General features: G+C 40.0%; 2 protein-coding genes and 1 long non-coding RNA gene across 8 annotated transcripts; 1 reads left to right on the forward strand and 2 right to left on the reverse strand.

Moving 5' to 3' along the window:
• Nucleotides 1–19,010: 19,010 nt before the first annotated feature.
• On the reverse strand, nucleotides 19,011–24,074 carry LOC142871479 (uncharacterized). Its single transcript, XR_012919734.1, has 2 exons — nucleotides 23,893–24,074; nucleotides 19,011–19,509 (listed from the first exon to the last, which is right to left on the reverse strand). It is a non-coding gene; the product is annotated as an uncharacterized LOC142871479 (long non-coding RNA).
• Nucleotides 24,075–24,159: 85 nt separating this feature from the next.
• Nucleotides 24,160–88,734, forward strand: SCAF4 (SR-related CTD associated factor 4). Of its 6 annotated transcripts, none has more exons than XM_012780918.2 (20): nucleotides 24,160–24,608; nucleotides 51,059–51,142; nucleotides 52,154–52,198; nucleotides 54,480–54,641; nucleotides 55,922–56,057; nucleotides 56,391–56,530; nucleotides 57,120–57,296; nucleotides 62,635–62,813; nucleotides 63,161–63,269; nucleotides 64,649–64,816; nucleotides 65,321–65,406; nucleotides 65,983–66,173; nucleotides 67,483–67,583; nucleotides 67,957–68,070; nucleotides 68,953–69,109; nucleotides 70,527–70,684; nucleotides 72,981–73,146; nucleotides 73,235–73,321; nucleotides 73,478–73,669; nucleotides 87,427–88,734. In XM_012780918.2, the coding sequence occupies exons 1-20, from the start codon at nucleotides 24,579–24,581 to the stop codon at nucleotides 88,371–88,373; spliced, it is 3,429 nt and encodes a 1,142-aa protein (XP_012636372.1). In that variant the 5' UTR covers nucleotides 24,160–24,578; the 3' UTR covers nucleotides 88,374–88,734. The 6 variants fall into 6 exon arrangements, with proteins under 6 accessions (XP_012636372.1, XP_012636376.1, XP_075856614.1 ...); XM_012780922.2 differs by having other exon boundaries at nucleotides 73,544–73,669; XM_076000499.1 differs by having other exon boundaries at nucleotides 24,162–24,608; nucleotides 73,235–73,309; nucleotides 73,502–73,669.
• Nucleotides 88,735–91,114: 2,380 nt separating this feature from the next.
• On the reverse strand, nucleotides 91,115–98,995 carry SOD1 (superoxide dismutase 1). Its single transcript, XM_012780923.3, has 5 exons — nucleotides 98,806–98,995; nucleotides 95,245–95,338; nucleotides 93,449–93,518; nucleotides 92,437–92,554; nucleotides 91,115–91,319 (listed from the first exon to the last, which is right to left on the reverse strand). The coding sequence occupies exons 1-5, from the start codon at nucleotides 98,875–98,877 to the stop codon at nucleotides 91,212–91,214; spliced, it is 462 nt and encodes a 153-aa protein (XP_012636377.1). The 5' UTR covers nucleotides 98,878–98,995; the 3' UTR covers nucleotides 91,115–91,211.
• Nucleotides 98,996–144,179: the final 45,184 nt, after the last annotated feature.

Below are 144,179 nucleotides of genomic sequence, written 5' to 3' on the forward strand. Positions count from 1 at the left end.
CTCCTGCCTCAGCCTCCCAGATAGCTGGGGCTACTGGCTCACACCACGATGCCCGGCTAATTATTATATTTTTAGTAGAGACGGGATCTCACTCTTGCTTAGGCTGGTCTCAAACTCCTCAAGCGATCCTCCTGCCTCAGCCTCCTGGTGTGCTAGGATTACAGGCGTGAGCCACAGCGCCCAGCCAACCGACCATATGTTCTCTGCTGTAACTACACAACTCTGCTATCCTAGCTTATGAGAATATGTAAATGATGGGGGTGGCTGTGGTCCAATAAAACTTTATTTATAAAAGTATGCAGTGGGCTGGATTTGGACATAGTTTGCCAACCCCTGACCTAAAACCCTGTTTGAAAAGTACAAGTAACACACTCTAACATACAACATTCTTTCATGCATATTAGGCAAAGACAAAGGAGATCAACATGACACAAGTATTTGAAGAGAAATACTTGAAAGTGAAAATTAAGCATGGTGATGGTGATAGTAGCAGGGAAAGAGTGCCAGGTTCTAGTCCAAATACTTCATAAATATTATCTCATTTAATCCCTAAAACAACCCTATGCTATTATTATTCCCATTTTACAGGTAAGGAAACTAAGGCATGAAGAGGTTAAGTACCTTGTCCAGGCTCACAAAGCTGTTAGTCAGGGGAAGACAAAATGTCAAATTAGACTCTCATAGAAATATCACACTTCAGGAGGCCAAGGCAGGAGGATTACTTTAAGCTAGGAGTTCAAGACCAGGCTGGGCAAGAGAGTGAGGTGCCATCTCTACAAAAAAACTTTAAAAAATTAGCCAGGTGTGGTGGCACACACCTATAGTCCTAGTTACTCAGGAGGCTGAGGCAGGAGGATTGCTTGAGTCTAGGATCGAGGCTATGCTGCAGTAAGCTATGATGATACCACTGTACTGCAGCCTGGGTGACACAGCAAGACTCTGTCTCAGATAGAAAAGAGAAGAGAAGAGAAGAGAGGAGAGGGGAGGGGAGGGGAGGGGAGGGGAGGGGAGGGGAGGGGAGGGGAGGGGAGGGGAGGAAGGAAGGAAGGAAGGAAGGAAGGAAGGAAGGAAGGAAGGAAGAAAGAAAGGAAAGGAAAGGAAAGGAAAGGAAAGGAAAGGAAAGGAAAGGAAAGGAAAGGAAAGGAAAGGAAAGGAAGGAAGGAAGGAAGGAAGGAAGGAAGGAAGGAAGAAAGAAAGAAAGAAAGAAAGAAAGAAAGAAAGAAAGAAAGAAAGAAAGAAAGAAAGAAAGATAGATAGATAGATTATTATCAGGAGACAGGATTAACATTCTCCTTATATCACTAACTAGCCATACAAAGTGGTACACAAAGTTGTGATCACAACACTGCCCTCCCTCCCAACTGCAGAGTTGCTGCATATCTCAGATGTGATTCTGCATTTGAAAGTGCTTTGTTACTGCTGTTCATGCTCATAAAAATGTCAGTTATCATCAATACTCATTTATATATCAAATATACATAGAACACTAATTATGATTCCTGGGACATAAAGGTACAGACCAATTGATTTGTTATTCTTTTAAATATGAAAATTAGCAAGCAAAATAGTGAACAAAGGATGTACACTAGAACTAAAATTCACTAATGATCAGTGTGACCATCTCATCCCTCCACAATTTAGACAAATAAAAAGACCTTCCACTTCACTGCCCTAAGCTTTATAATGATATTTTACATATAGAATTTTTTTTTTTTTTTTTTGAGACAGAGTCTCACTCTGTTGCCCAGGCTAGAGTGCCATGGCGTCAGCCTAGCTCACAGCAACCTCAAACTCCTAGGCTCAAGCGATCCTCCTGCCTCAGCCTCAGCTGGCTACCAGCATGTGCCACCATGCCGGCTAATTTTTTCTATATATTCTTAGTTGGCCAATTAATTTGTTTCTATTTTTACTAGAGACGGGGTCTCACTCTTGCTCAGGCTGGTTTTGAACTCCTGACCTTGAGCGATCCGCCCGCCTCAGCCTCTCAAGAGTGCTAGGATTACAGGCGTGAGCCACCTCCGCCAGCCTACATATAGAATTAATGTAGATACTAACAAAAATTTTTTTACAGACTAGAAGCCTAAGTTAAGAAAAGCAAATTCACCTGTCTACAGTCATATTACAAACCAGTTCCCCTAACTCTTTACAATGTCTCATAACAATGAAGCAACCTAATGAGAGAAGAAGGGTGGAAAGAGTCATAAATAGGTTTATCATTTTATTTGTATAAGTATTTCCTAAATACTTAGTAGTACTCCATTTATTTATACTACATGGAATGAATGGTCAGTATACTTGAAATTTTGGGTAGGTAAAGCTAATCTCAGCCGGGCGCGGTGGCTCACGCCTGTAATCCTAGCACTTTGGGAGGCCGAGGCGGGCCGATTGCTCGAGGTCAGGAGTTCGAAACCAGCCTGAGCAAGAGTGAGACCTCGTCTGTCTCTACTATAAATAGAAAGAAATTAATTGGCCAACTAATATATATATATAAAAAAAATTAGCTGGGCATGGTAGCGCATGCCTGTAGTCCCAGCTACTCGGGAGGCTGAGGAAGGAGGATTGCTTGAGCCCAGGAGTTTGAGGTTGCTGTGAGCTAGGCTGATGCCACAGCACTCACTCTAGCCTGGGCAACAAAGCAAGACTCTGTCTCAAAAAAAAAAAAAAAAAAGAGCTAATCTCATTCTAAAAACCATACATTTTAATCATTCTTTTGTTCAATCAATATTTACATCCTTTCGTACCAGTATTTACATTTGTTATATACCATCTTAATCCAGATTCAAGTCACTCCCATCTCTCAGGACAGTAGTGATTATTATAAATGATACCAGTTCTGGAAGATGCTATTAGAAGCTATAAACACAGAAGATTCTATATTGAATCACTTACGATACTTTCAATCATAAATACCAGAAAGCCCAATTCAAATTGGCTTAATCAATAAAGAAATGTAAGCCGGGCGTGGTGGCTCACACTCACGCCTGTAATCCTAGCACTCTGGGAGGCTGAGGCGGGCGGATTGCTCGAGGTCAGGAGTTCGAAACCAGCCTGAGCAAGAGCGAGACCCCGTCTCTACTATAAATAGAAAGAAATTAATTGGCCAACTAATATATATATAAAAAATTAGCCGGGCATGGTGGCGCAAGCCTGTAGTCACAGCTACTCGGGAGGCTGAGACAGAAGGATCGCTTGAGCCCAGGAGTTTGAGGTTGCTGTGAGCTAAGCTGACGCCACGGCACTCACTCTAGCCTGGGCAACAAGCGCGACTCTGTCTCAAAAAAAAAAAAAAAAAAAAAGAAATGTAGCCGGGCGGGCGCGGTGGCTCACGCCTGTAATCCTAGCACTCTGGGAGGCCGAGGTGGGCGGATTGCTCAAGGTCAGGAGTTCGAAACCAGCCTGAGCAAGAGCGAGACCCCATCTCTACTATAAATAGAAAGAAATTAATTGGCCAACTAATATATATATATACAAAAAAGAAAAAAATTAGCCGGGCATGGTGGCACATGCCTGTAGTCCCAGCTACTTGGGAGGCTGAGGCAGCAGGATTGCTTGAGCCCAGGAGATTGAGGTTGCTGTGAGCTAGGCTGACGCCATGGCACTCACTCTAGCCAGGGCAACAAAGCGAGACTCTGTCTCCAAAAAAAAAAAAAAAAGAAAGAAAGAAATGTATAGGCTCTCATAACTGAAAGTCCAGAAGTAAAGCAGGCTTCAGGGTAGGTTTAAACCAGCAGATCCAGCTCAGTTTCTCTAGGATTCTCTTGGCTCTGTCTACCGTCCTGTGACAGCTTCAGCCTCATGCTGACATCAAGGTGGTTGCAAGTATCACATTCAGAAGACACTATTGTCTTTCTCTAGCTCTCTGGAACATGAGAAACTTTCCCCCACAATCCTCCAAAACATATCTTGCACCTCATTAGACCAAAGTATATCAGATGTGTATTGGAAACCAACCCCTGAGGTCAAGGCAATGCCATGTGCATAACTAGCTTTGGTCTGATTTTCTAAACAAATCACTAGCAAAGGGGATTGCATCATTAAATTTGGCTTGAATAAAGCATGGGCTACCTTTGAGCTGGGATTAGTCTAAACCTTACAGTTATCAAACAACGGAAGAAGGTGAAATGGATCAGGAAAAAGCATTTGTCTTTGTGTTCAGCTGAGCCACCTTTGAACCTCCTTCCTACATTTGGAATAAAAATCTGGACTTCTTATTTTCCCCAGATTATAAATCCTGGTGAAAGGCAGACTCTGTTTCCCATGATTGAAACTGAAAATGCCAGATTCACCACTCCTTGGGGTTTCTGCAGCTCTAGTGTGGGTAAGTGACCAACACTTAGCTAACTAGAACACTACCGTCCTCAAAACACCCTCAGGTAGTGAGTGAATCAGGAGCAAGTGACCCAAGGAAGTAGGGCCAGAACAGGATCAGAATGGTCTGCCTGGCAGGGGTCTTTCATCTAGGCTAATTGGCCAGAGACCTTCTAGGACCAAAGCATTAAGGAGCCCACTCAGGCCTGAAAAACAGAGGCATGGACTGAGCCACTGGGATAGAGATTCTCCATTTCAAGACCTGAATTAATTCACAGACTCAGAGTCTCTTGTAAAAAGAGAAGCCAGATGTCCTTGAAGCACGCTATAATAAGACCACAAATATATATTGTACATCCTCTTCCTGGTCTTCCCCCAAAATCACAACCACCATTAATCAAGGTAAATGTGTATTAGAGAAAAGGAAATACCTAGATCTTTGAAGGATTATTGAAAACTGGGCTCATTACTAATGCTAATTACTGTGGACCCAGAATACCACTGTTGTCTACCAGTCAAGAGAAACGATTTATGGTGAATAAGGTAATACATTGAGTTTTCACTTAAGTTTGTCACTAGGCTCCCAAAGAGTCCCCAAATCTGTGTTTATTTCCCCAGCTCATAATGGTATAAGTGGACAGATAAACGTGACAAAGAGCAAATCCCCCTACTGGCTCTGCACTCCATGGAGAGGGATGGCCAAGTGTAAACTCGAGGAGTTCTTCATATACAAAGTGGTGCATCACAAGTGACACCACAGTCCTAAGAGAATTTCAGAGATTAAGAGACCTGAAAGATCCAGAGGTGATTGTTAACACCTCCCCATTGAACTCTCTAGTTTGGATAGGAAAGAAAATCAGATGGGTCTTGGGGAGTGACAGTGTATTATCATAAACATTGTTAGTTACATCTGCTGTTCCAGGTGGCTTCCCTGGACACAAGCAAATATACAGAGACCTTGGCACTTGATCTGCATGTATGCATTTGCCAAAAGTTTGTTTTCTCTATTCCAACACCCAAAAAACATCAGAAGCAGGTTGTTCATTCATTCGTTTGTTTTACCTGGCAAGGACAACAGTACATCTTTCCCTAATCTCAGTACTCTGTCACCTTTGGTGACACAGAACCTTTGATGCTGTGCTGCAGTTGGTCTGCAGGAGCCTTGATCATCTTACAGGACATCAAGCCGATGGAATCCAGGGGCCTGACGTAGCAGACACCCAGGAAGCCTGACTAAGGCAATTCACACCAAAGGGTGGAAGATAGATCTCACAAAGCTACAGCAGATTTGGGGCAGAGGATTTGGGCTAGAGATCGGGGAAAGTGTTTAATGATCTGGTGTACACAGGCTCTCTCTCCGAAATGAAGAGCAAGTTGCTGTACCGTGCATGCCCTACCACGAGGAAACAGGTGCAGTGTTTGTGGGCATGTACAGGATGTTAGACCTGTATAGTACATTTGGGTGTGCCAGCTGACTCAATAGATGACTCAATTGACTCTTGGTTTTGACTATGAGAAAGTCCAGAGCTGGTCCAGGCTGCAGTGCAAGCAACTCTGCCACTTAGTGCTTGTGATCCAACCGATCCAATGGGGTTGGCCAACTGGGATATGACAAGGAGTCCGTGGCAGGCCCTGATGGGAGAACTAAAGTACACAACCTAGGGTTCTAAGGGACGATCAAGACCTCTCAACAAATATTAATAACAAACCTTTACAGAACCAGCTCTTAGGTTGCTATGCTTCAAGCCATCATGACATAGTGATTGAGAACTCGGGCTGGTGCTAGGCTACCTGGGTTGGAATCTCATCTCTACCACTTAATAGCTTGGAGGCTTTGGACCATATCCTATTTTTCTTTTTCCTCAGTTCCCCTTCTGAGAAGCTAGCTTCATTGTAGAGGTTTGTTGGGAGGTTTAATGTGCTAACGCATGAAAAGTCCTTGGTATGGTGTTTGGCACATGCAAGTGCTTAATACTTAATACATGCTGAATACCTCTTATCTGAAATGCTTGGGACCAGAAATGTTTCAGAGTTTGGATTTTTTTTTTTTTTGCATTTTGGAATATTTGCACATACATAATGAGATATGCAGGGAATGGGACCCAAATCTAGATTTTAAAAATTCATTTATGTTTCATATACACCTTATATAATAGCCTGAAGGTAATTTTATATGATATTTTAAACAACTTTGTGCATGAAATAAAGTTTTGACTGTGTTTTGATGGATACCCACCACATGAGGGCAGATGTGGAATTTTCCACTTGTGGGTGTCATGTCGGTGCTCAAAAAGCTTTGGATTTTGGAGTATTTTGGATTTCAGTTTTTTGGGGTAGGGATGCTCAACCTGTATTAGTTATTAGATGCAGTGTGTTAAACAAGCATGAATCATGCCACAAGTAAAATCTTAGTTCTGTGTGTTTCACCGCCTCTCCTCCCACCCCTCTTCAGGGGAGATAGTCTTCTTGTGAGCCTGGTTGAAACTCTAGCAGGTCCCAAACCTCTTCTACTCAGTCCTAGGGATAGATTAGTCATATTAAGTCACCAGCCATTTCCATTTAGTAGCATATTGGAATGCTGAATTTGACACTTGACAGTGTTATATCTTCCCCCTTCCCCAGCTTTCTGGCTGGGAGCCTGCAGTGGGAAAGAGTGCTGTGGGCCCCTGGCCCTCCTCTCTCCCTGCTCACGTTTCCCCTAACTTGCCAGTTGTTGGTACAGTCCCACCAGGTGAAGCGGGAGCAGGGATTGGAGAGAGGTAAGGGTCTAGCCCAGCTCTAACTTGACTGGTGGCTTCATGCTGAGCTCAGGACTGGCACATGTTTGAGGTGGCTGGCTCTCATGCATGCTTTGTTGAGCTTTTCAGAGGTTCTTTTCTGCATCCTTTTCTCCCCCATTTCTTTTGACTACAAAGGATGCACCTATTCTGGGTGGTCTCTTGTGAGTTCTTCTTCAATCCCTGGGCATGCAGTGGTCCACTTCAGCCTATCTGCACTATCTGCAGGTGGCCTACTCAATAAGATCCCAAATGAGCCACATCCCTGTCCTCTCTCTTCCACTCAATCTTGAGTGGTCCTTGGGAAACACTCAGCATCACTTCTCTACTTACCTTGGTTCCCAGTGTCACAGCGCTGGTTCTGCCACCAAAGCAGGTAATCACCCTTCTCTTATCCTCTGGATTTCCTAGGGAGGAGTCGGACCCCACCCAGGGCTTCCTTAGCCATCCTAGATACCGTTTAGGTACCAGGACTCCATGTTTCCCACCTACCAGGGACACATTTCAAAACTCTCCCAGTGACCACCGTAGTCTTCCTCATGAGGCATGTGGTTAGAATAGAAGTCAGCAAACTTTTTCTGAAAAGAGCCAGGTAGTAAATACTTTAGGCTTTGAGGGCTCTAGGTCTCTGTCACAACTACTCAACTCTGCCACTGTAGCTTGAAAGCAGCCAGAGACAATCTGTAAATGAATTAGCATGGTGGTGTCATGTAAAACATTATTATATAAAGTAAAACATTATTTATGAAATAGGCTCTGTTGGCTTATAGGCCAAAAGCTTGCCGGCCTCTTACTTTACTGCCCAAATAGTAGAAGGCTGGAAGCCCCAACAGGCAACTGCTTTCTCCAAACCTCCCTCCCTGGGGATCTCCTTACACCAAGTCTTCTCTGTCCTTTGATCGCTTTTATCATCTCAACATGAACAAGGGTGGGAAAGAGTTGTGAAACACTTTCTCAAACATTTCCCCTGAAAATCAGGATACGTGGCTGGGCATGGCAACTCACACCAAGAATCTCAACACTTTGGGAGGCTGGGGGGGAGGATCACTTGAGGCCAGGAGTTCGAGACCAGCCTGGGCAACATGGCAACACCCTATCTCTACAAAAATTTAAAAATCAGACAGCATGATGGCGCACACCTGTAGTCCCAGCTGCTTGGGAGGCTGAGGTGGGAGCTCACTTGAGCCCAGGAGTTTGAGGCTTCAGGGAGCTATGAAGATGCCACGGCACTCTGGCCAGGGCAACAGAGCAAGACCCTGTCTGAAAAGGAAAAGAAGAAAATCTCGATACATAGATTTGCCTCATAATCACTTCTGTAGCTGATGACAACTTGGCACCACAACTGAAAACCAAGCAGGAAGAGTTTTAAATGTGCTGAGCTCAAGGAGGCACACGGAGTCCAGATGGGGCACACAGCCAAGAGCCAAAAGCTATGCCTTGAAAATCACCAGGAAGAACTGGGCATTGGCCCTTTCTCAAAAAGGCGTAGACATTGCCCTCCATTCTATCACACACTGTCTTGCTTTCTTAAGCAGAGAATGTGGCATACACTCCCAAGTCCCTTGCTCACTGGGCTCTGACATGTATAGCAGCCTTGTTGTGACTTGCTGTAAAACTGATATCACCGGAAGTTATGGAGGTGCCTGGAATTCGTTTTCCTTAAACAGAATGGCCTGGCAGCTTTGCCGTTGTGTGTTTTTGCATCTGCTTGCTTCAGATTTCTGTCTTCTCCTCTGCCACCAATCTGTCAGGCGTCACCTCATCCCTGTCGGTCTGCCCATCTTTGGCAGCCTCCTTCACTATATTTCTGCTTTTCATGTGCTTGGATTTACAAAAACAAAAAATCAAAAACCAAACACTCAAGGTGTTTGAAGTGCCAGAGAAGTACACTAGGAGTAAGTGCTGAGTGGCCGTTAGCCCAGTGGGTAGCATGCATGATCTTAATTCATAGACAGCCAGACATCTATTTTGGCTGCTTAAATATTTATTCATTCGCTCATCATTCACTATTTATTTTTTTGCTTGAATTCAGGAGCTCAGCCATGGTGCTGATACATTGCCAAAATGTGACCTTTATTTTGGATGGGGTTGGGATCCCTTTTTCGATCTTCTAATTTATTTAGAATTCATGTAAATACAGAATTTTACATAAATACTTAAATGTGAATTTCATATTTTTAGGTCACTTCTTCCTTCCAGTTGTGCTTGCCCCCTGTCCTGCTTTCACCCAGTTAGTGTCCCTTCCCCAGTGTGATGCAGCGTGTGCTAATGACTTCCTGCATGCTTACACACACACCCACACTGCGCTCACAGATTGTCCTTGTCTGGTGGCTGTTAGTCCTTATTCTCACTTACTAGCCATTCCTCAGCTCCCTCCCTTCCCCTTCTTTCTGGCTAATAGAATTTATTTGCTCAGATCGTAGGCAAAGATCCCTCGGTCTAAAGGAAAGTCATCCATATCCTAGCCCTAGTACATGAATCCTGATTGGTATTTATTCAATCCCTTTCTTCTTTTCATTGGTTTAGGAATGAACATGTGGCTCAGTTCTGGTCAATAAGAGGTAAGGAGACCAGTGTGGAGAAGTTTCTGGAATAGCTTCCTTTCTTGACATAAGGAACAGACCCAGCAGGTGCCACCCTATCTCCTAATTCATGCTTTGAAACAGAAGCAATGCCTGGAACTATAGCAACCATCTCGTAACCATGAAGTGACATAGAAATCAAAAAGCCAACATGCTAAGAAAAGTCAAGCAGAGAGAAAGAGCCTTAGTCCTTGGCTGCACCATTAGAACCAATGCTGGAAACCACTTACTCTCGACTTTTCATATAATGAGAAAAAATATTCCCCTTTTTAAGCCACTATCAGTCAGGTTTTGTTTACTTGCAACTGTGGACACTCCTATTTGATACAGAATTTGATGTTTTGACGTGGGTTGCTATAAGGAACAGACCCTAAAATATGAATTGGCTGAGTAGAAGAGGCAGGACAGAAGGCAGTGAGAATAAAACAGTCCAGGTCAGTAATTTGGTAATGACAAAATATTTAGCCAAAATGTGGCCTGCTCTACATGCTGTGCTCTTGGGAGAAATGGTATGAAATTTCAGAATGTTGATGTTTTGATTAATTGTTATGGCCCTCAGCAAAGTCCAAAACAGAGCCATAGCAAAGATTAATGACTTTCCTCCCACACCCATTCAGGCCTTATTCTCTTTAAAAATAGAAGTTTGCTGAGCTTCAGCAAGATACATGGCCACCCAGTTTGAAAATACATTTCCTAGCCTGCCCTGGGATGACCATGTGACTAAGCTCTGACCAATGGGATGTGAGTGAGCATGAAATATGCAACTTCCAGACACATCCTAAAAAGGAAACTGTGTGCCTTCTACTTCCTCTTTCCCCATCCTACTGGCTAGGAAATCACGGCAAGTGGCATAGCCACCCTGGAGTTGAGGACAGCAGAACCATCTCACCAGCCCTCCGGGACTGCTCATTTCTGGAGTGTTAGCTGAAAGAGAAATAAACTTTCTAAAACACTGTATTTGTGTTGGGAGAGAGGGGGTCTCCTTGTTATAGTAGCGTAGCCTATTCCCTAACTTATCAAGAGAGGAGAAATTAACTTAGAGATATCTCGCTTGAGAGTTAAGTGGAGGGGAAAAATCACCTTCACTATATGTGAGAATTTTCCAGCCTAAGTTAACAGGGAGTCCCATAATTTTAAGCCCGGCCAGGTTAATGAAGGCAATCTCCCCGCTAATACTAGGGGAACTCTGCCACCTAGAGACTGGGCACCTAGGCACCAAAGATGAGACTAAGGGTAGCACCTCCCCATGTAAATCTTTTCTATCAAATTGTCTCCTGCACTGGCCACTGGGCTAAGAGAGAGGGGACTGAATAGTGCACAGGGGCCAGCAGCTTGGAGCAAGAATTCTTAAGCTTAAAGCCCATTTCTCTAAAAATCTTTGGATGTGGTTCCTTATACAAGAAATTGTTCAGAAGGAAACAGACTGGAAACATACCATTGTGAGGGAAATATGTTGAAAACACAAAGCCACAAACCTAGTAAGACCAGCCTAGGATTTCTCAGCCTCTAACGCAGTAAGGTGGAGACCCTGGCTTCACATTGGAATCACCTAGGGAGCTTTCAAAAGTACTGCCACCTGGGGCCTTGAGACTCGCCTATAACAGGTCTGAGGTGTGACCTGGTGGCAAGCTTTTTAATTCTTACATACAGTCAAGCTTGAGAACCGCCACCTCAAAGCAGTTGCTAGACCTCAAAATTGCATTCACAGAAAGAAGACTGTAAAATCTGTGTGCTCCAGGGTAAGTGTATCCTCCCTAATGAGTGCGGGCAGGAGAATGGTGCAGGGACAATCTCCCAAGAGCAGAACTAGGGGCTTCCAGATCTACTAAGCATGGAAATAACACCATACCAGGCCAGGGGGTCACCAGCATTCCTGCCCTGCAGGTTTGATGTGCAATGTAGACCAGTGACTATGGGGTTTCCCCCACTCTCCCTTTCCCAAATGGGAGTTTTTAATGCACCTATTGAGTCCCTTTTTCATCATCATATTTGGAAGTTTGGGGGACTTATCTTTTAGCTGTATGTCACACGATCATGAGAAAGCATATGTGAAGTGGATGGAAAAGACACGCACCCAGGGCTTCAAGCTGACATGTCTGGATCAGGGTGTGTCCTCTGCGAGCACAAGAATGGGGAGGTAGCTGGTAGTTGCAGTGAGTTCAACAGAGAGGTCTTTTAAGAAAGAAGTAAGGGCTTTGTATAAAATGGCACGTGATCCAGTAGAGAGAGAAAAATGGATGATACAACAGAGAAAGGAGAGATACTGAGTAGGAAAGAAAGGCTGGGATCTAGTGCACAAGTAGAGGGACAAACCCTTAGAAAGGAGCACAGATAGTGTCACTTACAGTGACAGGACAGAAAGCAGAGTCTGCACATACAGAGGCTGGTGTGTAGGTGGATGTGGTGGTGGGAGTCTAAGGAAGTTCTCTGAGTGCTTCTAATTTCTCAGTGAAATGGAAGCAAATCATTATTTGAAAGTGAGAGTAGAGGAGATGTTGGAAGTATGAGGAGAGAGGAAAAGGTGTAAAATAGTTGTCTGAAAGGAAGAAAGATGGATTGACCAGAGGAAATGTAGTATGACTGCCGGACTTCATGATAGGCCCACTTGAGATTCACTGTCATGAACATTCACTAAGAATCAGGAATCCCGATCAAAATACCAATTGAGTTTGTTCTCCAAAATCAACAAGCTGAAATATATAAGGAAATGCAAAGCAACTAGAATAGCCAAGATAATCTTGAAGAAGAGCGAAGTTGGAGGGCTTACATTTCCTAATTTCAAAACTTCCTATAAAGTCACAGCAATGAAGACAGTGCAGTATTAGTGATAAAGGGAACAGAATAATGAGTTCAGAAAATGCCCACAGGCTGGGCGTGGTGGCTTACACCTCTAATCCTAGCACTCTGGGAGACCAAGGCGGGAGAATCACTTAAGCTCAGGAGTTCAAGACTAGCCTGAGCAAGAGCAAGATCCCATCTCTACTAAAAATAGAAACAAAAAATTAGCAGGCATGTTGGCAAGGCCTGTAATCTCAGCTACTGGGGAAGCTGAGGCAGAAGGATCACTTGAACCCAGGAGCTTGAGGTTGCTGTGAGCTAGGCTGACACCTCGGCACTTACTCTAGCCAGGGTAACAAAATGAGACTCTGTCTCAAAAAAAAAAAAAAGAAAGAAAGAAAGAAAAAAAGAAATATGCCCACACATTTGGCAGCCACTTAATTTTTGATAAAGATGCCAATGCAATTCAATAGGGGTGGGGGGAAAAGAAAGCTTTTCAACAAAGGGGGATAGAACAACTTTCAAAAAATCAACTTTTAATCCTGTCTCACATATATACAAAAATTTACTTGAGATGGACTGTAGGCCTCAATATGAGCACTAAAACTATAAAGCTTCTAGAAGAAATCATAGAGGACATTTTCATGCTCTCAGGACAGGCAAAGAGCAGTTAGAATACAAAAAGGCTCTGACTATAGAAGAAAAAATTAATCAATTTTACTTCATAATAATTAAAAACTTCTGCATCTAGTCGTGAGGTAGTAACAGAGTACAAAATTACCCTTCCACTATGGAAAAAAAAAACCTAAAAAACTGGCAAACGTATAGGAAACAATTTTCAGACACTGGAGAAAATTACTGACAAATATAAGAATGATCCAAGACCTTTCATGAGAAACTATGCAAGTCAGAAAACAACGGAATAACACATTGAAAGGGCCGGGAAGGGGTCAAATCCTGTAAATGTAGAATTCCATACCCACAGAAAATATCTTTTAGAAATAAACAGAAATATAGACTTTTTCAGATAAACCAGAGCAGAGAGGTTTCACTGACAGCGGATACGCGCTAAAAGAAATATTAAAGAAACTTCTCTATAAAGAAAGAAATTGACAACAGATGGAAACTTGGATCTACACAAGGGATGAAGAGTACTGGATATGTTAATCTGTGGGAAAATATAAAAAGCATTTTCTTGTTTTTAAAATGTCTTCAAAAAATGACTAAAGTAAAAATAACACTAATGTATTATAGGCTTATAAAACACTTATGTAGAAGTAAAATACAAGACAGCAATAAGCACAAGGATTGAAGAGGAAATAGAGGCATATTATAAGGGTCACAAATTATATGTGAAATGGCATAAGTGTATTTGAAAGTAGACTGTGATAACTTAAAGATGCATATTGTAAATCTTAGATTGACCTCTAAAAAATATGTTCACACAGTAAGTTAAATAGCATAGATCAAATGAAATACTAAAAAAAACACTCAACTATGCCAAAGCAGCCAAACAAGACAAAAATAGTAAAGAGCAGATGGGACAAATAGAAAACAAACAGTAAAATGGTAGGTTTAAACTCAACCATATCAACAGCTACATTAAATGTGAATGGTCTGAACAATTCAGTTAAAAGTCAGAGTTGTCAAACTGCCTTAAAATGCAAGGCCCAACTATATGCTGCCTACAAAAAATTCAACTTAAATACAAAGACAGAGATAGGTTACAAGTAAAAGGATGGGAAAAAATATGCCATGAAACACTAACCATAAGAAATCCAGAGTGGCTATTATCAGATTAAATACATTTTGGGGTAAGAAATATTATCAGAGATAAAAAGAAAATTTTCCAAATGATAAGGGGGGCTTATTCATCAAGGAGAAACAATAATGTTAAATTTTTAGGTACTTAGTAACAAAGTTTCAAAATACATGAAGCAACAGAATTGAAAGGAGAGATAAATGTGCCATCACAGGAGGAGATACCAAATCTCCTCTCTGAGTAATTGACATAATAAATAGGCAGAGATAGAGAAGACTTAAACAATACCATTAACCAACCTGACTCAAGTGACATTAATAGAGCATTCTACCTAATAATAGCAGAATATACACTATCTTCAAGTGCACATGGAACAATAACCTACATAGAACATGGGCTGAGCCATAAAACAAGTATCAATACATTTTTCTTTATTTTTTTTTGTAGGACTCTCCTTGATAAATAAATTTTTAAGGCTGGGCATGGTGGCTTACGCCTGTAATCCTAGCACTCTGGGAGGCAGAGGCAGGAGGATAGCTTAAGCTCAGGGGTTCAAGACAAGCCTGAGCAAGAGCAAGACCCTGTCTCTACTAAAAATGGAAAAAAGTAGCCAGGCATTGTGGCTTGTGCCTGTTGTCCCAGCTACTCAGGAAGCTGAAGCAGGAGGATCACTTGAACCCAGGAGTTTGAGGTTGCTGTGAGCTAGGGTGACACCAGGCCAACAAAGTGAGACTTCATCTCAAAAAAAAAAAAAAAAAAAAGAAAAAATTTTTTTAAAACACTGAAATCATACAAAGTATGGTATCTGACCATAATAGAATTAAATTATTGGCCGGGCGCGGTGGCTCACACCTGTAATCCTAGTACTCTGGGAGGCCGAGGCAGGAAGATCACTCAAGGTCAGGAGTTCCACCCAGCCTGAGCTAGAGTGAGATCCCGTCTCTACTAAAAATAGAAAGAAGCTAATTGGTCAACTAAAAATACATAAAAAAATTAGCCAGCATGGTGGCGTATGCCTGTAATCCTAGCTACTTGGGAGGCTGAGGCAGCAGGATCGCTTGAGCCCAGGAGTTTGAGGTCACTGTGAGCTAGGCTGATGCCACGGCACTCCAGCCAGGGCAACAGAGTGAGATTCTGTCTCAAAAAAAAAAAAAAAAAAAAAAGAATTAAATTATTAAGATTTGAGAAATACCAAAATATTTGGAAATTAAACAACACACTTCTAAATAATTTATGAGTAAAAGAAGAACTCACGAGGGAATTACAGAATATTTTTAACTAAATGAAAATACAACATATCAAAATTTGAAAGGTAAATTTAAAGTTTTAAATGCTATATCACCAAAAACAGGGTCTCAAATCAATGATCTAAGCTTCCACTTTAAGAAAGCAAAAAAGAGCAAATTAAATACAAAGCAAGCAGAAGAAAGGAAATAAAGAGCGAAAATCAATGAACTAGAAAGATGACAAATAGTAGAGCTAATCGATGAAACCAAAAGCTGTTTCTTGGAAAAAAAGCAACAAAATAGATGAATCTCAAACTAGTCTGAACAAGAAAATAAAAAAAGAAAACCAAAATGACCAATTTCAGAAACGAAAGAGGAAATTTCACTACAAATATTAAAAGAGTAATAAGAGGGCCAAGTTCAGGGGATCACCCTTGTAACCCCAGCACTTTGGGAGGCCAACGTAGGAGGATCGCTTGAGACCAGGAGTTTGAGACCAGCCTGGGCAATAAAGCGAGACTCCATCTATACAAAAAATTTAAACATTTGCCAGGTGTGGTGGTGCTTGCCTGTAGTCCCAGTTACTGGAGAGGCTGAGGCAGGAGGATGGCTTGAGCCCAGGAGTTCCAGGCTGCAGTGAGCTATGATGATGCCACTGTACTCCAGCCTAGGCAACAAAGCGAGACCCTGTCTTTAACAATAACAACAAAAAAGGACAGTAAGAGAATATCATGAAAAGTTTTATGCCAATAAATTGACAACCACTGAATGGGCAAATGTCTGAAAAGATACAAATTATCAAAACGGACTCAAGAAACAGAACACCTGAAGAGCCCTACATCAATTTTAAAACTTAAATTATTAATATAAAGCCTACTCATAAAGGACACTTCAGGCCAAAGTGGCTTCACTCATTAATTCAAATGAATCTTAAGAAAGAAACAGTATCAACTCTTTCAGAAAATAAGGAAGGCAACACTTCTCAAATAATTTTAAGAGGACAAGCTACCCTGACACCAAAACTACTATAAGAAAGGTCAGGAAACTACAGACGCATATCACTTATGAACATAGAGGGAAATGTTCTTGGCAGAATCTATAAAAATTAAATGCCACAATATACATTTTTTAAAAAGTATTAATAATATCCTATGACCAAGTGGAGCTTATTCCAGAAATGCCAGGCTTAATCACTGTGATTCATTACATAAACAGAATAAAATAGAAAAACCATCTCAATGAATATGGCAATCACATCTGACAAAATTCAACACCCAATCATGATTTAAAAGAATAAAGGCCGGGCGCTGTGGCTCACGCCTGTAATCCTAGCTCTTGGGAGGCCGAGGCGGGCGGATTGCTCAAGGTCAGGAGTTCAAAACCAGCCTGAGCAAGAGCGAGACCCCGTCTCTACTATAAATAGAAAGAAATTAATTGGCCAACTGATATATATGTAAAAAATTAGCCGGGCATGGTGGCGCATGCCTGTAGTCCCAGCTACTCGGGAGGCTGAGGCAGAAGGATCACTCAAGCCCAGGAGTTTGAGGTTGCTGTGAGCTAGGCTGACGCCACGGCACTCACTCTAGCCTGGACAACAAAGTGAGACTCTGTCGCAAAAAAAAAAAAATAAAATAAAATAAAATAAATAAAAGAATAAAAATGCTGCCAGGGAATTATTAATAGAAGGGACTTCCTCAACCTGTTATAGAGCATCTATGAACAACCTGCAGCTAACAGCATAGGTAATGGTGAAAGAATGTTTGCCTCTGAGATCAGACACAAAATAAGGATGTCCATTTTCACTACTTTTATTCAACATTGTAATGAATGACAAGAAAAGTAAATAAAAGGTATAGATAGTAGATAGAAAAAATTAAAATTATCTTTAGTCTCAGAAGCCATGATCAGGTATACAGAAAATCTAAAGGAATTTACCAAAAAAAAAAAAAAAAAAAAAAAAAAAAAAGGCTACTAGGACTAATAAATGCAGCATACACAAGATTGCCAAGCACTTGCAGGCCAGGCTCAGGGGCTCACACTTGTAATCCTAGCACTTTGGGAGGCTGAGGCAGGAGGATAGCTTGAATCTAGGAGTTTGAGACCAACCTGGGCAACAGAGCAAGACCCCGTCTCTACAAAAACTAAAATAACTAGCCAGGCAGTGGAGTGTGCATGTAGTCCTAGCTACTCGGGAGGCTGAAGTAGGAGGATCGCTTGAGCCCAAGAGTTCAAAGCTGCAGTGTGCTATGATCATGCTAATGCACACCAGCCTGGGCAACAGAGTGAGACCCTGTCTCAAAAAAAAAAAAATGTATTTCTCTACACTAGAAATAAACAATTAGAAACAAATTTTAATATATCATTTATAATAGCATCCAAAAACATGAACTGAATTACCTGGGGATAACTTTAACCAAATATGTGCAAGACATGTTAAAGTTTCAGTAAACACTGCTAAGAAAAATTAAAGAACACCTAAATAAATAGAAAGATCTAACATGTTCATGGATTGGAAAATTGAATATAGTCAAGGTGTCAATATCCCCCAAATTATCTATAGATTCAATGTTAACCCAATCAAAATCACACCAGTCTTCTTGTTTTTGTTTCTTCATTTTTCCGAAATTGACAAGTTGAGCCTCAAACTTATATAGAAATGCAAAGATTATAGAATAGTGGAAACAATTTTTAAAAGAAGAACCATGTTGGAGACTTACACTAACTTATGTACTTGAATTACTAGATAAATAAGACAGTGTGGTATTTATATGTAAGACAGATATATAGATGAACGGAACAGAGTACAGAGACAGATCCACACATATATGGTCAACAGATTTTCTACAAAGGAGCCAAAGTAATTCAATAGGGAAATTATTGCTTTTTTCCAACAAATAGTGCTGGAACAACTGGATACCCTATTTTTAAAAAAAATGAAGCCTGACATTTACCTTACACCATGTACATAATTCAACTCCACAGAACCAAACATAAATGCTAAACTATAAAGATTCAAAAAGATATAGGAGAACATTTTTATACCCTGAAGATAAGCAAAAATTCTTCAACATAACAGAAAAACACAAGCCATAAAAGGAAAAGAAGTGGTAAATTAAATTCATCAAAATTTAAAACATCTGCTTTTCAAAAGAAAATGAAAAAGCAAGCCACAGACTGGGAAGAAATACGTACAATATACATTTCTGACAAAGGACTTGAATAAAGCACTCATATAATTCAATAAGAAGACAAACTGTCCATTTTTTATAGGGTAAATAACTCAAACACTTTATAAAAGAAAGTATATGCATTGCCAATATACACATGAAAAATGCTCAGGGAAACGTGTTGGACTCTGGAGAGGTAGTTTCGTGAAGAAGGAACCTATCTCTCTTTGCTTACTGTGATATCCTAAACACCTAGCATAGTGCCTTTCCATGTAAATGTAAATACTTATTTTGTGAATGAACGAAAGGGCAAATGTCAGATTGGTGTGGCCCAGTCCTGAAAGGTGACGTTTCAATTTAGATGAGACTTGATTTTAATACTTTCAATTTTGGAAAGTCTTGGATCCCTATTCTTTTTTTTTTTTTTTTTAATTGGATCCCTATTCTTAAATAACATAGGACATGGTCAAGAGAAAACGAAACTCTTTTCCTCTGTTAGTTACTCATATGCTTACTGTTATGATCATAGCTAAGCTTGTCAATCTAGAACACTTTAGGTTTGCTGCACACTTACCTGTATGATTTCTTTTTTAAAAGAAAACTTACTGCTTCTCATTACAAAAGTAACACATAAGTAGTCTAGAAATTCCTAAAAAATAAAGAAGAAAACAAACATTCCCTAAAATCCCATCATCCAACTGCCATTGAGTTCTTCCTTCTTGGAGTTCCTGTTTTCTTCATAGTCTGTTCCACTGTTTTGGCACCAACAGCATAAAGGGCATGAATGCAGAAGTTGGCATGAAAAGGAGTCAGGTGGGTCCCTTGGGGATAGACGGGACATTCATGTGGAATTTTCCAGCAGGCAGCTGGAAGTGCAGTTCTAAACCAGGAGAGAGTTCAGTCAGATCCCTAGGTGGGGAGAGAAAGGAATCACAGAGGTATCAGGGAAGCCTCAGAGATGAGGCCGTTGTCCGAGAAGGAAAGCAAACCAACAAGAAAGAAGTTTCATAGCATAGGCCAGGCGCGGTGGCTCACGCCTGTAATCCTAGCTCTCTGGGAGGCCAAGGTGGGAGAATCGCTCGAGGTCAGGAGTTCGAAACCAGCCTGAGCAAGAGCGAGACCCTGTCTCTACTATAAATAGAAACAAATTAACTGGCCAACTAAAATATATAGAAAAAATTAGCCGGGCATGGTGGCATATTCCCGTAGTCCCAGCTACTCGGGAGGCTGAGGCAGAAGGATCGCTTGAGCCCAGGAGTTGGAGGTTGCTGTGAGCTAGGCTGATGCCACAGCACTCACTCTAGCCTGGGCAACAAAGTGAGACTCTGCCTCAAAAAAAAAAGGAAGTTTCCTAGAATGGAATCTGTTTATATAACCTTGTTCCAGAAAATAAAAAGATTAAAGCATCAGAAAGAACCCATTTTCCCTTGAATTTTTATCTATGTTTTCTTGGGCTCTTCAGGAGCTTAGAATGTGCTTTCACTCCATCTTCTCCACACCTGTGGACTGTAGCCAGCATTCCTTTCAAGAAAATGAGTTGACATGTGAAGGACACAGAATTAACCAGAATATTACTTCCCAAATGTCACTTTTTCCTTCCTCTGAATATTGACGGCATCTATTCTTTTTTTAAATGTGAGTTTGTTTAGAATGGCTTTTCAGGACTACCTTCACACACCCACATTGTGAACAAACGAATTTGCTTAAATCTATGCTCTTGAAAAGAAGGCAAGTTTGCAAGTGGATAAAATGTCTTGCTGATTTTTATCAGTTGTATCTATTTATGATCCTCTGGCTATCTTTTCAATAGGCTCCATTCCTGCTGCTTCAAGTTCTGGTCACAAAGGACAACCCTCGGGAGTTTTTGTCATTTGCCAGAAATTTCCTATTGGAAGATTTGACATGTCTGACTGGAGAGAGATGGAAGTCCAGCAGTGGCTGTGCAAATGGCTCCCAGATGTCCCAGAGCAGACAGAGGAGCTGCTGTCTCTAGAATGGAAAAATGCTAGAAAATGCTGTCAAGGTACCCAAAGTCTAGCTGATAACGCATATTCACCAACAACTTGTTAAAAGACCTCCCGAACACCTCGACATAAAAACTGAACAACCAGGCCGGGCGCGGTGGCTCACGCCTGTAATCCTAGCTCTCTGGGAGGCCGAGGCGGGCGGATTGCTCAAGGTCAGGAGTTCGAAACCAGTCTGAGCAAGAGTGAGACCCCGTCTCTACTATAAATAGAAAGAAACTAATTGGCCAACTGATATATATATATAAAAAAAAAAAAAAAAAATTAGCCGGGCATGGTGGCGCATGCCTGTAATCCCAGCTACTCGGGAGGCTGAGACAGAAGGATCGCTCGAGCCCAGGAGTTTGAGGTTGCTGTGAGCTAGGCTGACGCCATGGCACTCACTCTAGCCTGGGCAACAAAGTGAGACTCTGTCTCAAAAAAAAAAAAAAAAAAAAAACTGAACAACCCTATGCAGAAAAGAACCTCCTAAATCTGTTATCTAACTCAAACAAACGGATCTTAGAAGCCAAATCTTGTTTCTTGTGCATTCACATCTCAATAGGATGCTACACAGAAAATATCCCCTATTGGACTGTCATTCCCTCATTCAACAACCATTACAGAACCCAACAGTACATTGAATCTCAAAGGCAACACATCCAAAGCTGAACTCACCACCCTCCTCTCAAGCCCCTCTTTCCAACCCCAACTCAAGACTTCCAGCCAAATCCATTCCCTGATTCACAAGAGGAAAGATGATTGTTTGCATGAATTGGGGAAGGGGGATCCCATTCGGCTTTGTGGGCCCACTTTTAAGTTCTGCCACTGTTCACAGAAAGAGGTAGAGGCAGGGCAGGGGCATATCACGTCAGAATAACAATGCAGACTTTTTTTTTTATGTTATCAGCAATACAAGGTAAGAAGTACTATAGTGAGCTCATGAAAGCATAGTGAGGGAGATGTGGAGATTGGCTGGGAGGAGAGTGGGGAAGCTTTCAGCTTAGTGCTTGGTACAAAGTACATGCTCAACACATGATTAATGAATGAAAGGAAGTGACCTCTGAACATCAACTACATACTAAATGGGCTCCCCTACACAGAGAAGCAAGGAGGCTTTTTCCTAAGAGCAAAGCCTCAGCCCTTCAATTCCCAGATGTGTTCAAGGAATGACAAAACTTGGGCTGTGCCATGGCAGCAGGCTGGAAACATGGTGAGGAGTCTTGGACAGTATTTGGTAGACCATGGATACCCAGAAATGCCAAAGTGTCTACTAATGACTGAACTTTTTAATGCAATGTCAGTAGTCCTGTGGATGGCAGCTCTTACAGAAGCAAAATGGATTTGGAAAATATAGTGGTAGTTCAGCTGAGAGACAGAAAAGCAGTGAGATGAAGTGACAATGAAATAGATGATGGGTGGACCCAAAACTAAAATGTAGAGTCTATTCTGTTTGTTCCTTCAACAAAAAATTAAAAGCAGCTCTCTGGGCTTTCTGCAGACTGAGCTATCAGACAAAAAAAAAAAAAAGAATAAAAGAAAAAAATTTTGTATTAAAAAATATTTAAAAAAAATAAAAATAAAAAAATAAAAGCACCTCTCTCTCATCTTAAAGAAACAGGCAAACACTCTCCTGTCTTCCTGCGGGCTTTTCCTGGCATCCTCACAAGTTGCCTTCAAACCCAAGGTTCTCTAAAATTTCTCCTGCCTGTCTCCCCCTCTTCGATGCACATCAGTTTAGCTTCTGCCCTCTCCACTTCAGCCACTGGTGCTCAATCCATCAGGCACTTTCCAATTCTTACCCTGCTGGACTTCTACCTTTATTCAACACTGGACAGGGCTGACCACCTCTCCAGAGCTTTCTTCACCTCTTATCCCCAACATACCTGCATCCCCGGTGTCTTCTCCCTGGCTGTGTCAGCTCCTTACACCACCAGCTGTGCACTAATGACTCCCAGATCTCTATCTCCTCTCAGCCATCTCTCCTGACTCCACACGTGTTTACCCAACTGCCTCCTAGACATCCTCGCTTATTTGTCCCAGGGGCAGCTCAAACTCCACAGGCCCCAGACGGAAATCATCCAGCTGTGTGACTTGGGCACATTAGTTAACTCGCTCCCTTAACTATAAAATAAGGGCATTACTAATAGCCAATTCACACAGAAGCCTGTTATGGAGATTAAATAGCACAGAATAACATGTCAGGTAGACTCTGACACATGGCGTGCAATCTCCACGTGTTAACCACTGTTAACTCTCAAACCCACTCCTTCGTCCTCATAAACCCATCACCCGTGCTATTCACCAAGCCAGACCCTTGGCATCCTCCTTGACACCCCTCTCTTTCTCAACCTCAGTCATTCTGTCCCAGCATTTCCACCCCACTTCCCAAACATCGGCCTATGTCTCTCCTCCACTGCCATCACCTTCAGCTTTCATCATCCTCAGGGACTAGAGCCATTCTTTCCATGACCCCATTCTTTCTAGGAGCACATTGCACGACCCCTCACCTTCCTCTTACAATCTTTCAATGACTTCCCACTGCCTTGGGGACAAAATCCAAACTCTTTGAAAGGGAAAAGGCTCTTTAGGACCTAATCTCAGCCTCTCCTTCAGTCTATCTCACTCCTGGCTGGTCCTCCTTCGGGGGGAGGTGATAGCGCAGTAACTCACCAGGCTCAGTAGCCCTCTCCTCCCCCCAACCTTCTCCTCCCTCCAGATGTAGCTTGGGTGCCACTACCTCTGGGAAGCCTCCCTGGACTTCTAGTCCAATGAGTTTCTTTGTTCCCCAGGCCCTCTGCCCTAACATTTAGCATGTTTTGGGAAATATCTGCTTACTTGCCTGTACTCCCCACTAAACCAAGGTGTCTGCAGGCAGAACAATTGTTTTTTATTTCCACGTCCCCAACACCAGGCAGACAGTAGGTACTCAAAGAAAGTACTCAGGACAAAGCGCTCTCGGCAAAAAGGAAAAACTTGGTTTGGGCAATCGAAGAAAAGAGTTTGGCGAATCAACTCCTCCGGCGGCACAAGGCTGCACGTGGCTATCCAGCGCCTGCAAGTCCTTCTCAGTGTTTTAGCTCGCGCAGAACCGACCCGCACAAGTCCAGCAGACGCAGGGCTGCACCGGGAGAGGCTTTTCTCCGCAGAGCGCACGAGAGCCTGCAAACGCACCCCAGAGGGCTGAGTCCTGCGCCCTTTGTTCGAGGCAGCCCAGGAGGGCTCCGTGCCCGCCCGCCCGCCCGCCGCGGTAGGGCCTGCTCGGGCAGAACCGCGCACGGAAACGCACCGGGAGCGCCGCGCTGGGCGGGGGCGCGACTCCGGGCCATCCCGGCGGCCTTGTGCTCCCGCGCTCCGCGACGCTCTTCGCCCGGGCCGGGCTCCGGCCCCGGGACGTCACCCCCGGGCCACTGCCCCAGCCGGCGGGAAAGAGCCCGACGTCCCGTCGTCACGCGCCGGCAGGCGGGCGCGCGGCGCGCGGGGCGGGGCAGGGGCGGGGCCAGCGCGGGCGGGGCGGGAGCCAGGCACAGGAAGCGCCGGGAGGCCCGAGCTGTCCCAGGGTGCCCCGCGCGGCGTGGAGTCGGGCCGCTGCCGCCATCCCGCTGGCGAGAGGGAGAGAGAGGCCCGCCCGCTCGCCGGCCGGGCCAGTGTGGCCCAGTGCGTGAGGGCGCGGGGGCCCGTGTCAGCGAGACGCAGAGCGCAGCCGCCACCACCAAACGGACATGTTGGAGCCCAGCGCCGCCGCCGCCTCTTTCTCCTCACCCTGCGAACGGGACTGAGTAGGGGCCCGCCACCCCTCCGCCTCTGCCGCCCGCCTCGCCGCGTCGGCCGCAGCCTCTTCCCTCCCGGCCTCAGGCTCCGCTGCTCGTCGCCTCCCCCCGCTGCCAGGCCCAGCCGGTTCCCCGGCCCCGCTCCGCCCCGGCGCGAGGTCTATGTGACCGGCGGGCCCGGAGCAGCCACCGCCGCAGCGCGAACATGGACGCCGTCAACGCCTTCAACCAGGAGGTGAGGGGTGCTCGGGGCAGGGGGGTGCCGGGCCTGCTGCGGGAACCGGGGCCCGTTTCTCCCGCCGCCGGGGGTTTGAAGCTTTGGTCGGGGTGGGGACGCTTCCTGCCCCGGTTCCGGGGCTGCGGGGCCTGCGCGGAGCGGCCTGTGGCCCGGGAGAGGTCGCAGCAACCACGGGAACTGACCCCACACCCCTCCCCCACCGCCCACCCCCGGGCGGCGACCTCGGGCTGCCCCCCTCGCCCCCTTGCGGCCTCCCCCAGCCCGCGTTGGCGCCGGTTCCTCTAACTTCGCCCCTTTTCGGGTCCGAGCGCCCTAGCTCTCTGCTCCTCGCCCCGTTATGGGCTCCGCGGTGCTGGGAGCCCGCAAGGGGCTAAGAAAGAAGCGCGGGCGGGCGTGTGGGGTTGGGGGTGGGGGAGCGGGAGCATCTGCCGGCCGTGGGGCTGGCGGAGCGGTGGCTTCTGCTCTCCTGTTGCTCAGGCCGCGGCGCGTCGACGGCTGGACTCTGATCCCGAGTCGGGGAGGAGTTGGAAAAGGTGTTCATCCCCCTCCTCCGGGTTTCACTCACTTGGGAACTGGGGTTATGGCTCCTTATCATTTCGAGTCGTGAACATAACCCTCTTAGCGGCTCTGTGGCTCCAACGTGACACCTAAAAAGTTGAATGGGAGAGAAAAGTATTTGCTCTGCTTTGGTCCGCTAGAAAGCCGCGTTGTCCTCCAGTTCCCTACCTTCACACCCCCTCCCGAGGTAGTAATAATTCTCGACTCTGTCTTACTAGAACATTTACATGTGAAAACCTCCCCAAACCGGGAACAAAGCTACTTGCCGCCTTAAAGCTCTCTACTATTATCTCTGATCATTATTCCAGGTGTTGCTTTTCGAGTATAGAGTACATGCTGTTTGTCAGAATCGATTTGGGAGGAGGGGACTTGACCATTGATGATCTAAAATGCAGTTACGGAATGGGAACTATTAACATGGGTTGGGTTATATTATCTTCCTTTTCCAAGTGCTAGAGATAAACCAACATAGAAAATAATCAGATTTAGTTTGAGAGGTGTTGATTTGGCATTAAAAACTTGCTTCATCTCACAATGAGATTTTGTAGTTTTACTTCTAACAGAATTAGGGTGCAATAACTTTCTTTTCGATTTGTAGTGCCATAATACGGAACTCTTCAGTTACACTGCAGTTGAGACCATTTATTGCCATGTAAATTATCCTAAAAATGATATTTCTTCAACTGATGGGTACATAAAATGTCTTAACTGCAATACTTACAACTGGTATTGGACAGTGTCTTGTAAAAGTTCAGTGGTAATTATTTTCGAAATAACAAAATTATTTTCTAATTTTTGATCAGAGAATTTGTGATGCCTCAAATAATTCATAGTTGGGCGCTGACTTTGTTTTCTGAAGGTAAAATTCGGTAAAATATTGGCTCTATGAGGGTAAAGTTTCTATTCTCCTCTCTCCCCCTCCACCACAGCAGGTGCCTAACAAATACTTGTTGAATAATTTCGAACTTATACAAATGGTACAATTGTTAAAAGATTTCAAATACATTTTTCTTCAAAGACAAAAACTATTGAATGTTTTCAATGAAAGAGAGTTTTAATGTATTCTTAAGATTGGAAATATTTAATTCTGATTTAGACATTATGGAAGTTGACATCAAACACATTATTAAGGAAAATTTTCTATTAATCCTGAAAAGGACCATCTGAAGTTTTTACTTTGAAACTAAAATTAGGAATGATACTGACTTTGAAGAAGGGAAGAGGTTGGTTTGACTTTTTTAAATGTGCAAAATGAGGACTTTCTTATCATTGTTCATTTTCCTCAAATAATTTTCCATTTTTTCAGTTCTAATCTTTATGGACTACAGATTGCATTTATGATATATGTATGTTGCTAATGCCAACTCTTCTGCAAAATTGGAACTTTCTTTTGGGGAAATTAACCTGACTTTAAAATTCATCTTGTGCCTACGTGATTTGTAGTGCTTTAACTATTTCTCCTAGTTCATGAAATGTTATTGATTAGTTCCCCGTAATCTCTATTCTTCCAGAGCTAATCTTCAATTAACAAACTTTTTTTTTTTTTTTTGAGACAGAGTCTCACTCTGTTGCCTGGGCTAGAGTGCTGTCGTGTCAGCCTAGCTCATAGCAACTTCAAACTCCTGGGCTCAAGCAGTTCTTCTGCCTTAGCCTCCCAAGTAGCTGGGACTACAGGCATGCACCATCATGCTCGGCCAATTTTTTACATATATTTTTAGTTGTCCAGCTAATTTCTTTCTATTTTTTTAGGGGAGACAGGGTCTCGTTCTTACTCAGGCTGGTCTCGAACTCCTGACCTTGAGCGATCCACCCACCTCAGCCTCCCAGAGTGCTAGGATTACAGGCGTGAGCCATCACGCCTGGCCGAATTAACAAACTTTTGAGTGCCTTCTGAGCTGCACAGGTGTGTGCTAAGTACTGTAGGACAACCAAAGGTCTCTGTCTAGTCGAATTAATAAAGGACATAAGACTCTCACATAATGGTCTAATAGAGTTGCAGTCCCCAACCCTGGGCTGGTATTGCTCTGGCCTGTTAGGAATAGGGCCACACAGCTGGAGGTGAGTGGCTAGCAAGTGAGTGAGTGAAGCTTCATGTGTATTTACAGTGGCTCACCATCCCTCACATCACTGCATAAACTGATCAGCAGTGACATTAGATTCTCACAGGAGCGTGAACTCTACTGTAAATTGCATTTGTGAGGAATCTAAGTTGCGGGCTCCTCATTAGAATCTAATGCCTGATGATCTGAGGTGGAGCTGAGGCGGTGATACTAGGGCTGGGGAGCGGCTGCAAATAGTTTATCGTTAGCAGAGAGGTTTGACTACACAATAAATATAATATGCTTGAATCATCCTCAAATCATCCCTCCACCCCCAATGAAAAAATTGTCTTCCACAGAATCAGTCCCTGGTGCCAGAAAGGCTGGGACAGCTATATAAAGGATGTAAGCCATAAGACTATCATACATTAAGGTTACCTTAATATGTGTTAGAACAGCTTCCTTTGGGAACCTTATTGTAGTATGGGATGGCCTTGAGGAATCAGGGAAGACTTGGGAAGGGAAGAGGTGTCAGTTTTAGGATTTCAGGTATGGTAAATGGTGATCAGGGACAACAACGCTGAGAAGAAAATAGAACAGTAATTTGATTCCAAAGGCTACTGGAAAGTAGTTTGGGGCATGACAAACTTGGGTCTGATATGTTAGAATTTCATTTTAGGCTGTGGGTAAACATCAAAGGTTTTAAACAGTGGAATAATGTAATCAAAACTGTTTTATTTGTAGTAGTTTATGTTGTAGGAGGCAGAGACTTGGTAGGAAAGGTGAGTAAAACTTGAATTTGGCCAGTCTGTAGTGGGAATGGAGAGGAGGGGAAGGATGTGTGGGCTAAAGGAATTTGTGGACCTTGGCATCTGATAGGTTTATAAGCGCCTTTTGTCCCTACATTCTAAGTGTGGAGAGGGTGGTGATACCATTAATACAAGTCATCAAAAGCCTATTTAGCAGAGAAGAAAATGTGTTTGATTTTTGAACAGGTTGAGCTTGAGTGAAGTGTGGAACAGTCATGTGGAAATTTTTGGCAAGCAGTTGGGCATGTAGAACTCAAACTTGGAAGCAACCAAGAGATAAAGGGAGACATCCAGGAGTCACTTTCAGATGTGCCCTGGAGAAAATTAAAACGGGGGAGGGATCCCCTTTGGCATGTCAGGCACTTTATATAATACACATATCTAATTTAATAGATATGTAGTCCCACAACCCTGCATAGACATTTAATTATAGGTGAGGAAACTGATTTTCTAAGAAATTAATAATTCAGCCAAGGGCACATTACTAACTAGTGGCAAAGCTGTGAATGCAGATATCTGTGAATGCGGATATCTCCAATTTAATTGTTGCCTGACGCTTATATTTTGTATAATACCAAGGGAGTGGTCACAGATTAAAGACTTGGCCACTGAAGGGGGGCTCACGCCTGTAATCCTAGCACTCTGGAAGGCCAAGACCAGGAGGATAGCTTGAAGGTCAGGAGTTTGAAATCAGCCTGATGAGTGAGACCCTATTTCTACTAAAAAAAAATAGAATTAGCTGGGCAACTAAAAACAGGAAAAAAAAATTATAAATTTAAAAAAAACGTGGCCACTGAATTTTTTCTTTTCTTTTCTTTTTTTTTGAGACAGAGTCTCTGTTGCCCTGGCTAGAGTGCTATGGCGTCAGCCTAGCTCACAGCAACCTCAAACCCCTGGGCTCAAGTGATCCTCGTGCCTCAGCCTCCCGAGTGGCTGGGTACAGGCATGTGCCACCATGCCCAGCTAATTTTTTCTATATGTTTAGTTGGCCAATTAATTTGTTTGTATTTTTAGTAGAGACGGGGTCTCCCTCTTGCTCAGGCTGGTTTCGAACTCCTGGCCTTGAGTGATCCACCCGCCTCAGCCTCCCAGAGTGCTAGGATTATAGGTGTGAGCCACAATGCCCCACCGGCCACTGAAATTTTTAAGGGTAATAGGATTTGAAGTTTAGGGTTGAATGGTGATGATGGGATATAAGGAAAATAAGAGGTGGGCAAAGGTCAAGTAGTGGTTAGAAGTTTGGTTTCAAGGGATAAAAAGGAAAAGTTGCTTTAAGGGTGAAGAGCAGTTAACAGTATACCAGGCACTGGTGCCAGGCAATTCCTATATTTATATCGTATATATGAGGTTTTCCACTTAGTGGTATTCAATCCCTGGTCTCTATTATAGGCTTGAGTATTTTTGAGGTAGTGGAGAAAACACATCATAGTTTAAAGCCGAAATAGGGGATGGTTAACTTGGAGCAAAATTGTGGATAAAAGGAAAGGGACAGATCAGAAACACAGGTAAAAGAAGTCTATGTCTGATATAGAAGGAAAGGAGATGAGAAAGGTGAGGTTATTAGAGACGTCCATTTAACCAGAGTATTTGGAGAACTTTTATGGCAAGACACTGGAGTGTTGGGAAAGATACAGAGTGAAAAAGAATCTGATCAATTATGGCCAATACTTACCTATGTTCTACTGTGTTACTTACACACTTCTTAATGTGAAGATTTTGGTGTTTTGTTAAAGTTTGTAGAATGAATAAAGGTTATAGATTGTATTTTATTTTATTTTATTTTATTTTTTTGAGACAGAGTCTGACTCTTGCCCCAGCTAGAGTGCGGTGGTGTCAGCCTAGTTCACAGCAACCTCAAACTCTTGGGCTCAAGCAATCTTTCTGCCTCAGCCTCCTGAGTAGCTGGGATTACAGGCATGTGCCACCATGCCCAACTAATTTTTTCTATTTTTTGGTAGAGACAGGGTCTCGCTCTTGTTCAGGCTGGTCTCCAACTCCTGAGCTCAAACGATCCACCTGCCTCAGCCTCCCAGAGTGCTAGGATTACAAGCGTGAGCCACCGCACCTGGCCAGTATATATTGTATTTTTGGTCACCCATTGATTGTATTTTTAGCCTTTAATCAATCTTCCCTAAATCTAAAAGAATGTATCTTGTTTGCCCCTCCCCTCCTTTTTGTAGCATCTACAGTTTTAAGACATTTATTTTCTCTGCACTATTTTTTTTTTTTTTTTTTTTTTTGAGACAGAGTCTCACTTTGTTGTCCAGGCTAGAGTGAGTGCCGTGGCGTCAGCCTAGCTCACAGCAACCTCAAACTCCTGGGCTCAAGCGATCCTCCTGCCTCAGCCTCCCGAGTAGCTGGGACTACAGGCATGCGCCACCATGCCCGGCTAATTTTTTTTTTATATATATATCAGTTGGCCAATTAATTTCTTTCTATTTATAGTAGAGACGGGGTCTCGCTCTTGCTCAGGCTGTTTTTGAACTCCTGACCTTGAGCAATCCGCCCGCCTCGGCCTCCCAAGAGCTAGGATTACAGGCGTGAGCCACAGCGCCCGGCCTCTCTGCACTATTTTACTTTTTTTTTTTTTTTTTTTGATACAGAGTCTTGCTGTGTTGCCCAGGCTAAAGTGAGTGCCATGGCGTCAGCCTAGCTCACGCAACCTCAAACTCCTGGGCTCAAGCTATCCTTCTGCCTCAGCCTCCCGAGTAGCTGGGACTACAGGCATGCGCCACCATGCCCGGCTGACTTTTTCTATATATATTAGTTGGCAAATTAATTTCTTTCTATTTCTAGTAGAGACAGGGTCTCACTCTTCCTCAGGCTAGTTTTGAACTCCTGACCTTGAGCAGTCTGCCAGCTTCAGCCTCCCAGACTGGTAGGATTACAGGCATGAGCCAGGTGCCCGGCCTGCACTATTTTACTTTAAATGTTAGTTGTTACTATTTTGTTTTATGTTTTTAATTAAAAATAAAATATTATAAAGTCCTCCTTTCCTTTCATTATATTTTAGCCCCCCTTCCCAGCAGAGGCAATCAAATAATGAATTTGGTATTAATCTCTATAGTCTAAAAGCATGATATTCTGCGTATAATATGTATGGGTGGTATGTTATGCATATTCCTTGGTGTGCTCCCTTTTTTTGCTCAAAGATTAATACTATGTAAGATTTAGTTCATTTTTTCTGACAAACTGCAACGAACTTTCTCAAACATGTCTCCTTGTGTACATATGTAAGAGTTTGTCTAGAATAGCTATTCTCGAACTTTTTGGGTTTTGACCTTTTACAATTCTTAAGTGTTAAGTACCACAGAGAGCTTTTGTATCAGTATGCTCTATTGATATTTACTATATTGGAAATTTAAACTAAGAATTGTAAGCATTCAAAACAATAAACTCTTGGCCCGGTGTGGTGGCCCATGCCTATAATCCTAACACTCTGGGAGACTGAGGCAGGAGGATCGGAGTTAAAGACCAGCCTGAGCAAGAGTGAGACCCTGTCTCTACTAAAAATAGAAAAAATTAGCCCCAGCTACTCTGGAGGCTGGGGCAGAAGGATTGCTTAAGCCCAGGAGTTTGAGGTTGCTGTGAGCTAGGCTATGCCACGGCACTCTAGCCCAGGCAGCAGAGCAAAATTCTGTCTCCAAAAAAAACCCACGAACTTCTCATTACATGTTAACATAACATTTTCAATGAAAAGTAGTATTTTCAAAACAAAAATTAGTGGGAAGAGTGGCATCATTTTTGCAAATCTCATTTAAACTTCGGTTTAATAAAACCTGGATCCTCATATCTACTTTTTCATTCAGTCTCTTGCAATAACACACATCAGTTAGACTCTGGAAAACACTGCTGCGTACTTGTGAGAAAATAAATGAAAAGGTGAAAAATGTTTTAGTATTAATGTGAAAACAGTTTTGACCTCACTACCAAAACAGAGACTCAGAGACACCCAGGGGTCCTTGGATTACTTTTTGAGACTGCAGTGCTGAGGGGTTGTACATATATGCTACTTTGCAGTGTAGGAAGAAAATATGAGCACTTTAATATTCATTGATATCTTTAAAATTGGACATAAATTGCGTCTTATTATTTAAGATATGAATTGATGTTTGTACACTTATCCTGTTGGGCTGTCAGTCTTGACCCACCGTCTTATCCTAAAGGAAGAGTTGAGTTCCACATCTCAGTGGGGAGCTTGCTTTTTCCTATTTTCGGTGTAAATTGTTTTGTGTGACTGTTGTGTATTTTGCCTGTTGATTATTAGGCATGATTGTCATCTAGAATTTAGCTCATCTGATAAGGATGTCTGGTTAAATATTTTTTTTAACCTGAAATAGTAAGCTTTAGTTTTTGATTGTTCCTCTCTTCTGTGAGAGGACTAAGAAATAAACAAGTTCTTCTCTGTGTGGAAGAGAGATAGAGGAGGACTAGGTCAGCAATTGAAGGAAAATTGGAGGTTTCCCTTGCTTGCCAAATTTGACCATGTTGTTCTGTTAATCCCAAGAGTTTTCAAGTATTGAAAGTTAGTTATATGTAGTTTTCTTTCTCTGTTCTTTCTTGACTCTCAGAGAATTCTTAATCTCCAGCAACAGCTGAGATGTGCCTTTATAGTGAGCAGAATAAAGCTGGTTCTTCAGAGCTTTCTGTAGCAGCATTTATCACTGATGTTCTTGTTGAAAATATTCTCCTCCCTAGCCTATCATTTTGTCTAGTATATTGTTGCAGAAAAATTACATGTACACAAGGAAATGATTTAGAGAAAAATTAGAATAATGGGAAAGTTGGTTTATAAGTCTTTTGAAACAATTCAGGTTAAAACTGTACCTAATTACAGAAAGTTGACAAAATGGTAGTCCTTTTTGTTTTGTTTTACCACATACAAATCGTCAGTTGTTCTCTGCCATGGAGCACAAGCGAATATAATTTATTTACTTCAGCATTCTAGGTAACTTTTCTATAGATATCTGCACACATCAAAATCTCATTTTAAATATACCTTGATAACATAGTAGAAAAAAAGTGTTACATAAATAATGAGCCTTTAGTATTATTCATAACATTTGTTGAGGCAATATGCCAAATCTTTTTTTTTTTTTTTTTTTTTTTTTTGAGACAGAGTCTCACTTTGTTGCCCAGGCTAGAGTGAGTGCTGTGGTATCAGCCTAGCTCACAGCAACCTCAGACTCCTGGGCTCAAGCAATCCTACTGCCTCAGCCTCCCAAGTAGCTGGGACTACAGGCATGCACCACCATGCCCGGCTAATTTTTTTATATATGTATATTAGTTGGCCAATTAATTTCTTTCTATTTATAGTAGAGACGTGGTCTTGCTCTTGCTCAGGCTGGTTTCAAACTCCTGACCTTGAGCAGTCCACCCGCCTCGGCCTCCCAGAGAGCTAGGATTACAGGCGTGAGCCACCGCGCCCGGCCCCAAATCTTTTTTTTTTAAAGCACACTTCAGAGCAACAGCATACAACTTTAATGATTGGCTAAAATCACTACACTGTTATCAGGTATATAGAATAAGCAGTTTACCTATTAACGGTTCAAATTTTTGCCAGCATTGGCTGATGAATATTATATTTCTGTCAAACCACAGAAAATGTGAAGATGGGTAATAGTTAAATTTGTATTAGGCTCTATCAGGATCCCTTGAGAACTTATACTAGAAGAGACATGGCTAAATTTCTGGTTAATATTAATATTAAGTGTAATTAACAGTATACTGTTGTGATTTTGAGAACTAGAATAGATTTCACAGACAGTATTATAATTTATCATACCCTGATCACCTTCATCCTGTTGAATTATTTGTATGGCCTATTGATCACATTTCAATGCTGTATAGTTAGAGTTTTGTTTTGTTTTGTTTTTTTTTTTTTTTAGACACTTCTTAGAAGTCAATAGTTAGAGTTTTTATTGACACTTTTGAAGACATATGTAAATATATATAATAGAAACCTTGATTACAGTGAAGTGTGCTGTACCAGAGTAGTGGTAAATTCAGCAAGAAAACCAATGTAACCCAGGAGTGGAGTGAAGAATTAGAAATCAGGGTTTTGACAAGGGAGGTGGGGGGGTACAGCAGGGCTCAGTGGATGGCCATCCAGATAACTCTTGTAAGTTATAATTTATGTTTGGATAATTGGTGATTCTTGGTATAAATCCATGTGGGTCGGTAATCCCAGTTGGAAGAGACCATACAACAGTGGCATAGCTAGCATATTTGATATGCAGAGCAGATCTTTTTGTTTTAAAATTCCTTTTCAAACACCCCTTTTCTGTAACAAAATTATTTTCAGGAATAATCATGAAATGAACAAAAATGACCAGAAAAGAAAAACATAAAATCATATCAGACTTTTAAACTACATTAATATTTATTTTGAAAAGATGGAAAAACTTATCTGTATACTGGTTTGTCATAATGAATAAGAATGTTCCAGTTTCCTTTCAGATCTTAAGCAGATTTATCAGTGGCTGTTAAAATTGGTCTTCACGTGTTTGTGTTTGGTAGACACTTATAGCCAGGTTTATTTCTGTCCTCACAATTGAAGAGCACTTTTTATTAATTTTAATTACAAAAAGTTATACATGAAGCAGCATATATACAAATAGGAAGTTTTAAACATAATGTTGTTTGGCAGAGATTTATAAAAAGCCCATTCCGTAATAAATTTTAGAAATCACAATATTCTCCATGTCTTTTTTCAGCGTTTATTATAGTGACTTTCAAATGTCTCCTTCGTCAAAATTTTTTTTTTCACTAAAATGGTTTTTACCCAAAAATTCAATGTAAGTTTCTATTGCGTTAGGTGTAAACACTTTTGAAATGTTCCCTTCCTTACACTTTGTTGCTTAGTAATGGCATCTCCATAATTTTTTAGTATGAGTTTAAAGTTTTGTACCCCACTATACATTTGGTTGGGGTTGTTTCTGGCTATTTGTAAATATTTATACCAGAAAAAGATGTTTTGGAAAGAAAAATTGCACACAGGTATCGTTTTGAATATACTGTTTAAACCCCGGAATATATAGAGAGAGGATTGGAGACAAGCTGAGCCTGAGGAGATCTGAAGCTTTCCTTAATCTCTCCAAGTGAACATGTATATGGAATCTGCATGTGTTGGGAATCGACCATATAGCTGGGACGGTTCCTTACAAACTTAAAATGAATTGCTTATTAAAGGACACATAATAAAAACATGCAGATTTGACATTTGTATATTGCTAAAACTTGGTAGTAACCACAGCAACAGTTTAAAACTTAGAGTCTCGATGAACCAGATATTTTGGGGAAAGAAATATCTTACCCCTGATGTTATTTAGAATTGCCAGTGCTTGATGATCATAAAAGAACAAAATGACTAAAAGCTTTATTATTGTGTCTAGAGTCTTGACAGTTCATCCACTTACTTCCTGCACTTGGGTGGACGGCTCTAGGTATGCTATTGCATATTAAAGAGTAATTGTTGATCAACCCAATAGTCTGTAACTCTCCTTCTGCATTATCCTCAATATGTCTTTATGCACTTTACCGTGAGTATTCCACTTTATTTTGTCCTTTTGATTGTGACTTTGTCAGAGCTAAGTTTTAGTTGAAGTAGAATTACATTATACCCTGCTTAAAGGAAAGCTATAATATAGAAATTTACTGTAATTTTTGAGCCTTTAGGAAACAGATTCAATATTTCTTAAGCTTTGATGGTCATATGTCACCTAGTTGACCTTAATAAAAGATGCTGAATGATAAATCACTTTAGAAAGGACAGCCAAGTTTGGGGTTCATTTGGGAGATATATCCAAATCTTTGTAAAGATGTTTCATTACTGTCTAATGAATGTGTAAGTGCATACTTTATAAAGTTAATACAAACTTTAAAAAGTTAATTTTTAAATAAGAAAATGAAATGTCCAAAACAGACAAATCCATGGAGACAGAAAGTAGATTATTGCTTGGCAGGGAGAGGAAAGGGGAGTGACTGTGCTAATGGGTATGGAATTTCTTTGGGGATATTGAAAATACTCTAATATTAAATAGTGTTGATGGTTGCCCAACTCCAACAGTACTAAAAAACACTGAATTATACATTTTTAAAAAGTGAATTGTATGATGTATGAATTATATCTCAAGGCTGTTGTGAAAAACACAAACTTTAGGTTGTACCATACCATTTTCATTGTTTTCTTACTTGATCTGATTTTCTGTCAGATTGAAAACAATGTCCAGTGGGTACTGCATGGCTTTGTAAATTATTTTGTTGATACTGAATCCTAAATTTGTTCAAAGGATATCTTTAGTTTTGACACACTATTTTAAGTAGTCCAGTGGGGACAGTTCAGAGAAATTACAAGAAAAGAATCTTTTAGGTAACAAGCAGATGCCAGCTAATAGGTTAGGTGTTTTATGTATTTCTTTGCATTCTTTCCACTTTAAAGAAAACTAGAGAGATACTGTGAATAGTCCAAGATCACAGAGTGTAAAGGTGGCAGTTGTGAGATTTGACTCAATCCTTAAGAGCTGGAGTCTTGTCCACAGCCCCACATGCCTGCTCTGAAGTTTTTTGAGCAGCTAATCTTTGTCTACTGGACTGTTCATGGGGAAAGAAGCCTCAATGAACAACTTTTGTACATTTGAAGCATGGTAACAAGTGATATTGTAAAAATAATGTATACTTTTAGAAGGACTTTTCAAAGTTTAAGTCATCTTACCATAATGCAGTAGGTACGATCAACATTTAAAATTTAAGATATGCATTTGTGTTTATTTTTTTCTGATTTATACCCAATTAAAATTTTTAATTAATTTATTAAAGACTTTACAAATGTTAACATTTTTTCTTCCAGTCAAATGATTTTTATATCCTAGAACCAATTATTTCTTCTGTTGAAGTATAGGAGAAAATATTTAATTCACAAAAATGTTTCATAGCCAGCTATGAGGCAACACAAAGTTGACTAGTGAGGCACAGTAAGTGATCTTGAAATCTGGTACCTGTGCTAGTAAAGGAGAGCAGTGGTGTGGATAAAATGTTTGGCATCTCCTAAAATCATCTTTTGGCCTATATTTGAGCAAGTGAAAAGGAAGGAGTTGTAGATTGACTGCAGTTTAGTGAACCAAAATGGATGTAAGGAATGGAAAATGATCTATTGTGTATAAGGTAGAACTAACTGAATGGGTTGGGTTAAAAGCACTAGTGATGGAAGGGCAGCCTTGCTTGTAAAAGTGAAAAGTTTGAGTGAAGGGGTTAGACCCATGGAAATTGTAGGGGAAGTAGTCTAAAATGGACAATAAATTAAGACATATTTCATAGGGTAAGTCATTAGAAAATAACTACTTAGAAATTTTGCCAGCTGCAGATGGTAACAGAATTAGGGTTTGGTGATATAATTAAAGAGTGAGAAATAATACAGATGAAGTTTAAACTACTATTTGCTATATTACTATATTCTGTTATAGTAGAAATGCATGTAGAAATATAGTAAACCTGAAAATGGTTTCATATTTATTATTAAATGTAATTTTTCGTTTGTGTTTATTTTGTAAAACATTTCTTTAAATTATGCAACTTGGAGTCCACAGGTTTGTGGGAACATGTGGTAAAGTAAAGAAATTTAGGCCGGACGTGGTGGCGCGCGCCTGTAGTCCCAGCTACCAGGGAGGCTGAGGCAGGAGGATCGCTTGAGTCCAGGAGTTCTGGGCTGTAGTGCGCTATGCCGATCGGGTGTCCGCACTAAGTTCGGCATCAATATGGTGACCTCCCGGGAGCGGGGGACCACCAGGTTGCCTAAGGAGGGGTGAACCGGCCCAGGTCGGAAACGGAGCAGGTCAAAACTCCCGTGCTGATCAGTAGTGGGATCGCGCCTGTGAATAGCCACTGCACTCCAGCCTGGGCAACATAGCGAGACCCCGTCTCTTAAAAAAAAAAAAAGTAAAAGAAAAAAAAAAGAAATTTAGGAAAAAATTAAGTATGGCTTTTTTTAACCTTTTGAATTTGAGCATATTTTATGCAACTTTGTTCCTTATAAAACTATTTGGTTTGGATTTTTTAGAAATCTGAAGAGTAAATTTATGGAGAAATAGATGGAGCTATTTTGTATTGTTTACATCAAAATAAAGACCTTGCTCAGTAGGAGCAGGGAAGTGGTACAATATCTTTTTCCTCCTGACTCTGTTTTAAAAAGCTTTGTAAATTTGCTTCACTTTAGGAATATGTCATATCAATGCCAGACCTGTCTTGTCTTCATACCTTCCTCTACACAAGTGGAGAAGTGGTTAAACATTTAGGTTTCAAAGAATTTGACTGTGAAAAGTAAATGGATTTTACATGGGAGTAAATTATGTATCAGTATTTAAAGGGATGCTTTCTTAATGCACAGATGTCAACAAAAAATATATTTAAGACAGTGATTTCCCATATCTGGATTTTATGTCTACAAGGGCTTCCATTACTGTAGGGACTTAGAGGGGAAAATTTTTAAATTTCTTTTTAAAAATTAAAACTAGTAATTGTGTTTGTCTCTAGCAAGACTTTAAAAAAAAAATAAAAATAAAACTAGTAATTGTGGAAAGTTTTATTAAAGATTTGCAAGTTATTGATTGAAACATAGTAACTGTTAACTTCAAAGACAGGCTTTACCCCATGAACAAGTTATCTGATGATGATTTATATAACCTATAATAATTCTATATAATTATCAATTATATTTCTAATCAAAAGTTAGAGAGGCCAGGCGCAGTGGCTCATGCCTGTAATCCTAGCACTCTGGGAGGCCGAGGCGGCCGGATTGCTCATGGTCAGGAGTTCGAAACCAGCCTGAGCAAGAGTGAGACCCCGTCTCTACTATAAATAGAAAGAAAATTAATTGGCTAACTAATATATATAGAAAAAAAAATTAGCTGGGCATAGTGGCGCATGCCTGTAGTCCCAGCTACTTGGGAGGCTGAGGCAGCAGGATTGCTTGAACCCAGGAGTTTGAGGTTGCTGTGAGCCAGGCTGACGCCATGGCACTCACTCTAGCCTGGGCAACAAAGTGAGACTCTGTCTCAAAAAAAAAAAAAAAAGTTAGAGAAATATGCATGTTTATAAAGTTCATTTATAAATTTATGAATTTTTTTATTTTAAAATTAATGCAAGTTAGGTAAATTTGAGTTAGAAAATAAAAGAAATAAAATAATGCTATCAAATAACATTTTAGAGTATTTTCTTTCAGTTTTTTTTACCCCTCCACTTGTGTTTGGAAATTTTTATATAGTTAGTCAATCTTTTTAATAACATTCTCTGTTTTCTGAGTGGTTGATTGTGGAAATTTTTGAGAACATCTAATTGCCTTAGACAAATTCCTAGAAGTAGAATTACTGTTTAAAAAGGTATGGACATATTTTAGTTCTTGTTTCATGGTTTTAAATTTCTTTTTGGAATTAAAGCTTACCCATTAGGTCTCACCAGCAGTATACCCTTGTTCCTTTATGCTAAACCATACTCTTGCCAGTTAGATAATTAAAGAATTGTATCTGCTTGTTTTAATTTGTATTTCTTTGACTATTGATTGGTTGATAAGGTTGAACATTTTATTCCTATGTTTATTAATTAGCTGTTGGGATTTCCTTTGTTAATTGTGTTGCTCTCTACATTTTTCAGTTTCATTGTTTCTGTTACTATCTGTACATGCTATTGATTAACTCATGGACCGTATTCTGCTTTTAGGTACAGTGACATAGCAATAGTTGTTTAACATGTGGTTGGCCTTCTTTCCTCCCCTCATTAAATTACATTGCCTGATAGTAAGAAATTATTAACCCAAGTACACCTTTGGTAAATTACATATCATAGGCATAAAATCAAATGCCAGGTAAGAAGGGGTTGTAAACTATCCCTTACCTAATTGTTCTAGCAATGGCGTCTTATGGAGTTGTCTTCAAGCTGTAATTAGATAAAGCATCTTTGCAGAAAAGGTGATTTTCTAATTATCTTTTGTTAAGAAATGTAGTTTGTACTTTCATAAAGTATTTATGTTACTAATAAACATTAAAGTTGTATTGGATTTAACTCTTGGTTTGGTTTAAGCCAATGTGACTGATACATTGAGTCAAATGAACGAAAGAGGTGGAAAGACTGGAATTAAATGCTTTCATATCTGCATCTAACAGGAGGGAAATTTGAGTACCAGCCAGTCACTGTGAGTGTAGATTTCTTTTTGGAAGCATTTCTAATTTTTTTCTTTAAACTCTGTAATTAAATATTAATAACAGGAGCTTAAGGGAAAATTGCTTTGTCATCTTAGAGATCATACTATCAGACAAAGTAATACTGGAAATAATCATTGTAATCTATTGCAAAGTGAATTTAAGGAAAACAAATTTCTAAACGTTTAGGGAAAAAAGGGTAAGTATCTCATTGAGAAAGATTCAGAAAGGAAATACTGGTTGGGTAATTTTAAGGTTAAAAAATTACTTAGATTAGCATGTAGCTTTCTGATTCTTATATTGCCTTGATGGTTTAATTTCAAAAAGTAGGAAAAGGCGTATTTTCGAAATTGTAGACTTGTATCTCTGTCAGTTGTTAGTTTGGTTTAAGTATTTCTAGAAATTTATAGTCTCTAAGAGCCAAAACAGATTCACTAACAATTTATAACAGACCAAACTAAACTTCTTTCTTTTGTAAAGTTGTCTTATATCTAGTGAAGACATATTACATTATGAATAAGTTAGAAAAATATAGGCAAGATAAGAGAATTGTTACAGACAGTAAATATCCAAGGAATATCAGTTATGGTCATCCTACAAGTAGGTCTTGATTTTTAAAAACCTTTGACTTGGGAGGAAGGCAAACAAAGTTTATGAAATTTATAAGCTAATTGGAATAGCTGCTACATCAGTTAGCAGAAAATAATTTCCAGACTACCTAAATAGATTGAAAGGACTGTCAGAAACCAACACAAAGTGAACATAAAGATCTAGGTTTGATAGAGATCCTTGTGAAAACAGTCTGAGGGTTTCAGTTGATTGCAGATTAAGCACAGTTTTGTTTTTGTTTTTAAGTAATAATGCCCCCTTCCCTGAAGATGTCCATAATCTGCTCCTAAAACTTGAGAATATGTTCCTTTACATGGCAGAAGAGACTTTGAGGATATATTAAGGATCTTGAGGTGGGTTGATTATCCTGGGTGGGCCCTGGGTAATCACAAGGATCCTTGTACAGGAGAGGGAAGAGTCAAAGAAGGAAATAAAACAATGGAAGCAGAGGTCAGAAAGGGGAGAAGATGCAATGCTGCTGTCTTTGAAGATGAAAGAAGAGACCATGAGCCAAAGGCACCCTATAGAAGACAGAAAGGGCAAGAAATAGATTCTCCCCTAGAGCATGCAGAAGGAATGCAGCCCTGCTGTACCTTGATTTTAGATTAGTGAGATTCTTACCTCAAAACTATAAGATAATACATTTGTATTGTTTTAAACCACTAACTCTGTGTTAATATCTTACTGCAAAAATAGGAAAGTAATAAAAAAGCCAGTTCACTCTTAGATCTCATCAGTGCAGGACTACCTCTGCACCTTGTCCATTTTGGGTATTATACTTGAAAGGAATCAAACAGGATAGTCAGATCTAGAAACCTTAATTTTTGGCTAATAGTTAAAGAAGATATGAAATAAGGTTTTTGGCTAATAGTTAAAGAAGATATGAAAGAGGGAAACAAACTAGTTAGTTATCTTCAAATATTTTATCATGTGAGGGGGATCACTATTGTTCTGTGTTCCAGGGCCAGAACTGGAACAGGAAAGGTAGCAGAAGGGAGATTTGGGATCAGTACACAAGATACTGCTGTAACCATTGGAACTGATTAGTTGGAGTTAGTAAGCCTTGTGTTGCTAGTTGGAATCTACCAGATATATTGTAAAAAGCAGTTCTGAATTTGGTATGAATGCCAGATTAGGTATGACGATATCATACAGCTTTCTCTAAAAGTCTTTGATACTTCTGTATTTTCACCCATAGAGAATATTTCTCTAATTGCAGCATTTAAATAATGGATGCAATACAAAAAAGACATTGGTAAGCCATAATAAAAAAATTAAACTCAGGTGTGTATGTGTAAAGATTCCCAGGGCATTGTATCACTCTATTTACTCAGTACTTATGTGTTATGTACTGGGCTAAGAGATTTATTATATACATTATCTTACTTAATCCTAACAAATTTATGAGGTGAGATGAGTACTATTAATATTAATCCCCAGTTTTCAGATTTTAAAAATCTTTAATGTTTAGGACGGTTAACTAAACTTATCAAGGTTTATGATGTGAGTAAATAGCAGAGTACCATGTTAACTTTGACAAATCCTCAAACACGATGAATTCTACAGATGTCACAGGCCAAATGCCCTCATACCATAAACTTCTCTTAAAACTCTTCTTTACTGGTATAATGGGTCTGGATGAATGGTTCTTCATAATTTTTAGAGTACTTTTATTTCAGGTTTCTATATGTCATGCAGTGGGATAGAGGTCATGTTTAGACTTTTTCGTAGTTATTCAGCTAGTGAACAAGCAGAGAGGCAAACTAATATCTGCTGCTGGGCAAGTGTCATGCTTTTCCTGTTGTACTTATGCCTTCTAAAGGACTCTTATACCTTTTGGGGGCTACTCCTACTGTTACTCTATGTAAGAGGATTTCATAGTTTTCTTTGGCTGCTTTGACACTTTTTTTTCATTGACAGGTTACATTAATTGCAAATAGGAGTTATGGCAGGGGAAGCATTGCATCTAATGATTGAACGCTTGCCCTCTGCTAGATAATAATAGTAGTCATTTTGTGTACAAAAACTTGTTTAGTTCTTATTGAAACTGAATACCTATCAAGTAGATATCAGTATATCCTTTTTACAAATGAGGACACTATGGCTTAGAGAGGTTAATTTGCCCAGAATCATCTACATGACCAGATCCAGATTCAAAACCAGATCTTTTTGAGTCTCTCTAGGAAACTATAATGTCTGGGTTTTTTCGGTAGTAGATTTTGTTGGAATTATATTAAATTTTATGGTTTTCAGACTTGATATACAAAGCTAGTAGTTTTTTTCTGGAGGTTTGTTGACTGAGATTGGATGTTGGTGAGAAATAACTAAAGCCTGAATTATCTTTGCATCTCTTATCTACTCTGTGTATATTATTAGGTTATTAAGTATGGAATGTTCAATTTCCTAAAGTACTAAGTTTGATAGTTGATATCTCTCATGTTTCATTTTGATTCTTGTTTTTCCCTTTTATTATGAAGTTCTATTCTCATTCTTTCAAGTACATATTTTGGCTTGTAATTATCCTTCAAATTTTTTTAGTGCAATTTTTTGAAACCATGAGTAAATCAGAAATTCGTGTCATTCTTGAATATGAGTTCCATCGTAGAACCAATGCAGCACAGGTAGCTCAAAATATCAACAAAGTGTTTGGGAAGGATGTGGCTAATGAACACACTGTACGTCAATGGTTTGAGAAGTTCCGTTCTGGTGATTTTAGTCTTGTTAATGACCTATGTGGGTGACCTGAGACCAAGGTGGATAATGATGAGCTGAAAGCTGTAGTGGAAGTGAATCTGTCCCAACCTATGCATGAATTAGTAGTAAGGTGTGACATTACTATTCCAGCAATATTGGACCATTTGAAACAAATGGGCAAGGTAAAGCTAGATAAATGGGTACTGCATGAATTAAATGAGCATCAGAAATTGTCTTGAAGTTTGTCTTTCTTTGCTGTCACAACAAAAAGGTGAACCATTTCTACACCATATTGGTGTGTGTGATGAAAAATGGATTCTTTTTGACAATCAGTCACAGGCATTCGGCACAATGGTTGGATAAATATGAAGTGCCAAAACAGTCCAAACTGAATATTCATGAAAAAAAGGCTAATGATGTCTGGTGGATCCAGCACTGGTAGTATCCACTAGTACTTCATAAAACCTGGTCAGTCCATTACAGTGTATGTCTGCTGCAGCCAATTGGATGAAATGGTGAGGATGCTTGTGATTAAACAGCCAAGATTGGTCAATAGAAACAGTCTAATCCTCTTGTAAGACCACATGTTGCAAAAAACGCTGCTCAAACTACAGAAGCTGGAGATGGAAACTGTCATCCACTGTATTCACCAGATCTTGCACCAAGTGACTATCACTTCTTCCAGTCTTTGGACCACTTCTTGCAAGGAAAATACTCAATTCTCAACAAGCTGTAGGAAAACTACCTTTTGCGATTTTATCGCTACTCACTCTTCAGCTTTCTTCACTGCTTCACTTTTCTTCACCGCTTTCTACACTTTTGGTTTGAAATCAGACATTCATATTTAATGACCTAATACTATGTGTATTCTAAACTTGATTGAAAAATATGACATTTTTTTTCTGACATTTTTTTCTTTCCATATGTCCATAAGAAGTTTGTTGATGGTTTGAAGGAATCTATACATTATTGAGAGGTAAACTGGCAGTTTGAGCCTTATTTTCCTCATTTCTAAAAAGACTTTTATTTTTTTGACTACCATCCACACATAAGAATTACATTTTGCACTGAAAGTCATGTGCTTGTGCATATATACCCACACACATAAAACTGAGAAGTTTCATGAAAGAGTACATGCTGTGCACAGTGCTAATTTTATTTTTTATTACCTTTCACTGAAAAAAAGTGTTTTTTATCACCCATTAAGCTTATTTTTAACAATTTATTCATGGATCCCAACCCACAGTTTGAAAAGCACTGCTCTGACTGATCTCCAAGATTCTCCCTTTTTTCAACAAAATTGTGTTAGTGGTAATAATAGTTAACATCTATTTTATATGTACTCTGTGCTAGGTTTTGCACTAAGTGCTTTTATATGTATTGTTTTGTATTTAATTCTTAGATTTCCCTAAATAAGTAGGGACTCTTATTATCCCCATTTTACAGATGATGAAATAAACTCTCATAGCTAGTGAGTAGTAGAGCCAAGATTTTGCTGGCAGTTGATTATTGAGCCTGTGTTCTGACAATTACTCTAACAATTATTATGAAAAATCAGTAACTATAATGAAAATGTTAGATTACCACAAGGTCGTATACTTCTGAGAGATTCCTCAGCCAATTAACTCTTAAATTGTACCTTTACTCTAGACACAGGTAAGGACTCAGTAATAAATCATTTACAGCTAACAAGTTCGTTTTATTTTAAAATGAGAAAAACTATTCATAAAAAACAAAACAAATACAACAATGAAGAGTATAATTTATTTTTAATTAAGGAAAACAAAAGTCAGGAGTTGATATGTTGGGGAAAGTGAGGATAGTAGAGACCAGAAAAAGAAAGGAGTAAGCCAACATTTATTAAGCACTGATTATTTTAGAGTTTAGACACTTCATTTGGTAATCTATTTAATTAACAGGTTTCATAAAGAAGGCATTAGGGTATTTGTTTTAAAGATGGGAGAAATCAGGCCGGGCGTGGTGGCTCACGCCTGTAATCCTAGCACTTTGGGAGGCTGAGGCGGGCGGATTGCTCAAGGTCAGGAGTTCGAAACCAGCCTGAGCGAGACCCCGTCTCTACCAAAAATAGAAATAAATTAATTGACCAACTAAAAATATATATACAAAAAATTAGCCGGGCATGGTGGCGCATGCCTGTAGTCCCAGCTACTTGGGAGGCTGAGGCAGTAGGATCGCTGAGCCCCGGAGATTGAGGTTGCTGTGAGCCAGGCTGACGCCATGGCACTCACTCTAGCCTGGGCAACAAAGTGAGACTCTGTCTCAAAAAAAAAAAAAAAGATGGGAGAAATCAAACTCAAAACTAGGTACTGTAGAAAGTAAAATTACACCGTACAACATGCTGGCTATTGAAAGCTCTCCCTCATGTCCTAAGATAAAATTGAGTTCTAAAAACATGAAAATAGTATATTGGTCTTAAGTCTTGTGAAGTTGAAATTTGATCACTATTCTGATCATCTAAACAATGTGAACAGGTTTTTTCCCCGTAAGTCAGCACATTCAGTATTAAATTGTAGGGCCATTTAAGTATCAAAAAATTGACATTAAGTATTTCAGTAACTTATATTACCTCTAACTTGTTTTACATGGGCATATATCACTTTATACTTCTTTGTCACTTATTTTTTATTTAAAAAAATCTTTGGGTCCAACCCCTTATAACAATTATATGTTATGTTAGTGTATTACCTTCTAGGTTGGGTCTACATTGCATATATTTTTTTTTCACTTAACATAGCTATACCGTCCTTATTGTCATCTTTATTGTCTCTGTACACTGTTCTGTGCTAATGTATTTTAAATAATTTCTTTATTACTAGGTACTTACTGAAAAAAATTGTCAAATTTTGGGAAAGTGTAGATTACAGATTGAATTCTACCACTTAGTTTGCTTTATGACCTTGGGCAGATTCTTGAGCCTCGGGGCCATCATCTATAAAACGGACTTAAAACATCTTCCTTACCATAAAGGCAGTCAGTATTTCCATCCAGACAGGCAGTGTCAGTGTACATGGTTACCAGGAAGCTATATTAATTTATATCACTTTATACAAAGTATATCAGCATAATATCTGGGTATCTATCCAGTGAAGGCATTGATACAGATATCAGGGAAACATTTGATGAATTTGTTCTTTGAAGAAGTTGATAAAACAGTCATTGAGCTTTAAAGGGTAATTTTTTAAAACCTCCAATTGTGAAACTTCTATATTTGCCTGTAGTGTTTTTCTTCATAAATTATATCAAATACAAACTCACAGCTTTGAGATTTTTTTAAAACAGTGGTAAAAGAGATTAAGGCATCTAAAAAGAAACTTAGCCAGACATGGTAACAGGTGCCTGTAGTCCCAGCTATTTGGGAGGCTGAGGTGGGAGGATGGCTTGAGCTCAGGAATTTAACAACAACAAAAAAACTTAAATGTGATGAAAGCCTTATAATGCCAACAGGTAATATATAAGGGTAGTCATCAATAAAGCTTTGAAACATGATCTGGTCTACTGTTTATGTGCCATACACTGACTTGCCACTTACTAAGCTTTCAGATATTTGTTCAATGAATGAAAAATGAGCCAAAAATGCATTTATGCTTCCTCACCTGCCACTTAAATTCCTTAACCAGTTGGAATTTGGAGTCACCTTAAAAAACTGATGTTACTTGCATCCACCTAATTGCCAAACTAAATGAACAAGATTTGGTTTGCATCCAAATTAACCTCTTGCAGCATTTGTGTGAAATGCCTTTAATTTCTGGGATTCTACTTTGTCCTGGGGTTCATTTGTGCAGCTCTTTCCTTTGCTACATTGGAGTTTTTGGTATACTCTAGCTAGGTATATATTCTTAGCTTCCATCTTAACTGCAAGGTCCTCCTGACCTATCCTCATAGATTTGATCTGTAACCTTTCAGTTTCTAGCCTGGACTTCTCTTTTGTATCCAAGGTCCATATTCCTGTCTCTGCCTGGATATTTAGTAGCCATCCCAAATTAAATTCATTATGTTTTATTGTTATCCCTGAATCAATATAATATCCAGACAGGCACAGATGCCTGCCTGGTTTTTTTTTTTTTTCTGTATTCCCCATCATAGTTAATGGTCACTGCACAAATTTAGTCAGTAAGCAGCAATTATGTAAGGGTATGAGAATGCTAGTTGGGAACGCGAGCTTTAGAATCAACAAATTTTAGTTCCGATCCATGTCCTGGGCATCATCTAAAGCAGATGTAAACCCATTTGGAGTATCTCAAAACAGGTATAACAAATCTACCTTAGTTAGCAACTGTCTCTGAGATTATAGCACCTAAAGGTTCTCATGCTGACCTTTTGCCTGAATGATGGTTTTACTGTTATAGGGCACAGTAATAGTCTATACTTTAATTTTTAAAACAAATTCTGATAATTTAAATAATAGACTGTGGAATATTTCCTCAGATGCTATACTAGTCTGTCTTGTGTGCTCATTTGGCTGTTTTTTTTTTTTTTTTTTTTTTTTTTTTTTTGAGACAGAGTCTCACTTGTTGCCCAGGCTAGAGTGAGTGCCATGGCGTCAGCCTAGCTCACAGCAACCTCCAACTCCTGGGCTCAAGCAATCCTCCTGCCTCAGCCTCCCGAGTAGCTGGGACTACAGGCATGAGCCACCATGCCCGGCTAATTTTTTCTATATATATTAGTTGGCCAATTAATTTATTTCTATTTATAGTAGAGACGAGGTCTCGCTCTTGCTCAAGCTGGTTTCGAACTCCTGACCTTGAGCAATCCGCCGGTCTCGGCCTCCCAGAGAGCTAGGATTACAGGCGTGAGCCACCGCGCCCGGCCCCATTTGGCTGTTTTTATAGTTCAGTGAATTGCTCACTGCTGAAATGATAAAAGAAGTGTTATTTGGGGCATTTGATAAATATTAGCTCTAGCTGAGGCTTCATTAAAACATTTACTTCAAGCTTTGTTACTGTTGTTGAGACAGAGTCTCACTCTGTCACCCAGGCTGCAGTGCAGTGTTGCAGTGGTCGCCAACATTTTTGGCACCAGAGACTGGTTTCTTTTTTTTTTTTAATTTGAGACAGAGTCTCACTCTGTAGCCTGGACTAGAGTGCCGTGGTGTCAGCCTAGCTCACAGCAACCTCAAACTCCTTAGCTCAAGCAATCCTCCCACCTTGGCCTCCCAGAGTGCTAGGATTATAGGCATGAGCCACTGCGCCTGGCCCAGAAACTGGTTTCATGGAAGATAATTTTTCCACAGAGGCTGGGGATGGGTAGGAATGAAACCATTTTCATTACATTTATTGTGTACTTTATTATTATTACATTGTAATATGTGCAGAATGAGTGGGAGCCCTGAGCTTGTTTTCCTGCAACTAGACATTCCCATATATAGGTGATCAGTGACTGATCTGACGGGGTGCTCAGGTGGTGAGGCAAGCGATGGCTGTAAGTACAGATGAAGCTTCGCTCCCTCACCTGCTGCTCACCTCCTGCTGTGCAGCCTGGTACTGGTCCACAGCCCAGGGGTTGGGGACTGCAACAGTGAGGCAGTCATAAATGGTAATCACAAATTCCTGGGCTCAAGGGATCTTCCCACTACAGCCTTCCAAAGTGTTGGGATAACAGGTTTGGGCCCACCCAGCTAGAGTATACATTTTATGAAAGTATGTCATATATTTAAGAATCATGCAGCGTTGGTATTTTTTAGAATTGTGTTTAAGTCGAAGTATTTTAAATTGTTTCTTAGTTTCTTATTGGTTTATATTCAGAGATTCCTGTTTTCTGATTGTTTTTCAGTTAGCACTTTTTTCGAGGATTTTTTTTATTATGTTGGTAAGTGAAATAATGAAGAATCAGGACCTTATTTACTTAAAGAATCCCTTTATTAAAAAGAATTTCTTTGTTAATATCTTAGTGTTTTCCCATTTTCCGTATTTTAATATTATTTATGGGAAAATTCTCTGCATTTCTACTTAGAGTGGTCCTTGTGTTGATTACATCTGACGTTCTATGCCTTTTCTAAAATCATTGTTACTGGGGTCTATAGACCTATTGCGTCCATAGTATTGAAAAGCTGTGAAAATTATCTGTTAACATTTAGGATATGCTATCTGGTAGGGCTGTTTACTCTGGGAAAGGGGACTTCTGTTCTTTAGACTAGCCTCTTAGGTAGTGAGTGGTCTAGTAAGGTTCATACATATCCTACAGGTCCGTATTTGAAATACTGACATCAATTGGAAAGAATGCAAATGTGATTCACATGAAATTGATAATACTCAGGAATCCCTGAAACTTAGTTCTAGATACCTTTTTAGAAGTCCCAGGTGAGTGTGTGCCTATGGTTAACCACTTTGGTATGAGCGTTGACTATAGCCGACAGCCACAGATGAACGTGCACAGCTAAACATCGACTTTACCCAACAGCCATGATATGACTTTTCTAATTTTTCATTTATCAAAATAAAATTGTGAACATTTAAAAATAACGTAATAAAAACATACATGTATATATTACCTATTCTGATTTACATTACAAGTAAAGCTGCCTATAAAGTAAAACAAGCTTTCAGTGCTTTAAAGCTTTCCTTATCACAAGAGCAAAACGGATTCGCGATCAATGCACAACACAGACTATAGTGCAGACTGTGAGTGCCAGCTGTGGGCAAGGTTTTGCGACCGGTGATGAGCGCCGTACGGAAGTGATTAAACAAAATAAAAATAAGAACATAAGAAGCTAGATAAAAGCTTCTTAATGTCAGGATTTTATCTTTTAACCCTCTGTAGATTCTCGTTATGTCTTGGTTGGATTTAAACCTTTGGGGGAAGGAGTATAAATATGTGGTTAATTTTATCTTTTAACCCTCTGTGGATTCTCGTTATGTCTTGGTTGGATTTAAACCTTTGGGGGAAGGAGTATAAATATGTGGTTAAGTCTCCCAAGAGCACCTGATTACTGTGGATTAATTGTTGTGAGATTTGTTAAATTTGTTAATAATGGGCTGTTTTTACTTGTGACTAAATAAGATTGTGAATTCCTGTACTAGCATTACAAATTATTGGAAATTTATAATTTTAAGTGTCTTGCCTGATTTTCATACTTGTGTTTCCCCAAATGAATCTTAGAATTATTTGAAGTTCTTCCAAATTTCAGTGAGATTTGAATTGAAATTACATTAAAATATTCATGGAATAGTAGTGTTGCCACATTCAGTTCAGGAACACACGTGAGTTTGTTTCCATTCAAATCATTTTTGAGTTCTTTGGTAAAGTTTTATAATTTTTTTGTTACAGGCTTTAAAGATTTGTTAATGTTTTTGCCTCTAAGTTCATGATTTTTTCTTTGCTATTTTCAATATGATCTTTTCCCATTGTGCTTTCTAAGGGATGATGATGAAGATATATCAGAAAAGTAGCTTTTACTTACTAGTCAGATTGTTAAATTTTTGTTTCCAAAAGTTTGTTCTTTTAGTTAATAGATTGCAGTGATATTTGTAGTACAGGAAAGGTTGACCTCTAGATTTACCTTTTATGGTTTTTTGCTTGTTTTTTTTTTCCAGCTCTTTTCACTTATGGATATGAAACCTCCCATCTCTAGAGCCAAGATGATTCTCATTACTAAAGCTGCTATTAAAGCTATTAAGGTAAGAATAAAATAAATGTATTCAATTTGAAAGATGTTTTTAAAATTTTGAAAATGTTACTGTTAAACATGGGAGAATACATCTTGTGAATTAGTTCAGGCCTGAATCAAAGAGCATTATCTAGTTTTTCCTTAAAGTACCTGATGATACCAAATTTGCATTTTAAAATACTGTTTCAAAGCAGTTTTTTTATTTCATTTAATCTTTGTAATAAACCTGCTGAGTATTTAGCTTCATTTTTATTTAAAAAAAAAAAAGACAAAACTTGAGCTGTGTGAAATTTAATGTCTTACCCAAGATCACACTTTTTTTTTTTTTTTTTTTTTTTTTTTTTTTGAGACAGAGTCTCACTTTGTTGCCCAGGCTAGAGTGAGTGCCATGGCGTCAGCCTAGCTCACAGCAACCTCAAACTCCTGGGCTCGAGCGATCCTTCTGCCTCAGCCTCCCGAGTAGCTGGGACTACAGGCATGCGCCACCATGCCCGGCTAATTTTTTATACATATATATATATCAGTTGGCCAATTAATTTCTTTCTATTTATAGTAGAGACGGGGTCTCGCTCTTGCTCAGGCTGGTTTTGAACTCCTGACCTTGAGCAATCCGCCCGCCTCGGCCTCCCAAGAGCTAGGATTACAGGCGTGAGCCACCGTGCCCGGCCTAAGATCACACTTTAATAAATGGCTCATTTTAGAAACTACATTGGTTAGTTCTGATTCCATTGGTCTTGTCCATCTCATAAAGTTGCCTGATGTCCTGCTTTATGAAGGTTTATTGATTTAAAATCTTAAAGGACCTTCTGTTTTAAAGGATTTTTGTAGTTTCTTGTTTTAATTTGTTCCTTTCTGATTTAAGACATTTTTAGTTAATTATGGATTATTTCTCATAGTTCATTCAGTATTATCTTGATAATTATTTAAATTGTACAGATTTCAAGGTTTTTAAGTATTTTCTAATGATAGGAAATGCAGAAATATGTAAACTGGACAGTAATTTTCTTTTACTTTTTTTCAGCTTTATAAGCATGTAGTTCAAATAGTAGAAAAGTTCATCAAAAAGGTAACTATTGCATTATTATTGCCTTATTTTAGTTATACATATTATAATTTACTTCGTAAATTGTAATTTGGGTGCTTCTAAAGCCACTCTACAAAAAAGTAGTCACTAGAAGTTCTTTTTAATCACTAGAAGTTTAAGAACACATTTATAGCACTACCATGGATTGAGCACCTACTGTGTGCTTAGCATTCAACTCACAACAGGGTTTTTTTTCCTGTTGGATAGGATCCTTCCCTAAACCTGAAGTGCTTGCTCTCTACCCCTTGCCTGGTAACTCTTGAGTATTTTGACTCCTGACCCCAGCTTTTTTTTTTTTTTTTTTTTGAAACAGTCTCTCTCACTTTGTTGCTCAGGGTAGGGTGAGTGCATGTTGGTGGCATCAGCCTAGCTCACAGCAACCTCAGACTCCTGGGCTCAAGCAATCCTACTGCCTCAGCCTCCCAAGTAGCTGGGACTACAGGCATGCTCCACCATGCTTGGCTAATTTTTTCTGTATATATTAGTTGGCCAATTAATTTCTTTCTATTTATAGTAGAGATAGGGTCTCACTCTTGCTCAGGCTGGTTTCGAACTCCTGACCCCTAGCAATCCGCCCGCCTCAGCCTCCCAGAGTGCTAGGATTACAGGCGTGAGCTACCGTGCCCGGCCGAGTATTGAGTATTTCAAATGAAATTACTTCTTAAAGTTTTCCAACTTTTCCCTGCTCTATTAGAATTAAACCTTTTTTCAGTTCTATAGTTGTCTATTGTTTTATGACTGTGACTAGCACGCATCTGTCTTAGCAAAGAACTGAGAACATACTTAGATGTCTTTTAACTCTTGACCTGAAGCTGTGACATGTAGTAAATGTTTATAGAAATGTCTCTGAAACATGGCCTTTGCATACTGACTTAGGGATAAAAGTTAGAGGTCCAGCAGACGAAAGAAATGGTTAGTAAAAGCTTTTCATAGTAGCTAATCAAAGTACAAATAAATAAAGTGGAAAAAATTTAAATAACCTACATGCCACTGCCTCCCAATTACTGCAGTACTTATATTTGGATCCACTTATTTATGTACATAAACATTTACAAAAGGAAAAATGGAGACAATATTGGCTGATAACCTGCTTTTCCCATTGAGTTTATCATAAACACTTGCAAAGTATTCCTTTATATGATTGTTACCATGATGTACTTGGACAATTCTGTATGGTTAGATATTTAGGTATTTCTTATCTTTCACTTTTTATAGACAACGCTGTAGAGGCTAACCAACCTTACAGGGAAAATTAGATGCCATCTTAATTGTTTTCCTTAGTATAAATTCTTAGATGTGGAATTGTTTGATCAGGTCAAATGAGACTTTGCTTTTATTGCTAAATTGTCTTCCATAAAGGGTTGTACTTGTTTCCACTACCAATAGAAATATATGTAGGTTCCTATTTCTCTGCTATTCTTTTAATCTTTGTTGATTAATGATTGGCCAAAAATGACTTCTTATTTTTAATTTATTAATTTAATTTATTTCTTTGGCATTATACCTTAATAAAATTGAAATTGATGTGTTGTTACAATTATTTTTTTATAATTTTTAAAGGTAAAAATTATCTTTTTCAGCAGGATGAATTGGAGTAGACACTACTGTAATAAGTGAATTTATATAGAAGTAGCTTAGGGATTGATAATGTCAATTCTGGGACATTTTATGTGAGGAGGTAGAGGAATTAGAAGAGTAAAATCTTGAGGATCTCACTTATCAGGAGAATGTTCTATATAGACGTGGGAATTTTTTTTTTTTTTTTTTTTTTTTTTTTTTTTGGTGACAGAGTCTCACTCTGTTGCCCTGGCTTAGAGTGGTGTGGCATCAGCCTAGCTCACAGCAACCTCAAACTCCTGGGCTCAAGCAATCGTGCTGCCTCAGCCTCCCAAGTAGCTGGGACTACAGGCATGCGCCACCATGCCTGGCTAATTTTTTCTATATATTTTTAGTTGGCCAGTTTCTTTCTATTTTTAATAGAGACGGGTTCTCACTCTTGCTCAGGCTGGTCTGGAACTCCTGACCTTGAGCAATCCTCCTGCTGGCCTCCCGGAGTGCTAGGATTATAGACATGAGCCACTATGCCCAACCTAGATGTGGAAAATTTGAGGAGTTAACCAATTAGAGAGCTAAAACATTCAAGTAATTTTTAAACAGGCAATCATTGGGTGGATATATAAAGAGTTTTATAAATGTGAGATTAATGGGTGTCAAATTGTGACTTTGCTTTTCTTGTACTGACTATACAACTTTGTCCTTGTAGTGTAAACCAGAATACAAGGTTCCAGGATTATATGTAATTGACTCAATTGTGCGGCAGTCTCGTCATCAGTTTGGAACCGATAAAGATGTGTTTGGGCCAAGATTCTCTAAAAATATAACTGCCACATTCCAGTACTTATATCTTTGTCCATCTGAAGATAAGGTATTAAATAATTTTTAAATTACAACTTGTATTCGTGTTGGTTTTGTTTCTATACTCATTTAAACATATGTTGGATATTTGAAGCCTACTATGTTACTAAATAAGATCTTCATGTAGTGATCTCTGTGAGCTTGAAATACAACCCAGTTTTTTTCTTCAGTGGCCATTTAATATTAATCTATTGTGAAGTCCTTCAGGAATGTTGTACTGTTGAAATATGAAAGGAGCCAAATTTATAGTATCAAAGAATGAAGTGGGTGGTTACCAGGGACTCGGAAGAGGGAAATGGGGAATTGCTAATCAACAGGTATAACATTTCAGTTAAGCAAGATGAGTAAGTTCAAGATGTTCACTGAATAACATCGTACCTGTAGTTAGCAGTTGTCAAACACTTAAAAATCTGTTAAGAGGCTAAGTCTCAGATTAAGTGTTCTTACCATAATAAAATTTTAAAAATACATGAAAGGAGCATTGTCTTGCTTTAAAGAAGATATTATTAGAAAGATGTGCTTGTGTCATTAGTGATGGAGAAATTCTGTAGTAGAGAAAGGCAGTGCTCATCTCAGATTGTTGTTTATTCCAGCTGATTTTACAATATACTTCACAAAGGTAGGAAAACATTACAGATATAGTAACTGAACTATAAACAGGTGGGAGAATTACTGGTAGACGTACTTGGAATAATGAAGAATGGAGACATTTACAATAAATGGCTTATAAACTTGAATATTATAAATTTTGTGTTTACATTCTTGGAAGAGTCTTCCTATGGGGAAAATGTACCAAAAAGCCAAGATGATTCCTTGAGTAGTAAATAAAAGTTGTGTCCGTGAATAACACATCTTCTCTGGTTCTCATTCATATTTACTTGGCACAAAACAACTTACCTCATGATTACAGACCATTTACTTAAATATTTTAGCTGTTATGAGTATCCTGAAGAAATTCTCTTTCACTTCATTTACTTCTCTAAGATAACTGTTTTGTCAGTGATGGAGTTTATTTGTAACTAGAAGTAAAATATAATGAATACATAAAATAATATATTACTTTTTATTCTCTAGGTCTATATTCCATCTCTGTTTCTTACTCTAGATTATACCACTGAAGAAAGGCTAATTAGAGTAGTTTAACCAGGTTGTAATTCTGATGGATTTTATGAAATAGACTTAATATGGAAATGTTAGCCTCTAGGGGGGCATTCTCTCTTTTTGTGAGAGGTATAATGTGTAATTTATGCAAATATTTATTGTATATTTATGTTTTCTCACACATAACAGAGTAAAATAGTTCGTGTGCTGAACCTTTGGCAAAAAAATGGAGTATTCAAAATTGAAATTATTCAACCTCTTTTGGACATGGCAGCAGGAACCAGTAATGCTGCCCCAGTAGCAGAAAATGTTACCAATAATGAAGGTATGGTCAAGTACATCTGTGAGCTAGATAATGGTATAACTTTTTGTACATGAAAGGTTTAGAGTAGTCTGTCTATATTGGTGGAATTTTTCTATAAGGAAACTTGAACTTACATCTGAAAAGGTATGATTTTCTTTCCATAATTCCTATTTCTATTAAAAATATGCTTTTCTGGTACTTGTTATAAGCTCTAATACCTCAGACTATATATTTTACTATATGTTAAACTAGATGGAATTTTATTTTAGCAAAGAAGTTGAATGGAGTAAAAAAGATAAACTTGTAGGTTAATATTTTCTTAGACCTTAATGCCCTTTTCTTTTTATTTTTTAGGTTCACCACCACCTCCAGTAAAAGTCTCTTCTGAACTCCCACAAGCCACTCCAAACTCTGTACCAACTGTACCACAGTTGCCCAGCTCTGATGCTTTTGCAGCTGTAGCTCAACTTTTTCAGTCAACTCAAGGCCAACAGGTAGATTATTTATTCTAAGATTGCAAGGTTAGGTACTGTTGTCAGTTCTTATTTTCCATTTCTAATTAATGAACACATTTAAGGGAGAAAATATGTCTACTTTTCACTGGAAAAATCTTCGTGGGAAAGGTTAGGGATAATAGAGAAAATGTGAAAGTGAAAAACAAGAGAACACCACACTGAGAAATGGCAGTACCTCTTTGAAGAGAACTTCAGAACTGTTAAGTGGCCACTGTTGCTCACAATTCTAGCATTTCTGATTGATCTTAAAATGATTTAGATCAGAGAGAATTTTTCCATTTTTTCTAGAAAACTTACATTTACCTTGTTCACAATTTAGTGTAGTTTCTCTTTTTTGACCATTATTTTATAGCATTTAATTTGTCAGCATACATTTTTAAACTTACGTGACACATATCTCTGATGTATTCATTCATAACAAACTTAACCATTAGTAAAAGGGGAGGGGTTTTTTCCCAGTTTATTGTGCGTATGCTATTTTGAGTCACCTTTAAGATTTTGTTTTAAGTGAATCAACTTTTGATACTATGATTATACTTTGTTGTGTGTCGTCTTCCCATTGTTTAAGCTTCAGCAGATCCTTCAGACTTTTCAGCAACCTCCAAAACCACAGTCTCCCGCCCTTGACAATGCTGTAATGGCTCAGGTTCAGGCTATCACAGCTCAGTTAAAGACAACTCCTACACAACCACCTGAACAAAAAGCTGCTTTCCCCCCACCTGAACAAAAAACTGCATTTGACAAGGTATGCTTCTCTCACATAACCTGCCCCATTGTTCTTATCACTCAACATGGATTGTGGAAGTTATCCCTCCTGTATTTTCTTGTGAGTTACTTTGTGGTTTGAGGTATTTTATGCCCTCAACATCAAAACGTTGATTATTTTTCCTGGTTTTAAATGTAATATATACTCATTGCAAAAATCTTCAGAGAATAAAGTAAAAAGAAAATTCTTCATTTAACCCCATATTGGAGATTACTATGATAATATTTTGCTGTATTATCTTTTCAGAATTAATTTCTTATGGTTATATGCTTTTCTGTAGTTGGTCATAATACATACCTGCTAGTTTTGGTGTTAATACTCTTGTCTCTTATTGTTAAGGTTAGTGGATTTAGATCCATATTTACACTGAATGCATATAATCTGTAGTATTCCATTACATAAACTTGCTACAGTTTAGCCATTCCACTACTGATAGTCATTTAAATTACTTTCAGGTTTTTTTGTGTTAAAAAACCTTAGTTATAATATCTGTAATATGAGGATTTGGGTTGTTTCAGTGTCTCTCAACTCCTCTTTTAGGTCTTTATGGTTCCTTAGGCATGTTTAGGAAGCTGCCACCACAGATATAGGTATGCTGAACATGTATAGCTCAGAACTTCCTGTTCAAATTTAAACACAGACAGCTAGCTCCACTCCTGCCTGTTTTAGAGAAACTTTGTTGCCAATAGTCCAAATTAAAAATCCACGTGGTAAATATTGGTTTTCATTATATCTTGTTTTATTAATGACTACTCATTAAAAGAAGGTTGAGGCCGGGCATGGTGGCTCACGCCTATAATCCTAGCACTCTGGGAGGCTGAGGCGGGAGGATTGCTTGAGCTCAGGAGTTCAAGACCAGCCTGAGCAAGAGAAGACCCCCTCTCTACTATAAATAGAAAAACATTAGCCAAACAACTAAAAATAGGGGGAAAAAATTAGCCGAGCATGGTGGCACATGGCTGTAGTCCCAGCTACTCGGGAGGCTGAGGCAGGAGGATCGCTTGAGTCCAGGAGTTTGAGGCTGCTGTTAGCTAGGCTGACACCACAGCACTCTAGTCCAGGCAACAGAGTGAAACTCTGTCTCCACAAAAAAAAGAAGGTTCACTTATTTCCAGTAAGAATGGCTTTTATCAAAACATCCCCAAAAAATAGATGTTGGTGTGGATGCAGAGAGATAGGAAGACTCCTACACTGCTGGTAGGACTACAAACTAGTTCAACCTCTATGGAAAGCAATATGGAGATACCTTAAAGCGATATAAGTGGATCTACCATTTGATCCAGCAATCCCATTACTGGGCATCTACCCAAAAGAACAAAAGTCACTCTATGAAAAAGACACCTGCACTTGAATGTTTATAGCATAACAACTCATAATTGCAAAGCTGTGGAAACAACCCAGGTGCCCATGAGTGGATTAATAAAACGTGGTATATGTATACCATAGAGTACTATTCAGCTCTAAGAAACAATGGTGATATAGCACATCTTGTATTTTCCTGGATAGAGCTGGAACCCATACTACTAAGTGAAGTATCCCAAGAATGGAAAAACAAGCACCACTTATACTCACCAGCAAACTGGTATTAACTGAGCAGCACCTAAGTGGACACATAGGAACTACATTAATTGGGTATTGGCCAAGGGGGCGGGGGTGGGCATATACATACATAATGAGTGAGATGTGCACCCTCTGGAGGATGGTCACACTTGAAGCTCAGACTTGTGGTGGGAGGGGGGGCAAGGGCATTATTTGAAACCTTAAAATTTGTACCCCCATAATATGCTGAAATAAAAAAGTTGAATGAATTTTTTTGAGTAAAAATAGCAATACATACTTGTAGGAGGAAAAAAAACCAATAATGCAAAACTTATCAAAGGAGAAAGGGAAGCAATCCCACACTTCAGTTTAAACAGATTTGTTTGTATTCTTTCAAACCTATTGCCATGCACATGTGAACATAAATTCTTATATATGTGGTTTTATTTTTTTCTGTGTTGTGATTAGGAAGACTCTCATCAGTATTCATTCTATGTTTTCTTCTAGTAGTTTTATATTTTTGTTTATATTTTTCTCTTTTAATCCCTCTGGAATCTATTTTAGAATATGGTTCAAAATACTTAAATCTTTACATTTTTGAAAATAGGCAGTTCTCCCTCACTGCTTTTTCTTTTCTTTTCTTTTTCTTTTTTTTTTTTGGAGGCAGAGTTTCACTTTGTTGCCCAGGCTAGAGTGAATGCCATGGTATCTGCCTAGCTCACAGCAACCTCAATCTCCTGGTCTCAAGCAATCCTACTGCCTCAGCCTCCCGAGTAGCTGGGACTACAGGCATGTGCCACCATGCCCGGCTAATTTTTTGTATATATATTTTTAGCTGGTCAATTTCTTTCTATTTTTAGTAGAGATGGGGTCTCGCTCAGGCTGGTCTCGAAATCCTGAACTCAAATGACCTGCCCGCCTCGGCCTCCCAGGGTGCTAGGATTACAGGCGTGAGCCACTACTCCCAGCCTCACTGCTTTTTCATACACACATTCCCATATGTTTTCTTATTTTATCTCTCTGGACACTGTTTTGTCCCACTGATATATTTATTTCTGCATCATAACAATTGAAATACTTGTAATATGCATACTATATTTCATTTCCAGGTGTCCTTCCCACACACACACACCCTCCTCCTCCCCACACACACTCATATTCTTTTTCAGATTTTCTGTGACTATTCATGGTGATTTGTATTAGTCTCCAGAGAAACAGAACCAATAATTATATCTATATCTGTATCTAGATAGAAAAAGAGAGAGATTTATCTTAAGAAATTGGCTCACGCAATTGTTGGGACTTGCAAATTTGAAATTGTGGGGCAAGTCAGCAGGCTGGACATTCAGGTAAGAGTTAACATTCTAGGCCTGAGTCTAAATTCCACAGGGCAGCAGACTAAAAACTCAGGCAAGGGTTTCTGTATTGCAGTCATGAGAATTCCTTCAGGAAACCTTAGTTCTTATTCTAAAGGCCTTCAAATTATTGGTTAAGGCCCACTCATTATGGGGGACAATCTTCTTTACTCAGTCTGCTGATTTAAATGTTAATCTCATCTAAAATATGCCTTCATAACAAAATCTAGTGTTTGACCAAACAACTGCTCACTGTATAACCCAGCCAGGTTGACACATAAAATTAACCATCACAACATACTTTTCCAGATGTTAGAATTCCTTTGACTTTTTCTGTAAATTTAGGAAATACTGATAGCTTCTCATGCAGAATTTGCATTTATTAAAATCTCTCTAACTGTTCTTTTTATAGGTCTTATACATTTTTCTTTCATTCTTAGATATTTAATCATTTTAATATTTTATAACATTTGGTTAATGATATTGCTGATTGTCATTTTATCTTATAAATGGTCATGGTTACTGGGCCCAATAGCTTGGACCTGTAATCCCAGCACTTGGGGAAGCTGAGATGAGAGGATTGCTTGAGGCCAGGAGCTCAAAGTTGCAGTGAGCTGCAGTCACGCCACTGCACTCCAGTCTGCACAACAGAGTGAGAACCTATCTCTAAAAAAAAAAATGGCCATGGTATTAAATCCTTAGTTTTCTAGTTGATGCTTTTAAATTTTCTAGGTAGCTACTAAATTTAACCTTTTCTCTTCAACATCTATTCCTGTTTCTTCTTCTTTTGTTATTGTACTGATAGCTAGGACTTCCAGAAAAATATTGAGTAAAAGTCTTGATAGTGGGCATCTTTATCTTGTTGTTAAGTTGAATTGGAATTCTTCTAATGTTAACCTTAAATGAGTTGGCCAATGTTTGTTAGTTATGCCAAGTTTAGAAAAAGGAATTCTATAAAAACATTTAATCACTTGGCCTAGAATGACAAAGAAAAACACAAGTTAGCTCTATCCCAAAACACTCTGAACACTTGGTTTAATCCTATATATTGTGTTGTCCAAGGAGGGGATTTCCCTTCCTGATTTAGAAATCTGTTGTTCAGTAAAGTAGAACCAGAATTTTTAGGTGAAACTATTGTAGAACAACATAAGTTGTAAAATTTGAGGTTGAAATCCACAAGCAGAATGGGCACAGCTTGAAAGAAAAGATTACTTGTTGGAGGCCAGGGACTGAGGGCTTTGTAGTCAAAAAGACCAGTCTTAGCCTGGCATGGTGGCTCACGCCTGTAATCCCAGCACTCTGGGAGGCCAAGGCCGGCAGATCATTTGAGTTCAGGATTTCGAGACCAGCCTGAGCAAGAGCGAGACCCTGTCTCTACTAAAAAAAAATTGAAAGAAATTAACAATTATAATGTATATATAGAAACTGGACAACTAAAAAGTATATATATAAAAAATTAGCCAGGCATGGTGGTGCATGCCTGTAATCCTAGCAACTTAGGAGGCTGAGGCAGAAGGATTGCTTGAGCCCAGGAGTTTGAGGTTGCTGTGAGCTAGGCTGACGACACAGCACTCTACCAGGGCAACAGAGTGAAACTCTTGTCTCAAAAATAAATAAGAGAACAGTCTCTACATCCTGATTCTACCACTTACTAACTGTATAATCTTGATATGTTTCTTACTCACCTGAGCCTTAGTTTGTTTTCTTGTCTGTGAAGAGACTTTATTGCCCGTGCAGAGTTCTTGTGATGATGAAGTCTATAATCTACTGAAACACATTAATAGGTGTCTAATGTGTTTCCTTCCTTTCTGAATACATCTTGTTTTTAAATTACTGTTCTTCTGGACAGGTGATTTCATGAAGAGTCCTGATTTTTTTTTTTTTTTTTTTTAATGAAAGTTTCTGGTAAGCTGCAAAGTTTTATGAAAAAAGCTAGTGAACAGGTGATGAGACTTCTTTGTGCCCCTGTCCTATGCCATTCTGTTTTATTTTTCTTTTTCATATACTCATATTCATGAGCAAATAGTATATGGACATTTTCTGTATGCATTTACAGTGATTGGATAAGACAGTCTTTCTTTTTACATTTTACAGCTGACTGAAATGTATATCCATTTTCTTGTGCATAAAGTTCCCAAAGTGCTTAGTCTAGGTAAATGCTAAAATAATTATGAAATAAACAGAAAATAGAGAAAACGGTCAAAAAGAAAATATTACACTTATAATTTGGGAAGGAAAGCAAAATAAAAAAATGTATCTTTTCCAAAATGGCATTTGTGTAAAAATTGGTTATATCTATGAACCAGGGTCCTCAGGGGCATGTGGGAAAATGAGATCGTACATGACAGTGATGGTGGCAAATACATTTTTGTGCAGTTAATCAGTCTAAATTTTACAATTAAATATTGACGTATTTGTTCCAGAAGCTGCTTGATAGATTTGATTATGATGATGAGCCAGAAGCTGTGGAAGAATCAAAGAAAGAGGATGCTACTGCTGTGACCACGACAGCATCTGCTGCTGCTGTGCCTCCTGTGCCCACCACCACCGTGCCCACTGCTGCTGCCCCCACTGCTGCCTCCCCTCCTCCACAGGCACCATTGTGAGTTTCTTTTTTTTAATTCCTCAGCAGGTAGAGTTGTTGAAGCACAATCTCAGTAGCATTTAGCAATAAAAACAATTTTCAATGGAGTCATTATTTTGTAAAATTTGTGGTATAGTGGGGTTTCTCCTGAATGGGAAGGGGATCCTATCAGATTTAGAATTTTAAAAATGGCTTTTATGTTGAAATAATACTGAATATATAAATTAATAAATGGATAAATATATAATTCAATAAAATATTGATTGCTAATGACTCCTAAATAACATCCTATGTTTCTGTAGTATGAATGTGGCTGAGAATCTTGTACTTTTGAATGGGTAAAAAGATTACTCACCTTTTTTTAGTGGATTTCCTGGAGATGGCATGCAGCAGCCAGCATACGCACAGCATCAGAATATGGATCAGTTTCAGCCTCGAATGATGGGAATACCACAGGATCCAATGCACCATCAGGTACAAGCATTTTTCTTGCAGTTGGATTTTAATAACTCAAGATCTATTAATTACAGCATATGATTTGCACTTCACAAACCATTATTTAGCCATGTGATTGGCTAAGTAGTACTACAGCTTCAGTAAAAGCTGTTGAGCATGTAATTTTTGCATTGCTTTAGTTAAAACAAGGGTGCTTAGCCGGGCATGGTGGCGAATGCCTGTAGTCCCAGCTACTTGGGAGGCTGAGGCAGGAGGATTGCTTGAGCCAGGAGTTTGAGGTTGCTGTGAGCTAGGCTGACACCACGGCACTCATTCTAGCCTGGGCAACAAAGCGAGACTCTGTCTCAAAAAAAAAAAAAAAAAACAAGGGTGCTAAATATCACAATGCTCATATTTTAATAATACGTTGTTTAGTTAAAATGTTTAAAGAGAAATTATGGTTCTATATGAAGAAACTGACCTATTTATTTATACAGCTATTTCCCTTGCAGGGCCCTTTTTTTCTATAAATTGTGTGATTAGATACTTTAAAGGGCTTTCAGTTTTCAACATTCAGGAACATAGTTTGCTTTTGTTTTGTTTTTTATCTATCCTAATTTGTCCTATCAGGAACATAATTTGAAAGGTGCAATAAAAGAAGCATACATGGAACACTGGAGAGTTGCAGAAAGTTAGTAGAGATTTGTTCACTGGATTTGTTCTAGTAAATCCTCTAATTCAGAGTTTCTTAACCCTGACTATGCATCTAAATTATGGAGGCGAGGGGAGGGGCATTATTAAAAATCTAGATCCTGGCCCTCCAATGCTATAGTCATTCTAGTAAATCTGTTTATTTTTAAAATTCTGCAGTGACTGCTTTATGGCCTCAGTTTAGGATTTTGAGAAATCTCTTTTATATTATTTTCTTATCTATATTGTGTTCAATCCATTCTGTGTAGTTGAAATGAAATATGAAAATGATAATGGTGATTTTAATGGCTTATTGATGAATGAAGTTGAAAATTATTTTGTAAGGCTATTTAAAATATGAAGAAAACCTATGAACATATGTTCAAGTGTTTTAACATTTACTGAAAGTTTATTAGAATATTTTGGGACTTTTTCATTGTATCACATTGCTTCTTTATGTGAATAAAGCTATTTTTTTAAATATTTAAAACCAAACCTGTGTGTTCATAATTTTGAAATTAGTTAAGAATTTTTAACCTGTATACTTGATACGTAACAATTCTTTGAATAGAGATTGTACCTATGGAAATTGTTAAATAATGTAGAGTATTGTTGTAGCTTTAACTTGATAAAAGCTTATTGAAGATATTTCTAACTAAAGGTTTTCGAAATTGTTTTTGTTGGCTATTACTTAAAATCTACTCGTACACTTTCTTTAAAAATGGAAGGTTCCACTTCCTCCTAATGGACAGATGCCAGGATTTGGACTTTTTCCTACACCTCCATTTCCTCCCATGGCTCAGCCTGTGATTCCTCCCACTCCACCAGTACAGCAGCCTTTCCAAGCTTCTTTTCAGGCACAAAATGAACCACTCACTCAAAAGCCACATCAACAGGTAAAATTTCATTCTCAGATTATCTTTTTGATTGCCTTGACTTATATACAGATTTCTGCTTATTTGCTTGCTATATTCATTTTTGAATATGAAGAAAGACCTTGGGCACATATTAAACCCTCTCCATGCTTTAAGTTTTTCCTCTAGAAAGTGGACATAATACTATCAGCTTCCATAGGATTCTGTGAGGATAGAGATACAGAGTGTAGAAGGTTTAACCAGTCTGTACTTCACACCTTAGATGATGATTTATTTAAATGGTATATAACCTAGGCCAAATAACTCCCAAAAGTAGAGAAATATTTCTTCTAATCTTGTAAACCATGTAAAAGTTTTTTATGTCAGTGATGGCTAGTCCTTATTAGTAATTCGGTCCCAAGTAACCAAAAGAGAATTGCTGTGGGGCAAGAGATTTTTAATTTAGCATTCCTTAGATTTTGTCCTCTAGCCTTTATTATTTCTGCTTTTCTCATTTTATGATGGCTTTTGTTTTTGGTTTTTAAGGAAATGGAAGTAGAACAACCTTGTATTCAAGAGGTTAAACGGCATATGTCTGATAACAGAAAGTCAAGATCAAGGTCAGCATCCAGGTAATTTATAGAAAATGTTTTTCCAGCCCTTGTGTGTCTTAGGAGACAGAGATTAAAATTAAATTGGATTATATTCAGTGTTAATAAAAATAACAGCATATTTATATTTCCTCTATGTGAGTTACTCTGATACCAGTGTATACAGTATGTGGTACTAGAAGAATTATATCTTGAAAGTTCCTTTACAATTTTATCAGCCCACAGAAGCATAAAGCACTATAATTGGATTACATTTTTGATTGCTGCAGAAAAGAAGGCGTTACTGAAAATGTAGATAAGAATAGTAGCAATGTATCTCAGCCATTAGCTTCTTACAGATACAATTTAGTATAGTGCCAGAGATACTGAAGATGAGAGACTTTTATAAGCTGTGAACCTTATTTATTTCATTAAATGTTTAAATGATGTGTAGGATTTCTAATTTCAGACACATTAAAATCTTTAAAATGAATTTCATGCTATTGCCATTCTTACATAAACATTAAAGCACCTAGTAGTATTTTTTTAAATTAGTATGTGCTTATATTTTCTAGTTTTTTTCTATGTGCTGTTCATTCTCTCTCATGAAAACATTAGGTCACCAAAAAGGAGACGATCTAGATCTGGTTCTAGATCTCGAAGGTCTCGTCATCGCCGTTCTCGATCTCGATCCAGAGATAGACGCCGACATTCTCCCCGATCTCGATCCCAAGAAAGACGGGATCGAGAAAAAGAAAGGGAACGTCGGCAAAAAGGCCTTCCTCAAGTCAAACCAGAAACTGCAAGTGGTAACTAAGCCTTTACATTCAAAATTTCAGCATTGTTTTTTCTTTTTTTTCTTTTTTTTTTTTTTGAGACAGAGTCTCATTCTGTTGCCTGGGCTAGAGTGCCATGGTGTCATTCTAGCTCACAGCAACCTCCAACTCCTGGGCTCAAGCAATCCTCCTGCCTCTGCATCCCGAGTAGCTGGGGCTACAGTCATGCACCACCATGCCTGGCTAATTTTTTCTAGATATTTTTAGTTGGCCAATTAATTTGTTTCTATTTTTAGTAGAGCCGGGGTCTCGCTCTTGCTCAGGCTGGTCTCGAACTCCTGACCTTGAGCAATCCTTCCACTTCAGCCTCCCAGAGAGCTAGGATTACAGGCGTGAGCCACCACGCCTGGCCCAGCATTGTTTTTTCTTATCATGAGTTTAAAATGTCTTATCGCTGTTAGCAAAGCCATAAATGAAATGTTACCTTTGTTGATTTTTATTCTTAATATTCGTTTATCATGTCTTACTTGTTTATGCATTGATTTATACCCTCTTACTTGCTTTTGTACATTAAACCAGCTATAAAGCAGCAGTAAGGAATGAACCAGAATAACAGTGATGAGTGATAGCGTGTACATACTTTTTATACTATAAGTTCATTAACTAGCTCTCCTGACACAATGGAAACAGGTTTTTTCTAAAATAATTACTACACTCTGACTTATATAAAGATTTATAATTTACAGAATATATTACCTTGCATTATCTCCTGAATCTCATTATGCGTCTTTAAAATATGTTTAGTAATGTATGCTAGACATATTTTTATATAAAACAGTAATTAATTCATAGTATAAAATTCCTGACTCTGTAAGGTTTATTGCCTAGGATAGATACAGCATAAAAGAAAAACCATAAACTCTCAAGAGTTGAAAAAGGACAGCCACATATAGTTAACAAAGCACTGAATTGGTTGGTAATCAAGAGACTTGAGCTCAATTCCTGGTTCTGCTGTTCGTAGGCAGGGTGACTCTAGGCAAGTTATTTTTTTCTCTGGCTTCAGTTTTTATAGGTGAAATCTTTAGATCCATCTACAAAAGGGCCATTTGTTTTTTTCACACTACATACCTTTCACTATCCTATAGGTTTTATTTCTAGAAATAATATCGTAATTTTCTAGAGTTTTAAAATGTATATGGGATTTACTGTTTAAACTTATGGTATCATAATATAACTCATACATATTTTGTGTAATGATTTTTTTTAACACAAGGCACTGTGCTGCTCATTATCTAATGTGGCTATTTAATGGCACATTATCTAATGTGGCTATTATTTTAAGTTTGCAGTACTACACTCTGGGTGGGACAGCTGGACAAAAGGACTACTCAGCAGGATGTTGCCAGTCTCTTGGAAGAGTTTGGTCCTATTGAATCAATTAATGTGAGTGTTTATTTAGTTATTTAATGACAGTGGACAGATATGATTAATGTCATTTTATGAAATTAAGAACTTGAGACCTAAGTTACCATTTGCCCAGATTTATAGCTGCGGCTAGAGTTTAGATATTCTGTTCCATGTTAACATTCCCTACATTTAACATTTCTTGGATAACCAAGTCTTTTTATATAATAAAGCTTAGAGGATTCAGCTATCAGTTGAGACCAAATTTGAATTGCAAATTTCCAAGTGAATTTAACCTTTCTAGAGCAGTGGCTAGAGGTAAGGGGTTATTGGGACTGGTTACTTAGTGTTATATCTTGTTGCTCTTCAATTTTGTTATAATCTTTTGTAATATTAAAATGTTTTGGAACAGATGATTCCTCCCAGGGGCTGTGCGTATATCGTTATGGTTCATAGGCAAGATGCTTATCGTGCCCTGCAGAAACTGAGCCGAGGGAACTATAAAGTGAACCAGAAATCCATAAAGGTATAGTTTTATAATTCATTTTTTAAAAATACGTAATTATGTGGCATTACATATTATAAATTATATAATTATAAAAACAGTAATTTAGGGCTTAGAAGTGAGTATACTGGGGCATCCTTTGTTTTTAAGAGGTTATCCCCTTAAAAGAACGATAGCATTTAATTAACATAAAATGTTAAATGCAAGGTGGAATTTTTTCAAATGTAGATGGGTTCGTCAAAGGTAAATTGGTTAAGTTAGTGCTGTCAATATGTCATTTAGTAGTAATATGCTTTGTCTTATTCAAAAAATTTGGACATTCCATGTTTTGTTTTGTTTTTTAATTAGGATTCCTGTAGCTGTATCATGTTTTATTTTTAAATTTTGCTATCTCAGAATTAACTGTGAAAAAATACTCACCAAAGAGAGAGAAAAATATATAGTAGGTACATGAGCATTCTGCCCCTAAGGAGCCAAAGTCAGTGTTGCCTCAGTGTCCTAGCACCCTTTTCTACCCTTGGATTGCACCTCCAAAGGATTTTATCGAATGCTCAGTAATTACAAGGCACTCGTGGACTTTCAAAAGTGATCCCCAGTATACTGGGCTGTTGAGGGAACTTCAGCTTTACACTGATAAACATGGAGTTTTATGCTGACTGGGTTGGGTGGGAGTTGGTAAGGAGCAAATGCCAGTAAAATTTGCATCCTAGGAAAGAGTGGGAATAAATTAATTAGTTCCATAGTGAGAATAAGGCTTTGAATGAGATCCAAGGATAGCTAGTCTAGCTTACTCCTGCTGCCCAAGTGAGAATAAATAGAATTATAGAGGACAGTGAACTCTTAAAACTTAATACCTTCTTCCTTCCTTCCTTTCTTTTTATATTTCCACTAATGGTGAAATAGATTGCCTGGGCCTTAAACAAAGGAATAAAGGCAGATTATAAGCAGTATTGGGATGTAGAGCTTGGTGTTACTTATATTCCATGGGACAAAGTCAAACCTGAAGAACTGGAGAGTTTTTGTGAAGGAGGAATGTTGGACAGTGATACACTTAACCCAGGTAAAGTAGTATTTAATTTCTCTTATGCTTGGTAGTACATATGACAAATCAAATGTCCTGTTTACTCTTTGCATTAGGAAGTGATTTTTGAGGATGTATGTTTGTGACAGGGTCTCTGTCACCCAGGCTGGCGTGATCATAGCTCACTACAGATCCTCCCATCTCTGCTTCCCAAGTAACTGGTACTATAGGCGTGTATCACCACACTCAGCTAATTTTTCTATTTTTGGTAGAGATAGGGTCTTGCTATGTTCCCAGACCACTCTCACACTCATGGTCTTAAGCGATCCTCCTGCCTGGGCCTGCCAAAGTGCTAGGATTACAGATGTGAGCCACCACAACTGGCCTGATTTTTGAGATTTTTAAAGTACCCCCTCTGTGCCAGTCTTTCCATTATAAAGGGAGGATTGAGTAAGGAATGAGATAAATGTGATCTTTGCCCTCAGGTGGTTTATATGTAATGGAAGAGATGCAAACAGGTGAAATAATTACTGATTATAAGGTTCTTAATTACAGAATCAAGTAGATTTTAAGTAGAATTTTTCTTTTTTTAATCTTGATTTTTGTCAAGAGATAAAATCAAATCAAAGTAGAATTTTTCATGGTGAAATTTAACTAATCAAATAGATCTTAGATTGAGCATCTTTGATATTGTGTTTTAATCTAGTGCTTCATTATAATTTCTTTGGAAATTTTTAAGTGTCCAGAAAAGCAGTCTGAAGTAAATATGTTAAGATAAGAAGTTGCAGTTATTTATGGACATAAATATTTTTAAATGCTAGCTTGGCCAGGAAAGATTTATTGAAGAGGTAGAGAATACAAGAGAATCTCTGATGAAGCAGGACCCCAGAGGACAGAGTAGAAAGACGGTTTTCTGTTTTTCACTTGATTAGAAGCTATATGGAAATAGGTGGGAGGTTATCTAAGTTGTTCTTTAATGTTAAGTAAAGTTTGTTCAGGAAATATTGGGTGTTTAATTATTTCCCCCCGCCCCTTTTAAAATACTTTAATTCAAATAGTACATTCTTGTGGTTAAGAACATAGACTGTAGAACCAGATATGTCTGGGTTGAATCCATCCCTGCCACACTCACTAGGGAATATGACCTTGAATAAGTTATGTTTGCTTTCCTTGTTTGTATAATGAAAGTAATAGTATCTACTTATAGATGGTTGAGAAAATTAAATAAGTTAGTATAAATACAGTGCTTAGGACAGTGCCTGGCACATAGTAAGCATTCTTATACGTGTTTTCTCCCATTCGTTAATTAAATAATTACTATTTATAAAATCAGTATGGAAATATCTTTAATAATCAGGCTGCTATTATTTTTATAATCAATATTTTTCATTTCTAGATTTAAGTTACAAACTGAAAGTGGTAAACTCTTACTATTAAAATTCCTTAACTCTTACAGATTGGAAAGGAATTCCCAAGAAGCCTGAAAATGAAGTTGCTCAAAATGGAGGTGCAGAAACCTCACACACAGAACCAGTATCACCCATACCTAAACCTCTACCTGTACCTGTCCCTCCTATTCCTGTTCCTGCACCTATAACAGTACCACCTCCACAGGTGAGAATATTTGGGACATTATTTAAACTTTGAAGTGTCTGGAAGATCCCTTTCTGAATCTTATCGATGTATGCCTAGATTTATAATCCAAAACATGAGTACATAAATGTCCATATTAGTTTTTCATATTTTGGCAGACCTTATTGTTTATAAACTCTTTAACCCATTCTTTTCCTGAATGTTAATCGAAGCAGAATAAATTTATGTTGTCTTACATCTGTCTAGATGATCCAATGTTTTACTTCATAATGTACTAGACTTGAAGTGAGAACCTTGAAGTGAGTTTCATATATTCTGCTTACCCTTTTTTTCTTATTGGATTTTCATTCTTCGGGGACTTTATGTTCTGAAATCACTGAGATACATACCTAAAAAGCAGGTGCTTTGATGGAAAGGGAGTTTCTCTTTTTTTTTTGAGACAGAGTCTTGCTTTGTTTCCCAGGCTAAAGTGAGTGCCGTGGCATCAGCCTAGCTCACAGCAACCTCAATCTCCTGGGCTCAAGCAATCCTACTGCCTCAGCCTCCCGAGTAGCTAGGACTACAGGCATGTGCCACCATGCCCGGCTAATTTTTTCCATATGTATTAATTGGCCAATTAATTTCTATTTATAGTAGAGACGGGGTCTTGCTCTTGCTCAGGCTGATTTCAAACTCCTGACCTCGAGCAATCCACCCGCCTCGGCCTCCCAGAGTGCTAGGATTATAGGCGTGAGCCACTGCACCCAGCTGGGAGTTTCTTAATGTTCAGTTTGGGTGCTGTCATTACAAAATGTTTTTAATGGATGATTCATATCTATTTAATGGGTAAATTCTAAGTTGAATGCCATTGAACATGAAAATGTATTCTTTTTTGTATTTTATTTTTTCTCTGAACACCTGGTCACAGAAGAAGATACATTCTTATATAAAGTCTTTCATGTCTAGTCAACCAACATATTAATATTACTTCAAAAGAAAGAATTCAGATTCTAGTGGAACTAGGTTTGATTTCCAGGTCTGTTATTTATACTCAGCAATGTGGCTTTGGGCAAGTAATGTAACGTCTAAGCTTCATTTTCCTATCTATAAATGTGCAGATTTCTGGGAGGAGGGATGTGAAGGATGAAGAATCTGTTGGGTACAGTGTGCACTATTCTAGTGACAGGTGCACTGAAAGCCCAGACTTCACCACTATGCAATTTAGCCATGTAACCAAAAACCACTTGTTACCTTTAAATCTTCTGAACTAAAGAGAGATGCTCAAACTGATCAGTGATAAATTTCCACATTTTTTTTAGCTTGCATTTTTTTCTTTCCTGGCCTTGGGTCTGATGTTCTTCCTATATCAGAGTTGTTTTAAGGATTAAATGCGATAATGTATGTTAAGTGCTCAGGATGTTTTCTGTTACAGAATGATAATAATAATGGCTGAATAATGAATAACCTTTTAGTGAAAATTATAAGTACTTGGCCCATAGTTCTATGTGTGATCTACTAGATTTTCTTCTTGTCTTTCAATACTTAATTTCCTCAGTTTCTCACATTAAATCTGAATCAGATAAATCTGAGCTATCACAAAAATGAGTGTGTAATCTGTTGATTTTCTCAGTGTAAGGAGAAAAATTATATGCTTTGGGTACGTACTTAGCTGTGATATCTTTTAAATGGACACCCCATGTTGGCAAACTCTTTAGTTGACCTTTTGGATATGTCTTTCCAGCACAGGTTCCAAACAAATTTCATTGTATATCAGATTCATTCTCATTTAAAGAAATCTGACTAATCTGTTAAAATTGATCTTTTTAAAAGAAAAAAGAAGCTAGCATTTATTGGGTGTTGATTGAGTGCCAGGTACTTGCACTTAATATGTATTAACTCCCTTAATCCCATATTTATGTGAGTTTGACATTTGGTCATTTTAGAGTTTAAATGGCTTATTTAAGGTCACATGAGGGGGGGGGGGGACCAGGACCTGTGATCACCACTGTATAAATTGCCAGGTAGCCTTTCTTAGAGCTGTGTCTACCAAAGTTATTTGATATGGAACATTTTTAAATGTATCCTGTGATAGCAGAATATCAACAGATGCTTATAAAATAAATGTGAATTTGCTTTCATAAAGTAGAGAGCAAAACTTTGATTTCTGTCAATTGGGGTAAGTATAGGTTAACTACAGTCTGCCAGCTAATAAAGTTTATTGACCTAATCACAAATTTAGAGGCCTCTATTTTCTTTCAACAATAAGATATTTTGTTGGTATATATTCACTCTATGAATAGGAAAGTGGTTTCATCTTTTTTTCTTTCTTTCTTTCTAGGTCCCACCACATCAGCCAGGTCCTCCTGTAGTTGGTGCTCTCCAGCCACCTGCTTTCACACCACCTATGGGAATTCCCCCACCAGGCTTTGGTCCTGGTGTTCCTCCTCCCCCTCCTCCTCCACCATTTTTGCGCCCAGGATTCAACCCAATGCATTTACCACCAGGTATACTAAGTTGTTTGAGAAGACAATCTTTTAGAGCCTTTAATGAAGTGGTATAGAGCATAAATTGACCTTATTTTTCTTACCCTAGGTTTTCTTCCTCCTGGACCCCCACCTCCTATAACTCCACCAGTATCCATTCCTCCTCCTCATACTCCACCAATAAGCATCCCAAACTGTAAGCATGTTTTTCCGTTGTCTTCACTTATCCTTTGGAGCTGGGGGTAGGAGGGAAAGTGAACTAGTAATAGGGTCTATAGCATGGCAGAAGAATATTGACCGGGGAGATGATTAATTATTCAGCTTCACATGTTGATATAATTATATTCCTTAGCTACTATCGCTGGTATAAATGAAGACACTACAAAAGACTTATCTATTGGAAATCCCATTCCAACAGTGGTGTCTGGGGCTAGAGGAAATGCCGAATCTGGTGACAGTGTGAAAATGTATGGCTCTGCTGTGCCACCTGCCGCACCCACGAATCTGCCCACCCCTCCTGTAACCCAGCCTGTTTCACTTCTTGGTAAGTGGATTTTTTTATCATTAGTTTTTTCTCCCCTCAACTTAGGTTTTTTAAAAACAATGCAAATTTTGGTAAAATGTTCTCCAAGACTGATATATATATATTTTTTTTTTGAGGAAGCTCTTCCTCTTTTATGTGTACTTGGTCTTTACCAAGATATAACCTCAAAGATGAAATCATGTTTATTTGTCTTGAATAAAAGTTTGTATTTGCATATCTTAATTTGGTATAGAAAAATAATTAAAGTAGTCTCTATGCAAAGAAATTGATACAGGGTCCATGATTGACATAACCCTAGTCTCTTAACAGCTTTTGAAGAGATTTCTTTGACAACAGGTTTTTCTGTCTGAGCCAATTTTTATCCATCTTGAAACCCCTGGACTTTGGTAGCATTCTTTGTGTGCTGACAAAGAAATCACCTTTGATACATTGCAATAAAAATGGCATTGCTTTCTGAGTGTCGTTGCACAGCCTGAGGTACTGCTTTCCCACTCGCCCCTCAGTTTTCTCCTACTGGGGTTTATCTGTTTTACTCTTTACCCACAACTTCACTACTGTGATCAAGGGAGGTGTGCCTTAGATTGTTTATATCTCTAAGGGGGCTTACCCTTACTTGCTTAAGTTATATCACATACTTGTTATAGTAGACCATTTTTTAAATTAATAAAGTGTTATGTTTGAAGTGGTATTGCCAAGTATAATTAACACTGATTCTCCTAATGGAGAGTTAATACTTACTGCATGTTACAGTTTTCTAGCCCTGTGAGCCCCTTGTATTTTTCAGAGATATATATGTATGCACATTTGCTGTCATAATCTGAGATTTTTTAAGGAAAGAACCCATTGGTTACCTCTGAGATGTAGTACTGTGGGACATTGGTTTGTGATGGAGGACTTTTACTTTTCACCTGTACCATTCAGTATTGGAATTTTTTTATTTTGTGCATATACCACATTTATAATAAAAATCAATTTGCTTTTAAACAGCACATTGTATTCTGCCTTCCCCAAGGTTGAGCTTGGGCTGATAATAAACTTGATTTTATTTCCTGTAGTACACAGATTGAGTAATGGTAAAAGAAGATTTGGGATTAAGATTTATCACAAGTAATGTAGCAATGTAGTTACCGTAAATGATGGAAAATGATTTGTTTAATGAAGAAGTTGCTTAAGAGGTCTACATTCTAACGAAAATCATATAGTAGAAGGAACATTGGACTAGCAACCAGGGAGCCTTAACATCTTTGGATCTGTTTTGTTACACTTTTTTTTTTGGTTGCACAAGAATCCCAGAATCTGAATTGGATAGAATTTTCTGATCAACCCCTTCCCTCCACATTTCTCCCTTCTTCCCCCGCCCCCACACACACTCTTGATTATGAGTTGACTTTGAAATGAATTTCTAGTCCAGAGTCCATGAATATTAGGCCACCTGAGACTGTTTACAAAATTGTATAAAAATTGCATGTATTTGGACTTTTTTCTGGGCTTAGTAAATTTATCGAATGAGTGAAAAGGTTTCGTGTTCATTAAGAGATGAATAACCACTGCTTTCAAATAACCCTGAAAAGTACTAAGTATCTTGCCTCTGATTTAACATTTAGGTCTTGAAGACCCTGCTCTTTATTTCTTATCACCACTGAACATAAATTTATCCTGTGTCCAGTATGTGAAACAAAACACAGAAATTGATAAGCTTGGAAAAATAAACTTAGTAAGCTAAACACTTTTAGAAAAATAATTAAATCCCAAATCTTACATTTATTATTACCTGACATATCTGGGTGTCTGTCTCCCCACCCCCAGATGGACAGACCCATGAGAGAGGGACATTTGTTACATGAGTAAAGGGTAGATGGACCAGTGGTTTTCAATGCAGGGCTGTTCATATTTCACCTCTTACAATTATCTCTGTGACTTTTGAAACAAAATTTTAAAACAGAAGGCTATTCCACATTTGGAAAGGTTTAAAATTTGACATGAGATAAAAATGAAAAGTTTTATTAAACACTTTTAACAAAAATGCAGCACTTTAGTTCCAATCATAAGAAAGAAAACCTTCCATGTGCCTTCAGTCAGTAGTCTTGAATATAATATCACAGAAATTTTGACCTTTTAGAGAAATTAGATATGTATGCAAATAAAGGAGGATTTATCCAGAAGACTAACCACAATCTCATCATTTTGATAAAGGAATGTAGTAATCAACATTGCCATATTACAGTACTAAAGAATCAGTAATTAGGTTGGGGTAACCAAGTAATAGAATGCTAGAACTAAGAGGCTTTCAGGTTTCCTCCTGGTGCTCAATTGTTTTCTTTAAGATAATAAAAGGAGATGTTATGCTGATCAGAAAACAATTAAGCAGAGAAGTTGATATTATAAACTTCAATGTCCTCATCTGTAAAGGGGAATAAAAATGGCATACTAGGTTGTCATGAGGATTCGATGGGCTAACATATATAAAACACCTGACACAGGGTAGGTGCTTATTACAGGTAAGAAATGTCATAGATGATGTTTAGAACTCCTAGAGAAGAATATTTATACTTTGCAATTCTAAAATCATACTAGCTGGGCACAGTGGTACATGGCTGTAGCCCCAGCTACTCCAAGGAGACTGGGACAGGAAGATCAAGAGTTTGAGCCCAGCCTAGGCAAAATAGCGAGACCTCATCTAAATGTGTGTGTATATATATATATAATTATTTAGTTGTAATTCATTTTAAACTGTTATGTTTGTTGGCAGAAAGAGGAAGCAAACTTTTTAGGTAAAAATGTATCTTGACATAGTTACTTCCGATATTTTCAGGGTACATTAGACAAAGTTATAAGTTCACACATATTAAAGTTTCCTTAGTTGGCTTACTGAGAAAACGTGTTAGTCTTAGTGATATTTCATTTAAATAGCACAACTTGTTAACCATTGAGTGAAAATTAACTGAGTTCTTGAATCTTGATTTGTGAACTGTGGCAATATTTTTAAAGTAGTAGGGGCCAAACAAGTGTTCAACAGATCTCCAAAAATTGTGTACTGAGGCCTGATTATACTAGGAAGAGGCAGTGTGGTGCCTTAAGGAAGGTTTGGTTTAAAGAGTTTTCTGTATCATCAGACTTAAATGTGGGTATTAGTTTGGGAGTAATGGGCGAGGTCGATGTAGCTCACAGTATTGAATTTGGAGAGAACTTCATCTTTTAGAGATTTTGATTCTTTTAGCAATACTGATAATGTGAAAATATAAAATTACTTGATGCACAATAATTCATTATTGATTTTTAAAAATTTTCACACATCAAAATAGCTAGAATGGTGGTAAACTTAACATCCTACAGTTTTTGGTCACTTAGGAGAGAAAGAATATTAAAGATGGTAGCAATTCAGTTCCTTCTCTTTACTGTAATAAGTGTCTGTGTTTACTTTTCAGAAACTTTTGTATAATTTGTATCTCTAATATGATGTACAGCATATTTTTTATTAAAAAGTTCATTGTAAATGTGAAGTTTGGGTTCCTTTGGTTTTCCAAACAATAAAAAAATCCACAAAAAAAAGTTTGTTTGTGTTACCTATCTCTACTGTGTTACCAGTATATCCAAAATATCTTTTCAAGCAAAAACTGTTATAGGGTGAACTCATTCCTTTTGTGGAAAATTAAATCCTCTTCTTGAAAAATACATTTATTTATTATCAATATGAAGAGATTCCCCCAATTTTTGTCACACTACTATAGATGATGGTGAAGTTTATAATAAGAATTGGATATTTGTAAGTTCTCTTCTTATTTGTAATTTTTGTTATCAAAGTTTAAAGCAAGAGTCACAAGTTGGTTGCCTCTAGGCTGAACTGCTAGACAACAAACAGTGTAAGGCACCTCTCAGCCCTGGCACAGCTTCATAGACATTTGAGTTGATGATCCCCAGATTTGGACACCTCAAGAAATTATGTGGACAGAATTGGTTTGCAAATTATATTTAAACAGGTGTGTGTTTGCTTTTATGCGATAGTTATCCCTAAAACTGCCTAGAAGATGAATAATTTTACCAGCAATTTCAATAATTGCTTTAACATTGGTATTTTATTTGTGGTCATTTCACTTAGCTTTTGATTTCTCTGCCCAGTCTGTCTAGAATTTTCTCATTTTTTTATAGCTCAGTTTTTAGCAACATTTAAATTAGAACATTAGAGCACCAATCTAACACTAAAAGGAAGCTTGAAGAAAATTCTAGAAAGTAGTGTTTAAAAATATTACTATACCAAATTTTTTAAACATGAGTTTTAATATTTTTTTCTTATTTTGAACTTTACTATAATGTTTGGTTACATTACAAGCTAGAAGAATATACCAGGTGTTTGATTTGGTACCCAAAAACTGTTGACCGTCCTATAAAAGTGTTCTTTGAAAACTTTCAAATATTTGAAAAGGTATTCTAAATATTGCATGATGTTGTTCCACTAGTGTTAAATACTCATTACAGTGCCTTCAACTTAATGTATAACATTGTTCGGTGGATATAGGGGATAATTCAAAATAGCAATTAATCCACAAATATTTGCCTTGGATATGAATTTATGCATGAACACTATTTTCTCAGAAGGCAAAAAGCACCTCAGACAAAACATGGGGAAAGTTTTGTGCAAAAACTTGAACTTTCTTACCACATTGTCTCAATGTCTTACTGGGCTGTCACTTCCTAGGGTGCTATCAAGTGCCAGCCTGAAAAGTGTCTTAAATTTAAATCTCTCTGAGGGACATCTTGAGTAAAGTGGAAAGGGGTAGAAACTCTGGGCTCTAGATTGATTGTGATAGGCAAAGATTGCTGTGAAGAATTTCAGGTAAGATTTTTTTCAGCTGACATTGAAAATAAAATTGCTTATAGTTAATCTCATTTAGTGACAGGTTAACTGTAAATTTCAAATTTATCGACTCAGTGAAATTTTTAACTTGGCTGTTATGCTTTGTCAGTTATAGTAATACTTAGCAGTTATTAGCATACAAACTGAAATTCTAAAAAGCAAATATGAATGATCTATAGGGAAATTGACCATACAGAGCCTATTGGACATTACACTGCAAAAAAAGATAATCATCCATCTCTGATTTTGTTTGAAATTCTTTTTTTCGTAGATCAGATGTTATCAAAACATGTTACACTTAAGCTAAAAATAGATATTTTTTATCTATTTTATCTCAGTATACCTACATTATGTATTATTGAAAACTCCAATTTCTCTTAAAGATCTCTTGCTAAGCATGATTTTTAATATGTTAATGTATAATGCAATCCGAAGTGTACTTTTTTTATTCTTTGAAAACTAGCTCCTTGTTTTTCATTCTCTCCAGCTCTCAGAACACAGTGCCTACTGTAAGAATCATTTGGGAGTGTTTTCAAAATAAATATGCCTGAATGTTATTCATTGGTGACTCTAGGCAAAGGAGATCATGTATTGGTTGTACTCTATATTATTTCAGTTTTCTACAGGTCTGAAATTCAAAAAGGAAAACACTTGATTTAAAAAAAAACAAAATTACCTAGGTATATGCCTAGGAATCCTTGGGAATTGGCAGAAAAGATAAGAATGGTTGGTAATCTTTTTTCTTTGTGGGAAAATTTCCTTTTAAATTCATGCATAATGCCACAGTGACACTCATTCTTGTTGGTATCAAGTCAAAAAAGGTGGAACTGCAACTAAGAACAGAAAAGGAAGTTGAAAGAAAAATGCAGCCTTCTCAAAGTTTAAGTCCTCCTAGGTTTAACGCTGGAAGGATTCTCACCACCCTGCGGAGAGACCTGGAACTTGTAGCCTCTATTCTTATGCCCTGAGAGATACCTTGTTTGCTCATGACCTCTGCAACCACCATTCTCTCATACATTCAGCGTATATCTATTCAATATGATGGTGTGTGCCAGTTACCCCTCTAGGTGCTAATGATACCAGGATGAACAAAACAAAACCTTTCTTCCTGAATTTTATAATCTAGTAGGGACTTGAATAATAAGTAAATTAATAATTTCACATGGACATATTTCTATGAAGAGAGTGTAACAGGTTAGAAGATTTGAGGGTGTAATGTGGGATGTGCTATTTTGTTTTGAAGGGGGGATGTGCTATTTTAAAGGGAATGGCCACGAGCAACTGAGGAGGTGCCATGGATGGAGAAACCTGAATAGAGAGTACACCGTGTAAATATGGAGGAAAGGCAGTTCGGGTAAAGGGAAAATCAAAAGTAAGGGGGCCTGAATTGAGAGGGAACTTGGTTTGTTGAGGAAAACGGGGCAGGGGAGCAAGTGTCACAGTGGCAGAAGGTGAGTTTAGAGAAGGTTGTTGAGGGTCAGGAGGGTACAGTGTGATGGGAAGTGGTGTAGGGTTTTGAACTGTGTCATGATCTGATTTGTGTTTTCTAAAGGATTACTATGGCAATTATAGAGAAAACAGACTATAGGAGTTGATAAGAGTGGAAAGGGAGATGGGTTTGGATGCTGTTGCAGCAGATGAGATGCGATTGGGGTCACATTGGGCTACGTGTTTGCAGTCTGAGTATTAAGTGTTGCCTTACTTAAATATAGAATGTGAAAGAAAGGGAATCAAGAATGACCTAAGTTTTTTCCCTGAGCCATTGGTAGAATGTAATTGCCATTCCTGAAGTGTGCAAATCCGTAGAAGTAGGTTTGGAGGGAGGATATGAAGTTAAAATGTTGGATATTTTAACTTTGATACCCAGGTGCAGATGTCAAGTAAACAAGCAATTCTGATGTCCTCAGCAGATCAAGATAATATTTAAAGCCACAAGAGTGTGTGAGATTACCTGATGAGGGTAAATAGAAAAGTAGTAAGAGGGCTGAGCCCAAAAATTGTTTAGCATTTAGCAGTTAAGAATATCGTATGAGAGCTAAGACATACATAGTTCCATGTGCCAGAAACTCTTTTAAGCAGTTTGTATATATTAAATCATTTAAGCTTTATAGTCAGTCCTCTGAGGTTATTCCCATTTTAGAGATGAGGAAACTGAAGCATGTGGAGATGAAGCAACCTTCCCAAGGTCACATAGCTGTAAGTAGCAGAGCTAGAATTCAAGATAACCTTACTCCCCTGGGAGCCTGTGCTTTTAACCACTATCCTATACTGTCTCTCCAGCAAAGGATACTGAGAAGGCACAGCCGGTGGGCCAGGATGCAAAAGTAGAGGGAGGTATTCTGGAAACAGGTAAAGAGAGGTCCCAGGGAATAGAGAGGGAAGAACCATCGGATGACACTAGTGGATCAGGAAAGCAGAGACTTGGCAACTGTATTTAGCAAAATGAATGCTCTTGGAGACCTTGAGAAAAGTGTTTTCACTGGAATGATGGTTTCAAAAGCTCAATTTATATGGAGTCAGGAAAGACTGAGAGGTGAAGAGTGGATGTAATTATGATTTTGAACATCTAAGGAGACTTATATAAAGTCCTGTATATAAAGACTTATATGTAGGAGAAGAGTAAAATCAAGTAATACCTGAAAGGAGATGGAAGGTGAAGGAATTTATTTATTTTTGTTCTTGTTTCCTAAGGAGGACAAAACTACAGCATATTTATTATTGGGAAATCAAGTAGTTGGGGGGGGGGAATTGACTTTGGTGCAAGAAAGAAGGGGAATATGTTAGGCTAATGTGTGGGTGAGAAGGGATGGATCCAAGATGCAAATAAAGGGCTTAGCCTTTGGAACACAGACGGTCACAGAAGGAGTAATGTGGACACGGGTGCAGGTAAATTGTTAAATTCGGTGGTAGGTAGATGAAAAAGTCTTTATAAAAACTTTTATTTTTTTTAATGATAAACCAACTAGAAATCAATAAAGTGCAGTCTATCCTTATGATGGGATATTACTTGGTAATAAAAAATGTATCCATACATACTACAAAATGGATGAACCTTGAGAAGATACGCCAAGTAAAAGAAGCCAGTCGCAGAGGACCACGTTCTATGATTTCATGTATATGAAATGTTAACAATAGGCAAATATACAAACAGAAAATAGATTATGTGGGCTGGGGTGGGTGAGGGGGAAAGTTGGGGGGAGTGGGAATAGGAAGTGATGGCTAATGGATGCAGAGTTTCTTTTGAAGGTAATGAAAATGTTCTAAAGTCGATTATGATGGCTGCCCAATTCTGTGAATATACTATAGTGAACCATTGAATTGTGCACTTTACATGGTGAATTACAGGCTATGTGAAATTTATCTTGCTAAAATTGTTATAAAACAAACCAGCTAAGAGTGGAGAGGATTAAGAAGAAACGTGAACATGTGAAATAAATAGGACATGAGAGTGAATTACTAGGAAAATTTAAGATTGTTGGCCAGAATTAAGGGTTCACTTGTGGTTACAGTTTCAAAATATAAAATGAGACCAGTTTGCATGGGGGGGGGGTGACCCCCCAGCCATGTTCAGGTACAGATTAGGTAGAAGAGTTGCATTTAAAACCAATGTTGGGATTTATCCAAGGCAACTGTGGTGAGGGAGAACCATGGACTCCAAGGCAGGTAAGGGGAAATGTAGAGACATGAAGGGCATTGGGGGCACAAGCCTGGTGGGATCCTAGATTGTTTTGTGAAAGAAGTCCTAGAGAGAATGACCTGGAAAGAGAAGGGGGGGGTCAGGGGGTAGGGGACTTGAAATTGAGAACTTGAAAGTAATTATTGGTGAACATCTAGAACCTCCTACAGGCAGTGGCTGGGGTAGAATGGAAGACAAGGTCATTGACAGAAGAGGTAGAGGAACTGACTCCTCACCTTTTCTGACGTCCCATCTGTCCTTCCTTCCTCTGCCCTCATCTCTTACCTTTTCACATAGCAAGTCCTGTTTTTCTTTAAAGATCCCACTTAAAATTCACATCCCCTATGAAATCATCTAACTGTTGAAAAATTGATCACTCCCACAGTATTTAAATCAGACCTTTTACATCTTAGGTTTTATATCTGTCTCCCTGATTGCATATATTCTGTGGTCCTTCTTGGCAAAAAGCTGTCCTATTTATGTACTTTTGGTATCCCTTATCTACATTCTCATGAGATTTCATAGTCAACATTAGACTCCAACTATGAGAGCAACCTTCTCCCTTCCCCTGCCTCCCTTGTAGCCCTTTAATGTACTTGTTCTGTATTTCACACAATTCCAAATATCTTTGCTGTAGATGTCAATGGCATCTCCTTTTAAGTTTTTAATTGTAAAACAATTGTTTTTTGGATCATCATGGGAAATAGTTTAGTCTGGCTTATTTTGAGTTAAGCTCCAGTTTATTTCCTGTTCTTCTCAAATTGGAATACAGACACTTGGGGCTGTTTTTTGTCTGCCCTAAAACCTTGCTGTATTAGAAATTTATGTTTTCCTAGGTCTGAGCTCTTTTTTGTTTCATCTGTATTCTGGGGGAGTTAGCAGCATGACTTTTCTCTTCTGAGCGCTAGGTATGTACATAATCAACGTCTTAAGAACATTTCCATGATGGTTGCCTAGGCCCCTCTGATGATCAGTATTACCACATGAAATTTATCATGTCTCCAAAAATGACTTCCCTTCCTAAATTCCTGGTCTTGTATTAATACCTCCATCTACTCAGTCATTCAAAGCAGAGAGCGGTGCCCCTTCATCTCAGACTCACTCAGTCCTGCCCACTAAATGTCTTCAGCGTGTCCCTCATCTGTTGTTCCTCGCTCAGTTAGGTCTCTTATCACCTTCTACTAGGTTCTTGAAATAAGAGCCTAACTACCCTCAACGGGCCTTTCGTCCTTGCTTTCCTGCATACTACTTGTCAAAGGAGTATGACAATCATAGGATCGTTCATTCCTGCTATAAATCCTTTGATGGTTTCCCGAATCACTTCAGGTCAAAATCTAGGTTCCTTCTCATGGTGTATAAGGCCTCTGAACTGCCCTGACACACTTGTTCAGCCTTGTAAACCTCATCTGTATTTTTACCTCTCTTTAGTTTTCATAAAATATTGTTCTATTGCAGTTCTGTAAGCATACTTTGCGGCTTCACCTTGCTCAGCCTTTCCAAAAGCTGCTAATCTTGGCAGTAATATCCTTCCTTACTCATGTTGGCCTTGTCTATTCTTCCCTTCCTTTAGGACCTAATTCAGTCATCCCTGTGACTCCCACTCAGATTCACACACCATCTTTATCACTTCCACCTTTATATCACCATGCTAGCTTGTGCCATCTTTTACAGCAATTGAAATTTGTCTATGTCTACTAAACTTTATACCCTTTGAAGGAAAGGACTGTGTTTTGTTTATATCCTCAGCCCATTAAATGTGTCAGTAATGTAAAGTTCATATATTCAGTACATGAGTGAATGAATTGGGTTTCTTTAAAATCTATAACTCCAGAAAACTTGACAGTGATGCACATCATACTTCCAGATAAAATGAATCACTGCTTTGAATCCCCATTTGACCTGGATAACTCACTCTATATTCCACTGGTATATACATAATGCTAGCTTTCCTAATAAAAGTTAAAGTTCAGCTAGATAACCTACCAAAGGCTTCTGCCACCTAGTATATTTTTATTAAATATAGCTTTTATTATAAAAGCAATACATGTTCACTACAAAGGGGTTAAAAGGGGATTACAGATAAAAATTCCTGTGGTCTGAAGGTCATTTGAGACTGGGAATATTCTATCAGGGAAATATATAAATTTTTGTTGGTTCATAAAGAACTAAAAGGAGACTCGGCCTCTGATGCATCTTTCTAGCATTATTTACAAATGAAGGGATTCAGATGTGTAATATTATTGGCAAATCCCAACTACAAATATCCACATGGATGAAATAGATGAGTTAGGCAATTTTTTTCTTTATTAATAAAAATACTGTGCTTTATAGGAGGTTTAAGTGTATGATTAGTATAACTATTAACCCTGTAAAGTCAATCTATAGACACCCTAAAATGTATGCTATAAAGGACCTAAGAGATGTGGTCCTACAGACTGAGGTTTATGTTACAATCATTGCCCATTTTATCTCTTCTGTACAAGGTTGAGATGGACTTGTATCCTTTGGGACACTGTCAGATAGCTGAGAAAGCCAAGTCTTCATGGGGAAATCAGAAATAGGACCTTCCCATTGCCCTGCACTGTGTTTCCTTTTGAAGATTCATCTCAAAACAGATCTTTGTTTTGTAAACATTAGTGTTTAAATGGTGCCTATTGCATACTAACTACATGAGGCATTTTAATATGGACTTAAGTATAGCATGTAATCAAAAATTCTAGTTCTAATAAGATGCTTTGCAACCTTCTCTCCCCATTTTCTAGTGTTATTTTAAATTTTACTATGGCCCCTTGAACCTATAGATAGGTACTGGGATGTGCTACACTGACCTCCATAACAGTAGACATTGGTCATTTTAGTCCTTGAAAACCTTTCCTAATACTTTCCTGAAAGTAAAGTTCAGTTTGTTTTAGATGCTTCTATATAATAACTATTAAAAGAGGCTATACCTGGGTATGCACATTTTCTGTTGTTTGTTTTGAATTAAAGTCCACAGATGTTGGGACTATACTAATCCTTTTAAAAAGTGAGCAAAAGGGCATGCTTTTGTTGCCCAGTGTGTGGTATATACTTAATAAATATTCACTAAGTGATGTGAAGAATGTTTCAGTTTGCCATTGAGCTTTATTTCCATATACCACATTTCCTGAGCCCCACTGGGCCTCAGTCAGAATGACTTGGGCTCCCCACGAGCAACGCCGGAGAGTGGGTCTTCACTGAGCTTTATTTCAGTCTGAGCTGTGGTATAAGTGGTGGTCCTATATATGTTTATTGTCTCAGATTGTCCTAAGAAAGTCTGAAGAGTCTGAAGGGACAAAGTTATCACCTTATTTGTCCATTTCACAATTTCTGGCTTTTGCTATAGTAATTAGCATTTCCCAACTTTAGACCTGGCATGTGGAAGCTCAGTATATTTACATTCTTCCCAACTACTAAAGTATTTAGCTTTAAACCATGGTAAGTATTGGGAAATCAGGAGGAAATAATTAAGATCTTAATTATCAAAAATGAATGTATTTTTGCAAAGCCAAATATTTAGTGTTAGGCTATTTGTCAGCTTTCTAAATAGTCATGTGGAATAATAATTTCAGCAGTTAACTGAACCAGGCCCTGAGCTTACTCTTCCATATTTTATCCCATTTGATCTCAACAAGTGGCAGATGTTTATTACCATGCCCATTTTATGAACCAGAATACTGAGGCACATATCCAGCATACTCATGAGTAAGATTATATTTCACCATACATAATATATTTCTCTTTAAGCATTTTAAAAAAAGTTATTTTCTTTTTTTTTTTTTTTTTTTTTTTCTCCTAATGCTTCCATGTGGAAAAAAAAAAGTTATTTTCTTAAAGTAAATAGCATAGCTGATGGGTCTTCATATGAAGAGTTATAAAGTGGTTTTACATACATTTTCAAGTCCTCTTTAGTGGTTAACTCTGAGAGTAATGTTAGACCACATGTTGTAAGTAGCAAAAACTGAAATAGAAATTCCTGTTTTTCATACTAGTATTAATTGTTTATGCAGAAAATTTTAAAACATTCCAGGATCTGTTTGCTAAAGTGGGTGAGAAGTTGATCCAAGTTGTAAACTTTAAAATAACATGATATTGGGGGAAAAAAGAGATGAAAATACTTAGCACTAAAGTATTGGGTCATTTTCCTAGGTGTGTACTTGTAGTACCTAGGTAAATAGCATATTCTGACAATGTCTGGAACATTTTCCATTATCAGAGCAACTTCTTTGGGTCATAGTATTTGCCTTGTGATATTTATATTTTCAGAGAAATAAATTGCCAGTGCTTTTCTGTTAATTAAGTGGTGAACCAAAACAGAAATCCTTACTTCTTATATGAGTTAAATGATGGGTTGTTGAACTTGTGTGACTCTTAGACCACAATAAGCAAACCCTTATGTAAGTGTGAAGATAAAACCAGGAAATCATTGTTACTTTAAACAGCACCAGCTTTATCAGGCTTGCCACCTTTGGACAAATGGATAGAAGGTGAATGACTGAACATTCAGCATTATTCAGTAGACATGTTGGCCTAGCAAGTTACACATTGTGCTGTGCTTTTAAAAAGGAACTGTAAAAATAAACTTTACATTTGTGTGTGGATCTTTGTTTTTATAAACATTGGTGTTTAAATGGTGCCTATTGTATAGTAACTACATGAGACATTTTTATATGGACTTTAAGTGTAGCATGGAATCAGAGAGACCTTCTTCTTTACTGGATTTTTCTAGGTTAGTGACTTTGTTTTTTTCTAGTAGTAAGTCAAATTTGAGACCTGGAATCAGTGTAAAATTTTGTAAGAATACACCTACAGTAACCTTCACTTGGCTTGAATAATAGTGCATGCAGGTGTTTATCTCATTAGGACTTAGCATGTTGTGCTTCTCTAAATATTTGGAGTGGTGAAACAGTTTCTAAGGCTACAGAAGGGAATTTTGACATACTCTTTTCAGAAATTGGTCTTACATTCAAATTTTCTTTTCCAGCTTATTTTGGCCTCTACCTTTAGTCTTAAAAATTAGTCTTTATGATTGTTTGCCTTAGGTTGTTACTGGGCCCTCACATTGGGTTAGTGGCAGGTAGACTGACAAACTGCATGACATTTTGAAGATTCTGGGTGGAATTTCTTTTTGCTTTAAGCCCTGTGGGAGGCAACTGAAAATAGACTGCAATCTTCTACAGTATTTACATTTTTACTTCTGTTATCTTTTAGGCACTCAGGGAGTTGCCCCTGGTCCTGTAATTGGGCTCCAGGCACCATCTACTGGTCTTCTTGGTGCCCGACCTGGCCTCATCCCGCTTCAGCGCCCTCCAGGAATGCCTCCACCTCACTTGCAGCGATTCCCTTTGATGCCACCTCGACCCATGCCGCCGCACATGATGCACAGAGGTCCACCACCGGGTCCAGGGGGCTTTGCAATGCCTCCACCTCATGGAATGAAAGGTCCCTTCCCACCGCATGGCCCCTTTGTTCGGCCTGGTGGGATGCCAGGGCTCGGGGGCCCAGGGCCAGGCCCGGGGGGTCCTGAAGACAGAGATGGGAGACAGCAACCACCACAGCAGCAGCAACAACAGCAGCAACAGCCGCCCCCACCACAGCCACAACAGCAGCAGCCGCCACCGTCACAACAGCCTCCACCAACCCAGCAGCAGCCACAACAGTTTAGAAATGATAACAGGCAGCAGTTCAATTCAGGTAGAGACCAAGAAAGATTTGGAAGAAGATCTTTTGGAAATAGGGTGGAAAATGACCGGGAACGGTATGGGAACCGTAATGATGATAGAGATAATAGTAATCGTGAAAGGAGAGAGTGGGGAAGAAGGAGCCCTGACCGGGACAGGCACAGAGACTTGGAAGAGAGGAATAGACGCTCTAGTGGGCATCGAGACAGAGAGAGAGATTCTAGAGATAGAGAGTCTCGTAGAGAAAAGGAAGAAAACCGAGGAAAGGAAAAGCCTGAGGTGACAGACAGGGCAGGTGGTAACAAAACCCTTGAACCTCCCATTAGCCAAGTGGGAAACGTAGACACTGTTTCAGAACTTGATAAGGGGGAGTCTGAGGCCACAGTTGTAAAACCTTCTGGAGAGTTACCTGCTGAGGCTACCTCATCCATTGAACCTGAAAAGGATTCTGGCTCAGCAGCAGAGGCTCCTCGTTAGAGACTGGAATTTGTCAAAATGTGACAGTGACACTTCCTGGAGTGTAGAGCTTGAGGTGTACAGATGCTGTATTATATTTGCTCCTGCTATATCACAGCCCCGCGGTAGTTGGTGGGGAATTGTAAGCAATTTGATTGCTTCCCTTCTATTTAAAAATAGCCACAAAATAACAAAAAATACTGAAAATATGAATAAATATTACCCTTTTTGCTGTAACTTTTTAAAAGTTTTGACTTTAAAAAGTTTACAAATCGTAATTAGAAGTGCTCTCTATTTTTTTTTTTTAATTTAAGACAAGGTAACGGTGAAAGCTCCTCAAAACAATAGGGATGTTTTTAATAAACTCTATTTTCGTAACAAACTTTAATGTGTGCTATTCTTCCTACACTGCATTAAGGTGGAAAAGGATTGTTCACCATCAAAGTTTGAGCTGTTGATACTGTATTGGAGTCTAAATTAGACTTATTTGATGCAAAATAGACATTTTTATGTAGTTACTTTGAAACACTTTCATATGTAACACGTTTGATTTTTAGCATTTTAGTCATAAGGTAAAGGTTAGTTGTTTAAATGTTAACTGACAAGTTTGCAATTCAATTAAGGTCTTTTTCTTTTGACTTTGTGGTAAATGTTGCCCTAATTTGTAAAGAGATTTTGCTGGAGGGGAATTAGATCCCAGTGTTATAGGTTGTACTGCAAATTATGTGGTTGCCTGGGTATTATTTAGAAGGTTGCATGTTTTTTAAAAAAAAACATCCCAGTAAGCTTTTTAAAACAGAAGACAGCAAGGTTAACATTTGCAACCAAAAAGCTTTTTGTCTTACATGTTTAAAGACTTCAGTGCAACCTTTGTTTCCTATAAACTGTGTCTGTTTTCTTTACTATTTTTTAAAAACTCTCCTGCTGGGAAGAGGTAGACTGAACTTCTTGCCACATAGAAAGTACTTTATCTCTTTTGCTTAAAATTGTTGGGTTAACTAGGAAAAATACTTGGTTATCACATGAAGACACCCAAAGCCAAATCAAGCCTGTATCTGAAATACTGCAGAAAAGCCGTTAACATAAAACGGCTTACCTGGTGCCAAGACCTGATATTACATTGTCCAATTATCTATGGCCTTGTTGGAATTTTTCTTAAATTACATTCTTATACTGTCCTAGTTTCGGTGTCCTGAGCAGTTAACTTTTTGTTTGCCTTCCCCTGGCGAAGTTGCTTTGTTAACTTTGGTTTTTAAATAATACTCTATAATAAGACCTTTGTTTTTGACAGGGAGAACATATCTAGAGTAATGTTCTTGTATTCCTGCCTTTAGAAAATAAGAGATTCCAGTTTCATATTTGTCGATGTAAATTCTAAAACTTGTCCTTAAGTTTGACGTTGGCACACTGAGAAGTTTAAAAAGTCCTAACTGAAACCTTCTGAAAAGGTTTATCTGGATTATTCAGCATCCAGATTTCAAGGACTTGCAGCCTTTATTTCCAATTGAAAGTATTGAGACTGCCCTATATACACATGAAAAAAAACCCAAAATACTAACTGGTAGTGTGATTACACTTGAGGCTTTAAAAGATCCCAAGTGAGTCCCTGTACTTGAGTTATCCCACACAGGCAACAAGCGGTCATACATTAGTGAAGATCTAACTTTTTAAATTCTCTACCTGAATGGTCATTTTAGCCACTTACTGTGAGCATATTGGTCTTTATCAGTTTTAAAGCGTTGAAAACACCACAAACAGTCTTTTTCCAATTTAGTATTCCTCTCCTAATTGAACTACATTTGAGAAAGTACATGATATATGAATGAACAATTGGAACTGTAGCTTATTCTTAGTTTCTCCATCAGAAATAGTATTGTACAATTTTCAATTGAATACACAACTGTTACCCAGATAGTCAAACCTGAGTTACACTAACATTTCATTTAAAAGCTTTCTCTCACAAGTACATACACATTTACATTAAGAGAAAGAGACTTGATTTTACTAATTAGGTGTATAAATTCCTGTAATACTTAAATGGCCAGAACCCACATCAGACATTTCCTTGGTTCCATCTTCCAATGCTGTAGATTTATTTAAAGGGCTGGTCTGTAAGTAGACTGCCAACCTCTACTTTTGCAGGTAGAGTATGTGCCATTCTGGCAGGCAGATGAGTTAATTTTAGCTAACAGGCTATAATTTGCCTCTTTGTAAGTTCACTAAAAGTTACCTTAGTGAACTTTAGCTTATTTAACTTAGTGGCTCTTTTAAACCATAACATCTACTTTTAAAAATAAATGGTACTTCATGAACCAAAATTCTAAGTGACTAAGAGAAATTAACCTAAAGCTGTCTTAAGTTCAAAGTTTGGATTAGTTCTGGCTAAAAGCTGCTAAAAATGTATACATTTTGATGGTCCCACATAAAACTTTCAAAATACACTACAACAGTTATGAAATAGTTAATATTACTAAATCTGTTCCATTCAAGCTCTATACAAATGAATATCAGCTAATGCAGAATTTCAATTTGGACACTTTAATAGGTGCCGAAATAAGTGCCACGCAGGTTATTTATTCAAAGGCTTGAATGAGAACTGAAGAGATTCAGACAAGTTTAATAACCATCTGTGATTAAATCTGGCAAAATATGGAGATCACTGAAACAGACAATTGAAAATAAGTTTTATAAAACTATACAAATCTTCCAAGTAAGTCAGTTCTCATTACAGGTACTTAAAGCAATTAAAAAAAGTCACACAATTACACTTTTAAGATTACAGTGTTTAATGTTTGTCAAGTTACATTCTACAACTAAGATAACAGATGAGTTGCTAGGACTCAGACCACATCGGAATGTTTATTGGGCGATCCCAATCACACCACAAGCCAACCGACTTCCAGCATTTCCCGTCTTTGTACTTTCTTCATTTCCACCTTTGCCCAAGTCATCTGGTTTTTCATGGACCTTTAAAAAATTTTAAGAACATAACTTTCAGCTATCAAGTAATTACCACCTCTTACAATACTCAAAAGATTTTTAAGAACCTCATAATATTAGAAAAATAACATGTTAAAATAATCCTACTAGTACGGAAATACTACTGCATTTAATCTAGTAGTTTAAAAGTAGAAGCTACTTCTTACTTTTTCTTGATGGTGCAAAGACAGACATGTTACCTTTAAAAACTAGGTAAGTGTTGTTGCTATCTTTAAATGAAATACTAAAAACCCAAACATCTGTTACAGGCTACCACATGCTGGTCTTAATCCTCCATGATAAATTATAGTAACCTTAGTTACAAGTAGCCATCCTTGTAGTTTCTTTGGCCACTTTTCTTTAATTGCTTTAAAAAATAAAAGTGAACCAAAAAAACTATCAAAATGTCATGGCTAATGAACTACAGGCCTATAAATAAGAGGTAATCCTAAAACTATCTTAATTGCTTTAGCAACAGTATTTTAAATTTTATTCATTAAAATTTATGAAATCATTTATAAATGATTTTTCCACTTCACAATTATAGCCAAAGACAACTGTGACAATAAAGGGTTAAAGAAAGGAAGTGACTACTGAAGTTAACTGACCCCAAGGTAGGCAAAAGAAAGCCTATACTACTTGGTGCTTTGCATAAACCAGATGTACCTCCACAGGGTAACTTAGGGCAACCACTTCCCTCATGTTAAACAAGTAATAATAACCTGCAGACTTGAATGAACATTAATAAACTCCATCCAAGATTTTAAACTTAACAAAATGTTCTGTTTAGCTACAAGGGGGAAACTGAATTGTGGCAAAAAAATCTGGCCGTTTTAAAATTAAAGACTACTGTTTTCCCAATTAGGATCTAATATCAAATGCAACCTGCTTTTTACTGCTAATCTTAGCAAAACAGTGTTCTTAACTGGCCTGGATGAAATACTTCATTTTCACTGTAATCATCCAACAAAATCGCTTTTCCCAATCTGAAATAGTTTATCTGGATCTTTAGAAACCAGGACAGTAATAATCGTGAAGTCGTAAAAAGATATATAAGTTAGAAGAAATTTTATGCATATAAAGGATACTTTATATGAACACTTACCACCATTGTGCGGCCAATGATGGAATGTTCCCCTGAGAGTGAGATCATAGAATCTTCAATAGACACAGTGGCCTTACCATCTTTGCCAGCAGTCACATTGCCCAAGTCTCCAACATGCCTAACGTTGAAAAAGCATCAGATGGATTAGAACTGATTCCACTTAACATAAGGACAGTCAGTTCATGAGCTAAATTAAAAGTTGACTGAATCAAGTACACAAGGGTGGGCTAAAATGAGTATATAGCATATATCAAATTTAAGACCCTACTTATCCACTTACACAAAATTTTGGAAACATTTAAAAACAAATAGCTATACATTCTAGACACAACTCTTCAAACAAGGCTTCAAGTTTATAAAGTAATGCTCTGGGAAAAGTCATGGGATGGGGAGTACAACTCTAATTGTACTTTCAGAAGTAAAGTACCAAAGGGAAAACTTTAAGTTACTGAGTTATACCTGTTAATTATTGGCATAGCTAAGAAAGCTATGCCCCTAGCCCTCTGTTATATATATATGTATATATACATATATACATATATATGTATATATATGTGTGTGTATATATATACATATATATATAAATCTTTGTCCTTAAATCTAATATGTTCCTGAAAGGCTTTCAGAAAACACACACACAAATGGAGACTCAACTAACTTTCAATATCTTATTTTTATCTGCAGAGGCTTCCTATGTTTCACAGTGATGATTTATTTTGCTAGTGGTTGACAGTACTGTTACTCATGACATTTCTTGTATTAGTTCCCTTTGGCACTTGTATTAGTTCTATATTCAATAAATGCTCCAAAACCAAATTGTTTAAGTGTCCCCATTTTGTCAACTCAATAGCCCAGGAAGTGAGCAATTCCAGCACTTCGGGGTGAAGGGTTCCATGGGAGTCAACAACTTCAAAAACAGGTGGAGAACACTCAATTATCTTAGCATATGATTTACAAGTAGTGTACCAAAAGCCACTGTATTATAGTAAGAGCTAAGCATCTTGTTGCTCACCTCTCTTGATCCTTTGGCCCACCATGTTTTTTGGAATGAGGATTAAAGTGAGGACCTGCACTGGTACAGCCTATTTACAAAAAAATAAATAAGTAAGCAGCTAAATTACAAAACAAAACTCCAAATACATTCTAAAAAGAAACATTGCTGAAACCTCCAGTGGAAAAAACACTGACCTGCATCATGACTTTTGGGCTAAGCAACACCTTGGTATAAACACAGGGGCCTGGGCAGTAGAGACATGTTCTAACTACTGTCTGACACTAGTAAAGTTAGCACACCCTTCTCTGGGCTTTGGCTTATTCACTGTAAAATAAGAGAGCCAGACTTGATCTGCAACAGTTCTACTGTTAAAATCCAATGATTATGATCCTAGTTTTTAAGAAGGCAGCATGCCTTAACTACAAAAACTTTATCTCCCCAGCAACATACTACTAAGCAGCTCTCCTGTCTGTGGGCTTTATACTTGGTGCAGGCAGAACATTAACACAGCACCTTAGTGCAATGGTCAGGGCTGCTACCTCGCACAACTCCAGGGGGTGGCACTCCAACTGCATTCTGTATAAACAGCACTCCCATGTGCCAGAGGATGCCATTCACACAGAACACAACTGCCACAATGCAGAAGGTCCTTTCATGACATGGCTTTCTTCACTCAGCAGCACTCCCTTTCCCTCCCTGGGGGTCCCACACAGGAAGAAAGACAGGCAGGTTATAGGAAGCAGCTAGCAAGTCAAAGCTACAGGGCAAGTACCTCCCAAACCAGAGGCAGTAAAAACCAAGAAGCAACTTAGAGAATGTTAGTAGCTACTGAAATGGATCAAATCTGGTCATTAAATCACTATTTGGAACGAAATTGTGCAACATTAAAAACAGGTTCTAGTAAAATGAACAAAGTTCTCATCATAAGAAGTCCCCATAAACACAAAATTCAGAATGTTACTCAAATATGGCAAAAGATCACTAAATGCAATTTAACCCATAAACTTTTAACTTGCTTCTAATCCCAGATGATGAAAATGAAACTTATGGGAAAGCACCAACAGTCTGCTATCTTCAGTTTGCATCATACTTTTTTCCCCACTAAGATCTTGTATTGGGGTGTGGAGCTATTCTTATACAGCATAACACAAATAAATGCACACCCTGTGCTTGAAGCAGCACTCTCAAAAACCCCGCTCAAAAACCCCTGGGATCATCACAGAAGGTGAGAAAGGAGCTGTCCGTTTTGTTTTCTATGTCTATTGCATTCTTTAAAAAACCTCTTATAGAATCAAGCCATAATCACTACAAAAAAACATCAACTCCTCCTCTCCTTTTCCACATGAGAGTCAAAGACCAGTGTATAACTAAACTCCTTAAGACTGATGCTGGCCGGCGCAGTGGCTCACGCCTTTAATCCCAGCACTCTGGGAGGCTGAGGAGGGCAGATTGCTCGAGGTCAGGAGTTCAAAATCAGCCTAAGCAAGAGCGAGACCCCATCTCTACTATAAATAGAAAGAAACTGATTGGCCAACTAATACATATAGAAAAAATTATCCAAGCATGGTGGTGAATGCCTGTAGTCCTAGCTACTCGGGAGGCTGAGGCAGAAGGATTGCTTGAGACCAGGAGTTGGAGGTTGCTGTGAGCTAGGCTGATGCCACGGCACTCACGCTAGCATGGACAACAGAGTGAGACTCTGTCTCTCTTAAAAAAAAAATTGTGGGTTTTAATGTTTAGGGGTTACTCTACTCAGTCCTGTTTATTGTACTAGGTCAAACAAGTATGGGTCACTAGAGCAGCGCAACACCCACCTTGTGTATTATCTCCAAACTGATGGACGTGGAATCCGTGCTGGCCTTCGGTCAATCCTGTAATGTCTCCCGTTACCATCACTGGTCCACCTTCCTTTATTCAAAGAAAAGTGCATGAAGTCTGAGAGAGCAAGTGCTTCTCAACAAAGAAAACAGTTGATTTACTTTTACCACACACAGTAAAGTGAAAAGACCATGGAACTGGGAGTCAAAAAAATCCGTGCGCACACCCCAGGCCCACCACTTTCCAGCCAGTGAGCCTCCAGCAAGCTGCTTAATTGCTCTAGTGTGTCCCTATGGAAAGGGAGATGGTAATTTTGTTCTGGCACTCAAAGCACAGGCACCATTATTAAACGGCATATTAAAAGCACTTCTCAGAGTGGCAAGCATACTAGTACCAAAATGTCAGGTTTATATAATTTGTAGTCTTGACTCTTTTACAGTGAATATGTAATATGAAAATGTACTTATTTACTCAATACTTTTGACTAGGTCATCTTTGTATATGTTGAGTGTATATGTACATATCAAAATTTTTAACCCAAAAGGTCTCATCATACCGTATTTAGACCCTTGTTTTTTCTTTATGCAGCCACTCTTCCACATGGCAAACATACACACTTGCCTTAATAAAAAGGCACCCTGGAAATGTCCAACTGGCTACCCTAGTACCCCTATTCTCTACTGTCTCCTCTGTAGCTGTTGTTTCCATCATAGATATTCTTAATTAGTAGCCAAAAAATATCATATCCCATTGACCCTGGGAGGACCAATTCAAGGTGCTGTTTTCTTAAATCTTTTTAGGCACTGAAACCTAGATAACCTTTCCACTCTAACAAAAAAAAAGGACAATAAAAATACTAAAGCAGTATCGCCATACAGGCAAGGGTGATGGGTAATGGTGCGCAGGTACACACAGAAATCAAGGGAGTTACTATGAAACTACAAAGAGATCTTAGGACTAACATAAGGCTTACACACCATCAATACCACACAGTAATACATGTGCTAGTGTCTTTATTTTTTGCTTGGTTTGTTTTTAAATAGGCAAAGCCAACAGTTACAAGAGTCATTAGCCTTTAAGATTTGCCTTTCCATTGGAAAATACCACTGCTCAAAGGAAATATTCTGGCAATTGATGCCCTTTTCTCTTTTCTTTTTGAGAATAGATACTATGATTCTTTTAAATACTTAATTCTGGAAAACACTCAAATATGAATGTTGTCCCTCAAAATGCTATGTTATAAAGAGCACAAAAACAAAAAGGGCAGGTCCTTTCAAACCTCCATTTAAGGATATTTGCACACTGCAAATACAAGTAGTTGTTCAACAGTAAGCTATGTTCAACCCTACTGGGACCATATTGTTACCTTAAAGTGTAAACAGACCTGGGAAGCAAAAAACAATGTAAACCACTCCAGCCCCATGCTGTCCTGGGCTAACAAAAGAAAGCTCAGTACCAGTAGATCTCCAATATGAGCAGATCTTCCAATTTTTCAAGAGAAGCTAGGAAAATTGGATTATAGGTGAAAATTTCTGATTTTTAAAAGCTGGCAACTAATCCAAAATTTTAAACACTGAATAGGCCAAACCAAACACAGCCAATTTATTCCATCTACATTTCTGGAAGGCTGTAATGCTTAACTACCTAAGGGTCTATATCAAGTACAAGAGAAACCACCAAAATGAAGTTTGGAGCTTAAAAGAAGGAAACACACAAGTTGCACAGGAACCTGGGTTCCCAATGGCTTCTCAAAGGCCAGAGGGGAGGGGATGCCTCCGAGGCTTCTCAGACTCTCTAGCATGGCTGAATCACATGGAAGAAAGGCAGCAAAACAGTGTCTGACAAATGAAATAGCAAATGTAGTCAAATGCCAAAGTTAACCTTTTCCAGAAAATATGGAGACCAATTAAAGAAAACCTAAATTGAAATATAATTTCTCCCCTCACATAAATTTCATACTTAGACTACTGTTCCTGTTCTCTCACATTTCTGTAAACCATTTTAAAGACTAAATCTCATTCATGTGTTAAATATTCTCTTATGATTTTTATTTATTTATTTTTATTTTTTGAGACAGTCTCGCTTTGTTGCCCAGGCTAGAGTGAGTGCCGTGGCATCAGCCTAGCTCACAGCAACCTCAAACTCCTGGGGCCTCAAGCCATCCTTCTGCCTCAGCCTCCTGAGTAGCTGGGACTACAGGTGCATGCACCACCATGCCCAGCTAATTTTTTTTCTATATATATTAGTTGGCCAATTAATTTCTTTCTATTTATAGTAGAGACGGGGTCTCACTCTTGCTCAGGCTGGTTTCGGACTCCTCACCTCGAGCAATCTGCCCGCCTCGGCCTCCCAGAGTGCTAGGATTACAGGCGTGAGCCACCACGCTCCAGCCAAATTTCTGATTATATTTCTGAATACTTTATTTTACAAGATGTATTCAGTAGTTTGTCTTTGACCATCTCAGCAACCTGCCTACTGGCAGAGCAATGTTAAAGCCACTTTACAGAAAATTTGGTTGAAGAAATGCTCCAATAACAAGAGTTAGCGCCAATTCGATGTAATGGAAAATCCGGGTCTCCTAACTTCCAAATCCAAACCCCACCCACTGTCCTCAAACAGTTGTCAATCCTCGGTACGCCTTAAAATCACTACGGAAACTTAAGAAATAGCAATGTTCAGACTGCACCGGCACAGATTTTGATGTAATTTGTCTGGAGGTGGGCCCCGGTGTATTTTTTTTAAAAGCTCCTCAAAATAAGTGTACTGTGCACCCAGAGTTGAGAATCACTGCCTGGAAAATCCCAAACAAAAGGGTCTGTTAGATCGCTGGCTTTTGGCGCTTGGAAGGAGAAAAACATCTCTGTTCAAGGCCATCTCCTGTGCCCTTGCAGCCTGACCATGACCTAGGACAGGGGCCAGCCAACTTTCCTGTAAAGTGCCACATATGGTCCCTATTACGTATTGTTTTTCACAGACTTTTTAAAAAAAACACAAAAACAGAGACTCGACGCCTAGAGCGCACAAGTTGGAAAAGCAGCCCCAAAGGCATGAGGGATGCGACGATGCCCAGGCGGGCCCCGGCGTACTCGCCACCCCCGATCTCACGGGCGGGAGGAGCCGCGGACTGCGCAACCGGTGACAGCGGGACCCTCGGGAGGAAGAACAGACCAGGCAAAGAAGGACCTCGGTCGCTTCCAACACCTGAAGCGAACACGAGGGCCCGCGGACCCCAAAGGGGCAGGTCGCCCGCCGCCCCCACCCCTCCCCGGCCACCCCGGCGTTCGACTCCCGCCCTCCCGCCGAGGCCCGGGCGCAGGCCCAGGCCCAGGCCCAGCCCCGCGGCGGCCTCGGTCCCACACCGCCGCGCCCCGCCCGCCCGGTGACTCAGCACTTAGCGGGCGCCGCACCGCCGGGGGGCAAAAGCACCGGGCGAGGCGGGCCGGGCGCGGCGGGGGCGTGACCAGGGCGGCCCGGCCCAGGCCCGGCCAGCCGGCCGCCCGCTGCCGGCACAGGTGCGCGGGCGCGGCCTCGCCACGGGCCTCCGCGCCGGCCCTTGCCTTCTGCTCGAAGTTGATGATGCCCTTCACCGGGCCGTCGCCCTTCAACACGCACACAGCCTTCAACGTCATGACTCGCGGGGCACACGCGCCGGTCCGGGCTCAGAGGGCCTGAAACGACGAAGCACACGCGGCGAGAGACGGCTGCGCAAACCCGGTCAGTGGCGCCGCTGGGATCTTATATGCCAGAGCTGCGCCCCGCCCACCTGGCCCGGAACCAATCGCCGCCCGCGCGCTCAGCTCGCAGCCTGCGGCAGCCTCAGGACGCGAGTGGTCGGAGAGCCGAGGGGCGGGGCCAAGGAGCAGCGCGCCGTCGCCTCCCTCCGCCCCGCCGCGGCGAAAGGTCTAGAAACCCGAAACGGCGAAAAAAACATGCTTTCTCTCCCCAAGGGTGTAGTCGGCGGTTTGCCGAAATTGAGAAAATGAGGTATATGTGATACCTCTTGAAGATCTGAAGTCACTTTGTCTAGAAACGTCGTTAGATTTATGACGGACTTTGGCCCTAGAGTCTCATTTGTTATCTAGAAATTGGGACGCACCAAGATGGATGCTTTTTGTAGGCTTCATTTTTTTTTTTTTATCATCCTGCGTTTTGGTTTTTTGATGGTGTGGAAAGTCGGTACATCTCGATACTTGGCCCCACCTTTTCTCCCCTGCCATTTGTTTAGTCCTTAGCACATAGTGTTGCCTGGTTAGCAGAATTTAGTATTCTTTTCATATTTTTTCTGTTTGGCCAGGCCACAACCGCACAGATACCAAAATGGCAACTGATTGGCTTCTATGCGTGTCCCGTGTTTTTGTCTGACTCTGAGGCCACAACGCTCAAGGAGAAGGGAAGAAAGGTTCAATAATTGAGGATACCTCCATACAACAGGAGAGAGAAATATCATCTTTCAAGAAAAATATTTCAAAAACATTATGAAATGAGCAAACAGTACAAACTACTTTTGTGTTTTTTAAAAAATGGGTCAACATATGTTTACTTGTGTGCCCAGAAATGTCTAGAAAGATATATAGGAGACTGGTTACCTTTCAGGAAGGCAAATTAAACTTTCTTCCCTTAGACTTATTTTTTCAGTGAACATGTACCTGTCTGCAACAGTATGCTTAAGTGTTCTCAGAATAAGAAGAGATCTCCTCACCTTCCACTCCCTACCCCCAACACACATTTTTGTTGGGAGAATAGTTTGATAAATCATGGTAGGGTGGAGCAGAATAGAGGGGGAAGAGTGTTCATCCTCCATCCCCGCAGGGGTACCTGAACAACCACAGAGGTGGCTGAACTGTTGCCTGAGAAAAAGGTGAGGTTCACTTAACCTCCAAGCCACATTAGACTCCCCTAAAGGGCTTGGTAACCCACAGATTGGTGCATTTCTGACCCAGTAGGTCTGGGGAGGGAACCCAGGACTTGCCTTCCTGACTTGTTCCCAAGTAGCTGAACCTGTCGCTGCCAGACTGGGACCTCACTTTGAGACCTCTGACTTTGCCAGCAGCCTTTTTTTATGCCTAGTGAAGTATGAAAATCAGAGGCAAAAGCTGGACATACTTGACTCAAAAGAGGAAGTGAGGAAGGTATCCTAAAAGGAAACATCAAGCCACAAGAAGACCCAGACAGGGGCCAAGAAGGGACAGACCAAAGGGAGTTAAGCTAAGCCTCCTGGCGGTTTGTTTTGTTTGCTGTGTGGGATTTAAATGCCCCCCGCCCCCCATAGCCCTGTGAGTTGATCAGTACAATATGCATTTGCCCCTACTACTCAATAGGTAGGATTTAGTTTTGAGGATGGCAAAATACTGGGGCTTGATTCAAGCCCAGTGTGAAACAAGAACAGAAGCTGCTCCTTAGCCTATGTGGTAACATGGGCCTGTAGTCCCAGCTACTCGGGAGGCTGAGGCAGGAGGATTGTTTGAGCCCAGGAGTTTGAGGTTGCAGTGAGCTATGATGATGCCACTGCACTCTAGCCTGAGTGACACAGCAAGACCCTGTTTCAAAAATTAAAAAAAAAAAAAAAGCTGCTTCAGCCACATTTGGGGGTACACATTTAATTAATTTATTTAGACCCCTGGACTCTAATCATCTATCAAACCATAGATATCAAACCATCTATAAACACCATTCACATTTATTTGTCATCCTCTAGAAAGTATATATATTAGCAGTTTTGCTTGTTGTACTTGCTAGTATTCTCCATGTAACTGGCATATGCTCAACAGTTGCATAAACGGTATAAATGCTAGCCAAAGGGCCTTTGCCCAAGGCCAAAGTTTCTTTTGAACCCAGGAGGTTAGGCAGATTTCAGTTCAGTGTAAACTTGCCAAGGAAGCAGCCCACAGATACAAAGAACTGCCTTGGGACAGTGAGTTACTCCTCTTTTGAAATATTCAGACAAACCCTTTATTGGGACCACGGAAGGGCTTCGTGTCTTGCCAGATTAGAAGAGTTCTGAAGTTCCTTCCAAGGACCATCCTCACACCTGGGCAAGGAAATCTTTGGCCCTGACCCCCATACTTCAGAGGGCTCTGTTCTGTCCCTCTTCAGGCAACATCTCCCATAGGGAAAAGCATCTGTTGAAGCCAAAAAGGCACTCCTACCCAGAACCTCACTTCTTCTAGAATAGGGTTCAGGAATTGATGCAATATTTATCAGTTATTTGTGTCCTCCTAATGCAGAATGTCAAACCTTGACACTGTTGACATTTGGGGCTGGATAATTCCTTGTTGTGCAGGCTGTCCTGTACATTGTGGAACGGTTAGTAGCATTCCTGGCCTCTTCCCACTAGATGCCAGTAATACCCTGATCGCCAAATGGCCCCCAGTTGAGTACCACTGTTCTAGAACACTAATTGAATACCCAGGACCCTGGAATTCCCTGCCCAAATAGCCCTGATCCTGTTTTTAGGATCCTGAACAGGCCAAGGAGGGACAGTGCCACCGTGGGTACATAGCTAGGCTTGACGAAAGGCCCCTCCCCTGGGACAAGGAGCCAGGGGTGGGGAAAGGAGAAAAGGCTGGGGCAGGCAGCCAGCTTCAGTTGCCACGTTCCTACACAGAACCCAAACAAGTCCAAGAATTCCAGATTTGAACTTGCCTTCCAGGTCTTTATGAAGGTATGTTTGTTAGGGCAGGAAGATAGTTTATTTAGCTGTGTCATTATGATTTATTATATTTAAATATTTAGCATATGGTTCTTGTCACAGCCCTGCAAATGTTGGGGCAGGCCTATTCATTCCAACCTGGACATTGTGTCTTTGGGGTGCTCCTGCTCCATAATCTAACGACAGAGTCCATTTGTTTCAAACCAGGGTGCGACCCTGGAACTCAGTCATGTAATTCTGGAAAAGTTCACTCTTGTACCAGGCCAGTTTCCATTGAGAATCTCCAAGAAGTCAACAGAATCCTAAAGTAGCTTGATTTGTCTTCAACCCTGGAAAATGGCTTAAAGCTAACAGTCAGAATGTGGCACATGTAATCCTGAGAGACTGTCTGATTTTTGTCGGGAATGATGAGGTGCTATAGATGCCTCAGATCAGATGGCAGCAGGTGAAGATGACTAAGCAGCTTTTGATGTGTCATTCCAGCATTCCTGAGGATCAAAATTTGTGTTTGGGGACCTCCATTGTTAAAGTGTGAGCAAAACGGTAGACCAGAAATCCAGTCTTGAATTTCCATTCTTTTCCCCTTCTTCCTCTTCCTCCTTAGGGCTCACTCTTCTATTTTCCCCTTTATCTCAATTTTCTCTAAATTATTTTTTCTTCTGTGACCCAAGGAGATTCCTTTTTATTATCAGCAAATAGGTAGGTTTCTGTTAATCTCCTTTGTATCATGTCACAAGGGATCTTCACCAAGGCCTTTGAGCCACAGTCCTCCCAAAACATCATATTTTTCATATGAATTATAGGAAAATGTCAGAACTAGGTGAAATCCAGAAGAAGCAAAATACAAAGAGGGAGCTGCATTTTAATTCAAAGAAAACAAATCCACTAATAACTAGGGAGCAAATTAGAAAGAGTGAAAGTGGTAATAGCTAGTCCTACCTGCGCATATTTAATGTAAGGAAATAACAAAAACCAAAAGCTGTTACCAATAAAGAAACACCGTAAGGAGAAAGAATCATGAAGTATCTTGAGACATTTTTGAAAGTGGGAGAGGGAAAGATATAAAAATTAATTTAGATTGTTAGTAAGCAGGAGTGAACAGCCTGGGATTAGAAATGTGCAAACTATAATTGAAAGTTCACTGTATGTGTGATCATCTTGGCAATGACCTGTGTCATATGCTGTCTATTTAGCAGTTCCTGCCTGGTTTCTGACTTTCCTCAGGAATCATCTTAGATTTTCTCTCTAGACCTCAGCTGTGAATCATTTTTCTTTTCTTTCTTTCTTCCCTCTTTTTTTTTTTTTTTTTAAGGCAGCTCAAGCTGTGAATCAAAGGCACCTGGGCCAGGAGCAGTGCTTGTTAACCTTAGCTGCACAATAGAGTCTCCTGGGGAGTTTCTGGATTTTTCTAAACCACTGTGCTTAGGCCCAACTATAAAATATCAAAATCTTGAAATTGTATAACTTTATTCTGTCAATGCGCATTGCTGTAAGATTCATAAGAAATCATTAATGGTTGTCATTGGAAATATGTTGCGTATCTGGGCACTTTTCGTCACGTTAGAAAAATAAATTATTCAGTTAAACAGCATGGCCAACTTTCTACTACATGGGGTCAAAAGCAGTTTCTAGGAGTTTCAGCAGGGAGGAAGAATGGTCACTGGCATATCTGATTGGATGGATGGAAGGGGGTTGGGGTGAAACTGAAGGCAAAGAGGCCATTTGGGAGACATGATAAGGATGCTACTAGAAGAAAATAGAGAGATAATGGAAATGGAACTGCAAGCTCCAGTGACTCAGAGGTGCAGGGCGAGAAAGTAGGAAGGCATGGACAGCCCCCAGATTGTTGGCTTTTGGTGACCGGGTGGGTGGATGGTGGTACTCTTTACCAAAGAAAGCAAGTTAAGGGACAAAGAGCTTAATTCAGGACATGGTGTATCTGGAGAGCCTGATGGACCTAGAATTGCCAAGCTGGAAGTGTTTATGTGGATACAGAATAAGCCTCAGGATCATTCATAAGTCCAGGCTCCACATCAAACATAACATACCTATGTAGCCACGACATAGGTATGTAAAGAAAATGTAATTCTCCATTCCCATTAGGAGACATAGTTTTCTCCATAATCCTTTACCACACTGGGTGGAGAGGAGTTGGGTGAGACGTACACTTGCCAATGATGTTGCCTTAAGTTTATATGGTTTAAACAGTCTCTTTAGAACAGTGATTCATGAACTTTAGTGTACATTGAATCCAGCTGGAAGCCAGGCAAGGTGGCTCATGCCTGTAATCCCAGTACTCTGGAAGGCTGAGGTGGAAGAATTACTTGAGGTCAGGAGTTTGAGACCAGCCTGAGCAAGAGCGAGATCCAGTCTCTACTAAAAATAGAAAAATTATCTGGGAGTAGTGGTGCATGCCTATAGTCCCAGCTACTTAGAAGGCTGAGGCAGGAGGATTGCTTGAGTCCAGGAGTCTGAGGTTGCTGTGAGCTAGGCTGATGCCATGGCACTGTAGCCCAGGCAATAGGTTGAGACTCTGTCTCAAAATAATAATAATAATAATAATAATTGTTCTACCTTGGGCCCTGATTTCTTTCTACTCCTGATTTATAGTAAACTTTTATTATCTTTTTATAAGACTTGCCCCTTGATTTGTTAATGAAAAAGGAACTTAGAAAAGTCTTTTTCTCTCAACAAAAGGCTTTCAAAACCATTACTTTATAAGGTAGGGTGACTCTATAATTTATGGTCCAGACTGAGATACTTTTGATAGTAAAATGGATTGGTATTAATAATAATCCCCAAACCACAAGTATTCATTTAATGAGACTCTCCTCAGCAAACCAGGATGTCTGGTCACCCTATGCTAAGGCCTCAAGAAAATCATCTTTGCAACCCAGAGCAATTAGTTCTTTGCACTAGAGGGGAACAGCCTCTCCCTTCCTGGTACAGAAAGGCCCATGGCTGAGATTGGGAGGTGACAGGATGCCAAGTAATGTGATTTAAGAGGGAAAAAATACAATGGTTTAATATTTTCAAATTCCCATCATATATATTTGGAGTTATCTACCTATAACCCCCAAAGACTCTGACTAGCCAGTACCCATAAAATAAAGGCAGTTTGCATTTTCCTCCTGGCACCAGCCCTATTGGGACTTACCCCTTTTCCTCATTTCCAAGCGTCCTTAGTTATTTCTGGGCACACCCAAAGTAGCAGCTCACAAAGCAGATTGGCAGCTGCAGCCTCACATGGCATCTGTCTTGTTCTTCCTCTTCTGCTCTGGTTTCTTGTCCCCATCGACTGTCCACAGAGCCACATGAAGTTTCACCAGTGCCACTGCTCATCTGAGGACACCCAATTCCATGCCAAAGGTGCTGCCTCAAGATACCACCTCGTTCTCTGGTACCAGTGTGTGGCTGGGTTTCATGGCAAGTCAGGAAGGATAGCCTTCTTCCCAACTTCCTGGGCCCCAAATTGGGCATACAGTATTTCAAAGCAATGCCAATGGGATTTGCTGATGGTTAGGACATTGCACAAGAAAGGATGACTCCAGGGCATTGGTTCAAAAGATGGGATTGTTATGAATTAAGATGGGCAGGAAGGCTGTGGATGGGGCAGCTTTGAGAAGAAAGATCAGTAGTTGCATTCTGGACACAGTTAAGTTCACGGTGTTGTGGTGTTAGAGCGGGAAACCGTCGGACCACAGAACAAAGAGACAGGATCACTGAGGCTGAAATCATCAAAAGGAGTTTTATTGACTAGCTCGAGCTAGGGTCTAAGTCCCAGAGCACCAATATGGCGGCCTCTATTGGGACAAAGACCCCGCGCACTATGGGACAGAGCCCTTTATACCCTAGGTGCATAACCTGGCCACATGCTTGACCTTTACGTTGATTGGTTGGCCCCTTGTGCCCATGCGCTTGCCTTTTACATTGATTGGTTGGCCCCTTATGCGCTTGCCCTTTTGTTTCATCCCCAAAATTTACTGCCATTGCCCGTTCAACCCAACTTCCTAAAAACAAGCAATATAACATAAACTAAAAGAAAGCAATTAGCCTGAGGCTTCACAGTGGGGGTGAGGGGAAACTTCCCCTTTGCCTCAGAAGGTTTGATGAAAGATCAACTCACAATAAGTAAGGCGGATTAATAAGAGAAAGAGGTTTATTTACCATACACACGGGGAGAATCACAGAGTGATTACCCAATACCACAGTGGGGTCCAGAAATTTATATACCTTCCTTTTAAGGGGAGGAGGAGATGAGGAATACAGGTAGTTATGTCTGGGAACAATAAATGGTTACAGGGAGGATGAATAGATACTTGGGAGAATGAATAGATAAGGGGAACAGATTGACTTGTAAATGATTCTCTTTTCAAATTAACTTAACCCAAGAGACACGTATTATATTCAAAATGATTTGGGCCCAGTCTGGTTGCATTCTTGGGCTTCTTTTCTTTAATATATTGAGATAACAGGCAAGGGAAGGGAAGTCAATTATTCTTTTTGATGGGTCTGTCTGGTTTATGCAGGTAGGGAAAAGCCCCTTCTAAGACCTGCCGATCTCTAAGGGCTTTTAATTCAAAATACTCTTTATACCAAGGAGTGCTATTTTGGGGTGAAAGTTCCTGAGCTTCTTCAGTGCCTCTTAGCTATCTAAGATAAGAAAGGTAGTAATAGACCTTCCTCTTCAACTTATGCACAGTTACCATAGACAGTATTTCCCAGTTCCAACAGGCACTACTGATTGCCTGCCCACCAGCCCTCTTCCCTTTCTTCCACACCTGCAGAACCCTGATTTTGTTCCAGGGTCTGTCCTTCCTATGTGACCGGAGGAAATCCTGATCATCTAAAGCAGCCGTGGGCATCCTATTCTGCTTGTCAGTGCCGGATTTAGGGCTGAGCTTAAAACCCACCCAATTCTGGTCATTGACACAGAGGGGAAGCCATTTGGAAACTTCTGAGAAAAGGTCCTCTTCTTTTCAAAAGATATACAAAAAGAAAGATTGGTCTGGCTTCTTCTCCTGGATGTCCTAGGGCAACCATCTTGCAGACATAATGAGAGTTAAACTGAGCAAAACAAGCCAAAGATGGTAAAGCTGATGTATATCATCTTGCAGCCCATTTAGTAACTAACATGAAATGACCCTTTCTCTGGATTTCTTCTTCTGCGAGATAATACACAGTTCTATGTTGGTTAAGCCACTTTGAGATGGAGCTTCTCCACTTGCTTGTTAAATCATCCTAACTGGTACACAAAGTAAGGGGGGAAGTCATCCTGTCTGTTCCTGAATACATTAATGCATAAACTGAAGAGGAAACTACAAAAAGTTCAGGGCAGTAGACTGAGATACCTAACTTATTACTGGCAAGGTCAGGCCAGTGTCAGCAACAGGTCAGTTTCTAGTGCAAGGGACTGACTTGGTATATGAACTTGAATAAGAAACTGCTTGTTTTGTCATAGGTCAATCCTTTGTTTTTGCCAGAGAGAGCATAATTCCACACTGTGCTGGTAACTGCACCTATGGCTCTTATTGCTCCATTGTCTCCTTTCTGCTACTAGCTGCTCCTTGTACATGAACACAAGACTTTTCATTGGCACTATGAGTCAAAGTCCCTGAAGTGCTTTCACACTCCCTATTACATTTTGTACTCACAAGCACCTGTTTTGTCAGGCACGTATTATTATTCACATTTATAAACCAGGAATTTTAAATTAAAGACTCAGGGAGGGCCGGGCGAGGTGGCTCATGCCTGTAATCCTAGCACTCTGGGAGGCTGAGGCGGGAGGATCTTTTGAGCTCAAGAGTTCGAGACCAGCCTAAGCAAGAGTGAGACGCCGTCTCTACCAAAAATAGAAAGTAATTAATCAGACAACTAAAATATATAGAAAAAATTAGCCCGGCATGGTGGCACATTTCTGTAGTCTCAGCTACTCAGGAGGCTGAGGCGGGAGGATCGCTTGAGCCCAGGAGTTTGAGGTTGCTATGAGCTAGGCTGATGCCACGGCACTCTAGCATGGGCACTAGAGTGAGACTGTCTCAAAAAAAAAAAAAAAAAAAAAGACTCAGGGAGGTAAACAACTAGAAATGGCAAAACATAAACTTGGACCCAGGTTTTCTGAATTCAAGGCCAGCACTCTTTCAACTATACTGTGGAATTTGTTTTAGAGTCTAAAATGACATCTAATCATTGTTCTTACTTGATTGTTTTGAGTATTAAGTACAGTTTGAGTAAAGTAACTATTATAAGACTCCCATGTGTCTTGATTGAACAAAATACACGCTAAGTACCCAAGCTCTCTAGGGTATGTTTGGTTTTCTTATATTAATAAAAATAAGGACTTTTCTCTCCATGCCACCTGATCAGGACTCTCTTTCCTTCTTCCAATTTTCTGACATGTGCTTTGAGTTAACCTTTTAAGTACCTTATACAGGCATACGGCCCATGGGCCACATGCCACTCGCCTAGGACACTTATCCAGCCCGCTGGGTGTTTTTGCCACTGCTGCCTGTCCTGCTTAGCAGCCGACTCACTCTCCAACGGTCTGAGGGACAGAGAACTGGCCCCCTGTTTAAAAAGTTTGAGGACCCCTGTTATAGAACAAGGTTCAGAATCACATTAATCCTGGAAGTGATCTTTTTATTACTCATTTCAATGAACAGGCATTTAAATCTATAGTGATCCTATGACATCTGCATTAATTTTACATGGAATGGAATTATATGGGTTTTTTTTCTTGTGAAGCTCTTTATTTGCATAAGAATAAAAACTCTGAATTGGTTTCAAGTGAAAAATCCTGTTCAATTTTACTAAAGGAGACAAATCTAACCAGTTCAGCAGGGTGAAAAGTGGTTCTTAGCAAGTTGGTTTGAGAGTCAGCATGGAATGTCCTTGTTTATTTTTTAAATGAGAAATGTTCCAGAAATGTTCTTAATAAGCTGAATTTTTCAAAGAGCAAACCGTGTTTTAAATGTGCCAGGAGGTTTGATTATGACAAAATGTGTTTGGGGTGAAACATGGTTTATCCTCTAAGTTATTATTTGTGTACACGTTTTATAGTGAAAAGATAACACCATTATTAACCAGGAGATGTGAGATCGAGTGTTGATTTCTTCTACTCTCTGATATTCTTAGATCTCTTTTTCTCCTTCTGCAAGATGAGGGATTGACAAGAGTTTCCTGTTACTGCCATAACAAATTATCACAAACTTAGAGGTTTAATACAATGCAGATTTATTCTCTTGCATTTCTAGAGGTCAGAAATCTGATGCTGGTCTTATTGGGCTCAAATCAAGGTATTGGCAGAGCTCTGTCTTTTGGGGAGAATCCATTTCCTTGCCTTTTCCAGTAGTTAGAGGTTGCCTGCATTCTTTGACTTGTGGCCCCTTCCTCCACCTTCAAAGGCAAACCCAGCAATGGCCAGTTGAGTCTTTCTCACGTTTTATCATTCTGACACTCTTTTCTGACTCCCCCCACATTTAAGGACCCTTGTGATGACATTGGGCCCACGTGTACACTCCAAGATCAACTCCTTATGGTCAGCTGATTAGCAACCTAATTCCCCTTTGGCATGGATCCTAACATATTCATAGGCAATGAGGGTTAGGATGTGGGTATCTTTGTAAGCCATTATTCTGCCTACCATTCTAGGCAATCTCTTTGATATTTTCAACTCAAAATTTTATGAAAAAGAATTAATACAATAGTCCTCTTTTATCTTGGCTTTCAAGGGCTACAAATAAAACCCAAACAGCGAGGTTATAGAGAAGGAAATGGGATGATATTTATTGTTAAATTTTATTTTTATGAAAGGAACTATATTCACATAATTGAAAAACCAAGCCATTAAAATAAATAGATCGAGGGTCTCACTCCCATCTTTAGTCATGTGTATGTACCATTATTTATGAATCAACCTCTATTGTATTATTTTTTTTTCAGGGCTGCCATAACAAATTACCACAAACTGGTGGCTTAAAACAGCAGAAATTTATTTTCTCATAGTTCTAGAGGGCTGATGTCCAAAATCAAGGTGTCAACATGTCAGGGCATTCCACCAAAACCCGCCTGTTTCACTTATCCGACTCCTAAATTGAGCAGCTACTGATACTCACAGCTGATGAGGTGATTTGGGGTCATACTTCTGATTGGCTGACTACTATGTAAATGAAGTAACTTTTGGGACATACTTCTGATTGGCTGACTACTAAGTAAATGAGGTGACTTTTGTGAAAACTTGCCATTGGCTAACTGTAACCCCCAAAAAGTTATAAAACTAAAAGAAAACGAAAAAGGGGCACTCAGAGTTTGGTGGCAGATAATTCCTCTCTGAGCCCGCCAGGGAAATAAAGCTGACTCCCCAACTCTCCGTGGGCCACTCGGGCTTTTCTTCGGCCAAGAGCTGTTCACACCTGCCGGAACAAACAGGGTTATAATGCCTCTGAAGGTTGTAGGAAAGAATACTTCCTCACCCCTTCCAGCTTCCCATTGCTTCAAGCATTCTCTGGCTTGTGGCCCCATCAGTTCAGTCTCTGCCTATGTGGTCATTGACCTCCTCCTTTGTGTCTGTTTCCCTGTGTTCTCCCCTTTTCTTATAAGGATGCCAGGCATTGAGTTTAGGGCCAACTCTAATCTTATATGACCTCAACTTAACTAAACTCATCTGCAAAGTTCTTATTCCCACATAAGGTCACATTCTCAGGTGCTCCATGGGATAAGACTTGAACTTATCTTTTTGGATGGATATGTGGATATTTTCAGTTATTTGCTACTAGAACAGATGTTATGTATTTTCTTATGGATTGTGTACATATTCTTATGACTTATGAAATGCTTCTGGAATATCAATTGCTAAAAGTGCACATGCTGGCTCATAGGATTTTGGCAAATTGTGCTTCAAAACGGTTGTGCTTATTTCCATTCCTGTCCTCAGTGATTGTTTCCCTACGGCCTCACCAAACTTTTATAGTAATAGTCTCCTTGTCTGCCAGTCAGAGAGGTGAAAAATAAAACCTCATTTTAAATTTCCTTTTCTTTGGTTATTGAATACATTTTCATGTGTTTCCTGATTTTGTGTAAGTCTGTGAATTGCTAGTTGTTTCTTATTCCCTGGTGGGCTGCTGGCCTATTTTTTATTTAATCCATTCTAGACACTTCAAGTGCCTATTTTTTTAGGTCCCTATCTTTTTTTTGTTGTTCTTTCACTTGAACAGAACTTGATCTTTTACATAAACCTAAAGCAACAGATTGTGTAAAAATATATATCTACAATGAATTAGGTATTTAGTTTCTCAATGTTGAAATCCTATGCTGCAGCTTTGATGTGAGAACAGGAAGTGTTTAATAAGATTATGGTAACCATGCTGAGTGCAATTTATGGACATTCACACACAAACGCATACATACATACAGATATATAAAGAAGAGTGTAAATGGTTACACCAGAAACAAGGTGTGGTTGAAAGTATGTCAGCAAGTGGGGCTTTATATACATCTGTGGGACAAAAAAAAAATCCCTTTCCCTTTCTTTAAATGAGAGAGCTTCTGTTAAGATATCAAACTGGTGGTAAACATCAAACAGACTGCCTCCCCAGCCTGACTTTCTCTTCTCAACACAAAGTCATTTAATTTATAGTTGAGAATAGTGGGGGGGGGGGGCAATTCCACTATTGGGTATATACCCCAAAGGATTAAAAGTAGGACATGAGTAGATATTTGTACACTCATGTTCACAGCAGCATTCTTCACAATAGCCAAAAGGTGGGGAAGGGGAGGGATGAGGAGTTATTTTTTTGTTGGGTATAAAGTTTGAAATTTATAAGAGGAAAAGAAGTCTGGAGATTGGTTCCACAGCAATTCGAATATACTTAACACTACTGAATTACACACTTAGAAATGGTTAAGATGGGAATGTGCAAAAAGAGCACAAGGGAATCCCTGTAAGACTATGAGTTGATTTCTCAGCAGAAAGTGTGTAGGCCAGAAAGGAACAGGATGATATATTCAAAGTGCTGAAAGAATGCTGTCAAACAAGAATACTATTCCTGGCAAAATCATCCTTCAAAAATGAAAGAGAAATACATTTTTATCATAAAAAAGAAAAGCTGAGGGAGTTTATCACTCAAAATGCTAAAAGGAGATCTTCAAGTTGAAAAAAAAAAGATGCTAAACAGCAACACACGGGCATAAAAAAATATAAATCTTGTTGGCAAAAATAAATACGCAGACACATACAGAATACTGCAATACTGTAATGGTGGTAGGTAAATCACTTTTAATTCCAGTATGAAAGTTAAAAGACAAAAGTATTGCAGAACCCGCATGTCCTAGACACCTCCCATTAGGCCCCACCTCCCAGCACTGTTGCACACAGCCAGCGGTCCCCAACCTTTTTGGCACCAAGGACTGGTTTCATGGAAGACAATTTGTCTGGGGGGCGGTGGCACTAGTCGGTGATGGAAGTGACGGGGACAATGAGGAGCGACCGTAACGGATGATGAAGTTTGGCTTGCTTGCCCACAGCTCACCTCCTGCTGTGAGGCCGGGTTCCCAAGTTTCATGGACAATTTTTCCACAGACAGGAGTGGGGGCTGGGGGGAGGAGTGGGCCTACAGAGCTCAGGCGGTGACATGGGACCTGGTTTCCAACAGGCCACTAACTTGCACCAGGCTGCATGCGGCTCAGGGGTTGGGGATTGCAGCCGTAGGTGATTGAGTTTTCAACACATGAATTTGGAGAGGACAAATATTCAAACCATAACCATTATAATACAAAACGAGTCTTAACATTTTTGAGAAGGTGGAAATCATACCAACTATCTTTTCTGACCACAATGAAATAAAACTAGAAATCAATAGCAGGCGGGGAGGGGAAAACCCTGGAAAACCCACAAATACATGGAAATTAAACAACACACACTTGAACAATTAATGAGTCAAAGAAAAAAAATCAAAAAGGAAATTTAAAAAATCTTGAGATGAATGAAAAATGAAAATACTACATACCAAAACTTGTGGGATGAATCAAAAGCAGTATAAATTAAGGGAAATGTGTAGCAACAAATGCCTGTATTAAAAAAGAAGAGAGGGCCGGGCGCGGTGGCTCATGCCTGTAATCCTAGCACTCTGGGAGGCCGAGGAGGACAGATCGCTCGAGGTCAGGAGTTCGAAACCAGCCTGAGCAAGAGCGAGACCCCCGTCTCTACTAAAAACAGAAAGAAATGAATTGGCCAACTAATATATATAGAAAAAATTAGCCGGGCATGGTGGGGCATGCCTGTAGTCCCAGCTACTTGGGAGGCTGAGGCAGCAGGATTGCTTGAGCCCAGGAGTTTGAGGTTGCTGTGTGCTAGGCTGACGCCATGGCACTCACTCTAGCCTGGGCAACAAAGCGAGACTCTGTCTCAAAAAAAAAAAAAGAAAGAAAGAAAGAAAGAAAGAAAGAAAGAAAGAAAGAAAGAAAGAAAGAAAGAAAGAAAGAAAGAAAGAAAGAAAGAAAGAAAGAAAGAAAAGAGGAGATATTACAATTGATGTCACAGAAATAAAAATGATCATAAGAGACTATTCTGAACAATTATATGCCACCACATTGGATAACTTAGAAAAATTGGAAAAATCTCTAGAAATACACAACCTACCAAGACTGAATCATGAAGAAAAATAAAGTCTGAACAGACCTATAACTAGTATGAAGATTGAATTAGTAACCAAAATCCTCCCAATAAAAAAAGCTCAGGACCAGGTGGCTTCACTGGTGAATTCTACCAAACATTTAAAGAATAAGTAATGCAAATTCTTCCAAAAAGAAAGAAAAAAATTAAGAGGAGGGAAAACTTTCAAACTCATTTTATTTTATTTTACTTTTTAAGACAGAGTCTCACTCTGTTGCCCGGGCTAGAGTGCCATGGCGTCAGCCTAGCTCACAGCAACCTCAAACTCCTGGGCTCAAGCAGTCCTCCTGCCTTAGCCTCCCGAGTAGCTGGGACTACAGGCATGTGCTACCATGCCCCGCTTATTTTTTCTATATATATTTTAATTGGCCAATTAATTTCTTTCTATTTTTTAGTAGAGACGGGATCTCCCCCTTTCCCAGGCTCGTCTCGAACTCCTAACCTTGAGCGACCCACCCGCCTAGGTCTCCCAGACTGCTAGAATTACAGGCATGAGCCACCATGCCTGGCCTACTTTCAGCCTTTTTTGAGAGAGAAAAAGATAAGAAGAAATATACATATTATCTAGATGGGTTTTAGTTAGATGTTCTATTATAAGAAGCTAAGAACATTCCTAATTGATAAAGGGTATTAGGAAGCAAAATACACTTAATATAGTAAGAAAAAAGAGAACTCCCTACAATTTAGAAGAGATCCCGGCCTCAAACTCATTTTATAAGGCCAACATTGCTCTGAACTAAAACTAGACAAAGATACCACGAGAAAAGAAAACTACAGGCCAATATTCCTGATGAACAGAAACGAAAAAATCCTCAGCAAAATACTGGCAAATTGAATTCAACAGCACATAAAGGATCACACACCATGACCAAATGGGATTTATCCGTGGGACGTAAGGATGGCTCAACATACAAAAATCAATTAATGTGATATACATATCACATTAACAGAATAAAGCATAAAAATCACATAATTGTCTCAATAGATTCAGAAAACATGTTTGACAAAATTCAACACCTATTCATGATAAAAACTCAACAAGCTTGTAATAGAAGGAAAATAGTTCAGCATAATAAGCTGTAAATGAAAAGCTCACAGCTAACATCATACTCAGTGGTAAAAAACTAAAAACATTTCCTCTAAGAATCAGAAAGAAAGTAGGGATGCCCACTCTAGCCACTTCTATTCAACATTGTCTGTTGACAGCAAATTTTAGCCAGATCAGTTCAGCAAGAAAAATAAATAAAAGGCATTCAAAGGCCGGGCGTGGTGGCTCACGCCTGTAATCCTAGCTCTCTGGGAGGCCAAGGCGGGCGGATTGCTCGAGGTCAGGAGTTCGAAACCAGCCTGAGCAAGAGCGAGACCCTGTCTCTACTATAAATAGAAAGAAATTAGCTGGAAAACTAATATATATAGAAAAAATTAGCCGGGCATGGTGGGGCATGCCTGTAGTCCCAGCTACTTGGGAGGCTGAGGGAGGAGGATTGCTTGAGCCCAGGAGTTTGAGGTTGCTGTGAGCTAGGCTTACACCACAGCACTCACTCTAGCCTGGGCAACAAAGTGAGACTCTGTCTCAAAAAAAAAAAAAAGGCATTCAAATCAGAAAGGACAAAGTAAAATTGTCTCTGTTTGCAGATGACATGATCTTATGCATAGAAAACCCTTAAGATTCCATTAAAAAACTGTTAAAACTAATAAATGAATTCAGCAAAGTTGCAAGATACAAAATCAACATACAAGAATCAGTTGTATTTGACCTAACTTAGAAAAGATATATGGGTTAAATAAATAAATGAATGAATGAATGAATGAATGAATGAATGAATCACTTCTGGGCTGGGTATGGTGGCCCACGCCTGTAATCCTACCACTTTGGGAGGCTGAGGCGGAAGTATTGTTTAAGGCCAGGAGTTTGAGACCAGCCTGAGCTAGAGCAAGACATCATCTCCACAAAAAATAGAAAAAATTAGCCGGGCATGGTGGCACGAGCCTGTAGTCCTAGCTACTTGGGAGGCTGAGGCAGGAGGATCACTTGAACCCAGAGTTTGAGGTTGCAGTGAGCTATGATAATGCCACTGCACACTAGCCCAGGCAACAGAACAATACTCTGTCTCAAAAAAAAAAAAAAAAAAAAATTGAAATCAGGGTCTCAAAGAGTTAGTAACACCTCCACGTTCATTGCAGGATTATTCACAGTAGCCAAGATGTAGATACAACCTAAGTGTCTATCAGCAGATGAGTGGATAAAGCAAATGTGGTATATACTTAGAATAGAATATAATTCAGCGTTGAAAAATAAATTTTCCAATATGCAACAACATGGATGAACCTAGAGGACATTATGCTAAGTGAAATAAACCAGTCACAGAAGGACAAGTACTGCATGAATCCACTTAAAAATGGTATCTAAAATAGGCAAATTCATAGACTCAAAAAGTGGAAGGGTGGTTTGGTTGCCAGGGGCCAGAGGGAAGATAAATGAAGAATTTCTAATCAACAGGCATGAAGTGTCAATTAACACATTAACTGCCGTGTGAGTTGTATTTAACTCACGTTAGTTTTGAGCCTGGAGCCTTGTGAAGCATATGCAACTCTCACACCTTTCTTTACCTTGGGAGCAGTGTGGCACGCAGGCAACTCACGCTGCCATGCTGTAGCATACGTGTTACATGATGGGTGGCCCCCAGCTCAAAACCCTGCAGTTGGTTCCTGCAATTTTTACTTGTTTATGTTTTGGCTTTTTCAGTTAGAGAAAAAGATACAAATTTATTTAACATGTATACCCAGGAGCTTTCAGAATGAAAACTCAACTCTGATGTTCTTATTGTTACAATTAATATTGACAATTTAATTGCATGTAACTCACAGAAAACAATAAAAAATAAATTTTTCATTAAATCAGAAAGGATCATTTTGTTTTTGAAGGTTTTAGTCTGTTTTCTTAATAAAACACCATGGCCCCAAGGAAAAAAAATTTTTGCTGGTGTGGCAGTCAGTGTGTTAAGCAAGGTGAGAAACATTCAGAGACCTGCTGTACAACATCGTACCTATACTTAACTCTCTTAACAGCACTATGTTGTACACTTGAAGATTTTTCAAGAGGGTAGATCTCATGTTAAGTGTTCTTACCACAATAAAATAACTTTTTTGTGTATGTGCCATGATTGAGGAGTATGATTAAATCTGCATTTGGTACCTGAGTTCCAAAATTAAAATAAACCCAATATGAAAACTTTTTTAAGTGCTTAACTAGCAAAAATACAACTAAGCCAAATTTTACAAGATATAAGATTCACTTCTCCTTGAAACTAAAGTTTTCAGTTCTAAGAGAGTTTTTTCCCTCCGGAACTGAAAGCCGTGTCACAGGAATAAAGTTCAACAACTTAACCTTCCTCGTGGCAGGGCGCGGTGGCTCACGCCTGTAATCCTAGCACTCTGGGAGGCCGAGGCGGGCGGATTGCTCGAGTCAGGAGTTCGAAACCAGCCTCAGCAAGAGCGAGACCCCATCTCTACTATAAATAGAAAGAAATTAATTGGCCAACTAATATATATAGAAAAAATTAGCCGGGCATGGTGGTGCATGCCTGTAGTCCCAGCTACTCGGGAGGCTGAGGCAGGAGGATCGCTTGGGCCCAGGAGTTTGAGGTTGCTGTGAGCTAGGCTGATGCCACGGCACTCACTCTAGCCTGGGCAACAAAGTGAGACTCTGTCTCAAAAAAACAAACAAACAAACCAAAAAAAACCTTCCTGGCCTACCTCGATCATCATTCAACCTCCAGCACCAACATGGCACCAGCACCGAGTCAACCCTAATAAATATGTTATGAATCAATCAATTGGTATCAAAACAAAATGCATGCTGCTTCCATTCCTCCATTCTGCATTTTGCTAAAGAAGGGATATTGAGTCAGAGAAATCAGCAAAATATGTAATATTTATTGTTCATTCATGGAGATGATAGGCAAGAACCTTAGATTTTAGGCTTGGCCAAGATGCTCAGTCTCTTAAAACTGGAGAAAAATTGAAAGTATCTAAGTGGGTAGCCATGGAAGCTAAAATGCTGGTAGATCCCCTTCGGAGCAGCCAGCCTGGGCCTTGTGAAGGGCAGTCACGTTTCTGTAGTGTCACATTCGTACTGGAGAGAGAACAAGCCAACCGTGAAATGATCATTGAGACAGATCTCATTGAGACAGATCTCGTCTAAGGTTAATCTACAGACTCCCAAATTTGGAAGACTGTAATAGATTCTTGTTTGGGAATGTCAGCTGAAGCTCAAACCCAGAGCTTAAGTGACAAGTGACAAGCCCCTGGCATTCCAAAGAGAGGTGTAAGGGCATCCCCACATAATTTGCTAAGAGGTGTCTGGACCAGTTCTCTGGCCTGGAACCATCCCTCTCCTGCAGGCTGAGTAGGAGAAAAGGAGGATCTGGCAGCCAAATCAGAGGGATCCTTTCTTTGAAGAGTGTGTTTGGCTTGAGGGGAAGGAGTGATTTTCCACCCCACCCCTCCAACTCAAGGCAAGTAACTCTGCCTGAAAGAAGCCCACCTGGAGTGTGGACATGGCCTGCCAGGCAGGGAGAAAGCCTGGGTGCTGAGGCCCAGCTTGAGCAGGTCCAGGAAGTGGTTAGTAGAAGGCAAGACTGAAAAGGGGAGCTGTGGCGTGGACTTTTCCATTTCACTTTTTTTTTTTTTTTTTGAGACAGTCTCACTCTATCGCCCTGGGTAGAGTGCTGTGGTGCCATCATGGCTCACTGCAACCTCAAACTCCTGGGCTCAAGCAATCCTCCTGCCTCAGCCTCCAAGTAGCTGGGACTACAGGCATGTGCCACCACGTCCGGCTAATTTTTTCTATTTTTGGTAGAGACGGGGTCTCACTGTAGCGCAGGCTGGTCTCAAACTCTGGACCTCAAGCAATCCTCCCACCTCGGCCTCCCAGAGTGCTAGGATTACAGACATGAGCCAGGTACCCAGCTTCCGTTTCCCTTTTGTTCTCTGTTCTACTTAATTTTTTTTTTCTTAACTATGTGTAAGTAAAAAAAAATTTTGTAATTTTTTTTTTTTTTGAGACAGAGTCTCGCTTTGTTGCCCAGGCTAGAGTGAGTGCCGTGGCATCAGCCTAACTCACAGCAACCTCAAACTCCTGGGCTCAAGCGATCCTCCTGCCTCAGCCTCCCAAGTAGCTGGGACTACAGGCATGTGCCACCATGCCCGGCTAATTTTTTCTATATATATATATATATTAGTTGGCCAATTAATTTCTTTCTATTTATAGTAGAGACGGGGTCTTGATCTTGCTCAGGCTGGTTTAGAACTCCTGACCTGGAGCAATCCACCCGCCTCAGCCTCCTAAAGTGCTAGGATTACAGGCGTGAGCCACCATCCCCAGCCTACTTTTGTAATTTTTAAGAGGCTAGTTATATTCAATTTCTTTAAAAGCCACTTGGCCCCTCGTTTAAGAAAGGCTCAGAGATGTTAAATCAACACTTCTCATGCTTCAACATGTGTAAAATCACCTGGAGATTGTGTTAGGGGTGCAGGCTCTGTTTCAGTAGATCTGGGGTGTGCCTGGAAGTTCTGCATTTCCAACAAGCTCCCACACGACGCCAATGTCTGTCGCTGGCCCATGCACCACACTTTGAGTACGGAGAGTTAAGTGACTTCGGTGACTTGCCTAAGGCTGCCTGGCAGGAATTAAGAGTTCTGATCTCCCGCCTCCCAAAACAAGATGGACTTACCCTTGCCGTTTTCTCTCAGTTTATATTGACCACTAACTAGAAATCAGAACCCCGTGGATGGGGACAAGCCACCTGCATTGTCTGTTGTTTGTCATGCTGCCTATTTCCGTGTTGATGTGGAAACATTATTTTAAAAAACAATTACAGTAGATGCTGAGAATCGGGGGGGAAAAAAAAGAAAAAAATAAAATAAATAAAAGAAAAAAAAATAAAAAAGAAAATAAATAAAAGAAAAAATATATAAAAACAATTACAGATGATTCTGTTAAGTCTTAGCCCTCGATAGAGTTATGCTTTTCCTTAAGCATTTCTGTGACCTGTTACGAAACAGCTGCAGGAGATAATGCTGTTTGTCCTTTGCAAGAAGGAGTTTGCTGGGAAAAGCCTTCCAGATATAATAATAAGGGCTCTGCTTCCTTCCTCCTGATATCTGGGGCCACTTTAAGGGAGCCCTGCAGGCAGAAGGCACCTCCTCCTCCCACTGAACAGTCCCGGCTGCACAGAGCCCTCAGGGGTCCTTCCTGCCAACTGTGGCAATGCTCTGCGCATGTCATCCCGTTTAACCCTCACGACCTCCCTGCATGGGAGGGATCTTATGTCCCTTTTACAGATGAGGAAACTGAGGCTCCAGCTCTTCACGTACCTGCCTTAGGTTACACACCTAGAATTCGGTGCTTTGTCTCTCTGATGCCAGAGTCCCTACTTGTCACCAACCCACAATACTGAAAATGAAGAGGTTTCTGGAACCTTTCTGGTAGGTTTCAGTAGAGCAGCCCAAGACCCAGTTCTTTTGCCACCCTCTTCCTTGATGCTGAGGATTGTTGTTTTCTTAATTTTCCTATAACTGAAATTCATGTCTCCTTCAAACACTCATTCCACTGGACGTAGAAGCTACATCTCAGCCACTTTGGTTAGTTTTAGTTGATTCCACATTTTCTGGAGCAAGTCAGGACTTCCTTAGTCATTTCAAGAATTTTTCCCCTTTAATTTCCCCACAGAAGCTCTTAACATTACTGGCTTATTCTTGTCTTTTAGGTCTTTATCTAAATGCCATCTTCTTAAAGAGGCCATTCCTGTCCCAACTAAAAATGGCCACCTACTCATCTGCACTCAGTTTTGATTCTCTGCAAACAGTGGTCCACTGGGTATTTCCCGTTGGTTTATTTTTATCATCTGTGTGTCCCATTATCACTTTTCAACGATACACTTCTCTTTAGTTCACTCTTGTGCCTACAGTAAGATCCCTCAAGGCTTTGCTAATTCAAATTTTGGGTTTGGGGCTTATTTAGCTTTTGTCCATGGCATAAAGAAATAAAACGCGCTGGGTGCACTGGCTTGAGCCTGTAATCCCAACGCTTTGAGAGGCCCAGGCGAGAGGATCCTTGACGCCAGGAGTTCGAGAGCACCCTGGGCCACATAGCAAGACACCATCTATATAACAAATAAGAAAAAGTATCTGGGTGTAGTGGCACACGCCTGTAGTCGTATCTTCCCTGGACTGCTGAGGCAGGAGGAGTTTGCAGCTGCACTGAGCTATGATCACACTACTGCACTCCAGCCTGGGTGACAGAGCAAGATCCTGTCTCTAAAAAATAAAAATAAATAAACCAGCTGCTTGTAGCCCTGGTTTCCTGTCCAAGAGAGCTGAAAGAGAATGAAAATCCCGGAAAAGACAGCTGGGGTAGGCGAGGGAAACCAGAGAAAAGAGAAACATGTCCCCTCCTCCTCGAGTAGAGAAAGCAGGATGGGGTACAGTGAAAAAGCTTTCCCTCCTCACTCCCAGCTCCCCTAACCCCTCTCTCCACCCTGCCGCCCTCCACAGCCCCCATCCTTTCCCTACCCCACCTGGGGTCGCCCTGGGGCCCTCTTCCCCACTAGACTCAGGAGCTGCTTCTTCCTGTACTTGTTCTGTGCCACCCTCACCCCATATTTGTCGTCCTTTCCCCTCCCCGCTCCCTAAGTAGTGGCCTTGGCCTCCTCCCTGTTGAACTTTGTCCCATGGGGGTGGAGTATCTTTCCAACTGCCAACAAGTATTATGGCCGAGGATAAAAGATCAAATAAAGGGGTGAATTACACCTCTTGCACACATTGCAAGCCAATTTTTAGGCTAACTTTACCTCCCTGGGAAAGGTAATCTGATAGAAGAAAGAGGTTTGTTGATTTTTCAGATTTCTTTTTCTTTTGATTATTTACCAACCAAACTGGAAATCAGCGCCACCTAGCGGTCCTCCGTGCCATCCGTCAGAGCAAGATACCGAGGCAACCCGGGCTTAATCCTGAGACAGGTGGGCTCCCACGGACTCTTTTCTTCCACGTGTGATGAGTAGAGAAGATAGTGGATGTGAATTCTCAATAACCAGACTCCACTGTGCTTTTTATTTCAGACTAGCCATCATTAAATTCACCTAGGCGCTTTTCCCTTCTGGAATGTTCAGTCTTTCTTTCCAGCCCTGGTTTTCAGTCTGCTAGGATTGCCTTTCATACGGTTATGTAGGTGCAGAGTCGGGACCTCTTTCTCTGAGGGCCAGCAGGGCACCCCACTTACTACAGGGAACGGGCATTGTAAGGATTTGGAGCTTGCCCAAGAAGAGATCTGGCCTTTGCCCTCAGCTCCTGAGAGACTATCTCTAAACTCTTAGGTTGCCCTGCCTGATAAAAGTCTTCTGTTTACCTGGAGGCCTTGGGCCATGCCAGATAGACACCATGTGTTAGACACATGTGATTGAGGGTGGAGATTTGGTTATGGTATTGTTAGGTAGACAGCTAGGGACCTCCGGCCCTTCCTGGGGACAAGGCAGAGGACTGCCACACTTGGAGGAGGAGGGAACACCTCTGAATCTGCCAATCAAAACTTAGCGCACCAACTGCAAAAGAACACAGAGTCCTAGCACTCTGGGAGGCCGAGGCAGGCGGATTGCTCCAGTCAGGAGTTTGAAACCAGCCTGAGCAAGAGCAAGACCCTGTCTCTACTATAAATAGAAAGAAATTAATTGGCCAACTAATATATATAGAAAAAATAGCCGGGCATGGTGGCACATGCCTGTAGTCCCAGCTACTCGGGAGGCTGAGGCAGCAGGATTGCTTGAGCCCAGGAGTTTGAGGTTGCTGTGAGCTAGGCTCATGCCACAGCACTCACTCTAGCCTGGGCGACAAAGCAAGACTCTGTCTCAAAAAAAAAAAGAGAGAGAACTATGAGATTCTTGAAATATAATTTCATAGCAGCTTTATTCAAAATAGCAAAAAAATAAATTAAAAAAAACAACAAATGGAAACAACCCCATGTCCAAGAACAGGTAAACTGTGGTATCTCCATACAACAAAATACCTCTCAGTAGTAAAAACAAAACAAAACAAATACTACTGAGACATGCAACATGGATGAGTCTCAAAGACATTATGCATCATGAAAGAAGCCAGGCATGAAGACTACATCCCGAATGATTCCATTTATAGGAAATTCTAGAAAAGGCAAGGCTATAAGGGCAGAAAGCAGCTGAAAACCAAGAAGCACAAGGGAACTTCTGGGGAAGAAGGGTGAGCTCTAAAACTCATATGGTGGTTGCCTGACTACACTTTTACAAAATTCATTGAACCCTATGCTAAAACTGGGTAGATTTTATATGTAAAGTATACCTCAATAAATTTATAAATAATGAGGAGGAGGAAAACAAAATCTTCAAAAAAAAAAAAAGCCACATCGCGGACCAAATTCTGCCACACATACAAATGTTCACAAATAAGCAAGCACAAAACTCACAACAGTCAGAAACCTCTTTTATCAGCTCCGTGAAGTCCTGGCTTTCTGGCCTATTGGCTTTCCCATGGCACCTTCCCTGAAAGGTTGACTCAGGGCAAATATGATGATCACCATTCTTGTGGCAGCACTCAGAATGCAAGAACAGAAGCTTCTGGTGAGCATTTGCAAGTGTGGTTGGTTCAGAACCTGAGCACCGACTGCCATTGAGAAGGGTACAGCCCTATGTCCTGGCCCAGTTCTCATGCTCTGTGCGTGCTGGGTGCACAGTGTTCCTGGCCAATCTCCACATCTTGGACACCGCTGATTTCACAAATGAAAACTAATTTCTAACACGTTAGCTAATTTAAAAAGCCTCTGTTGTTGATCAGAGATTCAAGTAGCTAGAGCACCGTAATAATTAACTCTGGAGGGTGGGTTTTTGAATATTTTTTTGACTTTATATTTTGGACAAAAGGCAAACCTACAAAAAAGTTGCAATAGGACAATAAACTTCCTTATACTTTTCATACAGATTCACCAGTTGTTAACATTTTTGTCATATTTGCTTACACACTGTCTTTCTCTATGTGTGTGTGTGTGTGTGTGTGTGTGTATGTGTATGCATGAGTGTGTGTCTCTAATATACAGAGACAGACTTACTTTTGCTGAACCATTAATAATAATATGTAGGCCAGGCATGGTGGCTCAAGCCTGTATAATCCTAGCACTCTGGGAGGCCGAGACAGGTGGATGGCTCAAGGTCAGGAGTTTGAAACCAGCCTGAGCAAGAGTGAGACCCCATCTCTACTAAAAATAGAAAAAAATTAATTGGCCAACTAAAAATATATAGAAAAAATTAGCCAGGCATGGTGAAGCATGCCTGCAGTTCCAGCTATTCGGGAGGCTGAGGCAGGAGGATTGCTTGAGCCCAAGAGTTTGAGGTTGCTGTGAGCTAGGATGACACCATGACACTCTAGCCCAGGCAACAAAGTGGGACTCTGTTTAAAAAAAAAATAAAAATAAAAATAATAATATGTAATCTTCACACCTAAATTATTCAGAATATATCTTCTAAGAACAAAGACATTCTCTTACATAATCACAGGAAAATCGTCATATTCAAGAAATTAATATTAACACAATATTATTATCTAACATATTGTCCATGTTCATATTTTGCCAAGTGTTCCAATAATATCCTTTATAAACCTTTGTTTCCAAGTCAGGCCCTGACCCCAGGTTGAGCAAGGCATTTAGTTGTCACATCTGTTTGATCTTCTATAATCTGGAACAGCTTCTCAGCCATCCTTTGTCATGACATGGACATTTTTGAAGATGACCGGCACAGAGGTCCTCCTTTTTGTAGAGGGCCCCTTGATTTAGAATTATTGCTTCCTCATGAAACAATAATTGTTATTCTGGTTATGCATTTTGGGCAATTACCACAAAGGTGATGTCTCTTCTTCTCAGTGTTTCTGTAGTGACATGCTGTTAGTTTGTCCTATTATTAGTATTGTGAATGTTGGCATGTGCTGTGACCTTTCACATGACAGTGTCTGGCATAGTTCTTTACCGCCAAGGTATCCTTTCCTCTGTATAATTAGTAAGTCATCTGTGGGGAGAGACTGTGAGCCTGTGTGAATATTCTGCTCCCAAACTCACTCCAAAGAACCAATTAATGAACTTGGACCTTTTAAAGAAAATAGAGTCTACCCTGAACTTGGCATACATGATCTAAAAATACATCCACACAGTGCTGTATCAAACGTCAGGGTAGGCAGGGCAGCCTCATGTTCAGGAGTTCTGCATTTGTATCCCCCTGGATGGAATTTGAAGGGTCTTAAACTTGGCTGGGAAAGCAATTATGCCATTTTTCTACTAATGCTAACTGAAATTGAGCATTTCGTTCAATTAAAAGGGAGGAACAGGCCAGGCGCAGTGGCTCATACCTGTAATCCTAGCACTCTGGGAGGCTGAGGCAGGTGGATCATTTGAGCTAAGGAGTCTGAGACCAGCCTGAGCAAGAGCAAGACCCCGTGTCTACTAAAGACAGAAAGAAATTAGCTGGCCAACTAAAAATATATAGAAAAAATTAGCTGGGTATGGTGGCACATGCCTGTAGTTCCAGCTACTTGGGAGGCTGAGGCAGGAGGATTGCTTGAGCCCAGGAATTTGAGGTTGCTGTGAGCAAGGCTGACACGACAGCACTCTAGCCTGGGCAACAGAGTGAGACTCTGTCTCAAAAAAAAAAAAAAAAAAATGAAGGGGGGAAGGGCATTTATTGAATCCTTAAAATCTGTACCCCCATAATATGCCGAAATAAAAACAAAACAAAACAAAACAAAAACAACAACAAAAAAAAAAAAATGAAGGAGGAACAAACCATAGCAATACCTACAACTGTGTCACCATCAAAATCCCAGATGTTTTCATGTCACATTACAGCAGGTGCAGAGTATTATTTACACTAACCACTCCTTTGCAATTTTTTGGTAGTTATTATGGTAACTATTGATTTACCACTAGATCTTGTTACTTAATGCATTAATAAAGAAGTACATGTATTACATATCATAAGTTTTAAATACATATTGGCAGTAAAATTTCAACTGTGTTTCCGTTGCAGTCCTATGCATTTTATTTTATTTTATTTTATTTTATTTTATTTTATTTTATTTTATTTTATTTTAGAGACAGAGTCTCACTCTGTTGCCCGGGCTAGAGTGCCATGGCATCAGCCTACCTCACAGTAACCTCAATCTCCTGGGGTCAAGCAATCTTCCTGCCTCAGCCTCCTGAGTAGCTGGGACTGCAGGCATGTGCCCAGCTAATTTTTTCTAGATATTTTTAGTTGGCCAATTAATTTCTTTCTATTTTTACTAGAGACACGGAGTCTCACTCTTGCTGGTTTCGAACTCCCAACCTTGAGCGATCCACCCTCCTCGGCCTCCCAGAGTCTAGGATTACAGGCGTGAGCCACCGCGCCTGGCCAGTGCTATGCATTTTTGTTGGTGCATGTAAAGGCACTATCCCGAGGGGTCCACAGCACACAAAAAGGTTAACAACCTCTTTCTGTCCTCTCTCCTCTCCAGCTGAGTCTCTTCACTTTTCCAGAATCATCTTCTGAAAACATGGGCTCTCCCTGTTTTCCTCTTTGGCACTTGAATGTTAGCTGGTTTGGACATTAGAAGTGGAAAGGGGAGTGATCCCTTTCCTCCTCATCATAAGGGTCATGGCTGACATCCTTCTAACAAAGACAAGGTTAACAAGAGAAAAACATAATACATTTATTTAATCAAAGTTTTATGCGACACAAGAGCTTTCAGAATGAAGACCCAAAGATACAGGGAAAACTGTCCATGTTTGTGCTCAGGTGCAGTGAAGTGTGGATAGCAGTGTGGAGCTCCAGTTGAACAGAAACGGTATGACCAGAATGGACCGAGTGGGAAACCCAGCAAGGCCTGTCTGTCCAAATTCTTCCTGCGTCTCTGTGTAGCATTCTTTCATCCAGCCTGTGGGGCTTTCTGGAATGACGGTCTTATGACCTACAGTCAAACAAGGTAGGTCAGAGAATTTCTTCATGGCCAGTTTTTACACAGAAAGGTGGAGGGGAAAGTTAGAGTAATATTTTTAGGTATTATGGCTGGTTTGGGGGAAAGGGGTTCTGGTTCCCATGCCCCACCTTGGGGAAAAGGGCAGTAGTCTAGTTTCCATGGCTTTCATCAGGGAGAATGAGGGGCGGGAGACAGGAGGGCAGGAGAAGGTCGGAGAGAAACTTTGCTTCTGAAACTTTCATTTTGGAGTATCATTTTCTGAGCCCCAACAGGCTCCAGAACAAATGAAATCCCCTCAGAGTTTGGCAGTCTTGTCCCGAGTTGCTCACCTGGGGCATCTCCTTCCACCTCACCCAGACGCCCTGGCGCTCCTGTGCTAGAATGCCACCTTCCCTCTCTTCTGCCTAACACCTTTCATACCGCTCACGAGTTTTCTCATGTTTCGAACGCCATCTGTTATGGACCTTAGATGTCAGCACACTGTCTTGTCCATTAGGGAGAATAGAAGTTTACCACCAAATTTGCAAATGAAAACATCAAGAATGAAGAAGGGTGACATAATATTTTCCAGCATGGAAAGACAAGCGGGTTGTCCGAATGATATCAACGATCCATGACACTCCTCTCTCCACAACAGGAAAAAAAAAAAAATAGAAAAATGGGAGAGAATATTGTAAAACCTGCCTGCCTCAAGGAATACAATGCCCTCATGAAAGGGGTTGACCGTGTGGATCAATTCCTTTCGTGTTGTTCCATTCTAAGGAAAACGATGCAATGGACAAAAGAAGTAGCGCTGTACCTTATAAACTGTGGACTTTTCAATTCATTTAGAGTGTACAACGTCCTCAATCCACAAGCAAAAATGAAGTATAAATAGTTTCTGAGGCCAGGCGTGGTGGCTCACGCCTGTAATCCTAACTCTCTGGGAGGCCGAGGCGGGCGGATTGCTTGAGGTCAGGAGTTCGAGACCAGCCTGAGCAAGAATGAGACCCCGTCTCTACTATAAATAGAAAGAAATTAATTGGCCAACTAATATATATATATATATATATATATATATATATATATATATATATATATATATATAAATTAGCCGGGCATAGTGGCGCATGCCTGTAGTCCCAGCTACTTGGGAGGCTGAGGCAGCAGGATTGCTTGAGCCCAGGAGTTTGAGGTTGCTGTGAGCTAGGCTGACACCATGGCACTCACTCTAGCCTGGACAACAAAGTGAGACTCTGTCTCAAAAAAAAAAAAAAAAAGTTTCTGCGATCGTTGGCGAGAGACTGGATAACAGATGACAATAATAAAGGCTGTCCAGAACCAGAGACAAATCTGTCCAGCCCTTCCCCTGGGGGTGCAAGGAGAGCACCTCGTAAAGATCCACCCAAAAGGTTGTCAGGTGATATGAAGCAGCATGCACCTATGTGTATTCCACCGAGTGGAAAGAAAAAATGTCCTATAAGAGCCTGCAGAGTTTGTGCCGCCCGTGGAAAAAGGAGCAAATCTAGATATTTATGTAATTTTATTTGGTCCCTCTTCATAGAGGAAAATGTTTTACGCAGTAAGTACCATACGTTAAAAAAGTACTAGGAACTTTAATTGTTTAATTAGTTGTTTAATTGTTTTTGTAAATAAAAATGTTATGATTATTGAAAAACAACACCTAAAGTGCATTATGATCTGTAGTTATGATGATTTAAATATTGCAGTTTGCATAAAAACGTGCGGTCCCGGGCATATGTCTTAGAGACTTCTATGTGGTACAAAATGTGCTAAGAAGGAAGCACGCTGCTCTTCAACATTTGGTCCAAACCAGTCCTTCCCTTTTTGTTGTGTTGCGTTGCTGTTTTGTTTGTTCTGCCTTCCTAGCCCGGATCTGTGCCTGGCGGGTGCTGGCATTTGGACTTCCCCAGTCTGTCTTGGCATTGACGCAAAGCTCCTCAGGGATATTTTTGATACTATCAGCACCTAACGCAGTGCTAGAACATTGCACATGATGGAGAAGTGGGTGCTGGCTGAATTGATGCAAATCCCCATTTGCGAGCAGGAAAAGTCAGGCTCAGGCTAGAAAATACAACAATTGGCAGCCCCAAGGTTAGAACCCAGGGCTTCCAGTCCCCAGCCTGGACTTCCTGAGCCACTGCAGAACCCATGGGCCTGGCCAGTTTTATAATTTTATAACTCAGGCTGGGCGTAGTGGCTCATGCCTGTAATCCTAGCACTCTGGGAGGCCGAGGCGGGCGGATTGCTCGAGGTCAGGAGTTCGAAACCAGCCTGAGTGAGACCCTGTCTCTACTAAAAATAGAAAGAAATTAATTGACCAATTAAAAATATATATACAAAAAATTAGCCAGGCATGGTGGCACATGCCTGTAGTCCCAGCTACTCGGGAGGCTGAGGCAGAAGGATTGCTTGAGCCCAGGAGTCTGAGGTTGCTGGGAGCTAGGCTGACACCAGGACACTCACTCTAGCCTGGGCAACAAAGTGAGACTCTGTCTTAAAAAAAAAAAAATTTTTTTTTATAACTCAGAATTTCTCTCAAACTGTTAGCTATGGTATATTACTAGATTGAGAGAACAATCTTTCCCACACAGGCTTATTGCATAGGTAAATCTGTCAGTAACAACTATACCCACCAATTTCTGTTGGGATGTGGTATTTCAGCCTGAAGTGATTCCTAAAACCCCTGAACTTGTCCTTCGCAGGAGCCCTGCAGACCCGTTTTACCTTTTATACGTGAAAATCTTGAAATGTTCAGAAAAGTACAGAAAACAATTTAAAGAGCTCATCCTCTACATTTAATAATTTCTCACATTTTGCCAGTTTGACTTCATGTTTCATTTTGTATGACTTGCTCAAGTATTTTAAAGCAATTATGAGCATCACAGCATCTCAACCCTAATTAACAAGGACAGTTTCTTCTATATAATCATAATTCCTTTGTCACATACAAGAAAATTAATTCCTTAATATGATCTTACTCACAGCCCATATTCAATTTGCCTCAATTGTCTTAAAAAATTTTTTTAAGTTGGTTTGAGTCAGTGTAGAACAATTCCCCACTTTTCCTTTGTTTAATGCCATTGTTTTCTAATTATTATTATTATCATTTTTAAAGACAGGATCTTGCCCTGTTGCCTAGGCTAGAGTGCAGTGGCATGATCATAGCTCACTGCAATCTAAAAATCATGGGCTTGAGCGATCCTCCCACCTCAGCCACTCAAGTAGCTGGGCCTACAGGCGTCTGTACCATGACGCCTGGCTAATTTTTTAAATAATTTTTTTGTAAAGACGAGGTCTTGCCATATTGCCCAGGCTGGTCTCGAACTCCTGGGCTCAAGCAATCCTACAGCCTCAGCTTCTCCAAATTCTGGGAATAGAGGTGTGAGCCACCGTGCCCAACCCAATGCCATTGTTTTATTGAGAAAACCAAATCAATTTTGTGCAAAATGTACCCCATTCTGGAATTGTCTGGTTCCTTCCTCATGGAGTCATTTAACTTGTTCCCTATATTTCTTTTTTTTTTTTTTTTTTTTTTGAGACAGAGTCTCACTTTGTTGTCCAGGCTAGAGTGAGTGCCGTGGCGTCAGCCTAGCTCACAGCAACCTCAAACTCCTGGGCTCAAGTAATCCTTCTGCCTCAGCCTCCCGAGTAGCTGGGACTACAGGCATGTGCCACCATGCCCGGCTAATTTTATATATATATGTTAGTTGGCCAATTGGTTTCTTTCTATTTATAGTAGAGACGGGGTCTCGCTCTTGCTCAGGCTGGTTTCGAACTCCTGACCTTGAGCAATCCGCCCGCCTCGGCCTCCCAAGAGCTAGGATTACAGGCGTGAGCCACAGCGCCCGGCCCTGTTCCCTATATTTCTTGTCACCTGGAACTTATATATAAAATCTTGCTTAGATTTAACAAAAAATTAAACAATTTTGGTAAGAAGATTTCAAAGTTAATGTCTTGGGCTTAATATTTCAACACACCAGCACGCACCGAATCTCTAGCTGCCTGGTACTAACAGTGCAAAGATTTGGTGAGTTTCACCAATGACAGCCTGATCCCTCCTGGGCAGACTGTGTTTCCCTCTTTCAACCAGGAAGCAACCTCTGGCATGATACTTGGCAGCCTGTTTGTTCCCTACCAGTATTTCACCTAAAGGTTTGCACACATATTACAAATGTCGCCTGGATCCATTATTTCATTAGAGTTTGCAAAATGGCGAATGTATACAAGGACGTTTCCACATTTGTTAGCTAGCATCCTTCTGCAAATCCGAGCCTTTTCTTGTCACTCGGGTCTATTTGGTCAGCCTGAAATACAGTTCTTATAGGAAAGGCAAGATAAATTTTGGTATTTCTCTTCAATGACCAATTTCCTGAGTAAGGAGTTGGAGCAATAGCTACTTCAATGGTGGCAAATGCATTGTTTTGTGGGGAGGAATTTTCTCTTATTGTGGAGTGTCATAATGAGTTCATGCTTTTTGGTTTTTTGTTTGGGGAAGATTTTTTAGATCTCATTCTGGAGTCTCAAATAAAGATAGGTTTATTTTTGTTTGTTTGTTTTACCTTTTAACTCATCATTATAGTTTTCAGTTTTATCCAGGTTGCTATATGAAATAATTTCATTACTTTCAATTGGTTAACATTTCATCTGCCATGATTAAATTATAAATTCCCCACGTGTTGGGCACCTAGGTTGCTGCCAATACTTTGCCACCAAGATGGGCCTTCTTGTACTTACTTCTTTGTGCCCTTGTACAAAACTGAACTTGCTGCATGAGGGATGCACACAATTTCTCAGTGTCCTAAGGCCCTTCGCTCAGGGCCTTAACTCGGTTACATGCCAGGGGAGCACGAGAGTCTGCGATTCCCTCCACATCCTCACTGACACTTTATTTTCATTTTTTAAATTTGAAAAATTAAAAAAAAATTTTTTTAAACATCTCTTTTTTGCTCTGCAGCGTCCATGGCATCATGACTCACTCAGTAGTAAGTCCACTGTTATGAAAGGGTGGATAGGAACCCGCATTTTCCAGCTGTCTGTCCCCATCTCTGCCACCCTAACGTACTCCTTCTTGCCCCTGCCAAGCTGGCTTTAGTGCTGCATCTTGTCACTGCATCCTGCTCCCCCCTCAAGCTCTCTTCCCCACACACAAACTGGCTCACTCCACGACTCCTCGAAGATTCCATATGCTCTCTCTGCCTCCGGTGGAAGTGAGTGGATGTGCACCCACTCATGTTTTCCTTTGGTTCGTGGCTTTTTATAATATAATCCATTTATTTCAATCACTTGTTGTCATCGTTCTCTTCTATACCCTTACAGTGCATTTATTAGCTTAGGGAAACATCTTTAGTGGCTATAACCATTTCATTTCCAAGGATCCTTCTTTTTTTATTGTGGCAAAATATATATGCCACACATGTACCATTTTGACTATGTTTAAGTGTACAGTTCATGGCATTAAGTAGTCACATTTTGGTGCAGCCATCACCACCATCCATTTCCAGAACTTTCTCATCTTCCCAAAATGAAACTATGGACCCATTGATTGATTACTCCCCTTTACCTCTCTTCCAGCCCCTGGAAACCACTGTTCTACTTTCTGTCTCTATGAACTTGACTGTTGTAGGTACCTCATGTAAGTGGAATCAGACTGTATTTTTGTGCGTGTGACTGGATTATTTCATTTAACATAATGTTCTCAAGGTTCATCCATGTTGTAGCATGTGCCAGAATTTCCTTCCTTTTTATAGCTACATCATATTCCATTGCGTGTATATGCCACATTTTGTTTATCCATTTATCTGTGAATAGACATTTGGGTTTGTTCATTTTTATTCTTTTTGATGTTCAAATTGTCTGAATTTGTGCCAGTAGGAGCCCATTCTGGTTGGTCTTGAATTTTCTTTTTTGACAGGACACCACTGGTCCTGGATAACTATCTTACTTTCTGCCACAGGCTCATCTCATACAATCCCTGCCAAAGACCTGGAGCTTGGTCTTTCTCAAAGAAGTCTGGATTCCTTGTAGTTGGGAATGGGATTTAGACACCAAAATATGGGTCTATGTACTTCACATGCCTTAATTTTCCTACTAGACTCTATTCCTCAAACAGAGTAACCACATATTATTCACCTTTGACAGCACAGCACCTTAACCATAGCAGGTGTGGAATAAATTTTTATTCCTTTAGATTTAAAAATGTGCTCATTCTTGATCACAGATTGAAGTCTTGAGGAAGACTACAAATGTTTGTATCTATATATCCATCCATTGTGTATATATACAGAGAGAGACTTGTTTTAGGGAACTGGCTCATGTAATTGTGGGGGCTGCAAGTCCAAAATCTGCAGGGCAGGCCAAGAGGTTGAAGATCCAGGAAAGAGTGAGGTTGTGGTGTTAAGTCCAAAGGTAGGCTGGCGGCAGAATGCCTTCTTCTTCAAGGGACCATCAGTCTTTTCTCTTAAGGCGTTCAGCCGATTAGATAAGGCATGCCCATGTTATGGAGGATAATCTTCTTTACTCAAAGTCTACCACAGGTGTTTAAATATTATTCACATTTTTAAAATACCTTCACAGCAACATCTAGATTGGGGCTTTGACCCCACAACTGGGTGACATGGCCTAGCCAAATTGACACATCAATTTTAATTGATCAAAATTAACCATCATGGTGGCTACGACGGGAATCCAATGAACCAACAAAGCCCAAATAATTCTCTTATTGATTTCATTCTTTTTTATTTGTCACCAGGAGCGGTAATTTCTGTTTTACATACAAAACTAAAATTCAAATGATGGAAGAAAAACAGCAACTACTTTCCCTTAGCGTTATCAAGACACATCCTTGGAACTCTCCATGGACAACAGTGGCACCTTTGGAAGTGGGACTGGAAGTGGGATTTAAAGACCAGGTTCCAAGGAGAATTCTAAACCAACAGAACCAAAGGGCACGATGTCTGCCCAGCACTTCCTCACGGAGGCTCAGCTTCAGAGCTGCAGAGGCAGAACCTCCCCGGAAGGAGCTTCCGCCAGGCAGCAGAGGCCCAGGGAGCCTTCCTGAGGCCAAAGTTCATGGGGACATACTAGTGCAGGGGCCGCTGAGGAATCCCACAGTCTGCTCTATTAAACAAACTTGATCCCTTTAAAAACCAAAAACATAGGACAAAACCTATATTCTATTTGTAATGATCATCTCAGCTGAGCAGATTGGGCATTAAGTGTTTGCTCACCTTGCGGAGGACAGCCTGGCCAGAACTTCTGGGTCACCAGCGTCCCACAGTGGTGGCACTGTCACTGAAAGCTTGGCAGTTGTCCTCGAGGCTGCCTCAGAAGACCGTGAAAACGTGGTTTGAAGAGAAGGAAAGATGCCGGGCGCGGTGGCTCACGCCTGTAATCCTAGCACTCTGGGAGGCAGAGGCGGGCGGATTGCTTGAGGTCAGGAGTTCGAAACCAGCCTGAGCAAGAACAAGACCCTGTCTCTACTAAAAATAGAAAGAAATTAATTGGCCAACTAAAAATATATAGAAAAAATTAGCCAGGCATGGTGGCACATGCCTGTAGTCCCAGCTACTCAGGAGGCTGAGGCAGCAGGATCGCTTGAGCCCAGGAGTTTGAGCTTGCTGTGAGCTAGGCTGATGCCACGGCACTCACTCTAGCCTGGGCAACAAAGCGAGACTCTGTCTCAAAAAAAAGAAGAGAAGGAAAGAGAAGTTTATTACTTTGCTGGCAAAGGAGGGAAAAAATGGTAGACCTTCTTGTTTCCAAATCCAAGTTTCCTGCACATAAGCAGAAATACAGAGCTTTTAAAGGGCGGGCCCTCAGTTCTGGCCTATTGTGGTTAACTTTACTAATCGTCCCATCCTGCCAAAGACAGAGCCCCACCTTGGCCCACCTTGGGGACTGGCACCAGCCAGCAATGGCTGAGCTGTCTCCTGTAAGCAAAGAATAAAAGACTTAACCTGATCCTCCCAAATACCGGCCTGAGGCCGGGATGCAGGTTTTAGTTCTCAAAAAGGAGTGGAGGATATTTTAAAGAGACAGAAAATATTTTTGACATTTTTTTTTCCAGCCCATTCCCTCTGTTACAGCATCAAGTCAGAAACTCTTGCCAACAAATAAAAAAGGTGGATTCCACCTTTGCCCCTGGATTGGATGAATTTGTCGTGTTAACAGATTTATCCCCTATGTTCACCATCCCCCTCTAAGTCCATCTTCCCGATGTGCCCAGCAGACAGAGAGGAATAATGTATGGCATAGGTGGCATGCAGAGCCAGGCCCCTATCCCATCCTTGGGACTCCATTTTCCATTCTGGATCTTACTGACATCAACCATATTACGGCATATTAGTAGTTGATTGAAAGCAGAGAAATCACCCTGTGACCCTTTCCTTCCCTTGCTCATGGCTATAATCCGCGATGTCTGCAGACATCCGGACCCTGGTCCCCAGCAGGGAACTAAAGGTGCACGCAAATAGAATTCTGGAAAGAATTTAGCAAAGCATCTGTTTACAGAGTCGTGTGCCGGGCTAATGTTTGCAACAAGGGACAGTGGAGCCCCTAGACACCAGTCACAATAGGAGAAGTGAGAGAGGAAAGAGCGAGTCTGAGCCTGCCAGGGCTGTAGCTGGGGAGGAGGAGCCATAACCACTGGCGGCAATTCTCCCTGCAAGAAGTTGGGAGGTGCCAGGAAGAAAGGCCATGTCCCCTCTCTTCCTGCCCTCTGTCCAGAGTAAACCCCAGTCAACCCCGCCTCTCCACCCCGTTGCACAGGGCAGGGTTAAGAAGAGCCCAGAGAGGGTGAGGAGAGGCCAGAGAATCACCAGCTCAGCAATGTGATGTGATTCACGTGCTCAGACGCTCAAAGCCCTTATCACTGGTGGCTTAGGAAGCAGCTGCCCCCCCGATAAATTCTGGTTAAAGTGGGTCGTCATCTGTAAGTGTGAACCTGGAAAAACCAACACCTAAGAAAGTGTGACTTTGCCAAATATGCCCAGTATGAGGCACCTAGAGAAGGCAAATTCATAGACACAGGAAGCAGAACAGAAGTCCCCAGGGGCTGGGGGACAGGACAGTGGGCATGATTGTCTAACAGGTGTGCAGTTTCAGTCTGGGATGATGGGAACGTTTTGGAGACAGTGGTGATGGTGGCACACCAGTGTATATGTACTTAATGCCACTGAACTGAATACTTAAAAATAGTTAAAATGGTAAGTTTTATGTTACTTGTATTTTACCACAATAATAAAAAAAAAATTAAAACAAGACCCAAACCTCCACGGCTGCTTCCAATAGGGACACACAGCCAGGGTCTGTCCATAGGGCAGGAGCAGCCTCAGATTGGTCATCCCGGTCCCCATGTGGGGCCTCTACCTGGGATCCCTGTGCCATTGTTTGGTCACACCACTCCTCTGAAGCCCCGAGCTCTTTCACCTGCCTGTCCCCAGGCTCCTCGTTGCTCCCCAGCTCTGTCCTGCCAGGCTTCCCTGCTCCCTGCCCTCGCTCCTGTCCTCCCCCAACCCAGCTGCCCAACCCAGCTTTTCAGTCCTCGGGCTGCAGCAGGGCTCCAGAAGGCTTGGCTGCAGTTTCGGCAATGCCTTGTCCTGGGCTGAAGGCAGAGGCTGTTTTAGGCTGAGCGCTGCGAGTCAGGGCTCGCTTGGCCCCAGCTCAGCTCCTCGCGGCTCACCTGACACTGTTGCCCGCAGCCCGGGGCCCCCGTGCCTGGCCATGCTGCTCTTCCATTGCCCCGGCCACCCTCTAGGGTGGTGGCCGTGTGGCATGGAGGCTCAGAGTGCAATCCTGGGCCCATGGCCTGGCCCATACCCTGCTCCACCACTTACCAGCTGTGCAACCTTGGCCAATAATTTAACCTCTCTGTGCCTCAATGTTCTTGTCTGCGATGCAGTGGGTAACAAATATGTCTCAGAGGATCACCGTCAGGAAGTTGAGGGTGGCTGTGTCCCATGTTCCCATCTGCCTGTCTGGAGACCCCTCTTTCTACTCACCATGGTCTCTTTATAGGCATGGGCCCCTGCTCGGTCCCCTGTCTTGTCAGTACCCTTGTTACCAATTAAGGGTAAGCCCCAGGTGACACTTACTCATCACACATTCTTTGCCTTTCTTCATCACCCGCTCCTGCCCCACCTTACCCCACCCCCAACCATCCAGCACTTCCCCAGCTCTTCAAGTGCCACTCCAAGTGCTATTTTATCCAGAACTTTCTCCAGGCCCCCAAGCTGGCCTGCTGGGCCCTCCCCTTTCTGAGCCTTTCTGCTTCATTGGTCACAAACACCCCATAAGAGAATACTCAGTAATTGTGTCATTGGCTGCTTTTATTTTGCCCAAGTGAAAATTGGCTTCCTACATGGTGCACATCACTCTTCGTTCCGTGCCCTCGATAAAAAATAATGATATGAGCTGCATGTGATGATATAGGCTGTCCATGCCCTGCCTGGACTCCCTGGACTTGGTCGCTTGGGTTGTGAGTGTTGGCTGCAGCTTCCAGCTACCCGTTTCCAGAAACTTGCCCTGCACGACAGGACGGACAGCATTGGTGCATTTCACCCCAAGAGATCCCCTGGGGCTCAGCCTGAATCAGTCACCAGCAAAAACCACACCCTTGCTTAGTTAACTCTCTCCCTCACCCCCCTCCTCCTGGAGCCTCCAAGGAATAAATCACTTGGGAAAGAATCCCTCTCTCAGGCTCTGCTTCTAGGGAACCTGACCCAGGACACTGGCTAGCGTGTACTTGCTCTGTTACTAGATGCCATTCAAAGCACCCTACCTACACGAATTCATCCAGAAAACACATGGTAAATAATGAACAAGATCCGTGACTTGTCTGTCTTCCCAATCCCTACAACTCAATGAATCCTTGGTGATTTGGGGATTATACAGCAGCCTGTTGTCACTTTGGCACCTCCACTTAGACATTTTCTCTTCTGTGAGATTTCTTGATATCCCCTGAAGGAATCGCCCCTTCTCCACTCTCAGTTCATGTGGTTTCAGTGGGGCTGACCCTTCCCCAGACCTAGCCAATCAGGGCATTTCATTTCCATGGCCACAGTCATTGGCTCAGGGATGGGAACATGACCCCAGCCAAGCCAATGAGACCCAATTCCTGCCGTTTCACTCAACCTATTGAGAGAAAGAAGTTCTCTCCCCACTAAGTTTGCTAAACTGGGAGGTTGGTTACCAACAGGGCTACCAGCAGCCATCTTGCCACCATGAGGAGAAGTCTGACAAAAGTGAAAATCAAAAAGGAAAGTTGAGCCAGAACAGCTGGAGAAAAATGGATTCCTAAAGATAACAGCTAAGTATGTGGATCCAGCCATTCTACCTTTTCTAGTTAAGCCAATAAATGATCTTTTCTGCTTAATCCAATGTGAGTCAGATTTTGGTTACTCACACGGAAATTATCATGACGAAAACAGATTGATTTCTTCACAGGATTCAAATGAACATATGTGGGAAAACTATTATGTAACAGGACCACTCTATTCATGGATGTCACTTTCAAAGCCACTTTGCCAGATACCTTCTTGATAACGGTGGTGCCTGAAAGCTTTTGTTCACATCTGTCCTAGAAGAGTTTCAAAGAAACACTATCTTCCTCCCATATGCTTTCTAAGAATGTAACATTTATAAGCCATTCTCCATCCTAAGTTTAAGTAGCTGCAAAAGATGTGATGTCTTCCATATTGTAGATGTTGACATTTTCAAATAAAACTCTTAGATCACTAATTTTTTTAAATTTTCTGCTTAGCTTCTGAGATCAGATTAGATCACTTTTATATGTACCTGGCACAACCTAAATACCCCAGTGATTTGATACCCATCATTCTCCTTTCACAAAATAGTGAGAAAACTCTTTAACAGTCAGAAAATTTGTCTCTTTTTTTTTTCTGCTTCTACTTATATTTCTGTTCTGTATCGCTTACCAAATTTTATGCTAATAGATACTTGAAGATTGTTGTTCACCCATCATTTCTCTGCAACAAAATTATATGTAAATATAAATTTATATTATATTTATATATAAGATAGATAGTTTTAAATATTTTCAATTTCCTATGATCATAAGGTTATAAGTTTCTTTAATTTGGGTTAATTTATAATTATAATCACTAGTATAGAGTTGACTACAACAGCAAAAATATATTACAATTCCGTGAATAAGGAACTTCAGATGTAATTTTAATCACCCTGCTCATGCTCCCTTAGCCCATTGAAAAGACCCACAAACCTATCCTCTGAAAAAAAATAACTGAGACATTAGAAAAAGCTGGAGGAAAAAAAGGTAAAAAATATATATGAGGCAAAGCAATATGGTAAAGTTAAAATAATTAACCCGTGGCAAGTCATCTTATTTATAATGATGATTTTCTGTATATTTTGTAATAATTTTGCATTCACAAACTACTTCTTTTAATACACTACCTCAGTCAACATTTTTCAGAGGTGTACCAGACACATGGAATTGTCGCTATTTTATGAAACAGTAAAGTGAGGTCATAGTGGGAAAGCTATTACCCCAGCTCACATGAGTAAGTGTTTGAGAAAGTAAGACCTTATCCCTTAGGTAAATTGGAGTAGATTTTGTAAGGTGGAAATGAGGGCATGTTGTAACCTCTATATTTTTTAAATTTCTTGTTTTAATAGTTGTTAATGGGATAAATAGTATTTCCTGGATGCAACTTGTATATAAAGGTAGTGTCTGAATGCACAAGGCAAGGATGTTTATTTCCAAAGTAAAAGGAATTTTGACTATTAAAAAGGCAAAAAAGAAAAAAATATATACATTACAATTTTGACAATTATTAAACATAAAAAGTAATTTTATTAGAAATACATCTCTTTGTGAAAAAGATGATTTTTCAATGATGAGTTTATCTTGTTGATAACAGAAATTATTTACTGGTAGAATGAAACAATCTTCAGCACCAATTCTATCCTCATTTTTCATACATAAAGACGTAAGCCCCATGGGAAACTATTCAACAATTACAAAAAAAAAAAAAAAAAAGAATCACTGATACATGTCACAACTTGAATGGATCTCCAGGGCATTCTGATGACTGAAAAGAGTCGATGTCAAAAAGCCACATAGTGTATAATTCCATTTCTATAACATTCTCAAGATGATACAATTACAGGGAGGGAGAGCAAGTCAGTAGTAGCCAGGGGTTGGGGTGGCGGGGCGTGGTGTGGCTGTCACAATAAAGAGCCAGCATGAGGGGGATGCTTGTGGTGAAGGAATCGTGCTGTATCTCTTGTCATGGGTATCTGCACACGCGATCAAACGACAGAGCTACACACACATTGTACCAGTGTCAATTTTTCAGTTCTGATATTCTCCTATCGCTACACAAGATTAGTCACTGTGGAAAACTAGGTGAAGGGTACATCGGTCCTCTCTGTATCATCTTTGAAACTTCCTGTGAATCTATACTTATTTAATGATAATTTTTTAAAGATGCATGCTCTGAGAACTAGCCTCTTATAAATCAGTAGATGGTCTGGAAAGAGTTTTATTACAATGGTGTCATTCAATTCTTTGAATTTCTTCAGCATTATATATCAGAAATCATTTAGTGAAATAATTTTTTTTTTGTTTTTTGAGACAGAGTCTCACTCTGTTGCCCAGGCTAGAGTGCCATGTCCTCAGCCTAGCTCACAGCAACCTCAAACTCCTGGGCCCAAGTGATCCTCCTGCCTCAACCTCCCGAGTAGCTAGAACTACAGGTACGCACCACCCATGCCTGACTAATTTTTTTCCATATATATTTTTTAATTGGCCGATTAATTTCTTTCTATTTTTAGTAGAGACAGGGTCTCACTCTTGCTCAGATTGGTTTTGAACTCCTGACCTTGAGCGACCCACCCGCTTTGGCCTCCCAGAGTGCTAGGATTATAGGCGTGAGCCACCGCGCCCAGCCCAAAATAATTTTTAATATTTTAAATGATGGGCAACTCAATTAGGTCTTTTTTCAGTACTCGTTAAAACAGAAATGCCTGGGAAATGACTTATCAGGACTTGTTACCTAGTCACCAGTCATTCACACTGTCCCTTTGTCTGGGTGCCCCTCCCGGGGAGACAGTGCACTTCAGTAGGACTGACAGCAAGAGACCGGCTGCCTTCCTTCTGTGAAATGGGAGGATTACGAAGTGGGGAAGGGTCTAAAACCCAGCTCGATACCTCAACCCCACACGTCATCGTCGGGCAGATCCATTCTAGGAAAGGGAGCACGTGTGCAGTGAGGATCCACCTTCAAACCCTTTGGAAAGTCTTCAAGACACTCTCCATCACCCCCAAACGTACCCTCACCCTGCTGGAAGACCCTTTTAGGAGCTCCGTTTTACAGAGAGAAAAATGAGGCTGAGAGTCGCTAAACAATCTACCCAAGACTACTGAGCAAGTGGCTACCCTGGAATTAGAGCTCTTCAAAATCCACTTTCTTCCAACCACCCTGTCCTATGAAAACAAGGTTTGTGTGTTTTCCCTCTAATGACCCTTTTTTGTAGATATCAGAAATTGCCTTGTACACCACAATTGCTAATAATGTTAATACTACCTGCTGAGCACAGGGCTGGGAAAGATTGGTTCTACAAAAATACAAGGGAAAACATTCCTCCTTCATTTTCTCCCCCTCCCACCCCTCCAGAAATCAGGCCTTAACTGGCACGGAATTATTGCGACGTGACCAGCAGGTGGCATCACCACCTCACGGTTGTCTTCTTACCAAGCGCTGACACGAACTTCGGGAGAATTCCATCTTGTAGGTGACTCTAAGTTACGGTGACATGGAAAACCGCTTGCAGCTCTGCCCTCTTTCCCACCCTGGCCTGTTCCTGTTCTTTGGAACCAAAGATGGGAGCTGCCAATGCCCAGCTGTAATTGATTTGGTTTCCTTGAATTCCATTTCTTTGACGCCGAAGAGAATTTTAGCTTGTAGTTTTGGCTATGGATAGGTGAAGAATATATGCTACTATTATAAATAAGAACTCAGTTGCTTTCTGTCTACTGAGAACTGTGCTTGGATCATCTCGTTTAACCCTCACAGTAAGAAAAGGAGGCAAGTTCTGTTTGGATGATAGTAGCAAAGGCCTAAGGCACCTGGATTCTGTTTATTGTTTTACTCTTTCACTGTTGGTCACCGAGCAATAGTTTTGTGACAACTGACTCTTGATTTCCTGGGGGATGGGGGTAATGTGAGGAGGAGAAAATGAATGATTATTGTTTTCCTTGTATTTCTGTACAACCAATCTTTCCCAGCCCTGTGTAGTATTGACAGCAGGTGGTATTAAACGTTATTAGCAATTGTAACACATAGGGCAATTTGTGATGTCCCCGAATGGATAATTAAATGGTTAAAATCACAAAACATTTTGGAATATTAGTGAAATATTACCTTGATTTTAAACAGTAAATGGTGGTGAAATATTACATCCATTTATCTCATTAGAAATTTATTATTTACAAGCCTTTAGTGGATAATGTGGTTTATTCTGGGTGATGTAATAAACTGTTATAAAAATCAAATGATTCATAACTATTATATATGATGTTTTCATTTATAGCCATTATATGCACATATAATATTGTGTGTGTGTGTATCACTGGGATAATGGAGATTGGGCAGGGCCACCAGGTACCATTCCTAGCCCATTTACCTGCTACCATACCAGCTCCAGGATTTAAAGAAATATTATGTGTCTCCTTCCCAGATGAACTACTATTCCCAAATATCACTATAGGGCAAGAAGATTTCCAAGCCCAGAGCATTGGTTTACTTAGAATCATTAGATTGAGCCTATACTACCCAGCTAAACCCCTTACCATGCAAACGAAGACCCAGAGAAGTAGTGCTTTACTTGGGACATGCAGTTGTACAATGACAAAACCCCAACACCCTGCCCCTATGGCAATGCTCCTTCTGCATGAACTGCTCTGCCCTTGTGTGTTTGAAAAAATAAATACAGGGATTCTCATTTTTCTCTTGTTAAATTCTTCTTTTGGATTTGGGCTTCATAACTAGATTTTTAAAAAATATATTAAATCTGCTATCTAACTAATTGGCCATTTATCAAATTCTGTGCTCTTTACAGTTTGGTAGTATCTTCTATGTCTTCTGTGACTTCAATAAAAATGTTGAGTGGCTAAGTTTGAGGAGAAAGCTTATTGATCATTTACAAATTTCATTTAGGATCATACTGATTCATTAAACCTAGGGGTGGCCACATGATTTACAGGGCTTACTAGTGCAAAATGAAAATGCAGGGCCCCTTGATAAAAAAGTATTTAGAATTTCAAGGTGGAGACAGCAGAACATTAAACCAACATGTTCCCTTCTGGAGTGTGAGACCCTGTGTGATAGCATTGGTCACACACCTATGAAACCTTTGAAACCTTTTGGTTTCACCTGATGAAACCTTCTTGGTTTCAGTCATTCAACCTGCTACAAATTGATTTATCTAAAGTATGTTTGTTGGAATCACTTCTAGCTATGAGTAACAGGAAACCTGGCAATGGCTTAAGCACGCAACAAGCAATCCAGAGGCAGGTAATCGAGGACTGGTGCTATGGAAAGACCCCTTCTCTTTTCCATTCCTACTCTTTGGCATCCAGCTTTCTCTTCTTGACACAAGATAGCTTCAGTACCTCAAACCACCACATCCACATTCCAAGTGGGAAGAATGAGACACGGCGAACGACAAAGAGCAAAAGGCATTCACCTCTTTAGCATTCACCTTTTTATTCAGGAAGAGAAAACTTTTCCAGGGATTTCTGCTGACATCTCATTGGCTACATCTCAAAGCAGCACCAGGTGGTCACACCTAGCTGCAAGGGAGGCTTGGAATTAGAATGTTTCACTTCCTAGTCTCCGTAGTTGAGAGAGACAAGGGAGAAAGGAGTTGAAATGGATGTGGGAAGTATTTCAGTTATCTATTGCTACAAATCAAAGCATAATGGCTTACAACAAACATTTTATTATAGCTCATGACTTTGGGAGTCAGGCAGCCTCAGCTGGGTGATTTTTTGTTTTTGTTTTTGTTTTTGAGATAGAGTCTCGCTCTGTTGCTCAGGCTAGAGTGCAGTGGTGTCATCATAGCTCACTGCAACCTCCAACTCCTGGGCTCAACTCCTCCCTCAGCCTCTGAGTAGCTGGGACTACAGGCACGTGCCACCATGCCCGGCTAATTTTTGTATTTTTTGTAGAGACAGAGTCTCACTACGTTGCTAAGCCTAGTCTCGAGCTCCTGGTCTCAAGCAATCCTCCTGCCTCGGCCTCCCCAGATGCTAGGATTACAGGCATGAACCACCACACCCAGCCAGTTAGATGATGCTTTTGTCACTCATGGTTGATGGAAGTCACTTGTAAGTGAAGCCTGTCCAGAGAGTTCAAAGTGGCACATTGGTGGGGAGAGTTGGCAGGTCGAGTCCAGCTAGGACTGTCATCTGGAGTGTCTGTTTATGGCCTTTCCAGCTCTCAGGGAGCCTAAATTCTTACATGGCAGCTTGGGGTTCCCAGGGTGAATGTTCTAGCATCAGAGTGGAAGCTGCATAAGCTTTAGGACTGGCTTTTAGAATC

Source organism: Microcebus murinus, chromosome 1, assembly GCF_040939455.1.
Source record: "Microcebus murinus isolate Inina chromosome 1, M.murinus_Inina_mat1.0, whole genome shotgun sequence".
Classification (NCBI taxonomy): Eukaryota; Metazoa; Chordata; class Mammalia; order Primates; family Cheirogaleidae; genus Microcebus; species Microcebus murinus.

Bases quoted from the DNA above. Each gene is read 5' to 3' on its own strand.
- SOD1 (XM_012780923.3), bottom strand. From the start codon at position 98,877: ATGACGTTGAAGGCTGTGTGCGTGTTGAAGGGCGACGGCCCGGTGAAG. The intron at 95,339-98,805 runs GCAAGGGCCGGC...CTTTGAATAAAG, and splicing joins TCATCAACTTCGAGCAGAAG to GAAGGTGGACCAGTGATGGT. The intron at 91,320-92,436 runs GTAAGTGTTCAT...AATTTTTTAAAG, and splicing joins TCATTGGCCGCACAATGGTG to GTCCATGAAAAACCAGATGA.
- SCAF4 (XM_012780918.2), top strand. From the start codon at position 24,579: ATGGACGCCGTCAACGCCTTCAACCAGGAG. The intron at 65,407-65,982 runs GTAATTTATAGA...TGAAAACATTAG, and splicing joins AGATCAAGGTCAGCATCCAG to GTCACCAAAAAGGAGACGAT. The intron at 66,174-67,482 runs GTAACTAAGCCT...TATTATTTTAAG, and splicing joins CAAACCAGAAACTGCAAGTG to TTTGCAGTACTACACTCTGG.